Source organism: Nyctereutes procyonoides, unplaced genomic scaffold, assembly GCF_905146905.1.
Source record: "Nyctereutes procyonoides isolate TBG_1078 unplaced genomic scaffold, NYPRO_anot_genome, whole genome shotgun sequence".
Lineage (NCBI taxonomy): Eukaryota > Metazoa > Chordata > Mammalia > Carnivora > Canidae > Nyctereutes > Nyctereutes procyonoides.
Window position 1 is genome coordinate 14595701 of NW_026575147.1, and position 144179 is coordinate 14739879.

At 43.4% G+C, this 144179-nt stretch overlaps 2 protein-coding genes and 1 pseudogene across 6 annotated transcripts; all 3 read right to left on the minus strand.

Annotated features, from left to right (window-relative positions):
- Window positions 1-1528: 1528 nt before the first annotated feature.
- On the minus strand, window positions 1529-9816 carry TRIM45 (tripartite motif containing 45). 2 transcript variants are annotated; one of them, XM_055312718.1, is made up of 6 exons: window positions 9024-9816; window positions 6648-7381; window positions 5256-5385; window positions 4522-4636; window positions 2807-2970; window positions 1529-1799 (listed from the first exon to the last, which is right to left on the minus strand). In XM_055312718.1, exons 1-6 carry the CDS (start codon window positions 9509-9511, stop codon window positions 1568-1570), a joined length of 1863 nt encoding a protein of 620 aa, XP_055168693.1. In that variant the 5' UTR covers window positions 9512-9816; the 3' UTR covers window positions 1529-1567. The 2 variants fall into 2 exon arrangements, with proteins under 2 accessions (XP_055168693.1, XP_055168694.1); XM_055312719.1 differs by having other exon boundaries at window positions 2807-2933; window positions 9024-9814.
- Window positions 9817-19810: 9994 nt separating this feature from the next.
- LOC129501221 (60S ribosomal protein L17-like) lies at window positions 19811-21036 on the minus strand (annotated as a pseudogene).
- Window positions 21037-34870: 13834 nt separating this feature from the next.
- Window positions 34871-93922, minus strand: VTCN1 (V-set domain containing T cell activation inhibitor 1). 4 transcript variants are annotated; one of them, XM_055312606.1, is made up of 6 exons: window positions 93725-93786; window positions 60266-60330; window positions 48977-49324; window positions 44442-44720; window positions 39038-39207; window positions 34871-36403 (listed from the first exon to the last, which is right to left on the minus strand). In XM_055312606.1, exons 3-5 carry the CDS (start codon window positions 49191-49193, stop codon window positions 39083-39085), a joined length of 621 nt encoding a protein of 206 aa, XP_055168581.1. In that variant the 5' UTR covers window positions 49194-49324; window positions 60266-60330; window positions 93725-93786; the 3' UTR covers window positions 34871-36403; window positions 39038-39082. The 4 variants fall into 4 exon arrangements, with proteins under 4 accessions (XP_055168581.1, XP_055168578.1, XP_055168580.1 ...); XM_055312603.1 differs by lacking the exon at window positions 93725-93786 and adding an exon at window positions 93614-93718; XM_055312604.1 differs by lacking the exon at window positions 93725-93786 and adding an exon at window positions 93614-93718 and having other exon boundaries at window positions 36398-36464.
- Window positions 93923-144179: the final 50257 nt, after the last annotated feature.

Below are 144179 nucleotides of genomic sequence, written 5' to 3' on the forward strand. Positions count from 1 at the left end.
CTCAACAGCAGCACAGTTAACATTTTGGATTGGGTAATTCCTCGTTGTGGAAAGCTGTCCTGAGCTGAGCGGCGTTCCAGACTTCTACACGATAGATGCTAGTAGCACCGGTACCCAGTCATATGAAGAAAAAATGTCTCGAAGACTTGGTTAAATGTCCCTGTGGGGCGAGATCACTCCTGGCTGAGAAGCATCGATCCTAAAGTAGCAGTGATGAGCCCACAGGACACCTACCTGATCTCGGGGCCCAGTGGTTATAAGGAGTGAGGAAGAGCAAGTAGCTAACACTCTGTGACCCCAAGAGAGGGTCACAGGACCATCACTGTCTTCTGAGAAGAGCAGACTTGAGTTAGAGAGCACCCAAAGGGATTCTTCCCAGAAAAGGATGAGAGTACAGTGAATATTTTAGGATTTACAGCTATGCTGTAGCTCCCATCGATCAGCCCTAAGGAGGAAATAAATGTATTACACGATGACCTGTGTTTACTTCACTTCCTTGGGCTGACCCATCACTGCTCAGATGAGTCACCTGCTTTTTTTTTTTTTTTTTTAATTTTTTTTTTTTAGTTTATTTATGATAGTCACAGAGAGAGAGAGAGAGGCAGAGACACAGGCAGAGGGAGAAGCAGGCTCCATGTACCGGGAGCCTGATGTGGGATTCGATCCCGGGTCTCCAGGATCGCGCCCTGGGCCAAAGGCAGGCGCTAAACCACTGCACCACCCAGGGATCCCGAGTCACCTGCTTCTTATGCGGATCTTGCAATGCAGATCTAATACACGCCAAGTTTTGCCATAGGAGAAATCCAGAGTCCCAGAAGAACACACCATGTATATCCAGCGAAGCCCTTGGCAGAGATGAGGCACCAGCCCTACATGCTTCCTCTTCCAAGAATTCTCTTCAGGCTCTCACAGCCAAGCAGGCACGTTCTAGGACTTAGGGCTTCTAGCTACCTTCCCAGCTTTACAGACAGAAGTGGAGACTCCTCTCTAAATAACAAAGGGTTGAGAGGGAGGAGGATGAAAGGATCTAGGTGCCTGGCATGAGGAGAACTCATGCCATAAAGGGGGGGATGTATTGCTCCCCTTTATTTACTTACTACTTGTACACCCTTGGCCAAATATTAACCTAGGCTTGCGAGGACGAGATGGAGTGGTACAGGGGTGAAAGTGGGGGAACTGCCCCTAAACAGCAAGATCACATTACAATCCACTTGAAGTGTGCTAGGGAAAAAAGGAGACACGATGAAAGGAAGTTTTAATTCTTTAAGGGAAACAGCAAACGTGTGGCACCGAGAAATACAAGAATTACAGACCCAAAAGTCCAGAACTCCACTACCCCTGTGATCTCTTGAGTCCCAACAGCACAGATCGCTCCGTTCCAACATGAGAGAAGGGAGCCTCAGGTGTAGAACAGACACTGCCACCTGTCACGAAGAGAAATGCGATGTCTCTGGTGCCCAACCAACCATCCATCCATCCAATTAGCACATAACTCCCAGAAAAGGACTGAAACTCAGAGAGTAGAAGATAAGGTAATTTGTTTTTAATTCTATCCATTTCTTCAGCATTAGTCAAGGTCTGGGGTCCTCTGGTACCATGAAGTTGCTCTGGCTTCAGCTCTCGCAGGCTGGCCACCTGTCCAGGAAGGCGTCAGAGGGCCACAGTCCTGAGCAGACTCCTTGGTGCGCTCTGCCCACCTGTCCACATGCATTCCGACTTCTCCGTGACCTTCCCACAGCACGACCAGTGCGGGCGACCCGGGTGGCCTTTGTGTCCGTGGCCACAGCCTAGGTACCCACCTGTGTGGTACAAAGAGGAGACAAAAGACAACCATTATCAGGCTGGCCGTGGAAACTAAAGTTTCTGGCAACAGGTTGACTCGTGGATGTGAAAATATTCAATAAAAACCCGGCAAGAAAAAAGCTATTTGATGCCTTGGGATGAGGACGCTGGCCAAGGATTGAAGACCGCAAATCAACAAAGGTTTGCTGAAGTTCCGAGAAGAGTGTTGTTTTAACATTCTGCTAACTTGGGGCACCTGGGTGGCTCAGTGGTTGAGTGTCTGCCTTCGGCTCAGGGCGTGATCCCAGGGTCCAGGATCGAGTCCCGCATTGGGCTCCCTGCATGGAGCCTGCTTCCCCCTCTGTCTCTGCCTCTCTCTGTGTCTCCGGGATCAGGACCTGAGCCAAAGGCAGATGCTCAACCATTGAGCCACCCAGGCATCCCAAGCATCCAGCTCTTGATCTCAGCTCAGATCTTGATCTCAGGGTCGTGAGTTTAAGCTCTGTCCAGCATGGAGCCCATTTAAAAAACAAAAACAAAACAAAACAAAAACAACTTAGATCTCTTGCTTGAGTCAACTCCCCTCCCTGCAAGAAAAGAGCCAGACCTGGTCAACTGATTTAATCACCCACTTCCCCATCCCTGACATGCTTGGACTTTCTTTAAGGTTTTAAAAGGAACAGAGCGGGTTTGGATTTTTTACACGGCCAGGTTGCTGGAAAGGGTAAGGAAGCAAATCGAGCCACCCAGGGAGAAGCACAGGGCTCTCCTAAGATTCATGAACTGTATCCGAACTAAAAGAACTCAGAACTTTTAAGTTTACTATTTGACTTCTCAGAATAAAGAAGCTTTAAGTGAAATTTTTAGAACTGTAGTGTATTTATATGCACAGATTATATCGCTATAGAAAGAAAGCCTGAGTCTGAGTATCCTAAACCTATGGCATGTGGCCGTGGACCCCCACTGCTGGGAGACAGGCCCGGGGGGCTGGGGGGTAAGGACTTCCGAGAGCATTCCTTCTCACCTGGCATGGTGCCTCCACAGGCACAGCGAGCAGTTTTCTGGCCTCCGCTGGAGCAGAACGTGCAGCAGTGAAACACACCTGGGTGTGGGCGATGCCTTTTCCTCACGGTCACGGTGAACGGTGAGCCCTTCAGTGTTCAGAACAAGAGCAAAGAACAGGCGACCCTATGAGTCAACAGGGTCGGTGCTGAATATCACCCGTGCTTAAACACAGCCTAAGTCACAGAGTCTAGCCACGGGGAGACAAGGACAGCAGGAGGGAGACAGATGAGGGGACAGGGACTAGCTGGGTACTCAGCTGGGTGGCCCCAGCTACAAATACAGTGAGAGTCAAGGACCCTATGCTGCCCGTCTATCATGTGGCCCACCTGATACACGAATGACCCCAGGCTGTGTTTTGTGTCCCCAGTGTCACTATTTTCTCCGTTCTCGAGGAGTCTCGGGGGTCACTAGTAGAGCGCTGCAACCACAAGCCTAGGCCATCCTGTGATCCTTCCTCCTCCCCTCACATACTGAGCCTCGCTCCCTTCCTTCCACCCCTCCGTCCTGGACATATCTATTTTCCCACCCGATTATTCTCAGTCTGTGAGGATTGAGGCCAGGGAGAAAGGTAAAGAGTGTGTGGTTTAATAATTCTCAAATTTGAAACTCTCCTACCCTGCCCCTTCCTTTCCAGGACACCTTCTGTTCTCCACTTTGCATTCTTGTTAGACAATAAAAATTAGAGCATAGCTTATGTGTCTATCCCTGAGCGAGAAGTACGCAGTCTGCAAAAGCACCAAACAGAGAGAGTCTGGCACATGAGACGCCTTTCAGATGTTCAATCTCTCTTCCTTTCAAGAGTTTATGATCCGCCTTAAAAACAACTTGGGAGTTCAAAGAAAGGAGCTGAAATTCTGATTTTGCGTTATAGGTACTGTGTACTGTGGGCGATGCTTCCCATGCCTGAGTGGCTTGGAAGAAAGGCGTAAGAATGTACTCGAAGGGACCTAACCCACTCCGGCATATGTGATTAGACAAGCAGTAAGTGGCTATAGAACAGGAGTCTTCCTGGTGCCCACACCACAGGCTCAACCTATCACGACACCACAGTGTTTTTATCATCTCCGTCGGTGTTGCTCTCTGGTCGAGGAAAACCTGAGACGACTTGAGATTCCATTGGACATGCTGACTATTGCCCAGTTTTTAAAAATTTGTGATCTCTGAACCAGAGAGTGTAATCCTTGTCTGTAGAGGTGGTTCAGTAACCCTGGTAACAGCAACGCACATATGTAAACAGGCTAAAGGGTTACGAGGGCAGATGGTCAGGCGGGTAGATGATTGGTCAGTTGCAGGGAGAGGGTGTAACTCCCCCAAATTGTGTTCCAGGACGTCTGCTCACGCTCTGAACCAAGGCTGGAAAATTCTGAGCTAGATTATATTGCTTGAATGTGTGTGCCTGTCCCCTGGCAGACTGCCCCCTGTGATTAAGGTGCTTGCCCAAATGAAGCATGCTCCCAACTGGGACACTGCCAGGAGAAAGGAGAAACAGGGATAGAGTTCTTATGGTCACCGGCAAAATCTGGGTCATTTCTAACATGAAGAGAAGACAGAGAATCCTACTCAATCCGTCCGTACAGCTGATCCTGGGCGACATGTCTCTGCATCCCGAGATGGGAGAGGCCAGAGGAACTAGGAAGAGAGGTGGCCAGGGAGGCGCACACAGGTCCTACTCACCTGCACATGCTGCTCTTTGATGCAGACCAACACGGTATAGATACCAGGCTCCTTGGGGGTATAGGAGATGTAGTACGACCCATCCTTGTTATCTTGTACCAGCGTTCTGACTGGACTGAATACAGACGGGGTTCAAAAAACCACTCGCTCTCACAGGCCGGCTGCAGCTGCCCACCACTCTAGGATGCAAACTCTACACCATTCAACCCATTATCAATTTGAAGTGTCCCCCAAGCAGAGCGCTTCTTCCACTGGTTTCGGAAATTAATTTTACAATGTAGGGAAGTGACATAAACGCTGATTTTAATCTGTTGTACAGATGAATTCCTTTGAAAAATGCTGCTGTTCTCTTTGATGGGCTTCTGTTGTACCCTCCCTCTCTCCTCCCTCCTCTGATTCCAGACACATCTAAATATACTCCCGGCACAACGCAGTAGCAGTGGGGCTGAATTTTGCAAAGGGGACCATTCCATCTAATGTGGAGTGTTGTTTCAGACAATCTGATGGGGGGAGCAGACCTCTGGGAGTGAATGGGGTGGTGGCGTAAGACCCGCACAAGGAAAACACCTCTGCTCCGACTGGCCATATCACCTTTTTTAATAGCATCTGGAGGGCAGAAGAGGGGGTGGGTAGGACGTAACTACTGCAGGTGCACCTCCACTACCGCGAAGGGCCTCGAGTGTCCAGTTTCATCATCGCTTATCACCCTTGACACCTGACTGTGTAGTACACACCTGTCTTTCTTATCTTTAGGGACTACTGCGACTTGCACGCTGTCTCCTCCCCTGCCCATGCTCTCTCCTGCCGAGTCCTTACAAAGCAGGGTGAAAGAGGCTGTCTGTTTCTCCCGGGCTCGGTGGAGATCTGCGGAAGATAAACACCCACTCCTCACCTCAAAGGCCAGCCGCATCCCCAGAACAGACACCCACCATCTTGCTACTTCTCTTTAAAACAAAAGCCCATGCTTCCTGTTTACTATAATCGCCCTGCTCCCTTTCTCTTCTCTTCCCGCTCTGTCCCCCAGAGCATACCCCTTGGGAGTCCCTCCTGGCAAGCCTGGTGCCTCTCAGCCAGGTGCTGTTCTTGGATCGCACAGGATCATGAGCCTTAACTGCAGCCCTAAGGGAACTTTGAAAATACTCCGGATAGACCTACATGTTCAGAGTAGAAAACCTCCAGACCCCATGAGGGAAGCTCGTAACCCCCAAAGCTTCCCTCTCTGAGCTGCAGGTCATGCTGGAGTAGGGAAGGGGGTACAACTGATCAGCGTGGACTCCAGCACCTGTGCCAAGCTGCTGGGGGAGCATTCGATAGGTACAGCCTCTGGTCCAGCAGATGCAAAGGGCCTTCTTGACTTGGGGCTCATGGACTACCCTGTGGTCTCTGGAAGTCTTATGGGGAGTCTGAGAATCTCCTGAAGTGATGTGCCCAAATTAGTGGATGTTATTTGGAGAGAGATCATTCTCAAAGAGATCCACGACCTCCAAACAATGAGAAATTCCTATGCCAGAGTCAGGCTGCGTCTATGGTACAGTCTTTCCATCGGAACTCACCTCTCACATACATATGGTTGAATAACTGCCTCCCTTAGGAATAGAAGGGTCAAAGGAAACTGTTTCCCCCCAATGAACGAAATGCCTACCATCAACTTTTAAATGCCAGGATGTGGCTTCCGAAAACCAAGGACACAGAAGTATGCTCTAACCCTGTCTTCCTCACTCCTCTGAAACTCTTTGGAACTTGACCCAAGCATTCTGGGTCCTGCTCTCCAGGATTTCACCCCGGCCTCTCCTGTTATCATCTTTGGGTGCTGTCTCTGCTCTATCATCTGATCGAAAGAGCATGCTCCTTGAGGTCCTTGCTAGTTACGACTTTGATCAACTGGAAAAGGGTCAGGCCTCACCCCCGTATGGAATACTAACTGGACCCTGCCAAGAACAAAACAGAAAGCAAGGGCAAGGGAGGGGCACTGTCCCTTAGATCAGTATGGCTCTCTCCCTTGGTAAACTGGTAGGCAGGGAACTCTTTCTAGCTTAATGAAGGCCCCGGCTGAAAATGCCACACGTCTCTAAATGGCATGTCCCCGGCCACTGCCCTCTTCAGGCCGGTGGGAAATGCCTTCCTACCTTCTCCTTGAAGGACGCACTTGGCCGGATCAACCTCTTTGGTGTTGATGGCCCCATAAACTTCATAGCCATGGCAGCGGCCTGCTTTCTGCTGAGGAGAGAAGCATATCTTATCGTTTACTCCAGGATGGGTGCTATATTCGACTTTGTTCAGCTTTGTGAGCCGTTCTACTACCACCCCCTTGGTGATGAGGATTTCCAAGTCTGAGCCGCTGGTCAGCAGGTGCTCCGTGAACTCCACGCCAGTCCGCATGTCTGCCAGCAGCTGCTCTAGCTGCGCCTTCTGCAGCTGCAAGGAGTTCTCCTTCTGGACCCGGATGTCTTCCAGCTGCTTCAGCAGCTTGTCCCGATGCTCCTCGATGGCCTTGATGTAGCCCTCGGAGAACGTTCGCACGTCGGCCGCCACAGCCTCCACTCGCTTCTGGAGGGCAGTGTTCGTCCCTCTGATCTGCGCTAGGGCCTCCTCCAGCGCCTCCACGTGCGGCTGGGTGCCCCTGAGGAGCTCCCGCACCGAGTCCCCGTGCTTGTGGATGACATTGCTCGTGAAGTCATAGGGATGCCCCCGGTGCTCCCCCACCACGCAGTCCCGGCATACAGGCCGGTCACAGAGCTCACAGAACAGCCTCAGCTCCTCGGCCGGGTGTGCGGGACACAGAATGGGCTTCCCGAGCCTGCTGTAGCCTTTCAAGTCCTTTAGGTCCACCATCGTATGGTAAGTCGTTTTCTTCTGCCGCCTACAGGCAAACAGATCAGGAGCAGGAAATTAGGGGCACGATTCAGTGGGGGAACAGTCCAGCCGTCTTCAGAGCATGGGCTCTGAAGCCAAACCAATCTTGGATTTAATCCCTTGCTCTGACCCAGTTCCTCATCTGTAAGGGGGACAGGGGCAGAGTAACACCTACTCCCTACTCAGAAGGGCTACCACATCGAATAAAATGATAGTAGACTCGGGCTCCCTGGCCTGGGATGCGACTCTGCCAAAGGTGGCAACGCTAAGGCTACGCCCTGGAACTTTCTCTCAAGAGTTAGTTTGGCAAGTTGAGACAAGAGCCACGGCCTACTCCTTCAGCAAGCTAGAAGTGAGAGCACGGGGGGACCCCAGTCACCAAGAGACAGAAATTATGCCACATGGCACAGCAATAAACCCCCTGCAATTAAAAAGTGTCTAGGTGGCTCCCACAGAAAGGCTCCTTCAACTTTCACTTGAGATCTTGGTAAAGCATTTCCTTGGACCAGCGCCTGCATCACCCAAAGCAGCAAGCTAGAATTTGCCCCAGGAGTCATCAGCATTATTTGCAAGAGTGAAATCAGTGGCCGGTAGAGTCACGGCTCCCTTTTCTGTAGCCCTCTAGAGACTCAAGGAAATCCCCCAGGAGACACGGTGACTATGGAGAGATCCCCCATTAGCATGATATCAACTTGGAGCTTGCACGCCTATTCTGGCACCAGAAGAGTGGCTGTAGAGAAAACAGGGTCAGCTGTCTAGCGGGCAGCATGACAGTGGTAATTACAAGTTAAAAATAGGAAGACTGAAGACTACTAACGTGTTCTGCTGGTGAGACCAGAAAACAAATGGAAGGCAGAATTTAAGAACTATTTTAAGCTAATCCTAAAACCTTGGCTATTTTATATTCTGATGTCCTAGAATGGGGGAGGAGCTTGAGAAAGGACCAAGAGTGATTCATGTGACCGACTATTCACCGAATGCCATAAAAGACATAAATCTGCACCCCAACAAGCACCGATGGGCCAACTTCACCAAGCTCCAGAATCACCACTCTAGGGTGCAAGGCAAAGGCTGTGGTGCCCCCTGCCCCTAATACCACTTTCTACTGGGAGGCAGCATGGATTAGTAGAAAGCACAGAATAAGGTCAGAAGAACTGGATTTAAACTTGGGTTCTGTTGTATGCAACCTACCAGCTGTGGGACCTCGGCAAATCACGTATTGCTGAGCTTCGGTTTCCTCAAATAACAAATGGGAGCGAAAACAGGGCCTGCTTTTCTATAAGAGTTGCAAGGCAACAAATGAGATCAAGGCCAGGGGCTACGCTATTATTTTCATTCTTCTCTGTTTATCCAGCACCCACTACAATTATTCACTATACAAATGACTGATGATCCAAGGAAACTGTGAATGTGCTTTGCAAACTGAAAAGAACTATGCAAGCCTTTGCTTCTATTATTACTAGGGGTGTTAGGTAAGGCTGCAGGAGTTAACTGCCATTCTCATGCACTTCCAGAGCCTTCACTGCTCTTTGGCCTGACATGGCATTCGAGAGGGCTTTCCTTCCCATCTGCTCACCAAGGGATTTCTGGCTCAACACCTCTTTGTATTCTGCTTTGAAGCTACACCAGGTGGGGTGTCCCGTCTTTACCTATGAGCCTGGCAGCAGAAGTGGCAGAGATTGGCTTTGCAGGTCTGACACCTCTTCTCCACTTTCCTGTCGCTGCACAGGTCACACACCAGGCCCTGACCTTCCCCACGAAGGCTCTCCAGCATCACATCATTCATGGCCAGGTGATCTATGGTTAAAGCCTTCACTCCACCCATGGGCAGGTCCACCTGAGCGTCACATACCGGACAGAGGATGCCGATCTGGGGCTGCAGACTGGGTGGCTTGAGTCCCTGGAATATTGACCCCTCAGAGCTTGTGTCAGAGTCTCCCCCTCTGATGTCCACTACTGAGAAGGGTTCCAGCTGCTCCAGACACGTGGTGCACACTGTGTGCAAACAAGGCAAGAGCCTGGGGGCTTTGAAAAGCCCCCTGCACAAAGGGCAGTGAGTCTTGCCTGAGCTCCCCGGTGCGGTCCCACCGGGGGGTCTGCCCACGAAGCCCAGCAGCGGCTTCCTGCTTTCTGACATATTCCCCACGCTCGCGCCCAGGTTCAGGAAAGGCGCTGGGCAGCCCTATAATGAAGCAGCAGGTGCTCGAGCCGCCCAAAGACAAGGCTTCCAGAATGTGAGCAGAGACCATGGGGGCTCGCCCTGCGGCAATTCAAAGGGCAAAATGGTAGAAGATTCGCCGGAGGAGCCACCCGCAGACGTCCTTAGGAGGGCCCCCGCCTCTCCAGGGCATCCCATACCAGGCGCGCGCACGCCCTCCGGCACCCCCGCCCCGGCCTCCTCCCCGGAAGCGCTTCCAGGTCTAAGTCCCGAGGGGTCCCGCCGCCAACCCCGGGACCCCCGCGCCCCGCCCGCCCGCCCGACGCGCGACCAGCGCCCCCCCCCCCGCCCCGCCCCGCCCCCGCTCCTTCCCTCCACCCGGCCCTCCGCGGGCGGCCCCCGGCGGCAAGCGCAGCTCCTCGGCGCCGCCGCCGCCCCTGCCCCCGGGCCCAGGGCGCCCGGACGCCGCGGCCCCTCCCCGCGCCGACCCCAGCCCGGCCCCGCTCGGGCGAGTCCAATCACCGTCCGGCGGGGGCGGCCCTCGCCGCTGGGGGCCCCGCCTCCCGCCAGAGTGACAGCAGCGGCATCCAATAACGTCTGGAAATCCCACATCTTCGGTCCACTCCGACGGGGAGGGGAGGGACCAAACTAGGAGCCGGGGGCCGGGGGCCGGGGGGCCGGGGGCGGAAGAGAGAGGGGCCGGGGGCGAGCGGCATAGTACAGCCAGCGTCACCCTTTTACGGGGACTGTCTATCGCTGTGGCGACCGGAGAAGCCAGGGGACCCCTTAAAAAGCCGCGCTGATAGGCCATGGGGACGACCTCCTTAGCGCCCTCGGATTGGGCCCACGGACCCAGACTGGGCCCTCCCATTGGCGGGGGGCGCTGTCAGTCGGCCCCGAGCTCAGCGCACTGCTTGCTGGGAGTTGTAGGACGAGGCGCCTCGCGGGCGGCGGAGGCCTCGCTGGCGCCGACGGTCGTGCCTGCCTGCGGAGTGAGCCCGCTGGTCCCCCTCCGGCCTCCCCGGCCTATTTTAGTTGAGGAATCCCTCGGGCCTAGCGTGCCGGCCCCGGAAGCTTCGTTTCCCGGGGCTGGAGCCCCCGAAGCCCTGGTGAGCGTCGAGCCGAGGGCGGGCCTGCGCTGGGGGAGGCCGGGCCCGGGGCCCGGGGAGCCGTTGTTTCCCTCCGGGGCCGCGGCGGAGGCTTAGGGGCAGCTCCCCCAGCACCCGACGGCTCTGTGTGCCCGACGCGGGGCCCGTGGGGCCGGGCGGGGCTGGGGCCGGGGCCGGGGGCGGGCCGAGGCTGAGGCCGCAGCGGGAGCGCCGAGGATGTCCGCGACGGCGACCGCTTTGTGGGCTCACGGGCGCGTCAGGCGACGGCCGGTGGCCCTGGGCCCTGCCCCGAGTCTCCTCACCGGAGCCTCCTGATGGGGCCCTGGGGGCTCTGCCACGCCTGCGGTCGGGGGCCTGGAGCTCCAGGCGTCCAGGACCCGGAACACCCGAGCGCCCTCCCCTCCGTGCTCCTGTTCCTTCCTATCTCTGAGGCCTGATTATCTGTCTCCCTGCTGGTTTTGTTTATTGGCCTCCCCTGCTCCATCTGGACCCCTGGGCCGCTGCCTCGTTGACGTCTGCATTACTCATCTCATGCCCCAGGCACAGTGCCTGCAGCCTAAGCTTACAAAAGTAGGGAAATCTGAAACACACAACACGAAATAAAATAAAACTTGACTCCAAAATACGAAGACTGTAAACATTTTTAGAAAGGAACTGTTGCCCATTTCCAAAATATAACATGTCAACGAGTCAAATGCCACTTTAACTTTTTTTTTAAGGATTTATTTATTTATGAGAGAGGGAGAGAGAGAACATACATGGACGAGCAATCAGGGAGAGGAGGCAGGGAGAATCGTCAAGCAGACTCCTCACTGAGCACTGAGCCCAACAGGAGTCTCCATTCCGGGACCCTGAGATCGCTGACCCCAACCGAAGTCAAGAGTTGGCCACCCAACTGCATGATCCCAGGACCCCGAGATCGCTGACCCCAGCCGAAGTCAAGAGTTGGCCACCCAACTGCATGATCCCAAGACCCTGAGATCGCTGACCTCAGCCGAAGTCAAGAGTTGGCCACCCAACTGCATGATCCCAGGACCCCGAGATCACTGACCCCAGCCGAAGTCAAGAGTTGGCCACCCAACTGCATGATCCCAAGACCCTGAGATCGCTGACCCCAGCCGAAGTCAAGAGTTGGCCACCCAACTGCATGATCCCAGGACCCCGAGATCGCTGACCCCAGCCGAAGTCAAGAGTTGGCCACCCAACTGCATGATCCCAAGACCCCGAGATCGCTGACCCCAGCCGAAGTCAAGAGTTGGCCACCCAACTGCATGATCCCAAGACCCCGAGATCGCTGACCCCAGCCGAAGTCAAGAGTTGGCCACCCAACTGCATGATCCCAAGACCCCGAGATCGCTGACCCCAGCCGAAGTCAAGAGTTGGCCACCCAACTGCATGATCCCAAGACCCCGAGATCGCTGACCCCAGCCGAAGTCAAGAGTTGGCCACCCAACTGCATGATCCCAAGACCCCGAGATCGCTGACCCCAGCCGAAGTCAAGAGTTGGCCACCCAACTGCATGATCCCAAGACCCCGAGATCGCTGACCCCAGCCGAAGTCAAGAGTTGGCCACCCAACTGCATGATCCCAAGACCCTGAGATCGCTGACCTCAGCCGAAGTCAAGAGTTGGCCACCCAACTGCATGATCCCAAGACCCTGAGATCGCTGACCCCAGCCGAAGTCAAGAGTTTGCCACCCAACTGCATGATCCCAAGACCCTGAGATCGCTGACCCCAGCCAAAGTCAAGAGTTGGCCACCCAACTGAATGATCCCACAACCCCGAGATCATGGACCCCAGCCAAAACCAAGAGTTGGGCACCAAACTGATCCTAGGACTTCGAGAACACTGACCTTAGCTCAAGTCAGGAGTTGGCTGCCCCACTGACTGAGCCCCCCAGGGACCCCCCAAGTGCCACTTTCATATAAAAATTACATGTGATTTCCAAAAAATAAATATGCCTACAAGGTCCTAAAATAGTCCTTACCTAGATTTCTTCAGCTTCTCCTTGTCCTCACCTACTCTGACTCGGAAATCTCCTTTTGACTCTGGTGTGCTGGAGTAAGTCACAAAAGCCATGCAGACTTGTGTTTGCTATATATTTTTGGTCTGAACTTTACCTGATGCTTGGTGATGCTCTGCTTCATCTCTTATTCATGCTCTATCACATTTCCCATGGTAGGTGTTCCAAGCTTCTCTTGTTTAAGACGTGCTTTATAATTTACATGTGCATGTTTCATGTAATCATTTAACAACTCTGTGAGGAAACAGAGTCTCAGGTCTGGTGGCCACACCAGGGTAACACATCTGAGACTTGAACTCCTGTGCTAGATGCCATGTTTAAGATTCACCTCTAACTTCCCTTTCCTTTCGTAGCTTCTTAGGCATCTAATCCCTTATATACTGAGCAGGTAACTGCCTTTAATTGAGTGAGAAAAAGCAAAGAAAAGCAACACTATCCAGAGAACTCTTTTACTTTCTACTTAAAAATCTATGATTTGTTAGTGTGCCTGGGTGGCTCAGTCTGTTAGGTGCCTGTCCGACTCTTCATTTTGTTTTTTTTTAAGATTTTATTTATTTATTCATGAGAGACAGAGAAAGAGAGAGAGGCAGAGACCCAGGCAGAGGGAGAAGCAGGGTCCATGCAGGGAGCCCGATGCAGGACTCAATCCCGGATCTCCAGGATCAGGCCCTGGGCGGAAGGCAGCACTAAACCCCTGAGCCACCTGGGCTGCCCCTCGACTCTTGATTTTGACGCAGGTCGTGATTTCGGGGTTGTGAGATCAAACCCCATGTTGGGCTCTCCCTCTGCCCTCCTTCCCGCCAAAATTAAAAAATCTATGTTTTGTCACACTTCCTCTTATGCACATCCTGACTGCCTCTCTTCTGTTCCTCAAGACCTTTGCTCTTTATTCCAACCTCTCCTGGCTCTTCAAAACCTTGCTGCTCCTACATTTTCAATTGCTTTTTTACTAGCATGTTCTTTTTACCAGGAGTTATGATCAAGTCCTAAAAGGAGGAAGCAAATCCTTCCTTGACTGAGCTGGCTTTCCACCTACTGACTTTTGTGACTCTCGCTCCTCTATTTCTCAAAAGAGTAGTCCCACTTTGTGTTCATCACCATCACCACCCATTTCTTTTCCACAGTTTTTGAACAAACTGCCAACTCCTCTTTTCCATTGAAACTTTTCTCTTGTAGGTTATAAGTGGCCAAGTCACTGGTCTTTTCTGAATATGCAATTTCTTTAGTACTCACCATAGTTATGTACTTCATCATCCTTCAGATTTGCTTCCTTCTTGACTTCTGAAATGCTCTACTCTCCTGGCCTTGGTATCTCTTGGGCTGCTTCTCCCACTCTCCTTCCTCACTTCATCCTCTTTATACCCTACCTTCTCTCTACATGCCCTCTTACACAAATAATTCCCAGATCCACACTTTCTTCCCTGAACTTTGGTCTTAACTATCTATTCTAAATCTGCATCCAAATGTGTCCCCATCATTAAGTCCCACATACCATAAACTTCACTGAACCTTTTTTCTCACTAAGCTATACTCTTTGAATTTTTCTATTTTATTCTCTCAAGGAGATCATTAGTCTCCCCTCTATCCAGCTTGAAACCTTATAGTGCTCCTGGCTTCCTTTCTCTTTTTCCATATCCAGGCAGGTATCAATTTCTTTCCATCCTCACTGCCAACATCTTACTGAATAGGACTTTAGAATGATACAGGACTTTAACCTCAATGTTGTAATAGTCTCTGGATTATCCCTGCCCTCTCTTTTTATTTTTTTGGTCATTCCTACAATTTTTCCCCAATTAATTGGGAAAACATGGTACAAGGGAGTCTTTTAAAGTTTCTGTAGCTCCCCATCTCCATAGCATAAAATCTGGATTCCCTATTACACACATAAAACTGGCCTTTTAGGGATGCCTGGGTGGCTCAGCAGTGGCATGCCTGTCTTCAGCCCAGGGTGTGATCCTGGAGTCCTGGGATCGAGTCCCACATCAGGCTCCCTGCATGGAGCCTGCTGCTTTCTCTGCCTGTGTCTCTGCCTCTCTGTGTGTCTCATGAATGAATAAATAAAATCTTAAAAAACAAAATGAAACAAAAACAACTGGCCTTTTAGTTATCCCCTAAACATTGTCAGACACACTTCTTTTTTGCCAGTTTTGTCTGCAGAATCCCTTATTATTTAAACCTACCCTTCCTTTGATGTCAGTCCTGCTTTACACTACCTCCTTGAAACTCGCTGTTACTTTAGGGCTTCAGGTGTGAGTTGCAATGGTTTTTTTCCTATACTTTCCTCTTTTCAGTTTGTGTTACATTGTAGTAGTGTTTTTATTATATATATATATATATATATATATATATATATATATATACAGGTGCATGTATATATATAGATGCTACCCACACATGCACACACTCTGTCTCTGTATTAAGATGAGAAACCCTTAGCAACCAACCTAGTGCCTAATCAGTAGACCTGTAATAAAGGCTTGTTCCTGATGAGGCAGGAAATGATGATGGCAAATAGAGGAGAATAGACAGGACTACATGCAGCCAAGACTTTTGTGGTTAGTGCAGACCATAGGCCATATGGGGTGAGATCACAGGAGAGCATTAGTTAAGGATTCTCCTTTCCCAGAATCAGTTCACCGTTTTGCTCCATGCTCACATACATATTCATCTTTCTGGGGACCCTGGGGAAGCAAATAGAAGGAAGTACAGAAGTCACAGGATCACAGGAACAGTACTGATTAAAGTAATCAGGTCCATCAAGGCATCTAAAGAGCCTGAGCCCACTCTTGTAGCCCAAGACAGAGAAAGTACCGGGGGGGGGGGGCAGGAAGGATGGGAAGGCAGGACATTTTGATTGATTAGCACTATCAGACGCTGCACAAGTATATAGAAAGTGAACCAGAAAGCTATGTCAGACTTAACCTTTCGCCACCGCACCTCACTCATCATCCTTCTTGCTTGCTTCCTTCAAAGGAAAGAGAAGCCTTGTAGGATCTGTGCTCTGAAGCCTAACCTCTTCTGCCTCCACCCTCTCCTCCGTTTTCATCCTTTGCTTCTTGGTGGATTTTTCTTTCAACGCATACTCGTGCTTCAGTCCCCTACTTTATGCTCCTCTCTAGCTCCTGATTTCCTTTGGCCTCTTAAAAAGAATAGTCTACATTTGCTTCTCTTAAGTCTTCTCCAGTTTTACTCCTAAACACTTGGATCTGGCTTTAGCTGTCATCACTCCTTTGAAAATTGCTTTCTCCAAAGTCTCTGATAACTTTCTACTCGTTAAATCTACTGGATACTCGTCAGGTGTTACTGAGGAGAATTTGCCATAGTTTTATTTTAAGTAAGTTCTTTGCCCATCTTGGGGCTGAAATTCACCACTTGGAGATCAAGAGTCCTATGCTCTACCAACTGAACCAGCCAATCACCCCTTCTTGTGACATTGACAAGTTTCTTCTCAAAACTTTTTCCTCCCTTGGTGCTATAATGCTATTCTTGATTTTCTTTCCACTTCTGGCCTCTCTAACCACTCTTTTTTTTTCTCCCTGCAGAGCAAGACTTCTCCCACCCAGCTCTTAAACATCAGTATTTCCCAGAGTCCTCAGCCCTATTTAAAAAAAAAAAAAATCTTCATTCACCCTTGACTGTTGTCAGATTTGGAAGTGGTGTTTCCAGAGCATTAGCCAGAGTTTGATACGGGGGCTCTTTTTAATCATTATTACCCACATGGTATCTCTGAATTTACTCCCTCCCTTCCATCCCCACTATTCCTACTTTAGTTCAAGTCCTTATCATACTTAGTTTGGATTATTAACTGGTATCCTTGTTTCCAATCCATTCTCTATAGTCCTGTCAGGTATCTTTCTGAAACTCCAATTGGATCATGATCTTCAGTGGATCTTCAGGACCTTCATTTATTCATTAAATATTCTTTAAGCACCTGGAATGTGTTTTCCCTGAATGTCTTCGTGGCTTGCTACCCCCTGGAATAGTAATGAGGGTGGGGCCTTTTGACTGTGTGCCAGGCTACATCATTGTTCTAGGACAAGCAAAAATCCCTACTTTCATGGAAGTTATCTTCTATTAGGGACTAACCTTAACTCTACCTCTGCCTGCTCCTCAACCTCATTTCTTCTACTGCCCCACCCTACCTTTTACTAAGGAGCCTGATTCCTAAATGTTTTTTTTTTTTTTTAAGATTTATTTATTTACTTAGAGAGAGAGAGAGAGAGAGAAAGGCAGAGACACAGGCAGAGGGAGAAGCAGGCTCCATGCCGGGAGCCCGACGTGGGATTCGATCCTGGGACTCCAGGATCGCACCCTGGGCCAAAGGCAGGCACCAAACCACTGAGCCACCCAGGGATCCCCTTTTTTTTTAAATGTTTTTTTTTTTTTAAGATTTATTTATTTACTTAGAGAGAGAGAGAGAGAGAGAGAGAGAGAGAGAGAGAGGAGCCTGATTCCTAAGAGAGTCTTTATTGCCATCTAGTGGAAAGAGCTGCAATAAAATGCTGTACTACTTAAAAGTGTGGACAGTGCACACTTTTATTTTCCTTATTTTGAACTGAGATGGCCAAGAGACAACTTGGTTGCATTGCGTTATGGCTGCTTTGTATCTCATCTAGAAATTCACTGTATCTTGAGATGTTATTAATTGTGAGATCTAACAAGTATAAGTAGTTCCTCATAACTGATTTTATGTTAAGTGGTCAACTCTTCAACCTTGAGAAGGTGTAGGATGAAATGGCTAGAATGATCTGAGCTTTGGAGCTCTCCTTGGGTAACTTCTTTCAGGTCAGACTGGAACTGCATGAGACATAAGTTCCATTATTACTTAATTACCCACCCTTTCAGAAAAAATTCTCCGGTCTTCTTTAAGATCTTTTAGCTCTTCTCATTTGACTCCTAGATGTTCCGCCCTGACCCTGATCATTCCAGAGTTGATGTAGTCAGGAAGCTGCACCCAATCTTAATTGGTTTGGCATAGATATAAGCTATTCTTAGACTGTACTTTATTACACACTTTATTCATCTTTCTGTGAATTCCTTTTTTTATGTTTATCAAATAATAACGCTTATTAACCTTTCTTGAAATAAATGTTTCATAAAGCACCTGATATATTAACATATTTACTAAAAAATTAATGTGGATAAATGCTTTGTGATTACATTATCTTTATATAAATTTATCTTCCACATAAAGTATACATAAACTGGGTAATAATAAAAAGAAAATGGCACATTTAGTGATTGGATTTTGTATTGTATATGGTGATAATTCTTGTGATTAAAATTAGAGCAGCGGTTGTGGATTGCTTATACTGGTATATTAGAGAACAGATATTAAAAGGCATGTTTTAAATGAATAAACAAACAAAAGGCAGAATCACACCTGTTACATTACAGAGAACAAACTGATAACTGCCAGAAGGGTGGGGATGGGGGGATAGACAACATGGGGAGTGGAAGACCCAGGCACCAGTCATGGAATGAAAAAGTCACAGGAATAAAAGGGACAACACAGGGAACATAGCCAGTGATATTGTAATAGTGCTGTAGGGTGACATCCAGTTGCTATACTTAACAGTGAACATAGCAGAATGGTTAAACTTGTCAAATGACTATGTTGTACAACCGAAACTAATGTGATATATCAACTGCACAAAAAAATTAACAAAAAAAGAAGAAAAAATAAAAGGCATGTTTTGCACTCTTTATAGTCTTGCATCATAATTTAACCTGTGCTCTTTTTCCCCTTAGGATTCTTTTGTTATTTGTATTTAATGAACATGTCAACTTGTAAGATTAATTGTGGAAATTTTGATTAAGAAGAGACCCTTTGTCTGGAATACATTTGCCCGCGATGTCTTCATGGCGTGTTCCCTATCAGATTGGTAAGGCTTTGAAGGCAAGGACCATTGTCTGTGTATTCATGGTATCTAGATGCATGGCTGGCCCATAACTGGAGCCCAATAAAGATTTATTATATGGCTATATGAGAAAATTGAGGCACAGCTAGGTAAAGACATGCTCTGAGGTCACATAAAGTTGCTGGAAGAACGGGGGCTTGCATCCATGTCTTCTGACTCCACGCCTAACACCTGGTCTCCAATCAGTACAGCTCTTAGTCCAGACACCTGGTTCCCCTGGGCGCTTTGCTTTGGAAGGACCTACTCAGTCCTCTCTCCAGTCACATCCCAACCCAGGGGACAAGGAATACTAAGAATACATAATCCTACTCTATCTCCTCCAACTTTGCCTCAGGAGTAGTCAAAGGGCAGCTGTTGGGGATGGTGGAGCTTGATGGAATCTGTTGGGGTGTCCTCTATTGGGTGGAAAGAGAAAAACAATATAGCCAAATACCTGTTTTTCTCCTTTTGCTCATGACTCCTCAGGAGCCTTAGGGATAGGCCTATCTCCATAGTAAATCTACTTCTTCCTATATATTAAATGTTGTTTAAACTGACAATCGATACCTACATAGTGCCGGACACTGTGCTGGGTATTTTTAAATGTATTTTCTCATTTAAATGTTATTGTTACTTAATAAGGCTCGGAAGTGACTTGCTTAAGGACCCACAACTAATGAGGTGCAGAGCTAAATGCATTACCAGTTTCTTCAGGAAGTGTAGACTGCATTAATGTGTGTGTGTGTGTGTGTGTGTGTGTGTGTGTTAGACATGTGTGTATATAGATTTTTTTATTGAGAAAATAATGTTTGATAAAAACATGTGACTAAAAGAATGTAAGTAAATCACCATGCCTTGTGTCAGAAATAACCAGTTAAGTTTCTTTTGTTAAAGATACCCACATATTTTAAAACTTACCACCAACAATTTTGAACGTTTTTATTTGGAAAATTTTAGATATATGCTATACATAGTGGAGAAAATATAATGACCCTCCAAGTATCTCTCATTCTGTGTCATTTTTATTTCAGCTCTTCCTCCAACTTTCACCTTTATTATCATTTTTATTTGTTGGAGTATTTTCTTCCCCCCGCCATTGGAGTATTTTCAATCAAATTCCAGACATCATGTCATTTTATTAAACTATTTTGAGATTATATTAAGATACCTATTTGCAAATATTTAGTTATAATGATGGAAAATATTTTGACTTTTCATGTAGAAGTCTTTTGTGTTTGTTTGTTTTTATTTTTATTTGCATTTATTCTATGCAGAATTTACTCCCGGGCCATAAGTTTTTGTTTCTTCAGTTTCTTCTGGGATATATTTTTCTTCTGTGCAACCTCCTCTTCTGGTTTAGGAACAATCTGCTCTTTTTCAGTAAGAATCATCTCAATGTGGCAGGGAGAGCTCATGTATGGATTAATCCGGCCATGAGCCCTGTAGGTTCTATGTCGCATCTTGGGGGCTTTATTCACCTGGATGTGCTCAATGACTAGAGAATCTACATCTAAACCCGTTAAGTTCAGCATTACTCTCTGCATTTTTAAGCATGTGCAGTAAAAATTCAGCACTCTTCTTGGGCCACCGACCCTCTGTCCAGCCCCACTGTTTGGCCTGCGCACACCTACCAACTCCACCATTGTAGCGACAGAATGGCACACACTGCTTCTGCAAAGTGACGTCTTTCAGATACTTGGTGGCTTTTCGAATATGGATATCCTTGATGGCCAGGGCAGTTTCACGTGTGTTCTTAAAGTGAACACGAAAATTTGAACCTCTCGACTTGCATGATTTTGTAGGGTTTTCTGGGTCCAGTGAGTAGCGAACCCTCTCCGGAGGTCACCTCAGGCCGCTCAGGGGAAGAGCTCATGTAGAAGTCTTAATTTTAAAAATACAATATATAGTTAAATACAAATTTTATTTGTTTTTTAAAATTTTATTTATTTGTTCATGAGAGACACACAGAGAGAGGTAGAGACATAGGCAGAGGGAGAAGCATGCTCCCATCAAGGAGCCGGCTGGGGGACTCAATCCCAGGACCCTGGGATCATGCCCTGAGCCAAAGGCAGACACTGAACCGCTGAGCCACCCAGGTGTTCCCCAATTTTATTTGTTTTATTTTAAAATTCCCTCCTTCATTTCAAAGAAAACTCAGGTGGGAGCTGGGCATTTAATAATGATTTCTGTGACTATAAGTAAAATGTATATGTATGCAGCCTGTGTCATATCATGCTGTTTTCTTCTCAGGATTCTGTGGGACTGCATGGGCCACTTTCTGGGTTTTTTTCTTTTCCCTTCCTTTGCAAGAGCTCTTCAAAATGGCAAGCAAATAAATGCCTTTTTTTTTTTCACTTCTCTGAATGATATAACCTGAAAATGATGAATATAAAAGGGCAGACTGTGATTTAATGTAGTGCCTTTTCTAATTCAAATGACAGCTAACTTTTCTGAGCTGAAGTCCACCCGCATCTTGGTAATAGCCTTTACAGCATGAGTAGATTATAATATATCATGGCTTATAGAGAAGTCTATACATTAGTTCCAGAAATGTGGCTAGGGAATATAAATAATTAATGTTCCTAGTTGCATGGAAGTATATATAATTCCCAATAACTGAGGCAAAGCCGAGTTATTTATTTCTATATTGACAGCAACTCTTTTTTTCTTAAGTACCTATTTTCTAGGTAGCATTTAAATCTGCACTGCATCTTAATAAATTCTTCATATTTTTTTTGTAGACTGTGCAGGATGTGAAAGCTTTTTCTCCTTTTATTAATGAGGAGTACATGGTGTTTTCAGGAAACTCTGGTGAGATAAATCCCTTATATTATTCAGTGCCTCTCTTTTAGACAGAGCCCTATCAGGAAAATCTCTGGAGTGATAGTATCTGGAGGACTGAGCTGGAGAATGGGCTTGTAGGGAGGATGCTCCTAAGTTATCTTTATGAGAGGAGCTGAGAGGTAGCAATTGAAGTGGAAAGAGGATTCAGAGGCTTGATTGGAACCTGCATTTGCATAGCAAAAACATTTTCCTTGTATAAATATCCAGTGTGGCTGGACTGCTGTAGACTTGGGCTATCCAACATGTGGCTTTTGAGCACTTGAAATGTGGTTAATTCACATTAGAAATGGTCTAAGTGTAAAATACATGCAGGTTTTTAAAAGATTTGTAATGAAAAAAGGAATGTAGAATATCTCAATAATGTCTTACACAAATTGCATGTTGAAATGATAGAAATTATAAATATATATATACATATATATATTTTAAAATATAGACTTTATTTTGTAGAGTAGTTTTAGATTCACATCAAAATTGAGCAGAAAGTACAGAGAATTCTCATATATCCCCTCTCCTCCACACAACACACAGCCTCCTTGCCATCAATGTCCTGCATCAGGGTATTACATTTGGTATAACTGAACCAATATTGACACATTTTTTTATAAATTTATTTTTTATTGGTGTTCAATTTGTCAACATATAGAATAACACCCAGTGCTCATCCCGTCAAGTGCCCACCTCAGTGCCCATCACCCAGTCACCCCCACCCCCTGCCCACCTCCCCTTCCACCACCCCTAGTTCGTTTCCCAGAGTTAGGAATATTGACACATTTTTATCATCAAAGTCCATAGTTTTATCAAGGGTCACTCTTGGTGTTGTACATTCTATAGGTTTTGACAAATGTATAATGACATGTATCCGCCATTATAGTATCACACAGAGTAGTTTCACTACCCTAAAAATCCCTGGTGCTTCAATTATTCACCTCTTTTTCTCCTCAAAATCCTGGCAACCCCTGATTTTTTTACTGTCTATCATCTTGTCCTTTCCAGAGTGTCATATTGTTGGAGTCATACAGAAGCCTTTTCAGATTGGCTTCTTTCACTTAATAATAGACATTTAAGCTTCCTTCACATCTTTTCATGGCTTGATAGCTTATTTCTTTTTTGCACTGGATACTATTCCAATATGTGAATCTACTATTATTTATCTTTTTTTTAAGATTTTATTTATTTATTCATGATAGTCACACAGAGAGAGAGAGAGAGGCAGAGACACAGGCAGAGGGAGAAGCAGGCTCCATGCAGGGAGCCCGACGTGGGACTCGATCCTGGGTCTCCAGGATCGCGCCCCAGGCCAAAGGCAGGTGCCAAACCGCTGCGCCACCCAGGGATCCCTTATTTATCTTTTTAAAAGTGATAATATTTTAATAAAAATATATTAATAAAATCTATTATTAAAATTTTTACTTGTTCATTTTTAACCTTTGTAATATGGCTTCTAAAATGTAATTGTATACACTGCTTACATTAAGTTTCTACTGAACAGCGCTGCTTAGACTTTGGTAAAATGATGTTGTTGGTAGTTTATCTACAAAACCATCTTCTCATTCCAACACCTGCCTAAATTTTGCTGCCTACTACAAAGAGCATTCTCCTTCTCTAGGACTTGTCTGCTTTGGATTGGTTCCTTTCTGTTGCCCCCAAACTACTTGGGATTACCATTGTCCTGTCCCTACCTTTCCCAACAGAGACTTATGTTATTTAATTCATTGTGTCAGGAAGGTGACAATTGATGAATTAAGTCCTTGATCACTGTACTAGGTTCTCTGGAGCATATTAGTTATGGTGTCTTTGGCCAAGTGGCTTACAATAAAAAGTTTTTTGAGGAAGATCTGACACAAAGCCTTAGGAATTAACTTTTTTTGTTAGAAATCTTTGAATTTATTTTACTTTACACATATATGAGTGACTAATTTGTTAAAATTGCCTCTAAAAGCTAATTGGAATGAGAATCTGTTGTATTATAATCTGATTTATTACTCTTTATGTTAGATCTGTTTATCTCATACATTGTCAGTGGGAGTGATATTGCCTGCAAGTGGGCAAAAATTTGTTCTGGGGTATTGAAAAATCTTACTCTTTTTTGTTTTTTAAAAGGTTTATTTATTTATTTGAGAGAGAGAGAGAGAGAGAGAGAGAGAGAGGAGGAGAGTTAGAGGGAGAGAAAGAATCTCAAGAATCTCAAGCAGACCACCACTAAGCACAGAGCCTGATACAGGTCTAGATCCAGCAACCCTGAGATCATGACCTGAGCCAAAACCAAGAGTCATTTAACCAACTGAGCCATTCAGGTGCCCCCAAATTTTACTCTTTTAAAGTATAAAGCATATATATTACTTATACATAGCATATACAGTGCATATGTATATATAATACTCACACATTACAAAGCCAAATATATAGTATACCTGCATAGTAAAGTTCCCTGAAGAGACAATTAGAAAAAAAATCTGAAAATGTTCCTTAGGGGGTTGGTTATGAAACATCTTGAGAAATACTGGTTCATCTGGACTAGAAATCCCTGCAGCTTGCACATTACAGCAGAATGTTTTTATGATCAGTTAATCTTCAAAGTTTCCCAAGTAGGGAGAGGAGGAAAAAATAGAGGAAAGCGTAGAAAGATTTACATTTACAAATTGGGGGAGAGAGAGCATCTGAAGAGTGTTAGAAATCTCTGTCACCAACTGATCACCAATTATTAACATTTTGCCTTCATTCATTCATTCATTCATTCATTCATCTTTCTATCTCTCCCTCTCCCCACCAATCCTCCCCATCAATCCCTAGATTATTTAGGTGAAAGTATATAGATATTCATTGCACTATTTTTTCAAGTGTTTTCTATGTGCGAACATTTTCAAAATAAAAGTCTGAGTAAAATGCCATCTTTCCCTTTACCCACTCCTATACCCTGATTCTACATTGGGACCTGTTGAACTACAATGTCTTGGTGACATGTTTTCTGTCACCTTTGATTTTTTGCATATATTGCACCCTCTGCCTGGACATATACTCAGCCTTTGCCTGGATAACTCCCAGAAGTGGGGCACCCGAGTGGCTCGGTGGTAGAGTGTCTGCCTTTGGCTCAGGTCATGATCCTGGTCCTGGGATTGAGTCCCACATCGGGCTCCCCGCAGGGAATCTGCTTCTCCCTCTGCCTAGGTCTCTGTGTCTCTCATGAATAAATAAATAAAATCTTAAAAAAAAAAAACTCCCAGAAGTCTTTTAAGGCTTTACTTCCTCCAGGAAGCTTTTCATGACCACTCAGCCCTACTTAAATCTAGGTTAATAGTCTTGCATATATTCCCTTTATTGTGATTGTCCTTAGTATTGCCCTTGTCATGTAGTATTATACTTGGACATTGAACTTGTCTGTCTTCACTGGACTGTGAGTTCCATAAAGGCAAGGAATATGACTACTTTTATTCATCTTTTTTTTCCCTTGCAGTTACCACAGGGCCTCCACAATATTTATTAAATAAAGCAACAATTAATTTTTCAATGAGATGCGTGCTTGTTTTATAGAATTCTATTTACAAGGGAAAACAAGAAAAATTAAGGAAAACACTGATGTTTTATTTAGCCTGTAAAGCTTTACTGCTGATAACAGTATAATATCAGGTTAGACTTTTATAAATATTAAAAATAGCTCCCAGATCCCTATCATTACCCCTGTAAAACTCTTGGTGAGATGTCCCTGACAATTCCAGGAAAAATTGTTTCTCTCAGCTCCAAGAGAGCTCTGTTTCTGCTTCTATGTTATAGCATTCTGAAGGGTGGAGTGGGGAGATACAAAGATAGGTCCTAAGGAATTTGGAGTTTAGTGAGAGATACAGACTTAGGAGTGATACTAATAGTTTTTCCTTACATTTATGTCATTTTAAAATAGTTTACCATGTAATTTCACATAATTTATTCCTCACAAAAGTCCTGGAAAGTAGGTATTATTAGCCTCATGTTGAGGATGTTGTTAGTAAGACCTAGCATGTGCTATAATGGTAAGAGATTCTCTTGTTTATTTCTTAGAGTTTAGGTACTTCCCCCATATTTGGGGTCCAAAGATGTTAATGGCTAGCACCTCACCATTACCCTTCCTTTTGTATAAAATTGTGTAGATACAACCAGGCTCCAACGTCACCCTTCACCATTAGGAGCTACTCCCTAATGAATGATATATACCATATTGAAAAGTCCTCATGTGGAATGCATGAGATTAGGTAAGGTCAATTGTATTTATTTTTCTTGTTTTTTTATTTTTTTAAATCTTTACTTTTAGGTTTATTTATTTTAGTAATCTCTAAACCCAACATGGGGACGGAACTCACGACCCTGAGATCAAGTGCTCTTCCAACTGAGCCAGCCAGACACCCAGGTCAATTGTTTTTCTAACTTAGCACATCTTTAGATGTATCATTCTATAAATTTACCCAAGACAAAGGCTATGATTGCAACTATATGAAATATATATGTAGTGGGAAGAGACTGGAAGCGTATGTACAGGCATGGTAGTCATTATCAGGGTGGTAGATTTAGGAGTAATTTTTTTTCTCTATACATTAAAATTTGCCTATAATTTTTAGAGTATGTATATACTCAAGTTCTTTTGTATAATTAAGGAATGCTAAAGGTTACCTGTCTTTAATCCTAAAAGATTCTTGGCTATTTTTTTTAAAGATTTTATTTATTTATTCATGAGAGACACAGGCAGAGACACAGGCAGAGGGAGAGGCAGGCTCCATGCCTGGGACTCGATCCCAGGTCTCCAGGATTAGGTCCTGGGCTGAAGGCAGCACTAAACCGCTGAGCCCCCAGGGCTGCCTGATTCTTGGCTAATTTAACCCACCAGTTCAGTAGCCATTTTCCTTCTGTCTTCCCATCTCCCATCAAGAACATCTCCTTCCCATCTCTTTTCAAGAAAATGCATAAAACTCTGCCAAAATCATTGAATCAAACCACAGCATCATACCACATTGACCGGGAAAGACTTGCTCCTCTATTTCTCAGCTCTGTCATTCTTCTGTTGTGAATTGGACCTAAGGAATTATTGCTTTTTCCCTCCTGAACCAAATTGATTTGTTCAGGAGAGATCAAGCTTGTATACCTATCCACCATGTCTCAAAAGGGATGGTTCTCAGATCAAAAATCAAAATGAAACTGGAAGCAGAAAGATTAGTTTAGAGGCTAGGCAATTGTTCACTTCAGAGGAGATACTGAACTAAGGAACTATAAGGATAAAGAGCAGTGGAACAATAAGGATATAGATGCATTTTGGCAGTATAGTTGATAAAAAGCAATGACCAATTAATTAGGACTTAGGGTTGAAAGCTTTCAAAAACTGAAAGCTCTAACTTGGATGACTTAAGTAGATAGTATTACTTAACAAACAAAGTATGCTTGTTTTGGCCATGTTTAGAATGAGATAGCTTCAGATGGAGGTGCCTGGTCCATGTTGGGAACATGTCTGGATTGGGAGAGAGTGATAAAAGTTGGAGATAAAAATTTGAGAATTAGATGTTTTATTTGTTTGGTAACTACCAAAAATATAAGCAATCTTTGGGCTAAAGTGACCCTCTTCCCTTGGTGTAAATTAATTTTTATTTGCTCTACAATATATGTTTGAGACATTTTTATTGTTTTCATAGTGTTAATGTTAGCATTTTTAAAAAATATTTTATTTGTGAGAGAGAGAGCACAAGCAGAGAGAGGGGCAAAGGCAGAAACAGGCTCTCTACTGAGCAGGGAGCCCAGGGCAAGGCTTGATCCCAGGACTCTACGATCATGACCTGAGCCGAAGGCAGACACTTAAGGGACTGAGCTACCCAGGTGGCCCTAATGATCGCATTTGGACTGTCATTTGTCCAGGGAGCAACTGAGCACATGAAGCAGAGAGGAAGGTCAAAGGAAAAGATTCATCACTTAGTGAACTCAGAGAGCTCTGAGGATGAGAAACTGTTGGTGGTCTTCAGATGACAAAAAGGAATGTAGAGGTCCCACCTTCACAGCCCTTCTGGCACGGTCACTCCAGAGTTTTCTTGAGTTTTTTGTTTGTTGTTTGTTTTTAAAATCACAATTTAGGCCCTACTGCAAAAAACAAGAGTCGTGCAGAGTCCTGGCTCACCCTGCATGTGCGGCCACACCTATGTAAGAGTGCTTAAAGAAAATCAGTCATAGGGACATCTGGGTGGCTCAGTGGTTGAGCATCTGCCTTTGGCCCAGGGCATGATCCTGGGGTTCAGGATCAAGTTCTGCATCGGGATCCTTGAGGGGAGCCGGCTTCTCCCTCTGCCTATGTCTCCGCCTCTCTCTCTCTCTCTCTGTCTCTCATGAATAAATAAAATCTTTAAAAAAATCATATTTTGTGCTGCCATTTCAGCTGACCAGCAGTCCAATGACATTTATATGCAGTGAGGATTGCCCTGCCTACAGTGGCTGCTCCATATTCCTTTTCCCTGACTAAGCAGATGTGCATCTGGAGGGCCTGAAAGCCGTTGGGTAGAAAATGACCTAATACTAGCTTCTGAGAGGCACCTGGATGGCACAGCTGGTTAAGCGGCTGACTCTTGGTTTTGGCTCAGGTCGTGATCTCATGGTCATGAGATCGAGCCCCATGTTAGCTGTGCACTCTGCATGGAGTCTGCTTAACACTCTCTCTCCCTTTGCCCCCTGCCCATGCCTGCTATCTCTCTCTCTCTCTCAAGTAAATAAATAAATAAATTCATCTTAAAAAAAATACTAGCTCCTGAGCTTTGGGTGATCCCCTTTTAACCAGACCATTTCCTCAATTGGGGGCTTCTCTAGCATTATATGTTGTGCCCAAGATTGTGAATCCGAGAAACCACCGAGGAGCCGACACCGATGCAAGCGCTCGAGGGTTTATAGCAAGCTCAAGCTTGGGTCCAAGTATACCCGACACAGTGGAGCAGAGATTTGGACCCCGAAGTGGGTTACAGCTGGGTTTTTTATAGGCTGGTCTAGGGGATTTTCAGAAGGGGTGCAGGAATTTCTCAAGTTCTGTTTACATTCTGATATGGGGCTTTCAAGGGCATTGAGCTCTGTTCTCATTCTAATATGGGACTTTCTACCATGGGCATGGGCTCTGTTGTCTTTCTGATATGGGATTCCCTGCCGAGGACATTCTGCAGTTGGATCCCTGCCGAGGACATTCTGCAGTTTTTCCTGTAAAGTTCAGCTCTTATTCACAGGGGCCTAAGATGGCTGTACTTGTGCTATGCTAAACTTTAGGTGGAATGGCCTTAATTTTTCTCAGCCTCCACATTATAGTTACCTACTTTTCTTTTTCCACAAATACATAGAGCATGGTTGGGGTGGGGGAGGGTCACTTTCCACTGTAGTGGGATTGGGTGGCTACTCTCTACTTGAACACTTGGCCCTATTGGGCCTAGTACAGCTATGCCCTGCCTAACCAGGCCACTCTTACAAGAGTGCAGAGGCTTGCCCTGCTCCTTCAAATCCGCTTGGAATGTTTTACCCAAATAAGCCCTGTTTTACGTTAACATTATGCAGCACTAGGGGTAAGTGTGTTTGTGTCCCTTTTGCGTGATTTTGACCAATGCACAGACGTTTTTCATCTTCAAGGACTGCAAAAGGATTTTAGTGAAAAGGAAAGAAAAGAAGGAAAAAACTATTTTCTATCCCAAGAGTCCTAGGACAGAAAAGACTGTGATCTCCCTCTAGCCCCTGGACAGCTCAGTACCCAGCAATTTAGTTTAGTCTCATGCAGCCAAACTGCCACTATCACTCAATTCTCCCCCTTTGAAGATTGGACCCACACTGGTTTTATTTTTCATCTTTTCATGCTCTACGGTCTTTTGTAACATTTAAAATAGTAACCTATGGTTTGGGGAGGCCATTAGCCAATTCAGTTCTCTTAGCAGCATCTACCTGCTGAGCCATTGTGCTCTAGTCTTCAAGTATCCTCTGACCTGGTTGGGATCGGTAGCTATTTGGACAAGGCTTTCTGTTGTGTCCCAGCTGTTCAAGCATTAGACACATCTATTCTTGGTCAGAAAAGAGGAAAAAGCAAAGTTGTTCCTATGTTTCTTTGTTATGGTTGCATCAATCTTTGTTTGCATTGCCCAACACATGTACTTAGGAATAACACATTTTTATTAGTTCTTTTATATATGCCAATGTTATTGTGTGAATTGTATCCCCTCCAAACTCATAAATTGAAGTCCTTAAGCCCAGTATACCTCAGAATGTGACTCTTTGGAGATAGGGCCTTTGAAGAGGTAGTCAAGGTTCAACGAAGTCACATGGATGGGCCCTAACCCAATATGACCGGTCCTTATAAAAAGAGGGAGAGACACCAGGGATGCATGTGTACTGAGAAAGGGCTAGTAAGGACACAGTGAGAAGGTGCCTTCTGCAAGCCAAGAAGATAGGCCTCAGGAGAAATGAAACCTGCTGATGCTCTGATCTTAGTTCAGTTCTTGGAACTTTTGTTGTTTAAGCCACCCAATCTATGAACTTTTGTTATGGCAGTTTTCTAACAAACTAATACAGCCAGGCAATGTAGTGACTGCTTTTTATGAATTCTGTCTTTAATAGTTGTAGCTACCAAATGAGGTAGGTCCTGTTGAGACAGGACTCCCAATATAATTTTTGCCCAGAGCAGGAACTCTGTTCAGAGTATGCTCAGGTCAGGCCTGACCCTAAATGTAGGTAAGTAAATAGGGTACATTGGCTCATAAATGGGTAAGGTAGGGGGAGGGATTAAATGGAGCTGAGCATTTTTCCAATAGGTGTGTCTACCCTGATTATCCTTCCTCCTTGCTCACCACATTAAGGGAGAGTGGTAACATCTTTGTTTACACCAGGGCAAAGTCTTACAAGGGTTTATTTTTTGAACTGCTAAGTCCCTTCTTTTTTTTTTAAGATTTTATTTATTTATTCATGAGAGACACACACACACACAGAGAGGCAGAGACACAGACAGAGGGAGAAGCAGACTCCACGCAGGGAGCCCGATGTGGGACTCGATCCAGGGACTCCAGGATCACGCCCTAGGCCGAAGGCAGGCACCAAACTGTCGTGCCACCCAGGGATCCCTGATAAGTCCCTTCTGATCATTCATTATTCATTTCTAATTTTCCCCTCTGTTTTGGTCTCTTTCTTATCTATCTCCATGGAGTAGCTGGGAAAAATGGATTTGCATATAACTATTCTTTTTTCCTTTCCTATATAGACTTGTTAAAATGGTAGGTCTCAAGGTTATTGAAAGTTCAGGAACAGACACAGTATATATGGGAACATGCAATGTAATATTTTAAAAAGTTAGTGGAGGTAAGGATTAATTAATAACTAGTATTAGAGAATAATTTGAAAAAAAAAACAGTAGTTAACTCTCTTATCTCACAGATTATACCAAAAATTAAGATGGAGTAAAGGTTTAAATATTAAAAAAGGGGGCACTGGGTGGCTCAGTCGGTTACGTGTCTGCCTTCCATTCAGGTCATGATCTCAGGGTCCTGGGGTCCTGAGATTGAGCCCCACCCTAGGCTCCCTGCTTGACAGGGAGTCTGCTTCTCTTCCCTCTGCCTCTGTGTGCTCTCTCTTGCCCTCACTCTTACCCTCTCTCAAATAAATAAATAAAATCTTTTTAAAAATGTTAAAAAGAAACATGGAAGTGGGACACCTGGGTGGCTCAGCAGTTGAGTGTCTGCCTTCAGCTCAGGGTGTGATTCCAAGGCTTCGGGATAGAGTTTCACATCGGGGTCCCTGTGGGGAGCCTGCTTCTCCCTCTGCCTATGTCTCTGCTTCTCTCTCTTTCTGTGTCTCTTATGAATAAATAAATAGAATCTTAAAAAAAAAAGAAAGAAGAAACATGGAGTATTATAATGTAAAGATGAATATTTTAACATAACTAGGGGTGCAGAAGTTATATCTAAATATACATAAACAGAAGTACTAAAAAAACCCACAAAAGTAGAAAAACTGATAGATTTGATTACATAAGAGCAGTACAGTTGGTCATGGCAGAGGAGATAGGACCATGTGTGATCCAGTGGATTCAAGGAAGAATATACAATAATTAAATGTGTTCTTTCCAGGTGTACTTGAGGCTGAACAAGGATGAATGTATAAACTGGTCTCAGAAGACATTTCGGATCAACTGGAAAAGCCTTCACCTCAGCAGATTACAGCCTTCTTCTGATGTCTTAGAGGTAGTCCTGGAAGGACTGTTGGCAACATAACAAGTGGTGTTGCCAGAGCCAGTTAGAAGAGGCTCGCAATTCCACTACCAGCCCCTCTGTGACCCAGGGAAGTGCCATGATGGGAAATGGCCCCAAGTGTAACCAAGGCAGCATTGCAGTCTCCTTCCGGAGAGAAGAGCTGTCCTCACAGAGATTGAAAAAATCTGCATGAGCAATAAAGCTGAAAGCTCCCAATGACTCCTCATATTTTAATATGTACCATAACATGATGGCCAATATTTATATAATGTTTTAAATCTCCGATAGCACTTTTACACATGGCCAGACTCTTTCAGAAATAGTATGGGTGGTGATGGTAGAGTTGAGTTTGAATTCTGATTCAGCCTGTTGGCTGTGTGATCTTAAGCAAGTTACTTAACCTCTCAGGACCTGTTTTCTCCTCTGTAAAATGGTGATGGTGATGGTGATGAGTCAAGGGGATACCCTCCATATAGGATAAGGCTTGAATGAGAAAAATACCTACCAGGACATTTGATATTTGATTTCCTTTCCTTCTCTGAAGGTAGCTATTTGTATCGGTTGACTTCAAACTTCCACAAAATAGTCCTGTGTTTGTAAGGGTAACATATTCTCTTCAAGGGTATGTCTCATGTTGCACAGTGATTCTTAACTGTTGCAATGGAGGTGGAAGTAGTGATGTCTGTACTGTTAAAAAGCCTCCGTATCCCTACCCCCAGACTTCCTTGCTGAGAATCACTGGTCTACACTTTGACATTCCAAGTATTTCTCAGTAGTTTAATATTTTTGTTCAAAATGTTTACTCATGGCTTTATTTTTACAAAGTAAAGACTTGCCTTCATGAGTGGGCAATACAGTAAGCTAATGAAAAAGGTAGTCCATAAATTACCTTCTCATGTGTAGCTAGATGCCAGGGAGCATTTTTTTCTTGGGCAGTGGTAGGTGCAGCAGTTAATGGAAAGAAGGGTGGAAACACAGCAAGTACTCAGGGCCTAGAGGAGAGTTGAGGCCATGTGGGAGGAAAAAGAGAAGGGAGAGGAAACTGAAGACAATTATCATTTTTCTCACAGATCCTCATTTAGCAGGCTCTGACTCGGCTTTTTTTGGGGCACCACTGCCTCTCATTAGAAACTACTGTCTGTATGCTATAGCCCTGTCATGCTTCTGGTCTCACCTACCCTAGGTGTGAGGCCTGGACCCACCACTGGTGTCTTTTATGGCTACATGAACCAACTCATCAAAGTCATATTAGGTACCATAAGGACCTGGAATTATATCCATCAAAACCTAAATCATTCTCCCTAGAATGACACATGAATAGTTACAAATAACTGTTTGCTTAACTGCAAATACAGAGGGCAAAGAGAAGGGAAATGCTCTCATTCTGCTATGAACTGCTCACAGGCTAGATTAACTGAGCATCACTTTTGGCTTGTTCTAAAAAAGGGATATAGGACCAAGGCATTCATAATGTTCTTACTTGAAATGTTTAGAGTTTTGGGTAAGGGACCTTATAATTGAAAAGGATACGCCTTAGATCAGATGGTTAGATTGGAACTGAAGAGACAAGATAATGCTGAAGGTCAAGTTATGACTTTGAGAAGACACAGACATATCATTTTCTGGGGGAGCCGTACCTTTCAGTAGACACAGGGGCTCCTGTAGTGATAAGTGCAGAGCCCCCTTCTAGACTGCAATTACCTGCTCTGTCCCAGCAAACACCATCAGGGAACAAGGCTTCCTGGGTGTATCTGCTTGACCCTCTTCTAAGAGCAGACTTTCAAGGGCTGTCTGCCTGGACCCTCATCTTTATTTTGTCGTCATCTTAAAGAGAGTACAAGCATACAGCAGTGAAAACCAGTAGATAAAACAGAGTGTGATTTTGTGCTAAATTGCACGTATAGATCAAAGACAAGAGTAAAATCATGTTGTGTAGAACTGCTCAGAAACAGCTTCATGGGGAAAGCATTTTTGCTGAGGGTAGGTAGAATTTAAAGAGACAGGAGAGAGCAGGCATAGCTTATGCCCTGTTTTTGTGACAGTTAATTCTCACTCATGGCTTTCATACTGAGACTCCTGGAGATGACTGACATGAAAGAGGCCATAAGACCAAGTCAGAAGGAGCAGGAGCTCAGGCACATAGGAAGACATCTGAATTAGGGCAGCCAGTTGGATGCATGGAGGCTTCCCCAGCCAGAGGGAGATTGGGAATTATGCTTCCTCAATAGACCTGAAGCATACCACATATGCCATCAAGCGGAAGCTTTATTATGCAACAATGCACCCTGTAAACCCTTTCCCCCAATTAATAATGCACAGCATGAGGTCACTATGCACTATGCATTTAATTTTCAAATGATGGGTATAGTTGGGAGCTGATGCCTCACCTTGAAGTTTGATGTGTTCAGTCAAATATGTTAATACCTCTGAAATGTTTTAGCCTTTGGCATCCAAATTTGAGCTTCCCCATATGTTTGTGGTGTGCATCACATTCTGGTTCTTGTGTTCAGCTGATATGATTATGTCTGTTGTCTTAACACATCTGCCATGTGCTCATGGACAAAGCCAAAGAATTAACCTGGGTTGGGAGTGTTTCTTCTCTTACCGTTTGCTTTTTCAATTTGGTTCAGCATTGGTCTCTTCTTGCAAAAAGCCGATTGGAACCAGATTGGAAAACCAGATTGGAACCAAGCTGAAAATATAGCAGGGAAGAGTTGTTCTGGAAGTCCCTTGAGAATTTGCCCTTTGGCAATTAAATTTATATAGATGTTATCCCTCTTCCAACTATCAGTGCAGTTTTTGGCAAGTCACATACCCTGAGGGCAGACAATTATATACACTTCACCCTGGGCCTCTGGGTCTTCATCTGAAAAGTGAAAGGACTAGTAAAGATGATTTTGAGGTCCTCCACCTCTAAGATTTGAGAAGTTGATAGTTACTGAATAGTAAAAATCAGATTTTTTGACACTAGAACAATGGGTTTGTCCAGCTTTTTTGTATTCTCCCAAATTTAACTGCCTCAAGCCACTAAGACCTTTCCCAGATGAACATGTTGCAGGCTGGGAAAGTCTATGGAGTTTCCTTAAAAAACTAGGCTCAGCCACTTGGCCCATACTCATAGGCTCCTATTCATTTATCTCTTCATTCAACAAACATTTATTGAAGGCCTGTTATGTGCTAATTTTTAGAACTTGATCCATGGCTTTTTATCCATCTTCCCTTATGCTCACTTCCTTTGACAAACCAGGCAGACAACAGTATAGGAAATATGTATTTAATCCTCATGAAGGGTCAGAACTCAAAAATTAAGTTTTCTATAACAAAATGGAATACAGACATGGTGGGTCCAAAGGGAGGCAGACGTCAACACATGAAAAGTATGGAAAAGGGAGATGTGAACAGAACATTCTTAATCAAAGCTTTATTCCTCAGGGTCTCATTTTGAAGGTTCATTGCCCCTGCTTTCAGAAGTCTCCATGTATTTCAAGGAAGGGACAAGTTTTTGCTGCCTTAATTTGCATGGGACTAGACAGGATCCTGAGATCTGAATTCATAGTGAGAGAGCTTGAGATAAAATGCAGGAAGTTTTCACAGAACCTGATTTGTACTGTAGAACGAAGGGAAAGGAACCAGCTGGAGATAACCCCATCAGGAATTCCTGGTTGCCTGAAACTGAGCTCTGGCTCTCTGTGCTGACACAGCAGCCAAAGGAACAGAGGATAGTGTATATTTGTAGGAAGCAAACAGGTTTGGTTGCTTCCCTCTTTTCTAGATCTTTTCTACTCTACATCAGGGTTTCTTGTATCAGCACAACTGACATTTGGGGCTGGATAATTCTTTATTGTGGGTGGCTATCCTGCTTTGGATGTTGAGCAGCATCCCTAGGTTCTGTCTATAACATTAGCACCCTCCCCTCTCCCCCAAGTTGTGACGACTAAAATTGTCTCCAAACATTTCCAGACATATGTCCTGTATTGGGGGGAAGAGGTGGGAAAAATCACCCCAGCTAAGTCCCACTGCTCTAGATGCTGTTGAAGGCTGAAGTTATCGCTGTCCATGCCAGACAGAAAGCTGAAACCTCAAACCTTGTGATGACATAATGCCATATACAGTGATGATGAGAGGTCCTTTCCTGGGCCACTTAAGGATGCATGTCATCTGAGGAATAAAATGGCATTTGTTTATTTTAAAAAGAAGATGCTGACATAATTGAGAAAACCAATGTCTCCAAGCTACATGTTTTATGTTAAAATTAGGACCTTTTCCATATTTCTTTAGCATTTGTCAGATAGGAGGCGATTCCAAGGCATTTTTGGAAGCATCCTAATGAAAAGTGAATTCTTTGACCCAAACTAAAATTTAGCCACCTCTGAACTATGAAGTGGTAGCTAATTAGCAGCTTCTTACTATATCCACTATAGTTTATGGATTATAAGAAGTGGAGGTATTGCAGTCAAAACTTTCTTGGAACTCAGAGCAACATTATAACAATATAAAGATTTAGAGACAAGGGAGAGGCACTATCTCATCCTGTCGCTCCCTGGATGGTGGTGGGGGGTGGTGGCTAAGAGGAGGTCCCTGAGATATGGAGATCCACTTATCTCCATGTGCATTTTACTTAATCCTAACACTTATCCAGTTCAGATGAATTATGTTCCCAGCCTTTAATATATGTCTTTGAAGATAGATTTATCTTGTTTATATTGGAGTCTTCTGTGGGTTGCTTTTGGCTTCTTTTTGCTTCTTGATCTTATTTGTTCACTCCAAACTTCTAGACATGAATTCATTTCCCCCTAGAAATACAAAACTAGGTCATATCTTGTGGTAAAACAGTTCTGCAGATTTCCTGGGATTCTGAAAATAACAGAAATAGGATATCATTACAACCGTTCAGCATTTATTGAGAACCGGTTGTCTCTGCCACCGTATGAGGGTATCTCTTGTTTAGAAATGGACTTGTTTTCCAGTATTTTGAGGCTGTCCTATTGAGACCACATGATAATATGGGTTGCTGGGGGAAAGGAGATGGCTTGAGTCTCTTCTTAAGGAAGGGGATCATGCTGAGAGCAAACAGGAACTGAGAGATGAACTCTGAGCAGACTCCCAGGTGGAAGTAGAAAGATGACTTCCACCTGAGTTTCCAACCAAGGAATGTGTGCGACCCAAATATTGTGATTAGCTTTGGTTCGCAACTCTCCCAGGAGCTCCCCAGGTGTAGTCTGATAAGGGCAGGAAGACTCAGAAGAAAGAAGCAGGGTACTCCAGATTGGTGGGTTGGCAGTTTCAAGTAGCAAAGGGCATTTACATATGAGGCTTGTCTTGGGCAGCAAGAAGATGAGTGGATACTCACAGGTCTTAAAAATTTTTATAGGGGCCTTTACTAGGTTCAGTCACGTATACCGTGCAAGGTGTTCTCGACACCACATTATTATCTCAAGGCCATGTCCTTGCAGCAGCCTCTGGGAGTGAGACAGGCAAGTGGGACCCTTGTTCCAAGGACAGGGGTGGAGGTGAGGAGCCTCTGATCACCTGGGTGTAGCTCATGGGTCAACTGATAGTCCTTTTCAATGGCCTTCCCCAACAGTCACTCATGTGTTTCCCAAGTAATGATCTATTTATTTTAAAAAAATGATTTAAGGTTCCAGGGTTCTCTGTAGTTCTAGGGAGAAAGAGGTGGAGAGCTGTAGCTAATCAGGCAACAGTATATAACCTATGCATACTGCATGTGAACATCATCTCTTACTTGTATGTCATGGCTTTTAAACAAGGCTGCAAATTACCGCTCGAAGGGAATACGAGATGAAGATGAATAAGCTATACTCCCTATAGGTCAGATTATCTAGTTGCAGGATATTAAAAATTCACTTACAGTGTTGTGGGGAATCAAGGAAAGAAGAAAGAGTTCCTTTTCTACCAGTGAAATCCTTAAGAGAGAGCTTCCTCAGGGAAATTTTCTTCCAGTGACAACCATGGAGGTGGGAACGGGCGGGTTTCTTTACAAAAAGTCCATTTTGTGCACCGCACTGTTGTGTTTGGAGAACAGGAGAAAGAAGGAAAAGCAGATCAACAGATCTGCCTGCCCTGCTTAACAATCTAGGCAAGGAATATATGTGCATTATTCATGCATGCCAAGGGGATGTGGGCCAAAGGGACCATCAGGAAAGTGGGCTGTAGAAGCTGGGAAGCACTGGATTGAAATGGGTGAAGGTAGTGTGGATTTGAATTGCCTTAGAGTAGAGGAGACTTCCAGAAAGGAGCAGTATGAGAGGGAGCAAGGCCAGAGAGTGCAGCAGGCAGTTGAGAGAAGTAGGAAGCTCAGGAAAAGAAACTTATCAGAGAGCTGTGACGTCATGGCTGAGGACTTTAACGTGACATGATAGTACCCAGGGAGTCACCTTAGGTTCTGGAGCAAAGGAATGCTGAGATGAGAATAGCATTTGAATAATTTTATTTTGGCATCTTATTTCCTATCACTGGACACAGGGAGAGGAAGGGGCAAGTATAAGGTTTTAGAACTAGTCTGGCAGATGAAACAAGGCTGGATTAGGGTGAGTCTGAGAGACAGCAAAGGGAACTGCTATAGGGCTTGGTAACAAATGGACATGAAGGACAGAAGGGCACAAAAATAGTTCTAAGCTTGTAAGCCTGAGGGCGTGGTGGTGATGCCACCGAATGATGTGGCATTGCTGCCTGGAGCCTCATGAGCTCAGCTGTATACAAATTCCACACAAGGCCAATATTCAGAAAACAGCATCCTACCAATAATTGGATGCTCGAGTGACAGGGAGAAGTCTCAGCAGGAGGGGCTAGTTGGTGAGTCATTTGTCAAACTGCTGGTCAATGGGAGCTTTGTTGAGGTACCTGGAGGAGGTCACTCATGTGAGAGATTATGTGCACAGCATGATGCTTTGTAAAATAGCACTGAAATCCAGAGGAACTATGGGGACTAAACATCTCTTTCTCTTTCTCTTTTCACCTTGTGGATGGATGACTCAATAAATGAAAAGAGGTTTGAATTTACACAAATATTTGCATCACGTAGTTGTTTTTGCTGTAAGTGTATCCATGAGATCTACACTCTTTGTTCACGTTTCAGAAGACCAGGAGGAATAGTACCCACTGCCCTGGCATTGTCAAGTGTTTCTTTCTGAGGCTGATGCTGGAGGTTGCTTGACTCTTTTTTTTTTATGATAGAGAGAGAGAGAGAGAGAGAGAGAGAGAGAGGCAGAGACATAGGCAGAGGGAGAAGCAGGCTCCACGCACTGGGAGCCCGACGCGGGACTTGATCCCGGGTCTCCAGGATCGCGCCCTGGGCCAAAGGCAGGCGCCAAACCGCTGCACCACCCAGGGATCCCAGGTTGCTTGACTCTTGTTAGGAACACAACACACACAGATCCGATCCCCACACCATTCGTGATTCATCTCACCTGTCATACCAATGACTCTGCATGTTTCTGTGTGGCCAGGGCAGCTTATTTTAGCATCAGGTAAGAGGAGAGAGGCAGGAGTACCCAGCTGATGGCAAAGAAAGAAGAGACACCCAGGGAAGCCTTTGAGTTCAGCAGCTGTAGGTGACTCCGCCTTTTAATCTCAGAGTCTGCAAAGGGAGAGAAAAAGTTCAGGGTCACAGAGGAGAAGCTGGATATCTTCTTCACATGGCCGGTTTAGCAAAGAAAAGCACCTGAAAAAGAGAATTAAGTTGTTTCTAATACAACTTATACCCCAGTTTGGAGGCAGTTTTGTACCCTTTTCTCTACTTCTCTGTAACTGGCTTAATATTAGAGCTTTCTCTTTCTTCAAAGAAAGTTCCCTTCTGTTGTCCATTCCAGTGAACACTCAGTCACATGAAAAACTAGACCAATAAAAACATTGTTATTGCTTACCAAATAAAGAATAGGATAAGTGGTCATGGCCAGTGCTTGGTTTCAGACATATTTTTGCCTGTAGGCAGTGACCTTTACAGGTTCTATGTCATTTGCTTCATCACACCACTACAAAGTGATTCAAAAGTATTATTCTCATTTTGAAGAGAAAGGTAGAAGTGAAGAAATGAGATTACTCTTCTTTTATTTTGTTTTCTTCCTGGACAATCCAATCTCATTTGGTTCATTTCAGCTTTCACACTTACTAGCTGTGTGACTTTAGGCAAGTTATTCAACCTTTACGTGCCTCATTTTCTTTGCCTGGAAAATAAGGCTAAAATAATAATGGACTTCACAGAGTTCTTATGAGGATTAATCAGTTAATACATGTAAAGCACTTAGAACGGGACAACAGGACCTGGCATGTAATAAGCACTCAACAAATATCACCTGTAACAACAGTAAGAGGGACCCCACTCAAGCCCAATAAGCTGACCATTTCCAAACCCACCATCTTAGTCTGAATTCTGTCCTGAGTTCCACATCTGGATTTTTAGTTGCTACTATATATGTTTGTTAAAAATTTAATTACTCAGTTAATATTTTGGAGCACATGCTTTTGGGGCTCAAAGGAGTTTAGTAAGTAATATCCTCTTCCCCAGCTGAGTTCTGAATCAATTAATGAGCAAGATAGAGTGAGGCAACTGGAAGACCAAAATATCATCTCTATCATCGGTAAGTCTGATAATAGAAGATGAAGCTTTGTGTGTAGGCAGATGGGCTGCAGCCCAGACTTTCCCAGTGATAGGTAGCACCAAATTGGGGCAGGCTTCCTGCTGCAAGGGCAAGGTTCTGTTTCTGAGAAATTGAGGGTTAGCTAGAGAAAAGGAAAAGAAGGAGCTAAGCTAAACTATTTGTGTCCAGTTTCTCCTAGTAAAGTCACTAATCAAATTAATTCCTCTTCCTCTGGGGAGGAGGAGGAGAAGGATGAAGAAGGAGACTAGAAGGGTTATATTGGTGGGGTCTCTTCTCACAGGGGGAAATATATAGAGTAGGTTGGAAAGTTTTGGGGAGAATACTATCACATGCTGGGTAATGTGCTAAGCATTGGACATCTCTACCTATGTGGACAACAGGCACTTTCAATTCAACATCTCCAAAACCCTCATCTCCATATTGCTTCTCCTACATTTTAGTCTGTGGTTGATGGTATTCCTAACTTCCTAAGCAACCTGGTAGAAAGATCAGACCCATTTTGATTGCTCTTTTTCTTGTCCTTAGTATTTGTGTCACCAAGATGATTTTTTTTCATTAGCTTTTGATTCTTCTCCCTTCTTTTCCATTGCCTCTGCCCCAGTTAAAGCCCTCATAATTTCTCCTCTGAACCACTGACATAGGCTCCTGACTTCATACCTTCCTATTCTATTGAAACCATTCTGCTTCAGAGCCCAACTTGAACCCTGCCTCAACTACTGAGCCACAGTCATAATTAACAACTAGACACCGTATCTACACTGTGATTAGCGGCTCTTACAACATTTATGCTATCCACCTCAGTATTTCATGGGACTTAAAAAATTGCTTTGTACGTATTTGGTGCACAATAAATCCTTATTGATGAATGATGTAAATTAGCAGTATAGTCAGAGAATATGAGATGTAAACTCTGCTGTCTCATCCAATTGTTTAAAAACATGTATGGAGTACTTACTTTGTACATGGCAAGAAGTGATTGTGTTATTTTCTGAATTTTGAGCTATATCCTACTACCATATTGTATTTAGTCCTAGTACTCATACATGGGACACTTATCCTGATGTATTCAATAAGCATAGATGGAAAAAGAATCTGCTCACTGAATAAAACGTGTGCTCAATTTCTGTAGTTTCTTCAGTTATTGTCCTTTCTTTTAGAAGCCGTTATTTATACAGTTTGGAGATATTTATTGAGATCTAAATGAGATACTATCATTACTACCCATTGTTCTAAATGCCCAATGCTTCATTCCCCCTTTTTCTTCTGGGAAGGCCTTCCCAGGTACTGCCTTATTGGTCCATGTGTGGGCAACTGACCCAAGTTGAGCCTTTCTGGGAATGTGGAATAAGATTGTGGGATTAAGGCTCATTCTGGTTACTCTATTGAGTGAGAAAGACTTTTAAAGCTTGGAACTCTCGGGAATCACATTCTGCCCTATAGACTAAAACAAAAGAAAGTAAATTAGAGAGTAACAAGAAAATAGTTGAAAATCCCAATGGAGTTTTAAATTCCTGGTTCCAGTAGTTCCTGAAGCCAAATTGCACTTCCTGTTCTTGGTTCCATGAGCTAATCCTAATGTTCTTTTATTAAATTCTCCATTTACTTAGGCTTATTTGAGTTGGTTTTCTGTTAGAGTCAACTAAGAGCACTCTTTTCAGTAGTCACCAATTTGTTCCTTAGGATGGTGGAAGAGCTCTCTTTTTCCCCTATGTATGCTTTTTTGTTGTTGTTGCTTATTTATTGTGGTAAAAAACATAAAATTTACCATCTTTACCATTTTGTAAGCGTACCATTCAGCAGTTTTAAGTGTATTCACATTATTATGAAACAGATTTCCAAAACGTGTTCATCTTGAAAATCTGAAACTCTGTACTCATTAAACAACTCCTTTTGTTTCCCCACCCCTCACAAGCTTCTGGTAACCACCATTCTACTTTCTGTTTCTATGTATTTGACTACTACTTTAGATATCTCATGTAAGTAGAATCATAGACTAATTATTGAATGGGCTTATTTCACTTAGCATGATATCCTGAAAATTTATTCATGTTGTAGCATGTGAAAGAATCTTCTTCCTTTTTAAGGGTAAATAATATTCCATTGTATGTATATACCACTTTTTTTTTTTAAGAGAGAGAGAGAGAGTGCAGGTGAGTGAGGGAGTCAGGAGAGGCAGAGGAATAAAGGGAGAGAGAGGGAGAGAGGGAGAAAGAGAAAATCTTAAGCAGGTTCCACACCTAGCACTTAGCCTGACACAGGGCTAGATCTCAGGGCCCCGAGATCATGACCTGAGCTGAAATTGAAGGTTAGATACTTAATCGACTGAGACACCTCGGTGCCCTAATGTACCACATTTTGTTTGTTCATTCATCCGCTATGGACATTTTGGGTTGCTTCCATCTCTTGTCTATTGTGAATCATGCTGCTATGAACCTGGATGTACAAATATCTCTTTGAGAACCTGCTTTCAATTCTTTGGGATATATACACAGAAATGGTATTGTTAGATCATATGGTAATTCTATTTTTAATTTTTTGAGGAATCTCCATACTGCTTTCCATAGCAGTTGCACCATTTTACAATCTCATCAACATGTGTAGTGTTCCAATTACTTCATATCCTCACCAACACTTGTTATTTTCCAGGTTTTTTTAAAATTTTATTTATTTATTCATGAGAGATACACACACACACACACAGAGCGAGAGAGAGAGAGGCAGAGACATAGGCAGAGGGAGAAGCAGGCTCCATGCAGGGAGCCCCACGTGGGACTCGATCCCAGGTCTCCAGGATCAGGCCCTGGGCTGAAGGTGGCGCTGAGCCACCGGGGCTGCCCTCCAGGGTTTTTTTTTTTTTTTTTTTTAATGCTAGCTATCCTAATGGTTGTGAGGTGATCTGTGATTTTGATTTGCATTTCTCTGATGATTAGTGATATCGAGCGTCTTTTCATATGTTTGTTGGCCATTTGTTTATTTTCTGGGAGAACTGTCTATTCAAGGCCTTTGTCCATTTTTATTTATTTTTTATTTATTTTATTTTTTATTTATTTACGATAGTCATACAGAGAGAGAGAGAGGCAGAGACACAGGAAGAAGGAGAAGCAGGCTCCATGCACCGGGAGCCCGACGTGGGATTCGATCCCGGGTCTCCAGGATCGCGCCCTGGGCCAAAGGCAGGCGCCAAACCGCTGCGCCACCCAGGGATCCCCCTTTGTCCATTTTTAAATTGGGTTATTAGATTTTTTTGTTGTTGAGCTGTAGGAATTTTTTATGTATTCTGTATATCAGATATATGATTTGCAAATGCTTTCTCCCATTTCATAGATTGCCTTTTCATATATATAATTTTAAATTAAAAAGTAAGCTGACAAAATTATGATTTGTTCAGTTAAATTCAGCAAACATTTATAGGGTGCTTAAATGTGCAAGGTATTCCACCTGGTTCTGGTCTTGATATAAGACAGTGGTTCTTCTGACATACTCCCTCCATGATAGATTTAATTTAATTCAGGTGCAGTAAAGATGGTCTTAAAAGTCACAATCCAGTCTGTGTATATTCTTGATACTAGCTCAACCTTAGCTTTTTTATGCACTAAGGTAGGGAAGCTAGGGTGTTGGGCCTCTCTGAGTCCTACCTAGTGTTTTGAGCCTGTGAGGCCAGTTCAACCTAGAGCTCTTCAATTAATCCTGGGCCAGTATTGGTGGGATCGTGAGCCAGTCCTAGATGGACTGAATAAGACTAAGTCAGAGTTAGATCCTAAGACTTTTAATCTTCAGATCAAAAGTCATCTCAAAGGCAGGCTAGAACCAAATCAGTTTTGGTTGGTGTGGGATGTAGACTATGAGCTGAATATAACAAATATGTCAGATGATTGTTATTTTCCCCATTGCTTCCCCAAAGCAGTCCTATTGAGTTAGACAGGGCCATAGAATCCTAAATACTTGCTCTCCAGACAACTACCCCCAGTCAATGAGAAGGCATATAAGATGAAGCCTCATTGTGATTTTTGACCTATATTCCATAAATATTGTTTTGTGTTAGTCTTCTTATGTAATGCAATCCCAAATATAATTGTGGTCAAGATCTCCATGAAGAGGACTCTAGAGCTTTCTATGCCCCAATACATAATGTATCTGTTAAAACAAATTAGATTTTAATTTAGATTCGATTTTCGCCCCAATAAACCCATACCAAAAGCATGGAGAAACTCACCTGTCACTTTGATATCTCCTGTAGCTTTGGCAATGTCGTTCTCAATCATACAGGAGTATGTGTTGTTGATTGTGACATTGTAGAGTACAGACACAACCTTCATGGTCACATTCTCAGAGTTCAGCTCAAAGCTGGTATTGAAGACTTCTGAGAAGTTGGCTCCCTGGTCAGCCTGGGATGCCCAGACCACTGTAGGCTGTGGGAACCATCGAGGAGCCTCACACCGTAGGTTCTCAGAACTGGCATTATAATCTACATTCACCTCTGGGATGCTGAAGGCTGCAGGGTTGGAGGTCAAAAGGGCAGATGTCAAGATCATACAGATAAAACAATATTGCCTTTGAAGTGCTAGGTCTTAAAAACAGTCATTTCCACCATTGAAATGACTCAGTTGGGACGCCTGGGTGGCTCAGTGGTTTAGCGCCTGCCTTCGGTCCAGGGCGTGATCCTGGAGTCCCAGGATTGAGTTCCGCATTGGGGTCCCTGCATGGAGCCTGCTTCTCCCTCTGCCTGTGTCTCTGCCATTCTCTATGTCTCTCATGAATAAATAAATTCTTAAAAAAAAAAAGAAAGAAATGACTCAGTACTTCCCCAGTGGGCCCTCTGTGTATGGCCCATTTTATTATAGATACAAATAATGATTTGTGCAACCCTTTGGCCAAAATCACAAACTCCAAAGACCTAAGTTCTAGGTATAAGTGAAGTTCATTCAATAATAAATAGATAACCTGATTAGCTCTATATTGTATACTGTTATCAAATATATCAAATAAAGAAACTACTTTGTACTTAAAAACCTTCCCACAAAGAAAAGTCCAGGCCCATGTGGCTGGAATTGTTATAACAGATAGATTTCTCCAACTAAGAGGAGTGCCAGTTCATAAAATGTTGATCATAAAATGTTTATTCTTTAAGGAAATTGGGCATTTTCTCAGGCACCTGTGAAGTCTCTTGGATTTTATGTTATTTTTCTGCCTCGAGGATAAAGTTGGGGTGGGGAGGGAGAGGGAGAAAGAAAAAACAAACAGCATTCACCCGTCACCCACAGAAATTCCATACACAGGCCTTGTTATCACAGGGTTTGGATTTTGGTTGGGTGGAGACTCCAGCCCTGGTATCCAGGAGTAGAGACAGTCATTTGTTTTCTTCTAAGATAATCCTCCTTATTGGGGAGGTAAATGAACTTTAAGACTAAATGAATTTAAGACTAGCTTCCTCTAATATCCAGGCAATGAGATATTTGTGGGAAAATGTTAAGGCCTGGACTTTTGACTATAAAATGCTTACTATGACAAATGGCAAGATCCAATTAATTAATTAATTTAGCACTTTCCTTTGCCTGGGACTGTGCTGGAATGGAGTGAGTGGTGAAAGGAAAGCCTTTGCTTTGCCCTAGCAGAGGAGATGAGACTCATGCAGGCAGGGAATGAGCTCCTAGGAGATGATGTAAGGAATTACCTTTACGTGACAATGAACCACCATTTATTGAGGGTGGACTCCGTGCCAGGTACTAAATTCCAGACATTATTTCATTTGATCCTCATAGCAGTTCTAGGGAATCTATTATAATCACCATTTAAAAAATAAGCTTTTGGGCAGCCCGGGGGGCTCAGCGGTTTACTGCCTGCCTTCGGCCCAGGGCATGATCCTGGAGACCAGGGATAGAGTCCCATGTTGAACTCCTTGCAGGGAGCCTGCTTCTCCCTCTGCATGTGTCTACCTCTCTCTCTCTCTCTCTCTCTCTCTCTCTCTCTCTGTATGTGTCTCTCATGAATAAATAAATAAATAATAAATAAATAAAATAAATAAGCTTTTAATTTTGGAATAATTTTAGATTTATAGAAACGTTGCTAAGATAGAACGGAGAGTTCTTATAAACACCTCATAGCTTTCCCTAATATGAACATCTTAAACAACCATGGTACATTTGTCAAAACTGAGAAACCATCGTTGGTATATAATTATTAACTCATCTCCAAACTTTATCTGTATTTTAGCAGTTTTTCCACTAATGTCCTTTATCTGTCACAGGATCCTGTATTGCATTGAGTTGGCATGTCCTCTTGGGTCCCTCTGATCTGTGAGAGTTTCTCGATCTTTCCGTCCTTTCCATGATCTTGATAGTTTGAGTGGTACAGGTCAGGTATTTTGTAGGGTGCCCCTCTATTGGAATTTGTCTGAGGGTTTTCTCATGATTAGATTGATGCTATGGGTTTTGAAGAGGAAGGCATAGGAGAAAAAGTGCCCTTCTCATCATATCACATCAGAATGCATACTGTCAACATGACTTATCACTGATAATGTTAACTTTGACCACCTGGCTGAGGCAGTGCTTGCCAGGTTTCTCTGGAAGCTGGACTTCACTAAGAAAAACACACCCAGAGTGTGATCATGGGGGAGGGAGGAAGTACTAAGCTCCACCTCCTGGAGTAGGGAGATCCGAGTGCATTATTTGGAGTTCATCCGTGAAGACGCTTTGTATCAGCTTGCTTGTATTTATGGAAGTATGGATTCATGTGTATTTTATACCTGCAGTTTTCATTTAATACTATGCAGTTTATTTTGTTGTTTGAATTGTTCTAGCTTTGCCACTGGAAGCTCTTTCAGATGGCTCCAGCGTCCCTCTGACGTGACCCTGCTAGTCCCTGTTTTTTTTTTTTTTTTTATAAATTAATTTTTATTGGTGTTCAATTTACCAACATACAGAATAACACCCAGTGCTCATCCCATCAAGTGTCCCCCTCCGTGCCCGTCACCCATTCATCCCCACCCCCCGCCCTCCTCCCCTTCCACCACCCCTAGTTCATTTCCCAGAGTTAGGAGTCTTCATGTTCTGTCTCCCTTTCTGATATCTCCCACACATTTCTTCTCCCTTCCCTTATATTCCCCTTCACTATTATTCATATTCCCCAAATGAGTGAGAACATACACTGTTTGTTGGACTAAATAGATATCATGATGACACTAAACTCATATCTGTCAATAGTAACTCTGAACGTGAACGGGCTTAATGACCCCATCAAAAGGCGCAGGGTTTCAGACTGGATAAAAAAGCAGGACCCATCTATTTGCTGTCTACAAGAGACTCATTTTAGACAGAAGGACACCTACAACCTGAAAATAAAAGGTTGGAGAACCATTTACCATTCAAATGGTCCTCAAAAGAAAGCAGGGGTAGCCATCCTTATATCAGATAAACTAAAATTCACTCCGAAGACAGTAGTGAGAGACGAAGAGGGACACTATATCATACTTAAAGGATCTATCCAACAAGAGGACTTAACAATCCTCAATATATATGCCCGAATGTGGGAGCTGCCAAATACTTAAACGAATTATTAACCAAAGTAAAGAAACACTTAGATAATAATACACTTATACTTGGTGACTTCAATCTAGCTCTCTCTACCCTTGATAGGTCTTCTAAACACAACATCTCCAAAGAAACGAGAGCTTTAAATGATACACTGGACCAGATGGATTTCACAGATATCTACAGAACTTTACATCCAAACTCAACTGAATACACATTCTTCTCAAGTGCACATGGAACTTTTTCCAGAATAGTCCCTGTTTTAAGGTGAAGAAACTGAGTCTTGGTGAGGTTGCTTTGCCAAGGCCCTAGTACTTGCCTAGTTCTGGCTCTAGGTCTGTGCTTTCCATCATAGAAACACACGTTATGAAGTGTCCAAGAAAGGCCTCTGCAGACTAGGCCAGGAGGCCTCAGGATACTTTCTGCCTATCTTGCAAGGGCCTTTCTCAAATGCTGAATTCTTCGTGGGGACTCTCCTATCCCTTCCTTCCCGATGCATTTGGGTGAATCTCTCTGAATCCCCAAATCACTCTATATTTCTTTTAAAAGCATTTGATGGACTTGACCAATTATTATTACCTATTTTTCTTATCTCTGCCCCAGCCCGCAACTCTATCAGCTGTGTACTGTGAGCTCTGCAAGAAGTGGGACAGTCACCTAGTTTTCTTAATCATCTTTTTATTCCTCTCAATACCTATCTTGAGTTTCTTATACATAAATTCACCAAGCTGAGTTAATAAGGAAGGGTGGATTTCACTGGAAGAGGATTAGTAAGTTTATAGAACAATATTGTTTTTGGTTAGTTCCTTTTGAACTTCTCCTAAAATGGGTTCCACTCACATGAGTCCCTGGAGGTACTGATTTCAGACTTGGGCCAGGGTCCACTTAGCATAGAAAAGTCTCAGGCCAGATCAGTTTTCTCTTACTAGCAATAACCAAGGTTACCATAAAAGAGACCACGTTTATTTTGGCAAAATATTTCAGGGAATATACCTGAAAATTCAGAAAAGACTATACCTGAAAATCCAGAAGAGAAGACCTAATCTTATAGGGAGCTATTTTTGGAGTTGGTGCAGGTGTTGGATGGCAAGAATGGCTGCTGCCAGAATGGTCTTTGTCTTATGGATCAGTCATAACCATAACATATTTCAGCAGCAACCCATGGTCTTTAGCCCCAGTTACCTTCGGGTACTCTCTTTCCCTCTTTCCAAAAGTAACTCACCTCCAGTTTTATACTCAAGGTTAGCATTCCCTTTGCCTTTGGAGGTGATGATGTAACATTTATAGGTGCCAGCATCTGTGAGTTGCACGTTTTTCAGCCTCAGAGAGGCATTGCCACCTATCACTTGATCAGCAAACACTGCTGTCCGGCCTCTGAACATTTCGTCTTGGTCTGACAGGTCGTCTTTGCCTTCTTTGAACTCATGCACCAAGCCCATAACACCTTCCTTCAGCCACTGTATCACGATATCAGAAAGTTTGATGTCAGGCTCAAAAGTGCAGCTCAGGATTCCATCCTCCCCAATGTTTCCAGCTGAGGTGAGAGTGGTGACTGTAATGGAGTGTCTCCCTGTAATTCAGGAAGCAAGGGTCAATGCCAAGGGAAATTTTGGAATGTCGACAACCAAACCCTTCATTAGTAAATTCCGAACAGAGACTTCTGTATTATACTGTATTATATTAGAAATATAGAAGAACAGGAGAGGCATAAAAAAAAAAAGAAGAAATAAGAATAGAAAGAACAAGAAGACAGCAGCCTTGATATCTAGAGGAGATCTGCTCTTTGAGAACAAGCAACCCAGGCCTTGAGAGGAAACAAGGGGAGAACACCTTGAACTTTGAGTTTGAAGATGAGAATTCAAGTCCTGGCTTTGTCACTTGATAGCTGTGTGACCTTGAATAAGTCATGTAACCTCTCTGGGTCTCAAAAAATGGATGTAATGATATCTGTCTTACCTACCTTAAAGGAAGGGTTCTTGTGTGGATCAAATCAAATGGATGTAAACCTGATTTGCAAACTGTAATTACACACATAAGGTATTGTTATTCTTAGTTAACCAGAAGTGGCACAGAAGTGAAACCTCATGTTAACTAAATGTGGCCAGCAGTTCGGAAGAATGCTAAATTCTAAAGTGCGGTTACTTGTATTCCATTTGAATGAATGAAGAAACCAAAGCAAAGACGAGGTAAGTGACGTGGTTAAGGTTATAGTGCAAGCAATGGTATAATGAAGAATTAATTAAATTGATTTTTGGCTTAAGATAGAAGCCAGCCTCTCCTCTCCAAACATACCAGCAATTGAAATATAAATTATGCCAGCCATGTCCACGGCCTCTCCCTGACTTGCCCAACGGATGGCCTGAGCAGACTGTGAGGAATTAGCCTACTGTTCTTTCCTCATTGAAGGCTGCTGACTGGGAATGTCTAGAGGGGTGATTTAATTAACTGAATCTTCGTGAGAGGCTCCTCCTGTGATTGGATGTGAAGTGAAGGTATCTGAGTCCAAGAGGAGAGTGGAACAGATGCAAAGAAGTGTGCGGGAGAGGACATGAGAGAGAAAGATGAAGAGAGTCCTCCATCCCTAGAGCTGTCTTAGATCCTGAGAGTTTTCAAGTCTAGTTTCCACTGAGTAACCTTTAAACAACTCTTTATCTTAAAACAGTCTGCACAAATCTCTCCTTCTTACAACCCCAGAAGTCCAAACTGATGAGTCTTGGGTACTTCTCAACTGTACTTCTTAGCTTCCTTATTGGTATTCCTGCCTCTCATTCTTGCCTCCATCCACTCTATTTTGTAAAATTGCATTAATCCTACAGGTAGACCTTAAAACACAATTTGGACATGTCAGTTTTATAATCACTAATCCTCCATGGTTCCCAAGGGCTGTGGACTAAAGTTCAGACGAACCAGCATGGCCTTCAAAGCTAAATGCTACATGGTATAAATACTGCATGGCACACGGTGATTGCCCCATATTAGCTCTTCTTGCCACCTTTCCAGTCTCATTTCCTGCTACATCCTTTCATAGTCTCTACTGTTTATGTATATCAAGTGATTTATTCATTTTCTGCCTTCGCTGGAAAAACACATAAGCAAAGTATACATGATATTTTTCAGATTTCAGAAAGAAACATTATGAACATAAGGATATCCTTAGCATTTCACCTCTTCTTGCCCCTCAGGGATTGGAACTAATTGGCTCCTAGTCCTTTGGAAAGTAGGTGAAGGTAATGGATGAGGGACAGCCCTGGAGAAGCTGAGCCAGATGGATTTATATTAGAAAAAACAGAGAGTTACTGATGGCAGGAAAATTATAGGAGGATGTTATGAGGGCTTTAGAGTGTGGGAGAAGAGAGACTTTGGAGCAGCTGCCATGCATGGTGGCCATTCATGTGGGAGATTTGGGAGAGGAATTATGAAAGAGGAGGATAGTACGAAGTTTTGCTGTATAATATGAATGCAACACATCCCATCCCCTGTCTTGGCATTTTCTTGAACACTGCTTTAAAGATTTAATTTGCTTTTCAATTATTTTTACTTGACAGACTAACATCTAAAACATTCCAGGCTAGTATTGGTTATACAATTATACTATGCATCTTCACACCCCCGTTCATCTTGCACCTACAATTTATAGTTTCCTCCTCTCCTTCATCACCAGTTATCCAAATTCTACTTATATTCAAGGCTATTCAGATGGCAGCCCTTGCATGAAACCCTCTTTTGATCTGCCAAGACAAAATTAATATATTCTCTACTCTCCCATAACACTTTCCCTTGCCTTTATTATAGCAGCTGTCTCCTTCTACCTTGTGTGTCGTCTGTCCCCAGAACAAATTTGTAAGCTTTCCAAGGACAGAAACTGTCTTAATGATTTTTGAAAATCCTATAATGCTATGATGGTTGATTTTATGTGTCAACTTGACTGGGCCATGGGGTGCCCAGACATTTGGTCAAACATTCCGAGGTATCTGTGAGGATGTTTCTGGGTAAGATTAACATTTAATCAGTAGGCCGAGTAAAGTAGATCACCCTCCCTAATATGGGGGGGGGGTGCGCTCATCAAATCAGTGAAAGACCTGAATAGAATAAAAAGCCTAAGAGGGAACTCCTACCACATAACTGCTTTCAGCTGGGACATTAGTCTTATTCTGCCTTTGGACTAGAACTGAAACACACTGTCTTCTTGGATCTTGAGCCTGCCAGTTTTGGGACTGGAACTACACCATGGGCTTTCCTGATTCTCAAGCTTCTGGACTCAGATTGGAACTAAACCATCTGCATCTCAGCTTGCTGATAACAGATCTTGGGATTTCTCGGCCTCCATAATCATGTGAGCCAATTCCTTCTAAATCTCTCTCTCTCTTTCTCTCTCTCTCTCTCTCATCACACACACACACAATCCTATTGATTCTGTTTCTCTGGATAACCCTGACTAATACAAATTTTGGTACTGAGAAGTGATACCTAAGAAGAGGCTTTGGAACTGGGTAATGGGTAGGGATTGGAAACGTTTTAAGGTACATGCCAGAAATAGGGACGTTAAGGGAGATTCTGGTGAGGGCTTAGATGGAAACAAGGAACAGGTCATTGGAAACTAGAGGAAAGGCCATCCATTATAAAGTGGCAAAGAACTTGGCTGAACTATGTTCTAGTGTTTTGTGGAGGGTTGAATTTACAAGTGATAGAATTCGATATTTAGCTAAGATGCCTAGCAAAGGTTTGAAGGAGTATCTTGGTTACTCCTGACTGCTTATATAAAGTGTGGGAAAGAAGAGAGATGGATTGAAGAAGAGATTGTTAAGTAAAAAAGAACCAGGGAGGCCTGAGTGGCTCAGTTAGGCAGCTGACTCTTGGTTTCCACTCAGGTCATGATCTCAGGGTCCTGGGATTGAGCCCTGTGTCGGGCTCTCTGTTCAGCAGGGAGCAGGGAGTCTGCTTGAGGATTTCTCTCCCTCCCCCCTTTGCTTCCCACTCTTTATGGGTGCCCACATGTTCTCTCTCTCTCTCTCTCTCTAAATAAGTAACTAAATAAGTAAATCTAAAAAAAAAAAGAACCATAACTTGAAGATTTGGAAAATTCTCAACCTATCCAAATTGCAAAAAATGAGAACTCTGTTCGGAAGAGAACACTAAGAGTGTGGCTGCTCAGCCATTTGATAAAGAGGAACATAGGTGCTACTCCTAGGCTTAATCAGCCACCTCAGCAGAAGCCAGGAATAGAAGAATACCATCAGCAGCACTACCAAACGGGAACAGAGAAATTAAAGGGGATAGAAAAAATGAGGCAAAATGATGGAAGGCTGTCAGATTTCTTAGATCCTGCAGGACAGGACAGTAGAGCTATCTAGCCATAAATGTGCGCTATTCTTCCAGAAAAGGGAAGAATAACCCTAAAGGTGGTTGAGAGATCCTTAGGGCTCCTTGAAATGTCCTTGGTTTCAAAGGATGAGGCCATTGCCTCTGTTTCAACAGGCCAGACAGAAGGCCACAGATGGTGCCTTAGAGGTGAGGCCACCTGAAGCCTGGGGAGGACTTTCCAGCCTCCAAGACTGTGAGAAAATAAATTTCTGGTTTTTTTTTTTAAGCCACCCAGTCTATAACATTTTGTTATGGCAGCCTGAGTCAAGTAAGACTAGTGTTTAGTGCCACATTTCTACAAAGAAAAATAGCACTTGTTGAGTGAATGAATAAATGAATGAATGGAAATCATTAGAAACCAAGGCACTGTTTGAGATAATGGTTCTATCCAAAAGGATTGTGGGAGTAAGAAACATTCGGCAGGATTATCACATCTAAATTTTGGAGAAATGGGAGCCAGTGAAAAAGGCGGCAATGAAAATGCAGAGATTCTCAATAAAATCTTGGAGTAAATGTAACTATATTAGAACAAGAATAAATCTGATGGTAGTTTATAAAGTGCCATTAAAGTGGAATTGAAAAATTACTTTTCAGAAAACATACATGATTAACACAGTTTATGGCAGGAATGAAATGGTAATGACATATCTTAGTTTGGTAATTTTGCTACCGAATTAATTTTAATGTGTTGGCCCTGAGCCCAAAGGTAGAAAATTTGCTGGAATATCTCTTAGAGAATTTAATGATTGAAAGTAGGCAAGTGTGGAGTACCCCAGGGACCTGCTACAGGCTCTAGCCCATTTAAGGTTGCATTAAAGATGTGACAGATGGAAGGAGTGTAATGATTAAATCCTCCCCTCATCAAATCAAAAAGAGGAATAAAAAACTAGCTAGAACTTAAAAAACCAGGAAGACCTAGCCATTGCACCCAAAAAGCAATCAATAAACACTTTTTAGGTGAATAAACAATGATCAAAAGTGATTCAATGAAATTTAATTAGCAAGCAACACCATATATATATTTCTTCTCAAAAAAAAAAGAAAGAAAGAAAGAAAGAAAAAGAAAGAAAGAAAGAAATCTGTATTCAAACTCGCAAACAAGTACTAGCTCAAAAAGCTATGTTCTAGGAAACATAATCTGGCCTGGTAGGATTCTCCAATCTCTTAACCACCAGTGGCTCTTGTGTAATTTGGTGAGCCAAAGGATAAAAGGGCTCTAGGAGGTGGGTTTGAAGCAGTTATCTATTGATAGAGAATTCTGTTAATTGAAACAGTCACAGATTTGTACTTTGAAGTTGGAAGACCCAGCTACTTACTGAAAATGTACTCTCTAGCCCTTGAGGTTTAATCACTATGACAGCTCTGACTTGCATGGGAAAAGAGGCGCCATAAAAGAGGAGCAAGCCAAAATCTGAGTGTTTTTTTTTTCCCACAGAGGGGGAGTACTCTTCCATTGCCCAGTGCCATAGGAGCAGAAATTTCTTGGAATGTGAGATTACAGGTAATTCTGTCAAGGCAAGAATTCTTTACAGAAACTATAAATCTGGGATGTACCAGATTTATCCAGTACCACTGGATAAAACCTGGGAAATGAACTATCTTCTGAAATGGCTCAGTAAGGCAAGTGCTATACATTCCAGCAGCACAGAGAGCATCCTAGAGCCTTTCAAACAATGTTCGCTCAGCGTGGGCTGGAACCCAGCCGTCTAGAAGGACACCACAGCACAGGGCTTAAAGGTGATAACAGGTAGGTTTAAACTGACACCAACTTGAGCACCGCTCTTGCCCGAGAAGAGAAAAGGTTTGGAGATAACAGTTGTTTCCACAAGAAGAAATTAGGAAGGATGCTGGGCCAGGCTAGATGAAGGAACAATGTGGGAAGCAGCTGGTATTTGACAATGGGTATCAGGCTGTCTGGGTTCAAGTTATAGCTGTGCCACTTCCTGGATATGTGACGTTGGGCAAATCGTTTTTCATCTGTAAAATGAAGATGTTAATGATACTAGCAGCCCCCTCCGTTGATCCCTGAAAGGACGGATGATGCAAGGTAGGTAAAGAGCTTAACAGTACCTGCCCTGCCCTATGTTAGGTCTTAATGTTATCGATAGCTGTTATGAACTAGAATCCTTTGGAAAGACTGCAGATCAGAGCACCAGGAGGAAAGGAAACACTTTATACTAAGTGCTTCAGGTATAGTGACTTGTTATAAGCCTGCCAAGAACCATGAGAGGTAAGAATTACCATTATGCCCATTTTAGAAATGAGGAGGAAGAGGCTCCATGGGAGTAAATGGCTGCCTACAGCCCCGTATCTAGCAAAGAGTGAAGATAGTATCAAACGCAATCTCGTCTGGAACTAAGCCTGTCCACTTTCTACAATGTCTTGCCATCTCAGTGGCCAGACTGAGATAGGCAGAGATTGGTATCCCCACCTTATGTAAAAATAAAAGCAATTGAAAACCACAAAATAAAAATAAGAAAGGCCAACAGCCGTTTCTGAGATGACTACAATTAAAACAAAAATCTTGCTCTTTCTCTCAAATACTTTTCAAACAATTTGTTAAGTCTCCTGTTTGGGTGCCATAAGCACATGCCTGCTTGGTTTATCCAGTGTCCAAAGATGCAGCAGCATTTATTAGGAGGCAGCGTCCTGTGGCTTCCTGCCCCAGCCTCTCTAACTTCAGAGGAAGCCAGTCCTGGTGTGGCCAGGAAATTGTGCAAGCTTTAGGGAGTGCTATATACATGCATTAATCATAACAAATGATTATTAAGCACCGATGCCATCCATATAAAAAACAATACTAGCCATTTACTATCTCACGTGCCAGGAACTTCACAAACACTTTTCTCATTTAATTCCCTCAATGGCTCTGACTATTTTACCAGTGAGGAAACTATTTTTGGGAAGTTATGTCCCAAAGGACATACAGTTAGTGTCAGGCCTGAGATTAGAATGTCTCTGTCTGATTCCTAAACTCTTCCATTACATAGAGCTTTTTGAAGTCATCCAGGGAGGGAGTGATAGCACAGACTGGGCTAAATAGGGTCAGGGGCCTTTCTACCTATCTCCCTCCTCCTCAAAGGGTGTCACCCACAAAGGCTGTCCTATGCCCAGCGGTTAATGGGTGCCTCTCCACCTCTGTTCCAAACAGTCTACCTCAAACGCATTTTATGTTTTGTAGTGTCCATATTTGGTACGTATAAGGAGTAGGATGGCTATGAGGAGGTGGCATAAATGGCCCAAGGAGAGTTTCAAAGAAATATAATTTTTTTCTGTACTTAGAAATATCTCTGTCTTTAAAAGCTATAGTCTCAGGAATAATGCCTTCAAGGCAAATCAGAATCAGAAAACAACCTTCTCTGCCACTACTCTGTAGGAATGTTATTATTGGCACAGGTTGGCAGGGAGGAGTGTGGGTTCTGAAGCAAATTAGCAGGGCTTGAAACAACTGTCCCACCTGTTAGCTGTGTGCAACCTTGGGTGAGTACTTATCAGGATGTAGTAATAATACTTATCTCTTATTTGTTGTGAATAGTAAATCAGATAATTATGTAGACTTATTTAGTACAGTGAGGTGCACAAAGGAAGGATTCAAAAGATATCATCATCACCTTCGTAATGCCATTTCCTTAATTTCACTACCTTGTGTACTAAATTTTTTGAATTTATCTGAAGTGTGATAATATGATGCTCTCAGGTGAGGGTTATAGTCTTTTTAATAAAAGCAATTGAGAAAAATCCAACTAAAGAGTGTTGAATTAATAGCTCATTTTATCCAAACAGCCCAATTTATCCATAATCAGCTTTTACCCCGTGAAATAGGAAGGAGGCAGAAAACCTCTTCATTGGTAGTCGGGTTTTAATATTATTGGTGGAATATTGCTGAACTGAGTAGACTTGTTTTTATTTATGTATTTGCCTCTCCAAGCATCCATTCACTTGTCCATTGAAAAAGCACTTAGGGAGTACCCTTTGAACATCCTCTTCTGGGAGCTGAGTTACATACTCAAGGTCCCTATAGTTATGTAACAGGAAAAAGTGTGAGTGGCAAAATGTTGACTTTTTTTTTTTAAGATTTTATTTATTTGTCCATGAGAGACACAGGGAGAAGCAGGCTCCATGCAGGGAGCCCGATGTGGGACTCGATCCCGGGACCCCAGGATCACGCCCTGAGCTGAAGGCAGACGCTTAACCACAGAGCCGCCCAGGCATCCCAAAACATTGACTTTCATGGGGAAGCTGGGACAATGTGAAAAGTCTTGCTAGGGTAGTCAAAGCCACTGACAAGCAAAAGATACTTTCGGGCTCTGATGCCAAGCCATTTAGCCCTAAGCCCAAAAAAGGTCAGTTATTAAGATTCAGAGTGAAAGACAAACACTAGGCTTTTTTTTTTCTTAAGATTTTATGTATTTACTCGTGAGAGACAAAGAGAGAGAGAGGCAGAGATACAGGCAGAGGGAGAAGCAGGCTCCATGCAGGGAGCCCAATGCGAGACTCGATCCCAGGACCCCAGGATCATGCCCCGGGCCAAAGGCAGGCGCTAAACCACTGAGCCACCCAGGGATCCCAAACTCTAGGCTTTTAATTCAAAGTGATATATAAGATCCAGAATAGGGTACATTATAACTAAGGAAAAGTTAATTAAGCATTAACGAGGAAGGCACCAAAATGTATGCATTGATATCTTTAAAAGTTAGCCCTAAATATTTGCTTTATCAGTCAATATTTTATTTCCACAAACATATATACACATATTTTATAACATATATTTGTAATATATCTGTATATATATGAGTGTATTCAAGTATAGCATCCATACATAAAAATGCACACATGATAACTGTGCAGTTTGAAGAATTATCATAATTTCATTCCATGTAACTACAACCTACACCAAGAACTAGAACTTTACTATCCCTCAAAGTCCCCTCATGTTCCTCCTAATGGTTACCTCCTCCCTCTTCCCCTGCCTTTCTAATAGCACAGATTCATTTGCCTGTTTTTGAACTAGACATACATGGAATTCTCCAGAATGTACTGCTTAGTGTCTGGCTCTGTCAATCAACATTATGTTTCTCATATGAACATGTACTCAGTCTCCTCTGTCATTGGGAAATAGGAACAACAAGATTCAACCATACTGAGTGTTGGTGAGGACATGGAGCACTGGATCGTTCATACACTTCTGGTGAAGAGTAAATTGGTCAATCATTTTGGAAAACTGAATGACAGTATCTACTAAAAGCTATTTATTGGCTTTCTTGGACATACTCTTTTACAAAGTGCTTATTTTAAAATTTTAGAAGAAAGGGTTAGAAGACAGCAAAACAAAGCAGAAAGAGGGACATTGGTAAAGATAAAAGCCAAAATAAGTAGGAAAACAATCAGAGAAAGTAAAAATCAAACGTAAACCTGGTTCTTTCAAAGCTACCGTTGACCTCATAAACCTTTAAGACACACACACACACACACACACACACACACACACACACAATGCCCAAGATTAGGAATAAAGAGATAACGTAAAAAAGGAAATGAATTATAAAGGGGTATTAGAATGAAACAGGCTAGTACATTCAGAAACAGATCCATACACATTTAGATACCTGATTTATGACAAAAATGGCACTTGGTGAGAAGTGGGAGAGGGACAGTGTTTTTAACAAATGGTGCTAGGTCAACTAGAGAGCCACGTGGAACATGTGAATCTTGACCACTATCTTGCACTATACGCAAAATGAATTCTGGATGCTTAATATAAGATATAAATGTGAACGGTAAAACAGCGAAGATTCCATAAGATAACCTGGAAAAAACCTTCATAACCTTGTGATAGGCAAATGCTTCTTAGCCAAACAGATTATGAGAAGATCCAGTATAAAGGAAAAGATGGATAAAGTGGACGAGGTTAAAATTATAAGCTTCTGCTCATTGAAAGACATCACTGAGAGAGTGAAAAAGTGGGGTGCCTGGGTGGCTCAGTCAGTTAAGTGTATGCCCCTGGCTCAGGTCATAATCCTGGGCTCCTGGGATCGAGCCCTGCATTGTGCTCTCTGTTGATTAGGAGTCTGCTTCTCCCTCTCCCTCTGCTCCTCTCCTCCCCTCTGCTCATGCTCTCTCTCTATTTCAAATGAATAATTATTTTTTAAAAATTAAAAATAATAGAGTGAAAAAGCAAACCATAGAGTAGAAGACAAGACTTTACAATGCATATAAACCAAATTGCACTCAAAATATATAAAGAATTCCTAAAAATCAAAAAGAAAAAGGTAGTCCCATTGAAAAATGGATTAAAGACAAAAATACCCTTTTAAAAATATATATTTTATCTTATTTTTTAAGTAATCTCCACATCCAACATGGTGCTCAATCTTACCATACCAAGATCAAGAGTCACGTGCTATACTAAGGCAGCCAGCTGCTCCAAAATAGCTATTTTTGATAAAGTGAGGAAAAGTGATAATGCCTCTTCTAGCCAAACACATCTATCATAAGTTTTCTTCATTTAGGCCTGTGGCCACTATATGGTTTAGGGGAAATGGAGCAAACAGTTTGCCTCAGAGAAGACAACTGCTGGCCTAACTCACTTAATGTCTTAATTAAGTGATGTCCATGATGGATGATTCCAAGACATGGTCCATACAGAAGAGGAAAGACAAGAGTATTCCTGCCACTGACATCAGCTGCACTCAGAAACTCGCCATCCACACATGGTGGCATCTGTTCCCTACATGAACAGCGATCATAACCAGTGTTCTCTTTGCCTAAGACCCCTGTGTGCAAAGACCTGATAACTCCTCGATGTGTCAGAGGAAGCTTCATTGCACAGGAATCATCTGCCCAACCACTGATAGAATGGCTCAGCCACAGCCCTTTCCCACCATGCCAGAGCGGCCTCTTCTACACTGACTGGTAGAGAGAACACTCTGATAACTCTGATAATCATCCCATTTGGTTCTCTCAACTACCTGGTGACGTAGACATTTCCCCACCTATACCGGAGGAAGAGAGCAGAGTCAATAAGCAGAAGAACCAGTGTGCTCTGGGGTTTCCTGAGTCCAAGGACACTCTTTCCATTTGACCCCATGGAGTAGTCGAGAATGTAATGGTGAGGGGTGAGTGGGTCACGGTAGCACAAGAAATCACATACCTGAAATACCAAAACCGATGATAAGGGCAATGGCTCCAGCCAAAATAATGATGACGCTAATAATGCTATGGAGAGACAGAGAAACAGGAAATTACTCTTCATTTCACTTGACATGCAACTTTGTGACTAGGGTTTGTGTCTGTCATTTTTCAGAGGTCTACAGGGAGCATCTCAGCCTGTCTTCACCAGAAGCCCCTTCCTATAAAGAGGTGCCACAGAAAGGAATTGTCAACAGTCCCTTTCCCCCTGGGATGCTGGGAGAGATGAGAGGAGTGACCCTTTTACCTGAGTTCGTGTGTCATCTGACTGTCCTATTTCCAAGTTGGGAGAGACCATGTACCAAAATCGTTGGGGCACTACTGATGACATCTCTGTAGTGCCAGGTGCTACTGGAGGGGTTCCAGGTACTCAGCCCACGCAAAGCATTAATGCCCATCAATGATCTACCTGTCTTGTCTCCTTCCACCGACTTTACACTCCACTAAGGACGACAGTCATGTTTTTGCCTGTACCTTCTCATCCCTAGTTCCCTCTCAACCCTGTAGATTCTCAGTGGCAGTTTGTTTTCTCTTATTTAAAAAGTAATAGGGCACCTGGCTTATTTATAATCTGGCTGACTTGGGTAAGCATCTGCCTTCAGTCCAGGTCATGATCCTAGGGTCCTGGAATCGAGTCCTGCATCAGGCTCCCTGCTCAGCGGGGAGTCTGCTTTTCCCTCTCCCTCAGCCTGCCACGCTCCTTGCTTACGCGCTCTCTATCAAATAAATAAAATCTTAAAAAAATAAATAAAAATTAAACGAATGCATATCTATTACAGAAAATTTAGAAGATACAAAGAAGTTTAAAAAAAAAGACAATAAAATAACCTGCAATGCCATCATCCGGACACAACCATGGTTAGCTTCTGGAGATGTATCCTGTTCATTTTTCAATGAACAAAGTAACAAATAACATTGGGGGGGGGGAGAAAGTATTGTTTGTATTTGCTAAGTGCTAGAATTACTTGGCAGACATGTTGTTCTAGGCACCATTTATGGATTATATCATTTATCTATTCAATAACCTTGCGAGGCAAGCAAATTTATCATCTCCATTTTACTGATGAGGAAATGACACAGGGAGATTAAGCATCTTCCCTTAATTCGCAGCGCTGGTCGGGGAGGGAGTAGATGAGTGCAGACGCCGGAGACGGATTCTATGCCCAGCTCTGCCCGCTGCCTCCAGGTGGGCCTGGGCTCCTCGAGGGGCACCAGCTTTAGCTGCTGAGAGTGACTTGGGCAGGACAGAAGGTCAGAGCTGCTGTGCCCAGCAGAGGGGTTCCCGGGAGCTGGCCCATCGCTGCCCGCCCTTGTGCATAGTCACCAGGCAGGTGTCCTTGGCCACACTCACTCACTGCTGGCAACTCACACAGTCCCCACACCCACACCGATGTTACTCAAGAGCAAGACAAAAGAGACGCACAGGGAGGCAAAGAATGATGCCACAGAGAGCAAAGGGAAGCCAGGAAGTTTTTACTTTCTGCCCTGAATGGGCTCATTGTACCCACACACCACATACTGGCCCCCCGGCCCCCGCCCTGGGCTCAGGGAAGGGCCCACCGGACAGAGACAACAGACTTAGGAGAAACAATTTTGAGTCAACAGTTTCCCTGCAGGTCAAGCCATCACGAGGTGCAGCTGGAGAGATGGCAATGGAGTAAGCCCAACGAGGCTTTTAGCAATCGGGTATCTGCCATTGATTCCAACGGGAGACACATCTGACCACCTTCCCTATGTCGATGCAGCCTCGGTTCTCACTGCTCCAAGTGGGTGAGAACAGCGACCAAGTTCAGCAAGAAGCACCATCTGGCTCCCTCTGACTGCTGCGCCAGAGGGCGGACTTGCATTTGTGAACCAGTGTCTTGCTTACCTTGGACCAACTACTTCTCTCTGAGACTCAGGTTCTTCATCTTGAAAATGGCAATAGGAGTAATTTCTGCTTTACCCGCTCTTAGGTCGTTAGGGATTGAAGTGTGTCCCCCGTGGCCCAAAGTTTATATTTTGAAGCACCAACCCCAAGGACTTCAGAAGGTCACTTGACGGGATCCCTGGGTGGCGCAGTGGTTTAGCGCCGGTCTTTGGCCCAGGGCGCGATCCTGGAGACCCGGGATCGAATCCCACGTCAGGCTCCCGGTGCATGGAGCCTGCTTCTCCCTCTGCCTGTGTCTCTGCCTCTCTCTCTCTCTCTGTGACTGTCATAAAAAAAAAAAAAAAAAAAAAAAAAAAGAAGGTCACTTGACTGAGGAATAGGGTCTTTGAGGATGTAATTCGTTGGATGAGGTCATACCAAAGTAGGGTGGGCCCCTAGTCCCATATGATTGGAGACCTTATAAAAAGGGGAAATTTACCTACACACACACACATTCACACTCACAAACTCACATGCCCAGGGAAAACACTCATGAAGATGAAAGCAGAGATCTACAAACCAAGGAACAACCCAGATGGCCCACAAACCACCAGAGGCTGGTGGGGGACCTGGAGCAGACTCTCCCTGACGCTGCAAAGGAACCGACCCTGCTGACAAGTGGGCTGCTAGTCTCTAAAGCAGCAAGAGAACATATTTCTGCAGGTTAAGCCACCTGGTCAGTGGTTCTTTGTCACAACAGCCCTAGCAAACTTATGTAAAAGGGTTGTTTTAAGATCAAATTAGACAGTTGTTGTGGCATATCCATAAAGGGCTGTTCATATATTGCTTTTTACTATAAACAAGCCTACCTGCAGCTGTTGGCTTTAAGTTTGTTATTAAAAGCTATGACTTAGGGGCACCTGGGTAGCTCCGTGGTTGAGAGTCTACCATTGGCTCAGGGACTGAACCCAGGGTCCTGGGATCGAGTCCTACATTGGCTTCCCCACAGGGAGCCTGCTTCTCCCTCTGCCTATGTCTCTGCCTCTCTCTGTGTCTCTCACGAATAAATAAGTAAAATCTTAAAAAAAAAAAAAGCTATGCCTTAACCCTGGGGAGTAGTCCATCTGGTAATAATGGCAACATATTAGTATTTTGATACATCAAAAATACCCCGCACCAGGCTCAGTGCTGGTGTTCAATGAGCATTTTCTTCTCTGTATTATCAAGCACCATTGAGTAGCTCCATAATTTCTCTGACATCCCTTCCTTTCTGTCTTCACTGCCCCCCCCCACTCACCACCATGTCTCCCCAGCATTTTTACAGTGTTCTCCTAACGGTTTCCCTTGTTCCCAGGCTGGACCTCTCCTACCCACTCTTCACACTGCCAGCCTCACGGTGACTTCAGAGTTTCTATACAACAGCGGTGAGGGGAGACAACCTAGTGGGAAGTGGGAGCCGCAGGGATCAGAGGGAGGGTAGATATGCTGAGGCCCCAAGCATGGCTTCTGGGCCAGGCCTGCAGGTTCGAGCCACGGCACCACCGCTTCCAGTCGAGTGACTTCCCGTTCCTTCTTGTTCAGATTAAGAGTTAACACAATGCTAACACGAGTGAAGTGGTTTGTAAAAATCACTTGGAATAGTACCCGGAATGTGGGAAGCTTCCATAAATATCAGCTCTTCCCTTTCTTATTTCTCAGCTGTGGTTACATAACAAGCACATGCTTCTAAGTTAGAGTATGTGTCTCCTTGGTGGTGCTGTTTGGGGATTAACACTGTCCCCCTCCCCTCCCTGCTCCACTACTGAGCTCTTTGTAAGAATGATTTCAAAACTGAACTATAGTCATAATCGTCCTCTGCTTAAGACTTTGAGAGTCTTCTCCTCTCCCCTGTGATAACAATTCACTGATTCTTTCTTTCTTTTTTTTTTTTTAAAGATTGTATTTATTTATTCATGAGAGACACAGAAAGAAAGGCAGAGACACAGGCAGAGGGAGAAGCAGGCTCCCCGCAGGAGGTCCGATGCAGGACTCGATCCTGGGACCCCGGAGTCAGGCCCTGGGCCGAAGGCAGATGCTCAACTGCTGAACCATCCAGAAGTCCCAATGATTCACTCTTTGATGTGTCCCTCGATGGCCTCTCAAAGGGGGTACGTTGCTTTCTTTCCAGCCTCTGCCTCCCCTCACTTCCCCGGGGTTTCTGCACTCTAGCTGCCCCGAAGAATCGCGCATCCTCCTGCTGCTGGCCTTCACGTATGCTGTCCTCTCTCTCAGGAAGAGCAAAGGCTCCGAACAGATACCTGGGCACTCTGGGGACAAGAAGGCAGGCAACAGTGGAGGTAAGGGACCAGGCGGAGCGCAGACCCACATGTTTCTCTGATTGTCTCTCAGCAATTTCTCTAAGCAGGCATCACCTTGAGCTTGGCGCGGCACTGCCATTCCCGTGGGAAACGGCTCAACCTCTAGAGCCTTGGAAAAGGAAGCAGGAGCCCAGAGCAGCCAAATTAAATAATTCCCGTCTGCTGCTTATTAATTTTTTAAGATGTTGAATAAAATATTCGCATAAGGTATTCTGACATTGCTTTTTGGTTTTTACTTTTCCAGAATAATTTCCAATAACGATGCTGCGGGGACATTTTTAATGCAAAAACTGTCTTTTAACCGCTGCATTGGAATTCACAGTGCACACTTATTAGACACACCTTATGAAAGGGCCCAGGTGGAAAATCAATGCTTTTGGAGGCTCTGTTTAGGAAGCATTGATTAAGTATTTATTGTGTGAATGACATTCCTAGGCAATAGGGAGGACATATAGGGATGAAGGGTCTGCCCTCAAGGAGCTTACAGGATAGCTAAGATAAAACACACACGCACGCACATGCAACATACACAGACACATACAACATAAACAGACATGGACGCATTCATGGGCATATAACATTCACAGACACACACACACATGCACACAGCATACACAGACACGCATGCACACACAACATACACAGACACATGCACATGCAATGCAACACACAGAGGCACACATGCAAACATGCACATACAACATGCACAGACATGCATACACATGCACTGCAATAACACTAGACACATATGGGCAGGGCGTCGGTAAAGAGAGGAACATATTCTCACAGGAATCCCAGGGAGTAGGAAGTATTTTAAATCTGAGTAAAATAGGGGAATTCAAAGTGTATTTCCATTAACAAATTTCAGAGACGGTAAAGAGAAAGGCTTCATTGAGAAATATATTTAGCCAATTCATGCTGCTAACAGACTGTCTCTCTAAGGCCGAAACCCAAAGAAAAGTGGTATTTCTGCTGCCTGCACAGGGTCAGGACACAAGCATCCCACTCAGAGCTCTGGGCCGGGAGAAGGGGCTTTCAGGGGCTGCAGGACTCAGAGCCTTGCAGGGGGATGGGGTGGGTAATCGGATTCCACCAAACACGTCTATACCACCCGAAGATGGCCTTGTTCGGTTCCCTCCCACGTCTTTGCTTCTGCCGCTGTTGCCTTGAAAGAAATTAGGCATTTCTGTGACGACATGCTATGTGTGTTCCAGAAAGGCCTCATGCTGTAGTGAGGCACAAAGTCGCACAGTAGAGGAGCCAGGCTTGTGGGAGAAAAAGGGTTCAGGGCAGAGCACTCAAAACCTACGTGACTTTGTAATCAGTCTACTAACAGAAACAACACTTGGAACATCGGGAGATGACTCGGACAGCCAAAGCAGACAGCTCAGTAGGGTCAGAAGCTTCCAGGGATATTAAAAATGCCCAGAAATGGGCACCTGGGTGGCTCAGTAGTTGCACATCTGCCTTTCGCTCAGGTCATGATCCCAGGTTCCTCTGGGGAGCCTGCCTCTCCCTCTGCCTGTGTCTCTGCCTCTCTCTGTGTGTCTTTCATGAATAAATAAATAGAATCTTAAAAAAAAGTAAAAATGCACAGACACTATTGAGGAGACACTGACTGAAGGTACCATGAGCAAGTGAGTTTTCTGGAACAGAGGGTACATGGAGAGGTGAGCCTAAGATGTGTTTCTCTGGGGAGGGAGCCCCAAGTACAGGTGTCTATTTAAAATTTTTTGAGGAAATCACAAACAAACCTGAAAGCCACACCAAGCCACAAAGTTCCCATGTGGCAGGAGGCCACCAGTTCATCCCCACCCCTGTAATAGCTCCTCTAGCTCCGGTTCCCAAAACAAGGGCTTTCTGGATCTGCTACACAGTGTATAGGGCACACATTCTGACAAAGCGCTCTCTGTTTGATCCAAACATTAGTGGTTTCTATGTTTTCTGGTTTCTGCCTCCTTCCCAAATACGAATGGAACCGAGAGATACCACATTCCTTCAGATCGTCAGCTTTCCTCCACTTGAATAAATGATAAATGATTAAAACTCTGAAAAGTCAATTAAGTTAGCACACGTATGATTAATCTGAATAAATTATACTTTTAAATTAAATATATCAAGCAGAGTATTTGAGTAAATCAAGTAAATATTTGAATAAATCAAATACATTACTTTGTTCAGAAACTAACCAAGTGAGTTTATAAAGAATACTGAAATTGAAGACATTTTGGCCTATCCAAAACATTTCTCTTCTCTCCATCCCCCCCATAAAAGGAGAAAAGGAATTATTTTTAAATACCGCGTGGAAGAGAGTGTTGGGCTTCAAGGTAAAATGATCTATTTTCTAGATATTGATTACTACCGGTTTTAGGTTTCCGAGAGGCTTAGATTGTTGTCTCCTCAACACGTTTTCCCCATCTCTATAGTCCCCTGCTTTATCTCTTTGTATTGGTACAATCAGGGCCAGTATTGATCTGGGGAACTGAGAGCATGAACATTTGAAGTGGTAAATGGAGGGTCAGGAAGCAATTGGCAAAAAGGACACTGTTACGTGGAGCTTTAGCAGTGTGTGTGGGAGGGCGGGCCTCCTGGGAAGCCTTGCCCTGTCCACACTGCTTTCATGGCAGTGGATAGCATGGCTTTCTGTTTGGGGAAGACGTTTGAGAAAATTGCACAGAAGAGACTTGGGTGCTTTTGAGTATCAGGTTGAGGCATCCCGTCTTCCTTCAAGCTGCCACTAAGAATCATGACACAGTCTTATGGGGAGTCCTCCAAAGCACAGGCCTCAGGATTACATCCTGCCTGGGCCTCAATGCCACAAAACAGGGAGACATGACCAGGAAATAGATTGCATCTTGCACGCCAACTTCTTCTGAATGATTGATAGTAATGGCCTTGGATATTGTGTTGGAGAAGATTGCAAGACCGCCTCTGGCAGGAGAGAATGCCACCACCGATGAGTGATTTCTGAGTGGGCGTGTGGCCCCGAGTGCCATCTCTGGGCTAGCAGCAAAACATGAAAGGGGCTCGAACTGACCACTGGCCACAAACTACCAGGTCTTAGGCTAATTTAATAGCAAAGTAATGACAGTAAAATGGCTGCATTAGAGGACACTCATCTGTGCACATTTTTGGCCGATGCTTTAAGAAGAACATGGATTAACATATTTGTTTAGGACAGGGTTTCTCAGGCTCAGCACTATTGGCTATTTGGGCCAGATAATTCCTTGCTGCTGGGGGCTGTCCTGTGCCTTGTAGGATCTTTAGCAGCTGGCTTCTATCTGTAGATGCCAGCAGTAGCTCTGCCCCTCTGGTGAGAACTTAAAAGGTCTCTAGACTTGTTGCTCCAGTTGAGAACCATTGATCTAAGTGGGACCAGCGTGGCAATGTGATTAGAAGACATTTCTTTTGAAGAAGACTTGAAGGAACAGGGGTAGTTTAATTTAGAGGAGTCTAAATATAGTGACAATCATTTTAAAAACTGAAAGGTGCCGTATAGGCTTGTTCTCTATCACTCTGGAAGAAACGAAGCCAATAGGTGAGAATTGTAGGAGGTTAGATTTAGATTCTGTATATAGAGAAACTTTCCAAGGGTGCTCTCTGGCATTGGCTTGAGACTGCAGTTTCCTGTCACGGGAACTGTGCCTACAAGCAGGGACTGAGTAACTACTTTGGGGCACCAGAGAGGGGTTAGAAGAGTTTTGAAAGCCCCTTTCAGATAATTAAACGATACCATAATTTGATATTCCTTGGGATTTGCTCTCGCCTTGCCCTTGCCACAGTTACCTATTCTGTGTCTGCTTCCCAAAACCTATATTAATAACATAATGATGATAGCTGGTATTTCCTGAGTGCATGTTGTCATTTATCTCATTTAATTTCCACAACAACCCTATGAGATGGGTACTATTATCTTTCCTTTCAGATAGGGAAACTGAAGCCACCCTCATCCAAGCGCTCACCCTTAGATTATTAAATTAGAGCAGGATTAGACTTCGGTCTAATTTTCCATCACCCATGGCCTTAATATACTGTATGTTATACAAATCCAAAGTTTTCTAAATCCCAGGGTTCAAATCAGTTTCCAGGCTCATGTTTTGTATAGTTGTAACTGACAGAAGGACAACATGCCCGATCTTGCACAGATTTTTTTTTAAAAAGATTTTATTTATTCATGAGAGACACAGAGAGAGGCAGAGACATAGGCAGAGGGAGAAGCAGGCTCCGTGGAGGGAGCCCAATGTGGAACTTGATCCCAGAACCCCGGGATCACGCCCTGAGCCAAAGACATGTTCAACCACTGAGACACCCAGATGCTCCCCAATCTTGCACAGATTGAAGAAGTCCACCTCTCTCATGTGGTATCTCTGGTTTGAGCCTCTGGAAGGAAAATCGAAAGGAGGGAGTAGTAACAGATGGAAAAATACAAAACGTTAACAGATAGATACCTCTCCCTAAACAGTATTTGAGTTTGCAGCAAGCCGTTCTATTTTATTCTTTGGCCACTCTATTTATACCTGTCTGCTGATTGCCCGTGAAGCACACATTAGCACTTCATCAACCTTGTGCACACTGTTTTCCAGTGGCACAAACGGAATGAGACAAAAGTCAATCTAAGGTTGATTGCCAGTCTTTCCCTAATCATACCTGTGTTTCCCGTTCCTCCTTATTCTCACTGGAGAGCAAAAATGCATTTCCAGAAGACTTCTCCAGCAGTATAAACTGGTCCCGTTGTGTTTAATAACAAACATACTTCAGAACGTTTATGAACCTCCCATGAAGTGTCTGAACTGTCAGAAAAGCCAGGCAGCCCCGAAGCAGTCTGTGTGGTCTGAACCGAAACAGCCTAGTTGTTAAGTTTTCCAGACCAAAGCCTGGGAGAGATTTCCAGAGGCGTTCACAGTACCTGGAGTGAAATTTGGCCACTAATAAGCACATCCTTCTCATGACTAGCGGTGATTTGGGGGCTGCTCTTCTAGCATGCACGGCCTCCTTCCCACCTTGTCCCAGATCACCTTGCCCTCCTCACCCCTCCTGCTGAGCCCAGTCCAGATGAGGGCAGGGGCACTGCTCAGTGACAGCCTGGTCATCTCTGGAATGGATGGAACAAAGGGGGTGCTTCTATCCTTCTCTGCTTATCACCTGCACGGAGAACCTGGCATCCTTTTCCTAATGAAGTCTTGATGGGAGCAGGGGGCTTGTCTAACGGAGCCATGCTGCAATTCATTCTATATCTACCTCCAGACTAAGCACCACTATCGCCCCAGGATCGCTGTCAGGGTCAGAGAAACAACTGTGCTTTGTATCGGTATCAGTTATTGTTTCTAAATTATTAAGGCTAATTCTTATTTTTAGCCCTTCTCCCTCCAATGTAAGTGATTTCTCATGGCTTATAGATCAAGGTTCGCATTTTGCTTAGCATTGAAGACGATCGTAAAATGCTCCATATGATTGATGTGACCCTGTTCTCCTTCTGGCGCTGTGAAATCTTAGCAAACCAATCTGCGCATTGTCTCCTGTTGCTCCCTGACTAGAACTTTCTTCCACCACTTCTCTGGTTTTGAAAGGTGGGCCCCACTCAAAGCCCAGGGTGGCTCTGCCTCACCTCTGACACCTTCCAGAAGGCCTCACCCAGAGGATGCTCTCCTTTCCTTTTCATTAGTGGGTTTAAGGGGGTGAGGCAGGAAGGGGAACCTTACAGGGCAGGGCCTGAGGGAGACAAGGAGGGCCACTGAGAAGGTTGATGGGGGAGGACAGGGCAGTCTCAACCACTCTGGGTTGTGTACATTCCCCTCTACCCTTTCTCTCTGTCGGTCATGGCAACCTGGGCCTCAGGCCAAGGGGTGGCCCACGGAGCGGATGATCTATAGTCTAGATTACCCTGCAACACCCGAAAGCCCCAGGGACAGTGGTGACGTTTCGTTCCTTTCTTGCCTTCAGGAAACCCATGCTATCATGGGAGAGATTTAGAGAAGTACTTGGGCTGTCTTCTCTCAGAAGGCCTAGTCCTGGGATTGGTTCATTGTTTATTCATTAATAAAGCCAGAACCAAGTATATCTGTCCCCCTAAGAACTTGACTCAAGCACATATACCTGTCACAGGCAGTCTGATACCTCTATGTTCTGAAACGGGATGCAGTGTCATATTTGTACCCCCCCCTGAGGCTTCTGTCATTGACTCTATTTCAGTCATGCCATGAAATCTCCCCATTGATAAGCAGACCACTGGATCCCAGAAATCAATAGGGATATGTCGTTCAATCTTCCCAAAGTCCTACCCAGAGTCCCCCCACAAACCCTCATCTGCCAGGTCCCACATTCTCATTGTGTAGACATGGGTACAGCTCTGCAGGGGTGGGGATGTATGTGTGGCAATTAGACAGCCTGTCCCAATCCTTGAGGACCTGGCCTGCTGGAGCTGAGCTCCTCAGCCACAGACCCTGGGGCTGCTCTCTCTATATGACAGGCCTTGGCTGCTTATTCCAAGGATGCTTGAGGAGACATACCCTGTCTTAGGATCCACAGTCATCCTTGAGTTAAACTCCTCTGTGGACCTGTTCATCTGTAACAGACACAGAGAAAGTTTCCCTGGCCTTCCAACCTAGAATCTGCACCCTGCTTGTGCCCTGGAGCTGGCCTTGAATCCAAGTTCTCCTTATGATTTCAGACGCTGCCACTTGGTCTTTTCCCTCTGGTCCAGCCTGACTTCTGGGGCACAGTCTCAACTTTCTCATGTAGACTCCTGGTTGCTGCATTCCCACAGGCAGGGACTCCCAGCCTGATACTATATGCAAGAAGGTTCTGCTGTGTTCTCCTGTATTTGCTTCCAACCCACCATCTGAGACCCCATGGGCCACCCTAACCCATGGCAAGCCCAGAGTTTGGCACTAACCCAGGGATTAATGGGTTACTGGGCTACTATGAAACACAAAATTTCTGTTTTATCTTCTGATTTAGACCTCGACATATTTAAATACTGTATTTTAGTGAAAGTTTAAAATCTGAATCTAAAATATTGATTTGAGCATTAAAAAGTAAAGAATGTATATGAATTCTGAAAGTTTCAGCAGTTTGAACACAAATATAAGCTCAAGAAGATGTAAATAAATGTGTGGATCCTTCATTCCATTTCTTGTCCCATTTCTGGCCCCCTCCCTCTAACCTACTCTGGGCTTCTAAAGATGCCAGGCTGTCTCTTCCCTCTGTGTTTTATTCAAGCTGTTTTTCCTGTTCTTTGACCATGGTAGGAACTTAATAAATGTTTGTTGAATAAATGCTTCACCTTAGAGAAGGCTTCCCTCAGAATATCTAGCACATAGTATTTAAAAGTTGTTGAATTAATGAATAAATCAAATATCCATGCTGTGTTACTAAGGGAAACTAATGCAGTCTTAACTTTTGAGCAGCCTTTTATGGGAGAAATTATCATTTATATTCCTCTCTAAAGGAAGATAATCTTTTAAAAAATTAGGGTCTATGAAATCTTTCTGGTGCCTGAATTCTAACACACCGCCTCGGAGGGCTGGAAATAGAAGACCTAGTTGGCTGGTGGGGGCGGGGGCAGGAAGCAAACCTGGAAATGGAATTAACTGATAACAGCCATGCTTGATCACTTGTTAAATCTGGGTCTTTTCAGTCATCTCTCTCCGCAGATGATTTACAAAATAGAGGTGCCCCTCAAAAAAAAAAAAAAAGGAACTTGTTGCAGAATGAACATTTAAATTTCCAGCAATAGTGAATATAAATATTCTTTAAAAAATAACAGTCGTACTTAAAAACATTTTATACGCTGAATCAAACAAAAAACCCCCACACACGTTTTTGAACACTTGGTTTTGCTGGTAAGAGAGTAGGAGAGATTAGCAGAGGCTAAAGCAAAGGAGACTCATGAATCCAGACAGAGAAAAGAGTGCTACACCCAGTGGCTGTCTATGCATTCTAGTGGCCAAAAGCTTCAATCTTAAGAGCCATGCTGAAGAAGACAAAGCTACCATGCTGCACAAGCTGGGGACTTTTTTTTTTTTTAAAGATTTTATTATTCATGAGAGACAGAGAGAGAAAGGCAGAGACATAGGCAGAGGGAAGAAGCTCCTTCTCTGAGCAGGGAGCCCTATGCGGGACTTGATCCCAGAACCCCAGGATCATGACCTGAACCAAAGGCAGATGCTCAGCCACTGGCCACCCAGGTGTCCCCAAGCTAGAGACTCTTAATTGGAGACTCACATAATCCAGGATCCTCCACTCACCCAAAGAGTGACCACCTCATTTGGTCTTGGTTTCAGTGGAAGAGAAAGCAGGACTACCTGAGATGGTGTGTGCAGTTGTCCTGCAGGTTTGAGGCCCGATTTCACAAGTCCTCCAGTTCCAAAAAAACCTAAACTAAGAATCAAGTGTAAAGGCTTCCTAGTTGCTAATGTGCCTCATAGAGCAAAAGCAAACCTTCTTTGGGATGCCTGGGTGGGTCAGTGGTTGAGCGCTTGTCTTTGGCCCAGGGCATGATCCTGGAGTCTCAGGATTGAGTCCCACATCAGGCTCCCTACATGGGGCCTGCTTCTCCCTCTGCCTATGTCTCTGCCTCTGTGTGTGTGTGTGTGTGTCTCTCATGAATAAATAAATAAAATCTTAAAAAAAAAGGCAAACCTTCTTTGAAGACATGTGCTCTCAATCCAAGCCTCAAAGGATATCAGCAGATGAAATTCCCCAAAAATATATAAGCTCATAATTAAAAAATCACAAGGAAAAAACTACCATGAATAAGAACTGGTAGAAAAGAGAAGCAGATTTGGAAGGTAGACTTCAAATACTGAAACCACAGAGCCCAGAATATAAAATAAGGCTTTTCAATGTGTTCAAATGAAAGTAGGAGGGAATGAGAGGCCTGAGGAAGGAGCAAGAGACTAAGTCTGACAGGATAAAGGTTTGAAAAACAACAAAACATAATGTCTAGAAGCGAAAAATAAATCATTGAGCTTAAAGCTCTAGAACAAGTTAAGTTACAACTGCGCACAACTGGAAGGGACAATCCGTCAAGCAGAAGTAAGAGTTGACTGATTACACAAGATGCAGTGTAGAGAAACAGAGATGAAAAGTATGAAAAGACACACCAAGACCAAAATGAGAAATTTTAGTATATATCTCATCAGAAGTAAAGAATGAGAGAGAAAGAGAGGGAGACGCAATATCTGAAGAGAAAAAGACTGAGTGTTTTTTGGTATTTATGAAAGATCCCAATTTTCAGATTCAGGAAGCTCAGTGAATCTCAAGTAAGGGAAATGAAAGCTCCAAGACACTTTATAATGCAACCAATGAGCAAAGACCAAAAAGATCTTAAAAGAGAGAAGGCAGGTTACCTAGAAAGGAATGACAACTAAAAGGCGCAAGGGATGCCGGAGAAATGATGGGATTATATCTCCAAAGTGCTACAAGAACAGGAAATGAGAGATATGAAGTCTGGCTACAGGGCTCAGCAGGTATTACAGACACAGATATGATACGGAGAGAATATGGGACCCAACATGAAGCTTCATGCCCAATTGACAGGCTACTAGAAGATGCTACAAAGTGAAACGCAAGATTTGTACCTCCACCCCAGGGCAGAATCGCTCTTAATGGTCATCCAGATAATTTATTTCAGGCAATTTTGTGCAAGTTAGAGAAACAAGTGACAAAGCTTTGCTGTCCAGGGGTCTAAGCTTTCAGGACTTCAAGAGATGGGACAAAGCAGACTTTACTGGGCCGCACCGGGCTCTTCATGAGGCCAACCAAGTATGACCTTGTGGCATTAGCACAGCAGGCACGGCAACCTGTCCCTCCCACCCCTGACCAACACTCACAATAGGACCGGAGATCAAAGTTAAGTTTCAGTTTGTCTTACAATCGGGAAAACTGGAAGGAAGTGTTTTTTTAACTCATGTATACTTTTTTTGTGTGTTAAGGTCTTGTGTTTTTTGTACTTTGAATTACGGGCTAGTTGATGGGGCATTAGTGGGTACCATTACCATCTTTTTTTTTTTTATTGGACAGTATAGCAGTGTTTTTTTTTTTTTAAGATTTTTACTTATTTACTTATGAGAGACACATGGAGAGTGACAGAGACATAGGCAAAGGGAGAAGCAGGCTCCCTGTGAGGAGACTGATGTGGGACTGGATCCCAGAACCCCAGGATCATGACCTGTGCTGAAGGCAGATGCTCAACCACTGAGTACCCAGGCATCCCCATCTTTTTAATGCTCTGAACTCAAGAGAGAAATATTTGAAGGCCAGGAAGGAACTACCTTCTTCACCTGGTGCCTTTCTTCATCATATAAATAACACCTGGAGGATAGTGCCTGGCATGTAGCAAGGTCACTAAAAATGTTATATTCCTTTGCTCTCCCAAGAGGCCAAGGCCCATGTGAAGAAGCAGGATAGCTGTGGATACAAACTGTGTTGTTTTCCAGTCCAAGGGGTGGAGGGTGAAGTCAGGAGAGGAGGGGCTCCTTCAGAGACAATTAGAAGCACATGCTGTTGAGGACCAAGAACGCTGCCAGGCCTGGGAGAAATGCCTCCCCAATTTTCCCTTGGTCTAGAAACTGATTAGTTTTGTTTCTAAGTTAGCTAGAGATGAGAAAAGGGAGTGATGTCAGTGCCCTTAAAACCGCACCAGCCACATCTATCTTGACCCAGATTTCAGAAATTAGGATAAAAAACTAGCCTTCTGGGCAGCCCGGGTGGCTCAGCGGTTTAGCGCCGCCTTCAGCCCAGGGCGTGATTCTGGAGACCCAGGATCGAGTCCATCGGGCTCCCTGCATGGAGCCTGCTGCTCCCTCTGCCTGTGTCTCTGCCTCTCTCTGTGTGTGTGTCTCTCATGAATAAATAAAAATCTTAAAAAAAAAAAAACAACAACTAGTCTTCTCAGTTTCATATTTACAATAGGTTCCTAGTTTCTTTCCCCTTCCTACATGGATCTTATCCAGACCAAAGACAGAAATCTCTCACATTTCAGTCAAACATGACCATTCCAGTGGCCACCAGAGCTGAGAAACCCAGAATGACTGTGGGGATGTGGCAACACTGACAGGGGACCCAGAAGACAAGAGGCAGGAATGACAGGTGGGGATGTTGGAACTCCTCCATCCAGCCAGTTTTCCTGCTGCCCAGTGAGGGCCAGCCACACCCTCCCAGAGGAAGCTTCCAAAGGCTGCCAGAGGGGTCAGAATTTAACAGGGTTGTCGATACTTTGGGCATGAAATGCTGCTTCATTGCTCCAAAATGGTCTCTGGTTGTGGGAGCGATCCTTCCAGAAATGGGAACTGTGGTTTGACATGTGTGAGAGGTCTGAAAGGGGTAGTTACTTGAATTTCTGGGCCCCTTCGATGGCTCAGATGGACGATAGGTAAAATAACCAAAAGTATAACAGGCCCTGTGGATGTGTGGCCATGGTAGGGCTCTCTCTGTGTGCGAAGTGGATTGTACCTGTTTGGACAGCCGGATGGGACATCTCTGGGGTTCTGGGCTCAGCAGCATAAACTTCAGCTGAGGCCCTAACTGAACACACTCTTTCCCCCCGCCTCAGCAGCCTTAGAGGAGCAAGCTCATTCTTAGATGTTCAGTATTTTCCTTATAATTTTGTAACGCCATGTTTCGGGTTGGGGTGGGAGGCTGAGAAAATGCAAGAAGCTATTTATTGCAAAGGCAACAGAAGGAATTGGATGGGAGATAACATGCAGAGAATGAGAAGGTAGCTTTAGTGGACAGGGCTCCTTATTTTTCCTCTCCACTCTTCCTATCGAGGACTGTGTTTGTGCAGATGTCTTCTATATGGCCATGGATGCCATGATGCTGGCAGCACAGCCGTGACACACATCACAGTGGCCTTGCCTCCGGAACCTGCCCTGTTTCTACAATACCTCAAGGCAGATTCAGAGAAGCTTGCTATTCTTATATTTGGCTGCCAAGATTTCCAGGGCTCCTTTAAAATACTTAGAAAAGGATCCTTTTCCTATCCACTGTACCCAATTATACAGTTTTATCCTAAATTTGTAATCTTATCATTTCCCCAGGCATGAGGTTCCTGGGAAGACACCACATTCTTTGAACTCCTGGTAAGCCACCCGGCCTCCTCATCCTTTTGCCCATGGCCTTCTTCTAGATAATGTTTGAAGGAAAGTGGCAACAATATGTATTAGAAGCTGTCTCCGTGTCCTTCTTGTCCCTGGTACCTGTTTCTAGCACGATGCTTGTCACATCAAATCAAAATGAGTGGTTTACACATTCGTGTCTCCTTTGCTCTCTTCTAAACTACTCAATAACAGGCACTGTATCTTTTTATTTTTGTGTAATAGGATATTAAGTTTCAAGTTTCAGCTGAAGTTCCAAGATACAATAGATGCTGCATACCTAAGCAAGATCCCACACTGCTGTGCAGATTTTGAAAGGGGGATCTTTGACAGCCAGCTCCATAATCCCAAGACACTTCAGTAAGATGAGGATATAAAGGGGCCTCAGAGCAGGGAGAGAAGATTTGTGCAGTTGTTCCTGAGGACATAACTCCTCCCCTTTCTCGAAGCACAAAGCACCAAGTTGGCATGTGGTGGTGACACCATGAGCTAGACCCTAAATCATACCTGAGAAATTTAATGTAGTCTAGAACAGGTCAGTGAGAGAGAAAGACAGAGGCAGGGGTTCAGGTGGGGGCAGAAGGAACACAGAGCTGCATTTGGAGGTCATTTGCCCTTGTACAAAGCAAAGAAAATGTGAGTTTATCCAACAGGCCAGAGATCCTTGAGTCATGATGAGTGCTCACCCATTGAAATCCTGGGGAGGGGCAGCCTGGGTGGCTCAGCGGTTTAGCGCCACCTTCAGCCCAGGGCCTGATCCTGGAGACCCGGGATCGAGTCCCACATGGGGCTCGCTGCATGGAGCCTGCTTCTCCCTCTGTCTCTGCCTCTCTCTCTCTCTCTCTCTCTCTCTCTCTCTCTCTCTCTCTCCCTGTGTGTGTCTCTCATGAATAAATAAATAAAATCTTAAAAAAAAAAACACTGGGGAGAGGGGACTTGAGTATCGAGAGTCATGTGACAAGTGGAACTTATAGGAACCAGGGGCGGAGGGAACATCAGCTCACTGATGGAGAGGCCAAGTTTTCATCGGAGCCTTCAGAAGTTTTATCATGTAGTTCCCTACTGAATGCACTTTAAAAGGTCAGAAAGAGATAAAAATAAAATTTTGCTTTGATTATAACCTATTGGTCATGCTGAATCAATATATCAGTCACATTTATTCCCCTAAGTGTCAGACATAGTGCCTGACTCATCCTAGGCATTTGATAAATACCAAACTGAGCTGATGTGATTTTGGAACATATTCTTCTAGTGAACCAAAATATGTCCATGAGACAGCCCAACTGAATGGCAGTCCATATATTTATTTCAGGGTTATCTCCCCTTGAATAACCTTTTCAGAAAGATTTCATATGAATAATTAAAATTAGTAGCTAAATATAAATACACATTTAGAAATCAGCTCTTAATTATTATACGTAAGTACTGTCTAGCTCCAGAGATGATCTTGTTTTCTTTCAAGTAGGCTCCATATGAGCTTCACATAAGTCTTGATCTCATGACTCTGAGATCAAGACCTGAGCCAAGATCAAGAGTCAGACACTTAACTGACTGAGCCACCTAGGCGCCCCTAAAGACATGATCTTATTATAACCTATAGAAAACCAAAATATCCTGTGGTCCATTTTTCACAATGTCACAGTCAAAGAAATACCAACCCAATGGAAAACTTTCACTGAAACCATTGGACATCTAGGAAAACATCAAAAGCATTACATGGACAACGCACAGAAAAACTGCTTTATTTATTTTTTAAATATTATTTATTTATTCATAGAGACACAGAGAGAGAGAGAGAGAGAGGCAGAGACACAAGCAGAGGGAGAAGCAGGCTCCATGCAGGGAACCTGACGTGGGACTTGATCCCGGGTCTCCAGGATCACGCCCTGAGCTGAATGCGGCGCTAAACCACTGCGCCACCGGGGCTGCCCAGCAAAACTGCTTTTAAAAAAAAAAATCCTCTTTTGCAACTTCTATCCTTCCATTTAGCATACCTAAACTTCACTTCTTGAAATCTCTCCCAGACTCTCTCTGAAGTCCACTCCCTGGTCTCTTCTCCCTCATAGCTTTAAGTCTATTCTCACCAGCAAATCCTCTCTCCTCTCTATTAGACCTCTCTCAGTTTTCTCTGTAAGGGCTTACTCCATTGAATTAATAGTTATGAGCTGGAAGATGGGGAGACTTAGTAGAAAACACCAAGATTTTCCTGAGGGATTGAGCAGAGAAGGAAGAGGCTGTGAATATTTCATTGTTTCCTCTGTCACTCTGTAGGAGAGACTCGGCAAAAGGCAGCTCTAGGAGTAAGAGGACCAACTGGCCCTCTGTTTTACTACCTCCGGGGCTTTCTCTACTCCACAATCACTCCCATCTTCAGCTTCATAAAAATAAAACCCTATAAAAAATTTAGCCCTTTGGTTTTGTTACTGATCAAAATGTACAGTATAGTATTTTTTCTCATTAGTCATGGAGACCTGGGTATAAATGAGTGTATTAGTTACTTCACTGAGAGTAGGGTTGGAAAGTAAATTAAGGAGGCTAAGGCATGACAAAGAAAGCCTCAGAAATAGGAAAAAGTGGGAACATTAGATGTAAAATTTGCTATTTTCTTTTTCGAAATTTTGGCAAGGGGTTTTTGCTGGTCCTAGAATAGGCCTAAGCAGAAACTATTATTTTGGGGAAGTCTAGATGGCTGGTAGGGGTGTGAGTTGGTGCAAACTTTAGGGTTTGCACTGAGATTTGTCCAAGAGAATCAGAAGGCTTGTGATGTACCTACTGAGCCTCCGCCCAGTTATTCTACTTCTAAGAATTCATTCTAAGGAATGAACGAGATGCATTTCCAAGGATGGCAACTAAGAGGTTAGTTAAAATTAACCTAGTAGTTGTGAGCAAATCATTGAAAGCACATACATGTCCAAGATCAGAAAACTGAATGAGTGAATCAAGGTTCATTATCAGAGGCAGTACTATGTAGTTGTAAAGCCATCACCCAAGAATATTTATTTATATGAGACATGTCCCCCAAACCAGTAAGTAGAAAGTAGGTTTTTTGTGTGTATGATCTCCACATCCAAGGTAGGGCTCGAACTCATGACCCCGAGATCAAGAGTTGGACACTTCATGGACTGAGCCAGCCAGATGTCCTCAAAGTATTTAAAATAATATGCACTGTATGATATCACTTATTATATAAATACTGAGGGAAAAGACTGGAAAGACATAATGCGGTTATACCTCCATCAGGAATGATATAGATTTTAATATTTTTCTCTTTTATGCTTTTCTGTATTTTCCAAAGTTTCCACACTAACCTCACATTATATTTGCAAAACAAATTTTGGAAAATACATTTTGCAAAAGAAAACACTATTTTATTTAGGTTTGACCCTTTTTTTTTTTTTTAAGATTTTACCCATTCATTCATAAAAACCACAGAGAGAGAGGCAGAGACACAGGCAGAGGGAGAAGCAGGCTCCCTGTGGGGAGCCCGACGCAAGACTTGATCCCAGGACCCCAGGACCACGCCCTGAACCAAAGGCAGATGCTCAACAGCTGAGCCACCCAGGTGTCCCATAGATCTGACTTGTCTTTTGGATGGTGGGCGAATAGGCTTCTTTCAATGGGATGCAGTTAGAACAGAAACAGTTAAAACAGTTTCTTGGGTCTATGGTTTGGACTGTGAGAGTCAGAACCAGGATCCAGTGCATATGTGCTAGAAGTTACACATAACTGGTTTGCCTTCATTTAAGTGACCAGACGTGTTCTTCATAATGTAATAGGCTGGTCACACCTGCCCTACATGATGGTTCCAAAAATCCTCAGTTCTAGGAAGCCCAGGTGGGCAGCACCAGGAGTTCCCAGAATTTTCAATAAATGAAGAACACTTCACAGTTTGGCACTTTGGGAAATGCCAGTGAAAGCCCACCATCTTACAACTCACTTTTTTACAATTGTACTTACCTTAAGGGTAGGAAATAGGGAAACTGGCAGGATCCTCTACACACATATTTAACAGATTCTCTAGCAGGCCCCCTATTTTCTGCTTCGGATAATTAGTATTTACATTCAACTAACACCTTTATTAGAATAAATAGAATATGTTGGGGTCAGTATTAGGGAAACTATAATTACTTATTTGCTAAATCTATGAAAGTCGAGCATTTTATTGACCTAGGAACTTGTCTATGAGAAAATGTCAACCTGGAAAGGTGAGAAAACAGCCAGATTTATCTTTTTTTTTTTCTTCCAGTTTTGGTCATGGTCAAAAGCTTTCAAAGTTTGTTTTCAAGATTTTATTTTTAAGTAATCTCTATAACTCTACACTCAGTGTTCGACTTGAACCCACAACCCCAAGATCAAGAGTTGCGTGGTCCAACAATGGAGCCAGCCAGGTACCCCAAAAGCAAAAATTTTAGTTTTCTCCTACAGTTTAAGCACAGAAGTTTTTGGGGGAACTCTTTAAGGAAAAAAGTTCTTTTGGTGCCTCAAAAGGGCCAAGAACCTGATAGCTTTGCAATATCAAAATACCTCCTTCTTATACCAATATCCCTCTTTGCAGACACTTACAGTTTCACTTCTAAGGGCTTTTATTTTTTATTTTATTTTTTAAAGATTTTATTTATTTATTTATTCGAGAGAGAGAGAGAGAGAGAGAGAGAGAGAAAGAGAGAGGCAGAGACACAGGCAGAGGGAGAAGCAGGCCCCATGCAGAGAGCCCGATATGGGATTGAGTCAGGGTCTCCAGGATTGCGCCCTGGGCTGAAGGCGGGGCTAAACCGCTGAGCCACCCAGGCTGCCCCATACTTCTAAGAGCTTTTAAAGAAAAGCAGTGGAACAGGGCATTTGGGGTTTTGGTACTGGGGTTCGTAGGGAGCTGGGCTCTTGGCAAAGTATAGCCATCAAGCCCTTGGACCTAAAGGCACTGGCCTCATAAAGAGCCACCTTGACACCAGCCCAGGCACTCTGACTTCCCCAATGCTTCAACCACTTAATCTTAGTATTAAAAATAAAATAAATTTCTTTCTAAACTAGGAAAGGGTATAGACTTTGAAGGTAGATATATCTAAACTCTATTTTGATTCCCTTTGCATTTATTATATTCAACAGTTGTGGTAAGGGTTAAGTAGTGAAATTTATGATCCCTTGCAGAAAGTATCAAATAACAGGCCTCACAGCGTCCTGCCATTAACCAAAGGCTTCCTGACCTCATCTCTCCTCACTCATTTGAAAATCGTTCTCAAAAGTGATTTGTCTCCTCTGCTAGTTTTGCACATCTTCTAATCTTTCCCAGACATTTCCCTTCACTTTCTCACAGCACCGAAGTCTTAACTCAGCTGCAAAATGGGAAGATAAAACCCAACTTCTTCCATAGTTGAAAAGATTAAATCCAGCATGCTGATGACTCCAGATACCACTCTGGTTTCTGCTCTGCCTTCCCACTCGTCTTCCCATCCTGCCCCACCTCATAGACTTTGTACTTTGCTAGATGTTCTTCCCATTTCTTCTTGCTTTACTAATCTCCATTCAGAAGCCATCTCCTTTAAAAAGACTCTCTGATCATCTGCCACAACTACTACCAACACAACTACTACCATCACTACTATTAACACTGGATTAGAGATTGACGTCAAAGCATTCTGAAACTGGCCTGCAGTGGCATGTAGCCTACTGTATTATAATTGTGTTCTTATTTATCTATCTCTTCTTCTCATCTGTACTCAGAACAATGTTAAGCTCTATCCCTGGTACATGACTGCAACCCTAGGATCTCGGTTGCCAGGTACAAAACAAAACAGTAAATATGTGTTAAATAAATCAATACTGTATGCAGAACCTCTAGAACTGTTCTACAATACAGTCCCACAATATATAAGGCCATGTATGACTGTAAGTGATCCCACAAGAGAGCCAACACCAGAATTGACATAAGTTGTCTGAGAGATCCAAAATGTGGGGCTACATCTCTGATATGGGCAGACCCTTTGAAAGCTAGACTCAAAGGGAAATGGACAATAGGACATATATGGCCTAAAATATATGGCCATATATTTAATGCTTTTAATACTTCTATTTTAAAGTCCACGGTATATGGGTCTTGGTGCTTTTTAAAAGTTATTTTCTTCAAATGGGTGAGGCAGCTTCTCAATTAAAGATGTAGACATACCAAGTAATGTAAGAGAGCTATGTGTTGCCATTAATGTCACTGTCATGATTATCTATTGTGCCTTTCATACCTCAGGGAAGTTTTGGGTCCATTATTGTCCTTACTTAAACAGGAGAAATTAAGTGATTGGCATATTATGCAATGTAAATTTGGAAGGGGAAGTCAAGTCAGGCTCCTCTGGTGCCAAATTCTACCCTCTCCCCCATCTATCTTGCAGCTGAATAGATAGGGCAATATCCATGCCCTCTTCCCTTCCTGCTGCTCTCAGAGCTCTCCAAGTATTATGAAGATTATTTGACTTTAACACAGAGAAGACAAATGAGATGTGAGGATCTGAAAGATGATGTGGCGTGTTCAAGGCTTATCTGTGTTTGCTCTTTCAGCATCCCTAAGTCAAAGGCTTTATTTTCATATCCATCATAAGAAATCAGAAAGGTGCGAACAAGGGGTAGTGGAAGGGGAGGTGGGTGGGGGGATGGGGTGACTGGGTGACGGGCACTGAGCAGGGCACTTGATGGGATGAGCACTGGGTGTTATACTATATGTTGGCAAATCAAACTCCAGTAAAAAAATATGAAAAAAATAAAGTGGACTATAAATTCTCAAAAAAAAAAAAAGAAAGAAAGAAAGAAAGAAAGAAAGAAAGAAAGAAAGAAAGAAAGAAAGAAAGAAAGAAGAAAGGCTTGTTTTTACTCTTCCTGGCAACTGAATGTTTGTAGCAATGCCCCTGAAAGGCTAAGAATTTCTTTTGCAAGCATGCTCACTCTGGGCAGTGTCTTTCATTGCAGGACACAAAATGGTCAAGGCCCCATTTAATGTCACTTAAATCCCACCAGACTACTATTAACAACTTTAATTAACTCTGTGCTCTCAGGGGGAAGCAAACTGTACCTATCAATCCTCATCCTCCACTTCTCCAGAGTACTAGATAATACCTACCCGCACCTAACACCTGCTAGGTGACCAGAGGGGCTGAATGATGTCAAAATGTTTAGTCACTCCACAGAGGGTCTGTCACAGTGATGGCCATTAGCCAGCATGTGAATGACAGAGAAACCTGTTAAAGGCTCTCTTGTGGGAAGAACTCCAGACAGTGGGATGGTTGGGGGGTTGGGGGGGGGGTGGAAGCACTGAGGATTTAGTCCTGCCCAAGCCCCTCTCACTCTCCTCCACCTGATTCTACCCCATCCAATTTCATGCTCTGTCATGGACATTTGACTCTGGTGCCTGCAGAGCAACAAATTCAAATCTGGCCATGTGCCCACATCTTTATAGAGCATATGTGAGATGCTCCCTGAGGCACCGCATCCAGATTAGCTGAACTTATTTCCGAGTTGTAAGCAAATTAGATGAACACCTATGAACTGGGTTGATGATAATTACCAGAAAAGATGAACTAATTAATAATGATACTAATGAAAGGGCAGTCAAAATAATACTCCTGTTTATTTAGTATCTGTCATTTGAGGAATATGGGGTGAGTCACTGATGTCACCTCATGAATCCTCCCTATGCTTTTGAAGGGAGAAAAGGGCAGAAGTCAGTTACAAAAAAAAAAAAAAGTCTATTTGGAAGAAGGTTGATCAAGGAAGAATTACAGTACAAAGAGAAGGTCTGAAGAATATGACTTTGGGTATCAAAGATGGGTGCGCATTCTCAGGATGGAAAATACCAGCCTGTTCTTTCCCTCCCATGCATTTGCTCAGCCCTTGATCCTGTTCCCAGGCTCCCACGTTAATGTGCTTTATTCTATGCATGACTTCTGTTCTTTCCTAATTACTCTGGCCCATAGTCTTCTGAAGTGTGTCCCAATGTTTATTAATAAGCATTAAATTAATAATTTTTAAAAGGATTACATTTGCATAACATTGCATCCATCACAATCAAACGGATTTCTTTACCTTTAGGATTTTAATATGCTAATATGCCTAAGTGAATGTCCCAGAAGAGTACATTTTAGGTTGGGCCATTTGAAATGACCATTTCTGTAGGTCAGAAACAATTGAACATTGACAATTTCATATGGTCCAACCCAATAATATTCAACACTTCCAAACTTGCTTGACTACAGAACTCATCTGGGGAAAATTTTGTTGCAGTATCAGTGTCCTTTGGACTCACTTTGGGAACCACTGTCTTAGGTACTTAAATACAGAGATTAGAAGGTGTTGGAAATCATGCATGTCACTTGGACTCCATGATGCTTTGATGCAACAGGATAATGGGTTGAGTAGAACAAGAAGCAGGCAGATGGGAGAATCCTGCAAGGCACTGAGGCTCTTTCCACGAAGGGTGGCCCAATGTGGCCATCCTCCTACACAGCACTTGCTAGTTCGTGACTTACCCTAGCATCCTTATGGAACTATATCCCAACCCTGAAGCTTATGCCAGCCCCTTTAAAGGATAATTGTCCCTCTACTCTTATATTTTGTTTCTGGATCCTGAGGCTTTTTAGCAGAGTAGAGCAAACCATCAAATATAGGAGGAAATGAATCAAAGTCCTCATACCAGAGCAGGTTCCCGGAGGAAGATCCTGCTTCGCTTCCAATTATGTGGGGCAGCAGAGGCGGGGGGTGGGGAGTGGGGGGCGGGTAGCTATATCCAGACCAGGACCAGGCATAGAGAAGCAGAGGTGAACCCCAAGAGATCATACCAGTGTCACAGGGGCAGAGGGCAGAATCAGGAGAGTCTAGTATCATGGGAACCAAGAAAAGAAATCAAGAAGGAGATAGTGGGACAGCCGTGCTGAATGCTGTTGTGTAAACAGAAACAGAGAAGTCCACATTAGGTTTGGCATTGACAGGAGCAATACCTTGGCATAGTGGGGACAAAATCATGGTTTACAATAAGCGTCTGCTAAGTGTTTTACGTGTATGAATTCACATAATTCTCACAGCCTTATTATGCAGATTCTAATATCATTTTCACTTTGTGGATGAGGAATCCAGGCACAAAGAGAATAAATAATCTGCCCAAGTCCAAAAGGCTAGAAAGTGGCAGCCTGGCTCCAGTCTGTGCTAGGAACCACATCCTACTCCCTCCATGATGCTGCAAATCTCAGATCAGTAACTGCAGACAGCTCATTTGGCAAGTTTGTTGAGAAGGGAAAAGACACATGAGGTGGAAGCTGGAGAAGCATGAAGGCTGAGAGAGGGTTTTCCCTTGCAGATAGCAAATACTGACTGTGGGCTGCATGGTGACGGGGACGAAAGAAGAGCAGAGGGAGGATTGTGGATGCTGGCTGGCACAGGTGTTCTGGAACAGCAGGCAAGATTGGATGGATCCCATGGATCCAGGGCACAGAGGGGTTGCCTCCATACCAGGAAAGAAGGCAAAGAAAAAGGGCACAAGTGAGTGTAGCAGGTAGTTTTGGAAGTGGAAAGATGAAGGAGTACCTGTCTGCAGACTCATTTTCTCAGCGAAGGATACAGCAAGATAATCATCTGAGGCTGGGGTGGGAGGTGAGGATGGGCAGCCTTACAGGAGGACTGAAGAGGTAGGAAATGGCTGTTTCGTGGTGGGGGTGGGGGTGAGAGAGCACAATGAGGAGCGCATAGGAAGCTAAAAGAGACAATACCCCTAAATTTTATGGATGCTCTCTCCCTTTCTCAAATCTTTCATGGTTTTTATTTGATGAAATTTTTCATTCTAAACTTGCAGAAAAAGAGGGGAAACCGTCTGCCCTTTCTCCCATTACTGCTGTGCTGGGAGTAGTAGGAATACATTTGGAAGTGATGGGCTAGTAAATCTGAACCGTTCCAGGCAGATGGCTTGGGATTGCGGAAAACTAATATAAAGAGAAATATGACCTGGGCCTCTTACCTGCAGCAACTTCATGTTTTTCTCTTTGTTTTCATCAAGGCCCATCTGTCCCTCTTTAGAACATTTCTTAAGGAGAAATGTGGGATGATAAATGATCCCAAGTGAAATTTATCTCTGTCTGGGTGAAATCCTCATGCTTTCCACAAGGAACCAAGGAGCGCGGAGAGAATGCTAACACAGAGCTCCTGGAACCTGAGAGACATCAGCATCACCTGGATGGCGTGCCAAAATGCGTTGCTGGGCCCTGCCTCCTGTTGTGATTCAGTGGGTCTTGGGGGGAGGGGTACCTGTGATAATTTGCATTTCTAACAGCCCCAGGTGGTGCTACTGGTGCTGGTGTCTGGAGACTGAACTCTGAAGTGCTGTAGATGGTATTGCCACCTTAGGGGGCCAGGGATGTTCCCAGATCTCATGCAACACGGACTAGAAAAGAAGGTATCTCCAGTTGAATGAAGCCCCAGAACAATTCAACGCTGAGCTCCCTTCAGCCCCCACTGCCTCTGTGGGACTTGTCCTTCACCTCCCTCCCTCCAAATCACTTTGTTATTCTGTAAAAACAGCGGGTGGGAGTAACTGAATAAGAGTAACTCCTACATAAAGTGCTATGGGTGCCAGGTGCCTCTCTCAACATCTCCTGTGGGTTAACTCATTTAGTCTTGACAACAGCTCTATAAAGTAGGTACTGTTACTAATCCCAGTTTCCTGGGGAAGAAACGAAGACACAGAGGAGTCGAGTAAAATACCCAGCTAGGAAGTAAAGACCTAGAATATGAACACAGGTCAGATTAATTCCAGGACCAACATTATTTCTACTTCTTCATGTGTCAAAGGCAAATATAAAGGAAGCTTCAGTCCCTCCAATGTAAGGGCCCTTGCTGTTGGGTAAATCGTGGTTGGCTGTGATCCAGCACACTGTTTAGCTGGGGACACTGAGCAACATAGAATTATTGAAAGAGCTCTGTTGTACTCATTTTTTAAGCTGCATGACCCTTGGGCAAGGCACACAATTTATTTTCATTGTCTCAGCAATAAAAATGAGGGGGTGTCCTATCTGAATTTTCAAGTTCTGAAAGTATGTAATTCTGAGTTTCAGTCACTTTTTCCTCCTGACCTCACTTATCTAGAGCTCAAGTAGCTGTTTGCTACTTGAAATACTGCAAACCAGGGGCCAGTAATCCAAAGGCTCTAGCCTGTTCTGGGGACAGCTCCTTCCTTAGTGGTTAAGAACCCTGGCAGTCACTTGTCCCAGAGGAAGTGAATTTTGCCACCGATGAGATGGGTTTTGCTTCAAGTGACAGGAGAGGAAACAGAGCTGATTAGAAAGATTCTTTTCTAGTAATAGTCAGTATGAAGGTCTAGGTGGGAACTAGCGGGTTCCTACCATTGGCCGGCTGGGAGACATTGAGCAAGTCGTCTTGCCTCAATATTTGCATCTGGGAAATGGAGATAATTAGGAGTGTGGGGTGGTTTAGCTAATTAACCATTACTTAGTGCTTGGTCAGATCTCCATAGCTCCAACTCCCCCTGGAGGTTGTGGCTCTTGATGCCAAAAGTGCTTCATCAGAAAGATCGAGATGCTGAGCTTGTACACACAAGGATCTTCCTGACTCACCTCATCTGATTTCATGCTTGATACTGGCAGAGCCAGACATTTATTCTAAACTATAGTCATTCTCGGGTTGAGAGATGCATTAGTGTCAGACTCATAAACAATAGAGGTGATTTTTTTTTCCAAAACAAGAATCTAGAAAACTCTGACTATCCTCCAGAGTGTTCTTAGAGTTAACTATCTTTAGGTGACCCCATTGGCAATTATCCAAAGTATAGTCTCACGAGAACATCTATTCAAGGGATGGGAGGGCCAGTGGGGTCATAGAGTTGAGGTTAATAAGTTCTTGCAGAGAGCTAGTCATGTGTTGGGCATTGTAGAATTGCAAATAATGACTCTAGCAATAGCTAACATGTATAGAGGTCTTAGGATGTGCCAGGCACATAATCATCCTATGTCATTCACATAAACCTAGGAGTTAGGTACTATTGTCCCCATAGTACAGATAAGGAAATTGGGGCTCATGGAGGGTAAGTGTTCAAGATGGCAGAAGGATTTGAACCAGATAGTCTGATTCCAGAGCCCAGATTGTAGCCGTGGTGCTACACTGCCTCCATACAACAGTGAATGGGACAAAGGCCAGAACCCCAAAAGGCTAACCCTACTGAGGAAAATAGATGGGCACCAGGAACAGAAATCCACCAACGTGGCCAACCATGAACATCAAAGGAGCAATTAACTGCAATCAGAAAGATCCAGGAATACTTCAAAGTGGAAATGCCATTCAAGCTGAAGGTTGAGAGAGAGGGGTGGCATTGGAAGAGGTAGAAATGGGGAAACAGGGCCAGGCTCAGAAGATGATGTACCTCTGATAGGGGCAGGAACACAAGTACAACCTGTTTAAGTCTTTCCTCCAAGGTGCAGTTGTATCTCATTTTCTAAACTTCCTGTCCTGTTCATGAGGATGGGCCCCAGAGGCCCCGAAGTCTTAGATCTGATAGGCTGAGAGAGTTCAAAAGTTAGGCCCATCTCCTATCTCAGTGGGGTTTCAAGCATCATTGTAGCCTGTGCTGAGATCCACCCCAAGTCAGGCCTTTCATGGTTTTCAGGCAAACTTTCACTGTGTTGCCAAGCCCTGTTTGCTCTGGCCACTAATGTCTGGGGTGTTTGAGCCAGCCGCAGCTTGAAAACTCAGGGGTAACAGGACACCAGGACTGTGGAGCAAAGCTCCTTGAACTGCTCATGTTCTAGCCTCCCTCGTTTTGTGTTTCACGCACCTTCTTCTGGTAAAAAGATTCCTGCTCCCTCTCCACCCAGTAACTTCCTTCCTTTGACATGTCTTCATGCATCCCTCTTCATGCATCCCGTTGTTGCTGGTGACCTCCTCCCAGTCTTAAATGCTAATGCTCCAAAGAACTCACCTCAGATAGAAGAGTCAGAATAAGATAGATGAGGAACCCAGGGAAAAAGAAGGAAGGAAAGAAGGGAGGGAGGGAGAGAAGGATGGAGGGAAGGAAAGCAGAATAATAATTTGAAATCTGTGCCAGCTGGGCTTCGCTTCTGCTACAGTTGGGTCTTCGCTTTCAGGAAGAGGAGCTACCAGATGTTTTAGCTATCTGGTGTTCTCTGCCGACTGTGTGCACTCGAGGCACTCATGAGCTAGACTCAGAGACACCCCTGTCCCTTCTTGGCCTCATTTGGGTACAGGATCTACTTGGCCTTCATTTTCTGGGCAAAGCCATGTGAGTTTCTGGAAATGCTGCATAGGCCTTATTTTCATCTGGGTTGGATTTCTCTATCAGCATCAGACCTTACTGAGCCTGAATGACACCTCTTCCAGCCCTGTGACCTCTATGAAACTTTGCTCTGTTGACATCCCTGAGACTTGTCCATCCTGGTCTCTTCCTACCTCTCCCACCACATACTCCCAGCTCTTTCTTTGACTCATCTTCCTCTGCCCACCTTGAAAAGTTGATTTCCTTTAGCTTCCCATTCCTGGCTCCTTGCTCCTCTCTATGTGCTTTCCTCAGAAGACATCTGAGGTGACTGTTCCCTGCCTGTGAGTCATTGACACTCAATTGCTATCTCCAGCCCTGACTTCTTCCAGTTTCAGCCTCATGCTTTCCACTCCTTGTTGAGCATCTCCTACTGGAGGTCCCAGGGGAATCTCAAATTCATCATGTATGAGAGTTAGCTAGCTCTCATCTCTCCTCATTCTTCCCCAACTCATTCTGTCCAATCCAGAAACAAGGGGATCATTCCAGGCCCCGCCTTTTGCCTCATCTAGTCCTACTCTGCACCACCCTACCTGCCCCTCCATTCAGTTATCATATATTACTGCTTTTAAGTTCTAAACGTTTCTGGAATTTATTTTTCCCTTTAGATCCCTGCTATCATTCTCTACTTCAAGTCCTCATTATTCTCTACCCTTCTGATGGCAACTATTTCCCTACTATTTCTCCTGACCTCCAAGCTCAATGCCCTGGAGTTTCAGGGATAGAGTGGATTTATCCTCATGCTACCTTTGGAGTTACCCACCTAAGATGAAAACCACCAAGATCCCCCTGGTTGAGAGCCCTCTTTGGCTCCTCATCACAACAACAAATCCCTAACTTCGAGCCTGGCAGATGAGGCCCAGCATGACCTGACTCGGCCTATCCTGCTTCATCCTAGCACTCCCTGCCTCATGCTTCATAATTTAATGATGATAGGAGAGTAGCTTGTAGCTTTCCAACACCCGATGCTGGTTTATGAGTTCTATTCTATTCTATTCTATTCTATTCTATTCTATTCTATTCTATTCTATTCTTTTCTATTCTATTCTATTCTATTCTATTCTATTCTATTCTTTGCATAGAGTGTCTGTCCTTCATACCCTTCTTCACCTGGATCACACTAACTCATCCTTCCAGACTTAGCCTAGCCATCACCTGGCTCAGAAAACCTTCCTCAAAGCCTCAGGTTAGGGAAGGCTGCTGTTGCGTCCTGCCCTTACTATCTCTTGACTTAATGAACAGCAGGTTGGAATTATCTGTTTGGGAGGCCTTCTCCTCCACTAGGCTATAATTTCATCAATATCATAGCTGCCTTTGCCCCAGTGCCTGGTCTAATGCCCTTCATACAGTAGATACTCAGTTAGTGTTGAGCAGAATATAACCTCTTTGAGCAGGGATCATGACTTGCACTCCTAGCAGGTACTCAACAAATGTTCCATGGGCAAATGCTGTTCTCGTTGACAGCCATAATGGGTAGAGGGGAGGAGAATTCTGATCACATGGTACTTAAATATACCAAGAAGGTCAGGCACAGTAGAAACAGTATTCCACGTCTGAGTGGCATACATTTTTGAGCATGAGACTTGAAGGTATTAAGCTCTCTGGTAATTAAGAGAGTAAATGCACTAGCGGGGCTGTGAAGCATGGCAGGCCCTCTCATAAGCTCTCCTGCATCACCAACGGTAATGATCACCTCAATAAAAGGAATTATTATGAATTGAGAAAATTATGACAAATAAAGAGGGTTTGTTAGGGCCAAGAGTGGATACTGGGTTCCCCTAGGTGGGCTCTCGTGGCTCCCTGGGATGAATTCTCCAGACCTGCTTCCCACCAAGCCTGCCCATTGACCCTCTTCCTGGTGGCCTCTTTGCACAAAAGATCTGCCACCCTTGTGGCTTGTCATTGCTTTTGCAATTGCAGAGTATGAATAGCTAATGAGGCATGCTAGGGCCAACAAGAAGAGCCTCTGTTGATTCCATTTGGTCTCTAAAGGGTGGGGGAATATGCGTTTTGAACACCCACTTCCTGCTAATCCTCCCACCAAACCAGTCAGGCTGGTTATAATGTATTATTAGAAAGCCCACACATCCATCCTTGGAACAACAGAGCCACTTGTTGCTTGAGGAGTGTTTCCCATCTATGGAACCAGAATGGAGGAATGGGGGTTGGGGGAGGGGGAGTCTAGGTCAGGGAGGGGAGTGGGGGCGAGCATGCCCCAGAGGAGAGAGCTTGGGTTTCAGAGATAGAGTGGATTTAAATGCTGCCCTGCTTGCACAGTGTGTGGCCTTGAGCACATGACTTAACTTCTCTGAGGTGATAATGAACTCTCACAGGCCACTGTGAGGATTAAGGGAGACTTCTGTAAAGCACCTACCTAGCCCAGGGCATGGAGATAGAAGGTGCTGGCACACCAGTTCCTCTGACGTCGTTGGTGCTTCCTTGGGCGTTCTTGCAGGGCAGAAAAGCCCCAGTGGAAGCCCTACCTGCTGCTGCTCCTGGGAGCAGTGTCCTCACGAGCCACAGGAAGGGGAGTGCTGCCCAACACCCTTACGGGCCACCAGAACCACCCCTCACCCTGTCCCTGCCAACCCCTGCTGCAGGACTAGCTATTGCAGATGGACACAAGTGAGGGAGCGGCTATTTTGTTTTAAGGGAGAGAATATTCTAGGCTGCTGCTGGGAAGTCATATCCCCTCAGCCTCCTCACAAACTTCACTGTTAACCTGAGCTTTCCTCCATCACTCCCTTCTTTTCCTCTCCCTGGAAAAGATATCTAGAAATTAGAGGACTGATCTCTCAAACAACCCTGAGACCTGACAGGTACCCGTCTTCCTAAAAACCGTCATCAGTTGTGTCAGACATTGAATCACCAGCCCTCTCGGGGAAAACCCTTCCTTCACTCTCCATCTCTTTCTGTAAAGGGAAGTGATGTCCTGAGGGAAGAATAAGCAACTAGAGGTAGCTAAGTGGGAGGAGCAAAATGTAAGGGAAAGGCTTTCTTCTTTCCTCCGGCAGGGGGGTTAGGCTCACCCCTCCTCTCAGCTCTGGGCTCTCCATCCTCTCAGCTCTACTAGCTTCCTGCCACTTGCACCTTCCCTGTTCTTTCTTCCTGCGTCCTTTCCTGCTCTGGCCTAGACCCCAGGGTGGGCAGACTCAGGCCTCAGCAGCAGCAGCAGCAGCAGCAGCCAGCAGCAGGGCTCTCGTCTCCAGGGAGCCTCTGGAGCACTAGGGACCCCATCCTGGAGTTGGGGGTGGTGGGAGGGCGTTGGCTGGCCTAGGCAGCAGTACCGGGAAGTCACACCCGCACAGAAGGGTCAGAGCTGCTCACCGGCTTCATCCTGGGGACAACACAGCGCACTTGCCTGCATCCTACCCATCATGGGTCACCGGTTCCCTTCCACCCCAGCAGCAGCTCCAGGCCACCATGCTGGGTGCCCCACAAGAGCCTCCGCGACTCGGGATGCTCTCAGCCCACACACACACTCCCCGATCCGGAGCTGCCCGGCAGGTGCCAGCCCCCGGTGGTGGAAACCAGCCCAACCCTGCCTAGAGCCCTGAGCGGCCGGGGTGTGCTGCTCGGCGCAGTCTGGCGAGGCTCTGGTCTGGCCAGGCTTCTTGCCAGCGCGAGAAGGCAGCCCGGTAGTCCTCAGCGCCCCCAAGAGACCTCCCCCCGACTGTGAAGACGGACAAGCAGACGCTACCTCCAGAAGATGATCTGCCCCGGGGAAGCCATGGCCAGGGGAGCGCGCCTCGCGGCGTGGTGGGCGCTGGGGTGCGAGGAGCCGCCGCCGCCCTGCTGGGCCGTGACTCACCGCAGCTCCGGCTCCGGCTCCGGCTCCGGCTCCCGCTCCGGCTCCCGCTCCGGCTCCCGCTCCGGCTCGGCTCGGCTCGGCTCCGGGGTGACCGCCTTAAATAGCGCGCTCGCCGGGAGTGGGGCGGCGGGGCCGGCCCAGGTATGAGGAAGCAGCTGCCGGGCGCAAGTCCCCGCAGGCACAGGTGGCCTGTTCCCAGCCGCGGGGAGGCCGGCCGCGGGGCTGCCTCCGGAGCCTCCACCTGCTGGCGGGGGGCGGGGGGGGCACAGCCGCCCGGGCCCCTGCGTGCAGGGCACGTCTTCGCCTCCCGACTCTGGAGACAAGGGAGCTCGGGGATGGCGCTTGATCTCCACCTGAGAAAGGACTGGAACAGCTCAAAGTGTCAGGGCCCGCCAGGAAGCGGGAGGCCCAGTCCCCAGCCCCGGGGGCAGGGGATGCTCAGACACAGGCGGGCCCCACTGGTGTGGACTCTCAAGGAGGGGATTCAGGCCGAGGGTCTCACCTCTGCGGCCGGGAGGCCGGGAGGACGGGAGGGAGGACGGGGCGCTGCGTCTGTCACCGAGGGCTGAGCTGGCCCCGCGCCCCTGAGACAGCCCGGCGGGTGGGCAGACCGCTTGAGGCTTCTTCTCCGAGCCAGGGGGAGAGGCTGGGCCCTGCCCGCCTCACAGGCACCTTCACACCCCAGGGACTCTGGCTGTCGCTGCCCAGGAGCTCTGGCTGCCGGGTGAGTGGGCTAGAAGGACCGACCTCTGACATCTTACCCAGCACTCAGATTTCCAAGGAGGCAGAAGTTCTTCGGGCATAAAGCTCTCTGGCTCGCACCGTGTTGTTTCAGCCGCACGATTTCAGTGTTGGCTTGTGGGCTGCTGGGATAGGCATGGAGGATGCGGGACAGGAAGGCAGAACCAGGGAGACCACACGGGAGACGGGCGTTTAACAATGGTGAGATCTTTAGAGTCACCCAGAGCCAGGCCCACACCCTGGATTCTTTTTTTTTTTTTTTAGTTTATTTTTGCTAATCTCTACACCCAACGTGGGGCTTGAACTCATGGCCCTGAGATCAAGATCTCAGGGGTCTCATGAGCTCAAGATCAAGATCAAGGAACTCAGGCTGATCCAGCCAGGCTCCCCCACATCCCAAGTTCTTAATCAAGAACTGCAACTCTGGGCGAATTACCTTTCTTCAAGGCATCTTGATTGAAGTGAGGAGTCCATGAGAGGGGAGTCCACGCGCCTTCCTTTCCCCAGACTTGAATAAAGGGAACACCAGGAACCTATGGAGTGTTTCCCTAACTGGACTTCCCCAGGTCTGGGAGGCTGGGTAAGTGGGAGCGGGAGCAGGGATTTCCACAGTTCCTATACAGCTGACCCCACCCCAAAGGCACAAGGGTTCTGCCCAACTCCTCAAAAAGCCTTAAAAAGAGCGGCTTCACCTCAAATGCCTGGAAGCAGGGCCACTGAGTCTATGTCCGTCAGTCATTCATCATCACTACAGGATGGGCTCAGCAGGCCCTGGAGGAAAAACCAAGACGAACCCCTGACATGCCCCTGTGGGAGCAAGAAAGGGACCAATGTTTGCGGGCTGGCTGGAGGAGCCCACCCACCATGAGGGGGGCTGGGGACATAGAGCTAAAGCCTTCTACTGCCTCTGGAGAAGTAGACAGACATTGCTCTGGTTCTGACTATAACCTGAAGAGCGATGCACATAAAATGATGGAAAGATCATTGCAAAGCACCAGACCAATACAAGATGCAAGATGGTAAAACAACATAAATGTCTGTCTGTGTGTGCGCACGCGCGCGTGTGTGTGTGTGAGAGAGAGAGAGAGAGGGAGAGAGGGAGAGGAAAGTATGTGTGTGTGAAAAAGAGAGACAAAGAGACTTTGAGACATTGATCTCCCCAGGATTCAAGAGCCTCTCTTGACATTTTCTTCTCTGAGAAATGCCTAAACCTTTTGCTCTGTCCTGTGCCCAGGCCATGGTTCTTCGCTTCTCCTGTAAGTGGTGGGGTTCTCTGGGGTTCCTGGCCTCTGCTTTCTCTTTTCACAGTGCATATGTTCCCGCGGTGACCCTGACTGTCCTTTGCTTCAACTGCCCCTACGTCTGGAGATCTCATTATCCATATCCCCACACTCCTGTGTGAGCTCCAGCCTCACGAGTCCACTTACTTAGTGGGCATCTCCACTCATTGTTCGACAGGGACCCATGCACATATCCCAGCTGGAACTGAATGTGTCCAAGCTAGAAGGCACCATCTTCCATCTCCAACCCCACCACTCCTCCTGAGTTATACCTTTTGGAAAGAGGCGGCATCACATGTGGGGTGGAAAAATAAAAAACCTGAAAGCCACCTTCTGGTCTCTTCCCTCAGCCCCTACACTTGTGCAATTCCCAGACATCCATGCACCCCCAGGACATCCAGGTGCCCCCAGGTCTCTGAGTCTACCTGCTTGTATTTGTTTGCTCAGGTTGCCATAGGGAAGTACTATAGATGGGGTGACTTAAACAATAGAAATTTATTTTCTTATAATTCTGGAGCCTGGAAGTCCAAGACATTCTATCAGCTGGATTGGTTTCTTCTGAGGCCTCTCTCCTTGGTTTGTAGATAGCTGTCTTCTCCCTGTGTCTTCTTGTGGCTTTCCTTCTGTGTGTCTCTGTGTTTAATCTTTTTTTTTTTAAGGTTTTATTTATTTATTCATGAGAGACACAGAGAGAGAGAGAGAGAGAGAGAGAGAGAGAGGAGAGAGGCAGAGACACAGGCAGAGGGAGAAGCAGGCTCCATGCAGGGAGCCCGAGGTGGCACTTGATCCCCGGTCTCCAGGATCACGCCCCGGGCTAAGGTGGCGCTAAACTGCTGAGCCACCCGGCCTGCCCTCTGTGTGCTAATCTTAAAAGCACAACAACCATATAGGATTAGAGCTCACCCTAATGACCTTTAACTTTATCACATTTTTAAAGGTCTCTCCAAACAGTCACATTCTGAGGTACACATGCATTTTTTCAGGGGAGGACATAATTCAGCCCATAACACTGCTTTATGGCTTCTAAATCCACCCGTTCTCTCTGTCCTCAGTACTATTACTTAAATGCAATCCCTCATAATTTCCCATTTGAAGTGAATTTTAAACAGCCTCTTATGTCACTGTCTTGCCCCCAGACTGCTCCTGTATGTGCCCATCTACCCACCTCTGCTAGAGTGATCTTTCTAAAATGCAAATCCAATCTGGTCACTTGCCAGGTTAAAATGATCAATGGTTCCCCAGCCACTACCTGTGGCCTGGCCTCTGCCTACCTCTGCGGACTTTACTACTTTGTTGTTACCTTCCCCCTGCTCACGCTGTGTACCAGGCATGCTGAGTTGCTTTGGGTTTCTCCAAAATGCCACGTTCTCCCAAGCCACTCTGCCTTTGTGCATGCTGTCCTGCCTGGTTGGAGTTCACCCCCTGTTTTTTCCTGTTTGATATAAATTCTATGGAGAACTTTCCCCGGCTGCTTCAATCTGGCAGGTGCCATGCTCTGGGTTCCCACGTGGACCTCATGCTTGCTTTCATGTTCCCCAATTGTGACTGTTGACTTGTCTGGCTTCTGCCCTAGACACCCCTTAAAAATAGAAAAGGCATCTTAGGGGATCCCTGGGTGGCGCAGCGGTTTGGCGCCTGCCCTTGGCCCAGGGCGCGATCCTGGAGACCCGGGATCGAATCCCACGTCGGGCTCCCGGTGCATGGAGCCTGCTTCTCCCTCTGCCTGTGTCTCTGCCCCTCTCTCTCTGTGACTATCATAAATAAATAAATAAAATAAAAAATTAAAAAAAAAAAAGAAAAGGCATCTTATTCATTTTTGTATTTCACCCCAGTCTTAGGCATGCAACAGCATAGGGGATCATTATGTGTTTGTTTAAAAAAAAATGTACATTTTTCTTTCACAGCACACAGTGCTAGTGCTACTTCCTGTTTATGCATCTATCTGATCGCCAGTCTGTGAGAGGCCAGAGGATAAAAACTATGCCTCATTCGTCTTTGTGTCACCGGGTCCTAGCACCGTGCCAGACATGTTAAAGGGACGTGGTAATGTTTGATGGATGGGTGAGCAGGGATCAGCGTGGGGTGTGATCCATCAAACACTTTCTGGAGGCAATGTCTCATGAACTGGATCAACACTGTTCAGAGCAGGAGAGAACACGTTGCATTTGAGGTAGAGGAACGATTTCAGATTGGCACAAAAGGAAAGCAGATGTGTGAAACAAAGACAAACTCTGTTTTCTTCTTGCTGATCTTGGGGAGAGAGACAGAGAGACCAAGACTAACTTAATGTCTCTTGAACCAAAAGGTCTTTTCATGAATTTTTTAAAAAAATCATTAGAGCACATGGCCAACAGGCACATGAAAAAAAATGCTCCACATCACTTGTCATCAGGGAAATACAAATCAAAACCACAATGAGATACCACCTCACACCAGTGGGAATGGGGAAAATTAACAAGGCAGGAAACAACAAATGTTGATGAGGATGTGGAGAAAGGGGAACCTTCTTGCACTGTTGGTGGGGATGCAGCCACTCTAGAAAACAGTGTGGAGGTTCCTCAAGAAGTTAAAAATAGAACTAACCTATAACTCAGAAATTGCACTACTGGGTATTTACCCCAAAGGGACAGATGCAATGAAATGCCGGGACACCTGCACCCCGATGTTTCTAGCAGCAATGTCTACAATAGCCAAACTGTGGAAGGAGCCTCGGTGTCCATCGAAAGATGAATGGATAAAGAAGATGTGGTCTATGTATACAATGGAATATTACTCAGCCATTAGAAACGACAAATACCCACCATTTGCTTCAACGTGGATGGAACTGGAGGGTATTACGTTGACTGAAGTAAGTCAGTCAGAGAAGGACAATCAGCATATGGTTTCACTCATACAGGGAGTATACGAAATAGTGAAAGGGACCATAAGGGAAGGGGGGGAACTGAGTGGGGGAAAAGTAGAGAGGAAGACAAACCATAAGAGTCATAACTGTGGGAAACAAAAAGCGGGTTATGGAAGGGAAGGGGAGGAATAGGGTGACTGGGTGATGGGAACTAAGGAGGGCACTTGATGAGATGAGCACTGGGTGTTATACTGCATGTTGGCAAATTGAATTTAAATTTTAAAAAATTCATTAGGGGCGCCCGGGTGGCTCAGTTGGTTAAGTGTCTGCCTTCAGCTCAGGTCATGATCCCAGGGTCCTAGGATCGAGCCCTGTGTGGGGCTCCTTGTTCAGTAGAGAGCCTGCTTTTCCCCTCTCTTGCTGCTCCCCTGCTTCTGCTCTCTTTCTCTCACTCTCAAATAAATAAATAAAATCTTTTTTAAAAACCCGCAAAAGCCTCATTAAACAGTTTCATCTTGCAGAGCTCTCTCTTCTCATTGAGTATCTGTGCATTTCCCTGTACGCCAGATTAAAGTTTCCTTCCTAGCCTCTCCTGGCTGATAGCAGAACACCCACTGATGGCCTTGCACTTTCCACAAAAGGCTGTACACTCATGCGATCCTTCCCATAACCCGTATAGGGTGAGTTTTACAAATGCGAAACTGAGCCTTAGAGATGAAGGGATTTGACTGAGGCCCATCATTTGAGTTTCTCCAGGCCTACTTGCTTGTGCACATAGATGAGATCATAATAATGAAAGTAATAAAGCTATCACTACTTACTAAGGCAGAAGCTCTAGCTGTCTGCAAATTTTACCTTGGAGAATCTCTGCACCTTTTACAAAGGTTCCCAGAAAAGCAAACTGTGGGAGATTCTTACACTGAAAGGCCCCCAAGGAATCATGGCTTCTTGGATCTAAACCTTTGTGCAATCTCCTCCCACACTGGCTCTGGGCTTGGCCACTGGGATATTAGCAAGGGTGATGCAAGCAGAGGCCTGGGAAGTGCTAATGCATTTGGGCTTGCCCTCTCTGGCTGCTGAGGACTCTTCTGCCACCTTGTGATAAAGCCTGTGGAACAGAAGAAAGCCAGCCCAGCTGAGATCCCCTACAGCACCCAGTCCCCAGCTGGCTGGCCAGGTGGCTAGTGCCGCATGAATGACCTTGGATGACTAGAAGAATCACCCAGCTGAGCCCAGCCCAAATTACTGACCCACATAATCATGAACGGTAAAATGGTTGTTGTTTCAAGCCACAGTTTTGGGAGTGGTTTGTTATATAAGCAGTAGAATGCTCTTCTTAAGTCTTATTCTGCTTTGTGTTTTTTTTTTTAAGATTTTTAAATTTTTACTTCTTTATGAGAGACACAGAGGGAGAGAGAGAGAGAGAGAGAGAGGCAGAAACACAGGCAGAGAGAGAAGTAGGCTCCATGCATGGAGCCTCATGTGGGACTTGATCCCGGGACTCCAGGATCACACCCTGAGTCGAAGGCAGGTGCTCAACTGCTGAGCCACCCAGGGATCCAATTCTGCTCCATGTTTCTTTCTGGCATAACTGCCTCTAAAGTCCCTTCAGATGTCATCTCACCATGGTTACTACTGCTGTGGCCTGTGGAATCAGCCCTGATGTCAGTAGCAGAAGTGCTACCTTGCTTCCAAAATTGGAATGGTTGGTGACCCCTGGGTGGCTTGGCAGTTGAGTGCCTGCTTTTGGCCCCGGGGTGTGGTCCTGGAGTCCTGGGATCAAGTCCCATATCGGGCTCCCTGCGTGGAACCTGCTTCTCTCTTTGCCTGTGTCTCTGCCTCTCTCTGTGTGTCTCTCATGAATAAATAAATAAAATCTTAAAAAAAATTGGAATGGTGTCCCATGGGGCACCCAGTATGCTGAGCCATGTCACACACACACACATATGCATGCACGCACTCATGCCTCAGGTTTAGCATACAGAAGTTTGCTGTTGAATGTGCCATCAGGAAGGAAATACAGATGGGCAACTGGGTGGCTCAGTCAGTTAAGCATCTGCCTTTGCTTCAGGTCATGATCCTGGTATCCTGGGGTACTGAGATGGAGCCTGGTGTCAGTGTTAGGCTCATCAGGAAGCCTGCTTCTCCCTCTCCCTTGCCTCTGCCTCTCCCCTGGTCCTCTCCCCGGGCATGTACATTCTCTCTCTCTCTCTCTCTCTCTCTCTCTCTCTCTCTCTCCCTCTCTCTCTCTAATAAATAAAATAAAAAGGAAGAAAGGAAATAAAGGGGGGCCCTCAGATGCCAAAAGCAACTATTATACCCACACCTGTGTGCCTTTTCATGCACATTTCAGGCTTTCTCTTATACACTAGTGCATTCTAAGATCTGCTCTGAGAGACACCTTGCGGTTAGCAGGGCTCTGGAGTCTTATAATACTCTGCTGGAGGTGAAGAGATCTCATAATGCTCAGCAGAGCTGGGGAGAGCAGACATTGTCATCTTAATATAGAAAACTTCAAAAAGGATAATTGAAGGGAATGCTGACATCTGGTAAAATATTAAGGAGCTCTCATCTTGTTTGAGACTTTGACTTTCTCTTGCAAGTTGCTAGTGCTATCTTATTAGTAAAGGGCTGATTGCTTTATTGCGGAGCAAGGCTAGGGACCAATATCCCCGCGGATGCTATGCTGGCTCTCCATGCTCCCTCCCTCATCTTTCAGCAAAGCCCCTGTTTTCCTGGAAAAGTCACAACATCCTAGAGCCCGGGTGCATTTCCTGGCCAGTTGATTCCAAATCCAATACTGCTCCCAAGCTCACTTTCATAAATGGCATCGATCGTTGGTCATGGATGTCTTTCCTGCTCATCCAGTGTGGCACCAGAAACACTTTTAAAAGAGCATCCAGGGATCCCTGGGTGGCGCAGCGGTTTGGCGCCTGCCTTTGGCCCAGGGCGCAATCCTGGAGACTCAGGATCGAATCCCACGTCGGGCTCCCGGTGCATGGAGCCTGCTTCTCCCTCTGCCTATGTCTCTGCCTCTCTCTCTCTCTCTCTCTGTATGACTATCATAAATAAATAAAAAATTTTTTTTTTAAAAAAAAAGAGCATCCAGGAAGCCCCTACCAAGCAGCTGGAGATGTTCCCTGTATTCATTCGCTCAGGCTGCCGTAACCCAGACTTGGGTATTTTGCACGGCAGACACTTATCATCTCATGGTCTTGGAGGCTGGAAGGCTGACACTAAGGTGTTGTCAGGGCAGGTTCCTTTTGTGGGCTCTGAATGTAGAATCTTTTCCAAACCTCCTTCCTTGGCTTGTGGATGGCTATCTTTCCCCTGCATATTCACACTGTCTTCCCCCAGTACATGTGTGTGTCCTAATTTCCCCTTTTTGTAAAGATATCAGTCATATTGGATCAGTACTCATCTTAATGATCTCATCTTAACCTGAGTCTCTCTATAAAGACCCCATCTCCAAATAGGATAACATTCTGAGGCACCAGGAATGAGGGTAGGTACTCCAATATATCTTTTTAGGAAGGCATAATTCAGCTCACAGCAGTCCCCTGGGTGAGGCCCACTGTTCCTCCCTTTCTGTCCTTTGCTGCTCTGGGCTATACTTGTGCCCTCTGATCTGAGCAGAGTATAAGGCCTGGGGACATCAGGTATAACGACAGGCTAGCAGTGATGTTCCTGAGCCAGCTGGTGAGATGGGGTCCCCAGCCGGCTGCAGACTCCATGTGTGTTTCTTTCCAAATCTGCACATTAGCAGAAAGGACAATTATGAAAGATTGAATTGTTGTTCCCAAATATTTGCTGTCACTCCTCAAGGGACAATCTCATTGGTATCAAGATTGGTTGTGAGACTTGCTTTTGCAGATGACACTAGAGTAGAAAAGATGTTATTTCTGAGAAGATGCTGGAAGAGGCAGTCTGTGTTTGGTCATGATCTCTCTTCTGTGTGATACTGGGGATGTTCTAGATGGAGACTGGTTCATCAGTCTAGGTCCCTGAGTAAAGTTGATGTGGAGCAGAGCTTATGGCAAAACCTGATGGACAATGTAGCATTAAATAAATTTTTCTTCTTAAAGCCACTAAGATTAGGATTTGTTTGTAATTGGGTAGTAATTAGGCATAACTTTGCCTATCCTGACCAATACAACAACTTTCCCAAATAGAGGAAGATTATGTTATGTGTTAGTTAAGAATATAAATGTGGGGGCTCCTGGGTCGCTCAGTCAGTTAAGTGTTCAATTCTTGATTTTGGCTAAGGTCACAATCTCAGGGTTGTGAGATTGAGCCCCACGTCAGGCTCTGCACTGGGCGTGGAGCCTGCTTAAGACTGTCTCCCTCTCCCTCTGCCTCTTTTATTTTTTAATTTTTAAAAAAATTTTTAAATTTTTATTTTTTTAAAAGATTTTATTTATTTATTCATAGACAGAGAGAGAGAGAGAGAGAGAGAGAGAGAGAGAGGCAGAGACACAGGCAGAGGGAGAAGCAGGCATCATACAGAGAGCCTGACGTGGGACTCGATCCTGGGTCTCCAGGATCATGCCCTGGGCCGTAGGCGCGCTAAACCGCTGCACCACCAGGGCTGCCCTCTCCCTCTGCCTCTTGCCCCCACTTTCATTCTTTATTTCTCACTATATATTATACATAATATATATTTAAATATATATAAATGTAGAAATGTGGAGTGAACACAAGGATAAATTTCAAATGAATCAAAGTTTAAATGTAACCAGTGAAGCCATAAAAAAAAGAAAACAGGAATTACCTTTGTAACCTTAGAGTGGAGAAGGGCTTTTTATTTTTATTTTTATTTATTTATTTATTTATGATAGTCACAGAGAGAGAGAGAGAGGCAGAGACACAGGCAGAGAGAGAAGCAGGCTCCATGCACCGGGAGCCCGACGTGGGATTCGATCCCGGGTCTCCAGGATCGCGCCCTGGGCCAAGGGCAGGCGCCAAACTGCTGCGCCACCCAGGGATCCCGAGAAGGGCTTTCTACCTATTACTCAAAACTCAGAATCCATGAAATTGTATTATATAAAAATTAAAAACTGTATAGAAAAACTAACAAATAGTAACACCAAGATAAAGAATCAAAACCCCAAACAAATCCCATAAGTGTGAGATTACTTGCAAAAATGGCCACAAATTTTTTCCCTTTACCTTATTTATTTTTAAAGATTTTATTTATTTAGTTGAGAGAGAGTGAGCACGAGTGGGGACATGACAGAGAGAGAGGGAGAAGCAGACTCTACGCTGAATGTGGAGCCTGATGCAGGGCTTGATCCCATGACCCTGAGATCATGACCTGAGCGGAAACCAAAAGTTGAATGTTTAACTGCCTGCACCATGCAAGTGCCCCAAATTTCTTCCCTTTATTCACACCCTCAGGTATTCCTTTTCCACCCTAACTCAAGCCTTAGCCATGTTACTTGCTTTGGTCATTGGGACAATAACAAATATGACACAACAGAAGCTTAACAACATGGGCATTGGTGCTTGCTGTCTTGCTGTGTTTTGGAACCTGTGACCACCATGAGAAGAATACTAGGTTAGCCTGCTGAATGGCTAGTGATCTCCATTATCTCTACTGATGAATCAACCACCAGACCATTGAGGCCATCAACCATTCGGTAACTTTAAAGCATAGGTGAGGGATCCCTGGGTGGCGCAGCGGTTTCGCGCCTGCCTTTGGCCCGGGGCGCGATCCTGGAGACCCGGGATCGAATCCCACATCGGGCTCCCGGTGCATGGAGCCTGCTTCTCCCTCTGCCTGTGTCTCTGCCTCTCTGTAACTATCATAAATAAATAAATTAAAAAAAATTATTAAAAAAAAAATAAAGCATAGGTGAGTGTTGCTGACGCCTGGTGGCATAGAGATCAGTGGTCTCAGCTGAGGACAGACCATAGCATTATTAACAAATAAGTGCTTGTTGTGTTAAGCCAATATGTGTTGGGATGGTTTCTTATACACAAACACACACACACACACACACACACACACACAACTAATGCTAAAAGCAAGATCAAAAGGCAAATGTCAAATTAATTGCAACTCATACTACAAATGAAGGGCTTATATTTCTAACAAAATTTTCCTTATAGAAATTTCCTTATAAATACAGAAGTTCAACAACCCATTGGAAAATGGGCAAAGGATATGAGCATACGTTTTATGGTAAATAAAAACAAATGGTTTTTAAAATTATGAACACCTGCTTAAACTCATTTATATTAAGATAAATTCAAATTAAAACTACAGTGAGATGCAATTTTCATCCATCTGGCAACAATACAAGAGTTTGACAATAAGGGTTGTCAAGGGGGCAGCCTGGGTGGCTCAGCGTTTAGTGCTGCCTTTAGCCCAGGGCGTGATCTTGGAGACCCGGGATTGAGTCCTGCATCAGGCTCCCTGCATGGAGCCTGCTTTTCCCTCTGTGTCTCTCATGAATAAATAAATAAAATATTTAAGAAAAATAAAGGTTATCAAGGGTTTGGGTAAACAGGCACCCTCATGCATTGCAAACAGAAGTATAACCTGACAGAGGGCAGTTTGCCAGGTTGCTATTCAGGTTGATTAGTGTAGGCAAATGGAAATTGATTAATTTGAGGGATAGCACAAAGCCAAGCTGAAACCATAATTTCTTTTCTTTTTTTTTTTTAAGAGTTTATTTTTTCATTCATGAGAGACACAGAGAGGGAGAGAGAGGCAGAGACGTAGGCAGAGGGAGAAGCAGGCTCCCTGCCAGGAGCCTGATACAGGACTCAAACCCAGGACCCTGGGATCACAACCTGAGCCAAAGGCAGATGCTCAACCACTGAGCTACCTGAGTGCCCCTAAAACCATGATTTTAAGTGACTGTCACTCTCTGAAATCACAATCTTATTTTCTTTTTTCCATCACAGCCAAGACTAGTTACCTCTGCCAGAGCCTTATGAATTATTCTTATACCCCAATAATAATGCCCAGAGTTTATTTCTCAAATTGCCATTCATGAGCTACAGGAAAACAGACTCCAGGCTGACTCAAGTGACATCATTCCTTTTTGCAGTGGTAACAGTTAAGTGAGAGCTTCCACTTGACCCAGCAACAGGGTTGGCCAGTGACTCCCATCACTATTAACTAAAGAAGGGGGAAAGCAGGCATCACATAAGGAGCTCTGGCCAAATAGTTAGGCAGTTGTTTAAGGGGGATTGGGGGCTGTGTGTTTATCACTAGGTTTTACCTCTCACACTGCTCTGTAGTGTGACCCTGAGAAGTCCCTTCCCCTTTCTGTGCTCAGTTTCTTCATCTGTAAGGCTATACAAGGTAAGGAGGCATGATTCCCTGGGTCAAATGATTGCTTGATTAGTCAAGTAAGTCAAGTAAGATGAGGTCTAAGAATTGAATTTGGCAAAATTTCAAAATTTGGAAGTCATTAGTGATCTCAAAATTGCAGTAGAGTGGTAGAGATGAAAGAATGGAGTGAGATCAAGAGACAAAGAGGGTGGGAAGTGGAAACAGTAAGTACATAAACAATGCTTTTGTGGACTTAGCTATACAAGGGTAAAGAGGAATGGGATGGTAGTTGGAGGGATTATAGCACAAAGAGGGACCATTTAAAATGGGAGATAAATAAATAAATAAATAAATAAATAAATAAATAAATAAGATATCCATTCCTCAATGAATATTTATTGAACATCTGCTAATTATCAGGTACAAAATTATGCATTAGAAAAACTATAGTCAGCTCCTTCAGCAGATGCTTTGGGTGGCGGTGGGCCACCTAAAGGCAGTTTCATTGGATAGTGCTGTGCAGGTTGCCAGCACCTAAGCACATGCCAAAGCATCTCTTTGCTTTCCTGCCTCAGAGCTTTTTCCTAACACAATCTGAATCCTACTGGGAATTATCCAGTTGAGGGGGAAAAACTGGTGACGCAGAAGAGAGAAGAGTCAACTACAGGAGCAAAGTCTATGCCAGGGGCTGGGATACCATGTAAAGTCAGAAGAATCAGCCTCGGGTAAGAGCTAGGAGAAGTTGTCCTTTGTGATAATTGGAACAGAACAAATAATGGGTCGGCTTACAAGGGGGTGGCTGCCTCTGCTGTGGGAGTACGTATGTGGGTATTCTCCTTGGATTAATTCTATTTTCTTTTTTTTTTGAAGATTTTATTTAATTATTTGAGACATAGAGATAGATAGAGAGAGAGAGTGAGAGAGCATGAGCAGGGGCAGAGGGAGAAATAGACATCCCTGCTGAGCAGGGAGCCTGACACAGAGCTCAATCCCAGGACCCAGAGAGCATGACCTGAGCTGAAGGCAGATGCTTAACCAACTGAGCCACTCAGGTGCCCCAATTATCTTCTTGGTGAACTAAATAGCTGAGTGTGAATTGCAGTAAAAGGGTCTGAGGTCTTTGGAAATAGGAAAAAGTGTGAAATACTTGTCCATAACACTCACTATACATGCTATGTACCAGGTTCTGCTCTAGGCTCTTGAGATAGAGCAGTGAACAGAACAGAAATTCTTGCCCACATAGAGCTCATAGTCTAGTAAGTTTACTAGAGAAATGTATTTAGATTGTCAGGCAGCACTTTGGATCCACCTGAGATCCGGCATCAGTCTATAAATACAAGAGGTCACATGATTGATTATTGGTCAGTTGTTCAAGGGTATTGTTGAATGGTCAGTGTAGGGGACAAAAAACTTTCTCTACCCTCTTATGTTCTGTTCCCAGAGCCTGCAAATTAAACTGACAAAGATTAAGAGGAGAAAGGTTATAAGTCAATCGGAGAAGGACAAACATTATATGGCTTCACTCATATGGGGAATATAATAAATAGTGAAAGGGAATAAAGGGGAAAGGAGAAAAAAATGAGTGGAAAATATCAGAAAGGGAGACAGAACATGAGAGACTCCTAACTCTGGGAAATGACGAAGGGGTAGTGGATGGGGAGGTGGGGGGGGATGGGGTGACTGGGTGATGGGCACTGAGGGGGGGCATTGACGGGATGAGCACTGGGTGTTATATTATATGTTGGCAAATCAAACTCCAATAAAAAAATATACAAAAAAAAAAAAACAAAAAACAAAACAGGAGAAAGGTTTATTTAGTCTGCACAATGGGATTTTCCAGAAAAGTGAAAGCCCAAAGAAGGAGTTAGGCCCAGAGGTTTACATACCACTTTAACAAAAGGTGTTGCGTGGTGGAAAAGTGACTAGACAAAGGAAAGCAAGGGGCAGTTTGGGCTTCTAGGGGCAATAAATTGTGGGAAGGTAACTAGGAAAAATGCATGATAGATAAAAGCTGTTTATTCAATAAGGTTTGTTATGAAGACTGAAGTTAGTGCTGTCTCCAGTGATAAGAGTCATCTCCAGTGATTAAAAGTATTCTCTTTCTGGTGCTAGAGAGGGAGACACTTCTACAAATGGAAATTTGTGCTTCCTTTACAAAGAAAAATTTATTCACTCCTTTTAGGCAGTAAGGCAAGGGCAGAGAATTCCTCCTGTGTCTGCAATTTTTTAATTGCCTTCAGCTCAAAATAATCCTTAAGCCAAAGTGGCATGTTTTAGGGTGTCATATTCTGATTTCCTTCATCAGCTAAGGAGGTCCTGATTTCCAACAGGAAATTATGAAGTGGGAATAGATAAATTGAACATAAAATGAACACTTTTTAATGTCTGCCTAAATGAAAGAAAGCCCAATTTTATTTATGAATCTGCCTCTTACTCCCCTGCTCTAGTTCAAATGCTCAGTTCTTGGCCAGACTATTTCAAGAGTCTCTTGACTTCTTTCTCTTTTCCATTATTTTCTCCTTCTAAGCCAGTCTATAAAACCTCATTAGATTACTTTTCTGTAAATATAACTGTCAAGGTGTCACTCTCCTGCTCAGAAGCCCTAACTGCTTCTCAATCCCTACAGGATAAAATCTAAACTTACTTTTTTATTTTCAAGGCTCTTTTCAATCTGATTCCCAATTTACCCATGCCATTCCTGTATCCCCTTATTCCCTATCTGCATGTTCTGTTCCATTTAGATTAATGTACTCAGTGGTCCTTAACCATTGCATGCTCTTGACATGCATCATGCTCTTTACTTGGAACACACAACCTCTCTGTGTATATTAAGCACTTCTCTGCACTTCATGGACTGCTCGAGAAGCATCTCTCCTAACCTCCCGCCTCCTAATACTGCCAAGTGTTTATATTACTCCTTTAGCTCTTACATGTTACCTAAGTCACTAATTATCTTATATGTGTCTATTTTTCACCTCTCCAGCTAAATTATAAGTTCTTCGTAAGAAAAAGCCATGCCTTATACTTCCTTGTCTGACCCTTGGTGCTTTTGCACTTGGAAAGTCGACCCTTTTCCAGCATTTAATGTTGGAAGCTGATTCAGAGACAAAAAAGCCCTCTTTCATTAGGGATCCCTCATGCAACACCTCTGATTGGTGGTTCCAATTACAGGAAGCTCACATGAGAAGCCACCCTGCATTTGTTTTCACTCCATTAGGAAATTCTTTGTGTTAATTCAACATTTTGTCCTATGACCCATTAAGTAAAGCTACTTTGAAAGCAATTTAATTAAAACCCTTGTGATTTTGCAAGACTGCCAAAAATGCTAGTAGCTCTAAGCAGACCTATGACTTATAAAATGCAGCATTTTCAGATATCAGCATAGCAGTGGAGGAGCTCAGCAACTCAGACTTGTTCAAAGATGAAGTTCTGAGAAGTTCCTCCTACATTGGCTGAGGTCACTTGGCTGGTAGACAGATTTTGCCAATACAGCTTACTGTCAAAAAAGCTGCAACATCTAAAATACAGCCTCTTCTTCCCCACACATATACACACATATACCCTCTCTTTCTTTGCCTAAATAAATATAATAGCAACCTGGGTGTGCCAGTACAGCCCAAGCAATTACCGTTAAAAACAGAAATTACCACTTTAGAGCATCTAAAGTTCTTGGTTCTCCAAATGAAAAGTTACCCTGTTTGAAGCTATGTTTTTTCTGCACCCAGAAAAGTCATTTTCCCAGCAAAGATAAAGAGCTTACAATTCACCAAAGATAGATGGAGTTGCAGTAAACAATACAAAGAAATAGAAGACCTCAAGGAGTTTTATAATCTACTTACAGGGGGAAGAAAATATAAGATTTTTAAACTCAAGTTCAAGTGCCAGGAGAGATGTATACATTGGAAACAGTGGTAATTCATTGAAGAAAGGATAACTTGGGTGGAAGGGGAAAGACAGGTCCAGAAAGACTTCAGAGAAGATTTCTTAAAAGATACTCAAATTGATTGTTATACATAAAATTACCATCTGGTTCAGCAATTCCACTCGTGGGTATGTAACCCCCAATACAGGTAACAGGTGCAAAGAAAAACCTGTACACAAATATTCATATTAGTACTACTCACAAGAGCCAAAAGGTAGACACAACACAAATGTCCATCAACAGATGAATGGATAAACAAAATATTTATATCTATAGAGTGAATATTATTTACCCATAAGGTGAAATGATGTGCTGATATATTCTACAACATGGTCACCCATGTTCATACCTTGAAAATATTATGCCAAGTGAATGAAGCCAGACACAAAGGCAACAGATTGCATGATTCCATGTATGAGAAATATCTATAATAGGCAAATCTATAAAGACAGGAAATTTAGTGGTTTCCAGGGGATGGGATTGGTGATGGGGGTGGGGAGTACTACTTAATGGGCCCGGGGTTTCCTCTTGGGGTGATGAAAATGTTCTGGAACTAGGTAGTGACAATGCTTATCAATTAGTCAATAATAAACACATACCTATAGTTGACACAGGGATGGAGGCAGAACATCGCAGGAAGAGGGAATAACACACAAAACTGCCAGGTAAGGCACCCAAAAGTGCCTCTACACATTTCCAACTACCCCCCTCCCCAAGAACAAGGGGCTATGCCTATAGTCAAGAACTGCTGATTTAAGGTTGGTAAGAACTTTCTTTTTTTTATGATTTTATTTATTTATTCATGAGAAACACAGAGACAGAGGCAGAGACACAGGCAGAGGGAGAAGCAGGGTCCATGCAGGGATCCCAGTGGGGAACCTGATCCCAGGACCCCGGGATCATGACCTGAGCCGAAGGCAGATGCTCAACCACTGAGCCACCCAGGTGTCCCTGGTAAGAACTTTCTAAATTAAATGTAAATATGCTCTTCTTGATTAACAGGGTATTTAAATTAGAACTGCTTTCCAAAGGAGGAGCCTTTGGCTCAAGGTCATTAAAAATAGGCAGGGCATTACTCCAGCGCCTTATTAGCTGTGCTATTGTAAGTCTGCATAGAATAGGCCGATTGACCACTTAGGAGTTATTACTCTAGTAGGTATGGCATGTACTGAAATTCAGGAAATTGTATTAAAATATGGGTGGAAGGTAGTTTGTTATGTCAAGATAAAATGTCTTTATGATATTTTATTTAAAGATAATCTTATAGCAACACAAATTTGGAATGTGTCCCGGTTTTATGAGATGCTTAAAACTAATTTCATGGGCCACTCTGAAAAAAATTAAATGTTACACATATTGAAGCATTTCTTTGGGATTCTATCCATCAAGTTATAATAGATTCTGTTGGTTAGAATGGGGCAAGCCCTTCCCAACCACATTTTCTGACCAAAATATTTCACAGGGGGCCCAGATGGGAGGGAACACAAGGTTCACCTCCACCTAGAAAAGCACTTGTGAAAAGGGCAGTTGACCAATATATTCGTTAGAAAGAAGCCTCGGGCTCTTTGAAATACACTTTACATCACAAATTCAGCTTGAAAGATAATATCCACTCTTATTTGTTAAGGTATGACATTGGTCAGAAGTCCTTTATTCCCTTCTTGATTACCAGGATATTTGAACTAGAATCTTTTTTCTTTTTTAAGATTTTACTTATTTATTCATGAGAGATACAGAGAGAAAGAGAGGCAGAGACAGAGGCAGAGGGAGAAGCAGGATCCATGCAGGGAGTCCGATGCAGGACTCGATCCCGGGATCACGACTTGAGCCGAAGGCAGACACTCAACCGCTGAGCCACCCAGGCAACCCTAGAATCTTTTTTCAAGGGAATATCTCAGCTCATTGATTCAAGATCTTTAGAAACCTGCATCAAAGAATGGGAGAAAGGAAAGAAAGAGAAAGAAGAAGTAAGGGATGGGAAAAGAGGAGGAAGAGAATAAGGGAGAAAGTTGTTTAAGCAACTGTAATTTGCCAGCACAAATACATATCCCTGTAGATATGAACATGCTTTCCTCCTAACAGACACTACTCTTGTGGATCCAAACCCCCACAATTGTGTAAGCACTAACATTCATCTACACACACACACACATCCCTGTGAGAGACTGAAAAAAACAATCATTTAGCATGTAATTATGGCACTTTTTTCAGATGTCAGCCATTATTCAATTATCTTGGTACTACCCAAGGCACAAGGCACAAGCTCCTCCTTTCTGTTACCTCTACTAGATCAGCTCTACCAAGGTCCATTCTCCACCATTGACCTTCCTAATTGCCTCCACCCACTGTTATCTCCTGGCCCCCAAAATGCAACTTCCTCTATGTCCCTCACCTAGTTAATAACCCCACCTTCCCCGATTCCTCCCAGCAACCTCTTAATTATACCATCTAATGGCTTTTTCTAGTCCTCACCTTCTTAGCCATTCTGCAGCATTGAGTCTTTCAGTAATCAAGAAATATTATTTTAAAAGATTTTATTTATTTATTTGAGATGGGGGGAAGGGTAGAGGGAGAGGCTCCATGCTTAAGGCAGTCTGCTGGAGATTCTCTCTCTCCCTTTCCTTGTGTTTCTACTCTTTCTTCTAAAGGATCCTCAAGGCTTGTTGATTTGACTTCCTTAGTATCTCTGGAATCTGTGTGCTCTGTTCACACCAGTCTCATTTGGTTCAAGTATGTAAGGTTCATTTGAATCACTGCAATTGTTGTTGAGCTAGAGTCTATCTGCTTTCTAAACCAATCAGCTAACCCATGTTACTTCCCCTTTCTAAAACCATCAATGGTTTTCCATTTCCTCCTCCTTCGGGCCCCTCCCATCACTTTTTGGGTCTTGATTCTCCAATGGGAATCAGTTTATGCACCAATTTCTCCAAGAAACTTCTCTTGTCTCAGCTGAATATCCTCTCCCCCTCCTTTGTTGCCTGAAGAACTGTCATCTCTTACAATACTTACTCATTTTACCTTTAGTAGGGCTATTTATTTATTTGCTGTAATTCATAAGTTCCATAAGTGCAGGAAATGTGACTTATTCATCTTAGTATACTACAGAGGATTCAGCCCAATAGTTGGTACTCAATAAATGTTTGTTGAATGAATGATTGAGCTCATGTTTGGTTCAAAATATACTTTATCATCGTGTGTTTTTTTCTTTTCAAGTAGTTAAAAGAGAAACCCACAACATATTAATTCAAAAAATTTTGTATCATTCATTTCTGCTAGCAGAAAAACCTGACAGTCAAATACTGACATCTATTTGTGATAATCAATTTAGAAATTGTAATGAAATTCAAAAACAAATTTATTATAATCAAGGTATATAAAACCATTTACTAGTTATAACGAAGAGCAAAAAGACCTTTGAGTTCTCAATCATGGTCACAAAACAGGATTCTGAATTAAAGCAAGACAAGCAATCTGTTGTGACTATTTGATTTATAGAATAATTTAAAAAATAAGAATGGGGAGAGTTGACGTTCACAACTCCACCCTTCTAGATAATTTTTCCTTGTTCCCTAATTTGGGACAACTTTGCCTTCTCTTAGGCAGGTATAAAGCTTAAGTGAACTGTGGGGGATTGGCATCACCTGTCCACAATTGTCCCCATTGCAGCATGTCTGTTTCTACAGCTGCATCGAGGAAGCTATGTCTGTGGTGTCATGGCAGGAAACACAGGACGGTTTTTTTTTCCCCCTAAGAAAATGATGCTGTAAATTAGGCTAATTATATCAAAATAAAGCTGTTAATGGTCCTTTTATGTTACATTTTGGGTTAAATGACTTTTGGGATCTAGCCTGGTAAACTAGCCATATAATGGTTTGGGCAAATGGATTTTGAATTCCTATCAAAATATCAACTTTTGAAATACTCTCTTTCTTCACATTTTTAAGCAGCTAGAAAAGAATCCTCTCCTTTAATTTTGTCCTATTGGCCTTGCAAAATGGCTCTTGATCCTGTGGCTTCTGTCCTGGGGTGTGGAAGATATTATAAATAACACATACCATTTGCTGAATCACAGTTGAAACCTCATAAAAGTGGCGTTTCTTAGAAAGTAAGAAAAATAAGACAAAAGTGAAACTGTCTGTATAAGGCACTGAAGATAATTTTTGAAATGTTCTTTCTAAGATTTATTGCCATCGTATGCTATTTGTGCAAAGAACAATTTATTCCTTACACAGTTCACTTGAAACCTATGTTGCTGTTCTCATCTGCCCAGAAATAATAAACTAACAGGTTGGAGGAACCCTCAGAGATCATCTGGTCCAATGCCCTTACTTTGCCTACAAACAATGAAATTGCTTCAGTTTTATTTTTATCATAAATTCTATATGCCATGAATGTTCTGAATGCTTCCTATGGGTTCCAAATGTAGCCTATTGGGTTTTATATTGAACCAGCTTTGTTTATAAAACTGTAGGGGGAATTAAAACATGGTAACTCTGTGGATAATGCCAGACAGAAAATGGTATTAGAATCAACTCTATAAATTGGAATTCTGGATATAAAAGACGAGAGACTGAAAAGTTTAAATTAAGACTCTGCATGCTGGAAGAATAAATGGGAGAGGCACCCAACAGCAATGGCTTAATTCCCAGACTCCTTGGCACTTTGGAGATGCACTTACTCTTTCATGTAATGTTTTGCAAATTAGCTTAATAATTGGAGCAAATGGCCAGAGGCCTCTCTGTAAGAATTTTCTTTGTGGTTAAGAATCTCTTTGTCCAAAAACATTTCCCTTCCTCAGGCCCCCAGAATTGTGAATTTGTTATGGCACAGGAAAGCTGTGAGCAGGGATACCTTACACAGGGGAGTTGTCTTTTGGGGGTCTTTTTGTGATACAGGAGGGTCAGGGATACTTCTAGAGAGGGCAGTGGAGTCTTTGTCAGGTGGTGAAAAGGATGTAGAGATACAGAAAGATGGCAGAAAAGTCTCTTACGTGTTGATCCAGTTAGAAAGAAAACTTGAATGACAAAATAGCCTTGGTATCAAACTCATTAATTTACTCTTTGACCAGATCAGTTCTACCTTTATCCAAATTATAAATTGAGATTCCTTGTAATGTTTTGTTTCTAATAAGAATTATATTGAGGACTGTTCAAAAAGACTTGAAAACCATTGATCTATTTGATTCCTTCAATTTAAATCAACTAAAAGACATTAATTAAGCACCTGCTACAATTTTGTGAATTATGCTAGTTTCTGGGTTTATAAAGATGGATAAGACATCCTTCATGTTCTTTTGAAGTTTATCATCTTCTGGGAGAGACAGACTCATCAATCACCACAGCAGAGGTGATAAGAGCTATGGGAACACAGATGAAGGAGCAATTAATTCAGCCTGAGAGACCAAATAAAGCTATAAAAAGGTCATGTTTGAGTCAGACTTTAACTCTGTTAGAAGTTTGTCAGGTGGACAAATAGGAAAGGAGTACTCAAGGGCAAATATGCCTGGTGTCGTTGGAGTTAGCTGCCTGCCAGGAAGTGGGGGACACCAGAGGTGCTCTAGAGGGGGATCCTGGGGCCAGGCTGGGAGCTGCAGTGGGCAACGTGTTAAGTCATCATTGGTTGTTGATACTATTGTTTTAAGAAGGGTCGATGGAAGGATCAGATCTATGCTTTGAATATGCAACTTTAGAAACAATATGGAGGGTAGAGCCTAGTTGAGAAGCCTGAAGAATCTAATTGGAGGAAGATGAGAGCCTGGATTCTCAGCAGGTCTGGATGGGAGAGAACAAGCACAAGAAATGCTCGCAGGTAGAATTGGTTGGCTTGGTGATAAACTAGATGTGAAAGGTAAAGAGGAAAAGGAGCCAAAATGGAGTCTTTGAGTTCTTTCTTGGGAAGAAGGAGGGTATGGTTCTATTACTCTGTCTGTAAAGCATAGAAACTCAGCTTGGGCGAAGTGATAAAAATGTTAGCCCAAGAATACAAATTTGGGTCAAGATACCAAACTGAAAAGCAGCTGGGCATTTAGAACAGAAGAACTAGATACTATCTAAATCCATTCTTTCTCTTGATCTCCCTCCCTCCTACACATACACTCTGATTTTTTTCTGTGTCAATTTTTCCTCTCATGTCTGCTTTTTTAAAAACACCTTTGTTGGGCATCTGAGTGACTTAGTGGTTGAGCATCTGCCTTTGGCTCAGGTTGTGATCCCGGGGTCCTGGGATGGAGTCCCGCATCAGGCTCCCTGCAGGGGAGTTACAGTTAATACAGTAACATATCAATCACTCTCCAGTTTTCTGTATGCCTCTTTGTAACTTCTCTCTCCCACTCCATTCTGTATCTCCTCACCCTCCTCTTCCTGGCTATCGACTGATCTGACTTCTGTCGCTCTAGATTAGTTTACATTTTTAAGAGTTTTGTGTAAATGAATCATATAGTAGCTACTTATTTTTGCCTAGCTTCTTTCACTCAAATTGGTTCATGCTGTTGTATCTTTAGTTCATTCCTTTTTTATTGCCGAGTAGTACTCCATCACCCCTGCCTTTTTCTGTGTTAATTTCACTCTTTCACTACAACTCTGCTACCTCATGGGGAAGGAAGCCTGGCTCACACAAGTCCCAGGGTTCACCTTTAATGGCTGTCTCCACCAAGAACTGCCCGATTCTTGTTCTGGTCCCAAGTTCAGACATGCCTAAGAAGGTCTTTGATTGAGTTACATACTCACCTCTGGGCCAAAGAGCTGTGGTTAGAAGGGCAGGGACACATGACAAACATGGCAAAGCAACGAGAATCTTCTGGATGCTTTTGACTCCAGCTTTCAGCCCACATGGGAACATCCTTCTGACTTCCTTCCTTGTCCTTCAGGTTTTGAATGTGTGAAGTGCATTATACTAGGATCCTTTTCAAATGAATCAAATATTGAATGTAAAAACCAAATCCTAAAAGGAAAGCTCCTGTATAAATTTAGCGTAGAGAAGCCCTTTCTAACTATGATACAAAATCTGGAAAGCATTAAGTAAAATATTTAAGAATTAAATTCCATAAAAATTAAAATCCTTGCTTAGCAAAAAACTCCTTGAAGAGAGTAAAAATACAAATGACAAATTGGGAGCAAATTATTTGTAATTCATCTCACAAAGTTCAATGTCCTTCATATTTTAAGAGAAGCACAAGTATAAATTACAATGAAATATAATTTTTTCACTATCAACTTAGTAAAAATAAGTGTATTATAAGTAAGTGTATAAATGTATGGTATTAGCAAGGAATTTGTAATTCATCTCACAGACAAAGTTCAATGTCCTTCATATTTTAAGAAAAGCACAAGTACAAATTACAACAAAATATCATTTTTCAATATCAACTTAGTAAAAATAAGTGTATTATAAGTAAGTGTATTAATGTATGGTATTAGCAAGGAAAGAGGAAATGGACATTCTTTTACACTGTTCTTGCAAGTCAGTTGGTGACACTCATGGGTAATAACAATCAGAACTGGTTATTCATTGCAGTACTGTTTGCTATGGCAAGAAATTGGCAACAACCTAAATGTCCACCAATAGGGGATTGGTTATATACACTATGGTACATCTATATAGTAGAATACTTTGTAATTGTAAAAAGAATATGAGAGTACTTCTTATGATTTGAATTGGAAGATTTCGAAGATGGATTATGAAGTTAAAAAAAAGTTGGCTGCAAAATAATATGTAGAGCATGCTCTCATTTGTGTAGAAAGGAAGACATTGCATTGTAAATTTGTATTTGCTTGTGCATATATCTAAAATCTCTGGAAGAATCCACAGGAAATATTGATATGGTGGCCATTTTGGGGAGGTGAGATGGACCTGAATACATTGAGGACATGGATCGAAAACAGACATTGATATATACATATTTATTTAACTTTGAATCTTATAAATGTATTATCTACTTACAAGATTAAGTGATTTTTGAAAAATTCTATTGCTTGTCTTAAATTGAACCAAGCTATTTTCTTCTAAGCTTTTCTTCCAAGAAAAGTTTAACCTTCAGATTTATCTTAGTTCAGCAAACCAGAATGTTTCCCTTAGGTTTGGCTTCCTGATTTTGGTTTAAGTCCCTGATAGCTACTCCTCTAGACCATACTGATACACATATTAACAAGCACACTGGGGGTACACACTGTACATCAACATGTGTAGACACTCATTTAGGCCACATACACAGAACTCAAAAAAATAGAGTTGAGGGGCAGCCCTGGTGGCTCAGCGGTTTAGCTGAGCTGCCTTCAGCCCAGGGTGTGATCCTGGAGATCCGGGATTGAGTCCCACATCAGGCTCTCTGCGTGGAGCCTGCTTCTCCCTCTGCCTATATCTCTGCCTCTCTCTCTCTCTCTCTCTCTCTCTTTTTCTGTGTGTCTGAATAAATAAATAAAATCTTAAAAAATAATCAAAAAATAGAGTTGAGTGAGTGGGCATCTCTACAGAGGAAGAATTCAGAATCTGAGAATCTGTGGAGGTATGATTTGGAAGATAACTAGAGGGGGAAGAGAAAGCTGAGGGATGATGGGCTCAATAGAAATAGAACTCTATCCCTTCATATCTGATGCACAATTACTATAGGTGCCTGTGAGAAGACAATCTTCTCTGACCCAGCAGATCTCTGAACTGAGTCACCTGGTTCTGCAGCGTGGTGGGAGCTCATCCAAGAGTGCCCAGCTGGCCCCACCCTGATGAGTCTACATTATGCATGCTCTTTAATTTAAAGCACATCCACAGAGTTCAAGGCCAACCAAAAACCTTCTGGGCACACCAAGACCTATTATGACTTCTCCACCCTTTACTCCTGATAACCAGAGCTAAGACCAGAAGAGAATGTCCACTTTAATGGCCCCATTTAGGGGGGTGAAGAGATTATTGTGGCATTGCGCCAGTTTCAAATGGAGGACTCCTCCCTTCAGATTTCCTTTGTTGGCTTTAAGGCCTCTGGGGCTAGACTCCTCATTCCTGGCTCAGTTACAGGGTATGTCTCTTTGAAGCCTCCAACTCGTTTTCTGAAACGTCTCCCTCACGTCACCACTGGAACATGTTCTCAGTGGGGTGCTTTGCTTACAGTAGAGTGTGAACTCAGTCCTGTTCCAGAATGCATCCAGCTAATATGAGAAGCTCTGGCATATAGAGTTTTAGGTTCCTCATGATAGATCTGTGAGGAGGAAAAATAGGAGAATAAATAATTGCTAATATTTATTGAGCTCTTAGTATGTGCTAAACAACTTACATACATTAATTAATTTCACCTTCACTACTATCTTATACTTCTTATGTGCTGCTATTACCCCATTTTACAGATGAAGAAATTGAGGCTCAGAGGTTAACTGAGTTGCCTGTGTTTAGAAAGTTGATGAGAAGGAAACCAGCATTTGAACTCATATCTGTACGACCCCAGATGTTTGACTTTTAAGAATCATGCTTCACCCCAGATCATGCATATGAAAGTACTCTGCAAACTCAGGTTCTTGTTACTATGGAATGTGATAACAGCTAGCAATTATTGAGTCCTTATAATGTGCCACATAGTTCACATATATTACCTCATTTAATCTTGATCACAACCCTTCGAATTTCTCACTGTCCACACAGGGTGTCCTTGCCCAGGGTAACACAGACAATGCACTTGGACCACTGGCAGTCTGACACCAACGCCTGCTCTTCTCACCACTGCTCTATGCCGTCTTCCCCAAAACTCAAAGAAAAATATTCAATGAGGTGGTATTATTTCTGATTGGAAGCAAATGGAGAAGTGCAATATCCCTGGCTTGTTGCAGCTCAACTCTGGAACTTGTGCAGATCCACTTCGAGAAAGACAGAGGGGTATGTAGTCCAAATCTTGGCCAAGTATCTTTCTAATTCCATCAGTTATGTGTCTTAGTTACTCAGTGCTCTATATGCTTTCCATAAGACTGCTAAGGATCAAGTAGCTGGCATGGCTGTTAATTTAAGCAATGCTCTCCTTTCCTCTCCCTCTGGTAGGTCATTTGTCCCATCAAACAGGTTGACATGTCTTTTTTTTCCTGTGGGATTTCTTCTGCCTTCCCACGGAAGAGACTTAAAGTAAGTGAAAGAATTGATTGCCAGCAAATTAAAAGGCTTCAATCTGTCATTTCCCTGCTCCTCGGTCTTCTGCCTTCCACCCAGAACAATAACAAGGGCGTTGTTGAGTACCAGGGTGGCAGACTGGTGTTTCTTTCCCAAGCCACCTGGTTTTGCAGTTTGTCCTTATACCTGGGGACCTGGAAATGCGGGATAGAATTCTCTACTCCAGAAGCACTTCTATTTCTTAAGGGATTGTTGAGGCTCTCTCACTCAGGAGAAAGGGCTAAAGCATATACTGTGAGTTCCTGGAACGGAAAAAGTACATTTCACTCCATTTGCATCCTCAGCAGCTGGAAGAGTGCCTGGCTTCTGTGCAAACCTACCCTCAACTCAATTGTGCACTAATAAACCAGCCTCCACCCTCCCAGGAAACCACATTCAACTGTTCTAGGGAAATGGTTCTATTTGTTCTCCGTGTGCCACAAAAGTTCAGTTTAGGCACGTATATGAATTTCATAACCCACACAATTACTCCTGTATAATCTAAGATTAGGCAGAGGGACAGGAGGAGGGAGGGCGAGAGTGTGAGAAAAAAGAGAGATGCTGTTTTTCCTTCTTCAAATCTACAAAATTCTTCTCCTTATTCTAAAGTCACAGGGTCGGCATAGCGTATACATCTCTCACACTGGAGGCTTCTTGAAGACTGGGACTACTTTGTATTCAACTGTACCTCCCACAGTGCTTTGCACATAGCACTTGCTTAGTATTTATTTGCTGAATGAATGCAATTTGTAAATTTAGAAAACACTATTCCAGTTAAGGAGGGCTTATCATTTTCTTAGAACTTCCTCTCTGCCATCAAAATTTCTACAGATCTGGGACACCTAGGTGCCTCAGTGGTTGAGGTGGAGATCCCAGTGTCCTGGGATCGAGTCACCATGTCCGGCTCCCTGCAGAGAAGCCTGCTTCTCCCTCTGCCTATGTCTCTATCTGTGTGTGTGTGTGTCTAATGAATAAATAAATAAAATATTTAAAAATGTTTTCTACAGATCTAACAGTGCTAATATCTGGTCCTGTGCAAAACTCCTGCTATGTGCCAGGCACACTTCCAGCTGCCGAGGATACAATCGGGATTCAATCTACTTCCTCTGATCCAGGAACTTACTGTCTACACTTTAGCTTTTTTCTTCCTGAGGGAGGAGTCCCAGCTACCCCTCAAGGAATCGAGGTGCTTCTGGAGTACTGAATTCATTATCACATGTCCGGGTCCCCAGGTATACACACAAGCTGCAAAACCAGGTGATTTGGAAAAAGAAACACCAGTCCTCCATGCTTATGCTCAACAACGCCCTTGTTATTGTTCTGGGCGGAAGGCAGAAGACCAAGGATCAGAAAAAATGGTAGATGAAGCCTTTTAATTTGCTGGCAATTAATTCTTTCACTTACTTTAAATTGAAATGTTCAGTCTTTCCCAGCCACTCATCAACAACTGTTAACATCAGTGTCTTTCAGCATTGGAAGGCTTAGAGTATAAACAGCCCATTACCTTGCAATGAAAGATAAATTGTAGAACCTTGATAGCAGAATCTGGAAATGAGCCTTACTGGTTCACTGATTCTTCTACATATCAAAGACTTCGCCAGAAACTTACTTACTTTCTTTCTTTCTTTCTTTCTTTCTTTCTTTCTTTCTTTCTTTCTTTCTTTCTTTTTTTACTTTTAGCATTCATTCATTCATTTGTTTATTCCACCAATTAACTTAACAGTGGGGGTAAGAGCATTCTTTGGAGCCAAACTGCCTGCATGCAACCCCAGCTCCATCACTTGGTTACCTTGGGCAGCTTGCTACCCTCTCTGTGCTTCTGTCTCCCCATCTATAAAATGGTAATGGTACTTATTTCATAGCATATTTACAAAAACTCGATAGACTAACATACTGGTCCATACAAACCTATCTCCTTTGAAGTGGCTGCCTTTGCCTTCTATAATATGATAAACTATATATTTTTTATTTCATCCTCTTCCTATTGAGGCGTGTTAGGTTGTTTCCACTTTTATTACTGATGCAAACACCAAAATGAACATCCTTATTAGTTAGGTTACAGGTGTAACCGTACAGCAAAGAAATCCAAAAATACAGCGATTCAAATAAGACAGTAGTTGAATGTTCCTGTTTTAAGTGTCCACAGAGAGGCTGGCGATGTGGAACAGACATACAGCACTGTTCCCTGAGGTCATCAGAGATATAGGTACTGGGGCAGCTCTTCCATCCTCAGGGGTGGCTCCCACCTGTGGCTGCTGCAGTTGATGCCATTTCCCACACAGGAGGAGAGAGTGGGGTGCAGCTGTATCTCTATAAAGAATGTGGTACTGATGTTACTCATATCACTTTCACTCACTGTCCAGGAGCAGGATGCAATCACATGTGCCCCCCAGCTGCAAGGGGTACTGGGGGATGTGGTTGTTACCTGGGTGACCATTTGCCCAGATAAATCTTGGCATCTTATTACAGAAGGAAAAAGGTGGTGGTGGTGGTGGTGGAGGAGGAGGAGGAGGAGGAGGAGAGAAGGAGTGGAAGGAGAAAGAGAAAAAGGAGAAAAAGAAGGCGGAAAGGATAGATATTGGAGTTGTAGGATTTGGAGTTGGAGGGTAGACATGAAAGCATGGCACCAAGTGGGAGAATTAGCCAGCCAAACAGACCAATAACCAATATGATTATGTTCTAGGGCCAATCTACTAGTTCAAAGTGCTTTCACATGATAATTTTGTTTGATCTTGCCAGAAATTCTCTCAGACAGGCAGAGAAGGTATAGGCACAGAAAGAGAAGACAATTGCTCAAAAGCACTCAGCAAGGTTGGGCGGAGAAAAAGGTTAGGACGGGGGAAGCCAACGTTCTCTAAGGAAGGGACAACAGATGGAAAAAGCTACCGGAATGTCAATTTTCATTTGCTTCAAAGGAAAGTTCTTGCTCAGGAGGCAGGGAGTCCTCGTTCCACATGTGTCCACATGTGCCAGCTGTTGTTGCAATGCAGGGCAAGAAAGCTCTAGAGGAGACCGAAGAGCAGGAATGGGGGGTCCTTACACATGATGAACTTAGGTTTCTCCCACCCCTAGTGTCTCTGGTTTTAGGAAGAAATTTCACCAGTTGGTCATTAGCTTATCCTCCAAGTCTCAAGGCAAGGAATGGCACTGTGAACTGCCTGCTGTCCACGTGGGTGCTGCCTGCTGGGCCTCCCCTGATGCCCCACCCTCACCCTCACCCTCACCCTCAGACTCATTCCCTCCCTGCGATCCTGGTGCTCGGTATAGCCTGGTCTCGCCTGAACACCACCGTGTGCTGCTGGAAAAGCACCCAGCACACTCTCTGGAGAACTCGTGCTACTAGGAGTACCCTGGCCAGTTTGCCCAGGGCTCATGGCTGCCTCTACACCCCAGATCTACTGACTCAAAATCTGCATTTAACACCGATGTGTATGCATATTCAAGTATTGGGATCCCTACTCTCGGACACCCTTTGCTCCTGCACGAGCCATACAGGCAGGTGACCCTAGATCGGAGGCAAGGCTGTAAGATGAAGCCCGGTCAACTTGGCTTCCTTAAAGGGGCCACAAACAGACTCTGTTGGTAGCAGGCTCCCTCCTATAGGCCCCCACACCCACCCTCAAGCCTGCCTGGGCTTGGGGAGGGGAATACTAGGAAGTCACACTCAAGATCAGATTTTCACATAAGCAGCTGAACTTCAGATTGTACACACTGCCCTTGACAAAGAGAAAATAAGGCTTCCTGTAAGGCACCAGCAAGTCTTACACTCACAGGGGGGTGACAGGCCCCAGGGAATGACGAAACCCACAGAACTAAGACGACATAGCATGTAGGTCAAACGTATAATGCAGGTTTTTCTTGGACCCGTGTCTGATCTCTTGATGTATACCTTGGTTTCCTTTAGTGCAGTCTTGGGGATATTTATGTTCATGGCTCCTCTAATTTGAGAACCAGGTTCATGCTGTCGTGGTGAGGTTTGTGCTTTAAAGAGACAGAGAGAGAGAGAGAGAGAGAGAGAGAGATTGAGAGAGTAGAAAACAACACAGTTCCTACAGGTTCCTCTGCATGCACCGCAAGATTGTGAAATTGTCCCTCCCAGAGTTCCCAGTGATATTGTTTGGGGTTGAGAAGTTTGTCCTGGCAAGGACTGGGTTCAGTGGTTGCTCTTATGGTTTGCTAAATAAAGAACCGAGCCTCAACGTGAACCCCCTGGACTAACGTCAAGGAATTTGGCAGCCAAAGCAGGTGCGGTGACCCCAGCCATGGTCCTTCTCACGGCTGCTCTGAACCCTGGCCAGCCAGAGTTGTCTGCTACTTACCTGTCCCTTTGTAGCTACTGAGGGCAAGAGACAAAGACTTGTCCACTTCTCAAAGTCAGTCTCTCTCAGGTGAAGAGATGACTTATGAGCAGGAGGACAGAAGAGTTTGATTTTAGTTTTTTAAAGAGTCTACTTTAATCATGAGAGACACACAGAGAGAGGCAGAGACACAGGCAGAGGGAGAAGCAGGCTCCATGCAGGGAGCCTGATGCAGGATTTGATCCTAGGACCCTGGGATCCTGATCTGAGCCAAAGGCAGATGCTCAACCACTGAGCCACCCAGGTGTCCCAACAGAAGAGTGTTAGAACTGACATCTGCCTTCTAACTGACCAGCCTCACTCTCTCCCTCTCCTAGGGGCAGAGAAGTGACTCAGCCTGGCTCACACAAGCTGCTTGGTGGAACTCAGAGTGAATTGCAGGTCTGCAGTCACTTCCCAGCATCTTCCAAGCCGCTCCTTCATCTTACCGCCCACCCCCCACTCCCACTCACCCCCAACCCCCGGCCCCACCTTCCGGAGATGAAGTGACTTTGGAATGAACCATAAACCAGTTCCCTGCCTTGTTGCTACCAACTGTCACTGGCTTACACTGTGTTCTGTGTTCCTAACCAGTCAGAGACACAAGTGTTAGCTCCAAATTCTGTTTCCAGGGCAGTATGGGTCAGGGACACACGCTCCAGCCCCAAATCACAGACCAGAGGCCTGGAGAGCAGGACAGGGTAACCCAGAGGCACATGGAAGTCACCAGAATTGGCCTGCCATGCTGAGTTCTATGGAAACTGAGGAGCACAGGTGTCACCTAATGAGCCACGTCATGCTCACTTCCAGGAAGTTGGGAGTCTTTGGGCCTAAGGGCCCAATATCACCAGACACATCTATTCTTACAGAGATAATAGCATTTTGTACGTGTTTATAAGGGAAAACTCTTGCATGTTAAATACTGGCTTACATTTTTAAATGACTTTGAAAACACTGGCTGACTAACCACAGTCCAGCCCATGGGCTGCCCGGATGGCATCTGCAGCCCAGCACTGGGGGGGAAGGCAGACAGACCAGTGGGAATCCTGCTCAGCCCCTGTCTGTGACCTTGGGCAAGGCACCCCTCTCACCATCAGTTTCCTCATCCATAAAGCAAGGATCACTTTGGGTTTATCTCATAGAATTCTTGGGAAGATTAAGTGACATAGTGTAGCCAAAGCACTTAGAATGCTGCCAGGCACATAATCAATACTCAATAAAAGTTAGTACTGCCATTATTAACACACTAAATCATGAAGACCTGAAGGTCCTTGGTCAGAGCTCCTCCCAGAAAGCTCTAAAGCAGAGCCAGCACTCATCATCCCTCACAGCCAGTTTCTGCAACAGCATCCTCTACAGCTGAAATTTTTTTTTAAATTCTTGATAGACATAGACACACACACACACACACACACACAGACAGAGACAGAGAGAGAAGCAGGCTCCACGCAGGGAGCCCAATGCGGGACTCGATCCTGGGACTCCAGGATTGTGCCCTGGGCCAAAGGCAGGTGCTAAACCGCTGAGCCACCCAGGGATCCCCCATCCTCTACAGCTGAATGACCTCTGCTGAGCATTCTGTGTTAGGGTACCACAGCACACTATCCTATCCTTGGGGGACTGGATGAACGGAAAGAATGGATGCAGGGGGCTGCTCAAGCCCACTCTGGAGAGCCTTGGAAGGTACCAGGTCCTGGCCAGGGGCTATGAGCATTCACAGAGGAAAGCATGGACTCAGCTTTCAGAGGCCCAGGGTGTTTGGTCTCGGGGACAAATGTTCTTGCAGGAACAGCTTGGATTATCTGGTACAAGAATGTGGCCCGTGACCTGAGAGAATTTTGTTCTGTTCTTTCTCAGCCAGTCAGGCCTACGTGAATGATGTGGTTGAGACTGAGATCAGGCCTGCAGTACCTGATGGGGGAAAAGGAGGGTTGACAGCTCTTTGGAATGCTGCCAACTCGGGCTTTGGGTGTTACACTCCCAGTAAGGTCTGGGAGGAATTGAGAACAAGGCATGCTAACCTGACCCTGGGGCTTGGTTTAAGGGGGTGTCGGTGTGTTCTCGTGGAAATTTGCTTCTGCTTCCTGAAGGGTGGGACAGAGATTGGTTCTTCAGTGGACACAACAGCTAGGGAAGCAAGTGGGGTTTCCAAGGGCATTGCACACAATGGAGGTGTATGTGCAGGGCCCAGGCAGGAGGGATTGAAACACTGAAATGGCCTTGATGGAATGACCTCTCTTTTGAAGAGGTTAAAAAATGCACCCAAAGTTATTTTTGCTTAACAATGTCTGCATAAACCAAAGAGGCCGTTGAAATTATGGATAGGCCCCTACCTCTTGGACAACAGATAGGTCTATTTTCAAGATGCATTGTTCTGTGGACACTACTGTCCTGAAGACTTTATAAATTCCCAATGTATTTAAATCATAAAAAGTGCTTTTTATTCTATTTCCAGTCCTTTTCATAGGCTAGGGTAGGGGAGGAGATAGGCCAAGAGGAAAGGTTTGATATTTATACTGTGCCTGGTATCCCTTTTTGCTAGAAAACATAGTATATCTCCTCCCCCACCCCAGCTCTTTTTGCAAACCCAGTTCTCTTCTCAGTGCCAGAAAAGAATTTATTACTTATAGGAATTATAGGGAAACATGCTATAGCATAGTTTCAAGAGATGGTATTGTGAGCTTGTTAATTAGCCAGTTTTTTGGCATCAGACAGAATGGAGTTTCAAACCCACCACTTCCTAGAGGTGAACTTGGGCAAATTACTTAATCTTCCGAAGCCTAGTTCCCCACAACTATAAAATCAAACTGATATTAGTATCTATCTCAGAAGATTGTTCTGAGAATCAAATGAGCTAATGGATAGAGAGCACTTAGCAGGATCTGACACATATTAAATGCTAAATTAATGGTAGCTATTGTTAAAATTTTCCTTCCATCTGACTCTGAAAAAAATCCACTCTTTCAAAGATGGGTTTTTCTTAAAGGTAGATGCACCTGTACTCAAGGTATGTTAAAATTTCTGGAGAAAAAGCAATGAGAAAAAAATTTCCTCCGACTCTCCATGGCTCAATGTTGGAGTTGGGCTCCAACTGAAAGTGATCTGGCTGTGCTGTCTCAGTGAAGGCCTCAGATGAATCCTCTAGAAATTCTGGAACTGAACTTTGGGTTTTTTTGGGTTGGAACAAAATGATATGAACTTTATATCCACCACTGATCAGTCTTGGGATGTGGGCCACCCTGAGACAGGGGCTCTCCTGGGTGGGGAAGCTCTCTACAGTGAGGCAGCTGAGGATCATCTGCCAACAGCATTCCTAGCAGCTGGGACAGCCAGCCCTTCAGTGAAAGGGAGGGGGCATCTGGTGGCAGATCACAGTTTGCACTACAGCTCAGTTGTACTATTTGGTCTTTTTTTTTTTTTAACTGTATTTTGCTTCCAAACAGCTCCTAACACTTCACAAACTAGCACATTTTTCTCATCTATTTGCAGAAGGCTTTTGAGGAATGAGGTACTACCCTGCTCTGCTCATGACCATTTTTCACATCATGAAAAGAGGCATATAGCAAGACAGTGACAGGGACTCACACACAGTTCTGCCCTTCAGCCAGGGTTCCGCTACCGCATCATCGCTTCTTATTTGGCCACGGTGTCTAGGTGACACGAAGCCAAAGCTGAGCATTATTTTTTATTTCGTTTTTTGGAGAAAGATGACTTGGCAGGGCTCTGCCTCATTGCCAGAGCATCATGAACTTTCTCAAGCATCTTGCACTCCCACATCTCGGTACGAGAACTAGGTTTAGGTGGGAATGGATGAGGATGTCTCAACCATTGCTAACCAAACCAAGCAAGGAGGTCTCAGGGAAGTAGAGACCAGGAGCCTTCCACACCTTACCCCTTCCATATCCTGCTTTCTGAGCTATATGGCTACCACAAATCACAGTCAGCTCTAGGGACATGGTCACAAAAGTGTCAATTACATAGTCCAGGGTGAATCCTAAGTGCAATCACTTTGGAGACAGTCTTTTTTTTTTTTGATAGTAAATAATAAGTTAATTTCATAAATCTTTCCATACTAAAATCATTGTTTTCAAAGAAGTGAATGTCATGATTAACATTTGGGCACAAATAGTTTCATCTTCTGACCAGGACAGACATGAATTTTGCGTTGTTTTCTAGATGAAAGATTTCAAACATGCACCAGTTTTCACATCATAAAGTTGTAAGTTGGGTAATCCAGCTGTGCCATCTTTAGAAGTAGTGTGAGGCTGCCACGTTGTTGGAACAGCATGCTTTGGTGAGAACTCCAGGCAAACTGCCTTTGAGAGGTGGAAGGGGTGCCAGTAGTTTCCCATTAATGCACAAGGTGCCATCCTTACTAAAGGTACAGACTTTGCCATTTTTCCCAGGTTCCCTTGGAAACAATGTGCTTTCCCTAAAATGTGGTGGTCCATTCACCATGTACTGGCCTTCTGATCCTCTGAGTGACACTTCATGTCCTCAGGAGTGACATGAAGGGTGCCATCTTGTCCCGCAAAGCCAGGTAATCTTGGGTCTCGAGACATCAAAGGTGGGACATTGCTAAACTAGTCAACAGGTATGCAATTTCTGGCTCTGGTAAAATTGTAATTTCAGCACTTCTGGAGAATTCACCAATATATGCTCTCTTTTTCCTACAAGAGAAATATTTCAAACATACAGTTCATTAAATTCCCCCTTTAAATTCAGCTGGCCCTTGGGGTATTATTTTAACCTTTTGTTGCACCTTAGGAATGGGGCTCTGGGAACCATCAGAGTTTGAGGCCAGAGTTTCCCAGATTCTCTCCTGAGACAAACACAAACACAAAAAGAGCAAGGAGTGGCCTATTTCAGACTAATAGACGTCATGTCAAAAAGTATTAAATGGGTCAAAGAAAAATATCTTCTACCTTTAAACACAGATACAATCTACCATAAAGATCTAATAGCTAGAAACTTACTGTGACAATTACAGAGTATGTTAGAAATGTCAGAAAAAAATGCTTGAAATATGATATTTGTAAGATTTTTAAACACATGTATCTCAAATATTGGCAGCTGAAATAAACAAAAACTGTCAAACACATAAAGAGTCTGGATCATAAAATTTTTCTCTTACAAACAGAAAACATGCCATCTTTTTAAGCTTTTGAGGAACATTTACAAAAAGTGACCATAACTAAGACACAAAGATGAACTCCATATGTTTCAAAGCATAAAATTTATCTGAGCCATTTTATCATATAAGAAAGTAATAAAATTGGAAATTAAATAAGCAAATAAACCATCTACTTGAGGTGGAGGGCAAACTTCCAAGTAGTTATGATGACAAAATGAAATAAACATTCCTTAAAAATGTAATAACAAAATTTTTTTTAATTTAATTGCAGTATAATTGAGATATAACATTATAGTGGGCTATTTTTGAAATAATGAAATGAGAACACTTTTAGTGCAATTCATGCAATAAATATTTATTGACCATCTACTAGATGCTAGACATTGTTCTAACAGCAGGATATATATAGCACTGAAAAGACAAATTCTGTTCTCATGGTCTTACATTCTACCACTAGAGTAGGAGTAAATAGCTAATAATATATGACTAAAACAAGAAAGTATCAGGGGCAACACTTGCTTTAATAAAGATAAAGCTGAGTAATGTGACTGGCATGGGGGTGGGTACTTTTGGTAAGAATAGCCTCCTTGAGATGGCATTTAAGTTGAGATCTGAACATCAGGAAGAACTCACCACATAAAGATGTGGGAAAAGAACATTCCAGCAGAGAGACAACCTACACTATGTGTTAGAGAATAGCAAGCAGCAAATACAAAAACTGATGACTCTAAGTTTTCTAATAATTGAAGAAAGAATGGAAATTATTGAATTGTTAATTCAATTCAAGAAGTTAGAATAAGGGCAAAAAAATTCTTTAAAAAAGAGAGAAAAAAAATAAAAATAACTAAAAAAAGAGCAAGATTTATTTTTAAAAATTCAAGATTTATTATTTTGGAGGAAAAGTGCAAAAGATAAGCATCTAATCAAAAATTGTTTAAAAACAAAAAAAATTGTTTAAAAACACAGATATAAAAATAAATATAGAAAGTCACTTGGAGCTCCTGGGTGGCTCAATCGGTTAAGCATTTAACTCCCGATTTCAGCCCAGGTCATGATCTCAGGGTTGTGAGATTAAGCCCTGCCATAGGATCCCTGTGCTTAGCATGGAGTCTACTTAAGATTTTTTCTCTCCTTCTCTCTCTACCTCTTTCCTCATTCCCCCATGTGCCCACACATGCTCTCTCTCTCCCTCAAAAAAAAAAAAAGTAAGAAAGTTACCCAATTTTTTTTAACAGAACTAAGACAGCTGTAATACAAAATCTGAACACTTCTTCACAAAAAAGAAAGAAAAAGTAGAATATATCAAACTTTACAGCAATTTTATTTATGCATTCTACTATTTATTCATTTATTATTTATTCATGAACCTACTAAGTTGAATTCACACTATGTTAAATGCCTCATGCATCACAGTCCAAAAACCTTTATTGCAGAAATGCAAGAATAGCTTAGAATTAGAAAAAAAGTTAATATAATATGACGTATTTTTTTTCAGTGAGTAAGACCTATTTTATTATTACAGAGGATGAAGAAAGGCTTTTGATAAAATTCAACACTTTTTCTGATTAAGAGTTTCATTAGCAACTTGGAAGAATAAGCAATTCTTGGACCTCTTGCTTCACTCAACATGGAGAAATGGTAGATAATATACGATATATACAATAAAAATAATAGTAGGCCTCCAAAGAAAGAAAAAACTAGGTACATAAATAATGAATACACATAAAGCCAGAATTATAAGCTAATGTAGTGATGATCTAGGAGATGGGGGGTGAGAGGTATTAAATCCCACTATTGCTCCAAGGGTCAAAAATCAGCATTTTGTTGTTGTTGTTCACTAAAGGATAAGGCAATGATTTGGGTCCTGCCTAAGGTGGGAGGCTATGACTCAGGTCACTGCATAAAATTGGAACTTTGAAAGGTGTGATATCACAAAGTTGTGACCATCTCCCTCACCAAGTGAACTAGGAATAAAAACATACTTCATTCTCTGGACCAGAAAAGTGATAAGGAAATTTGAATCTGCCCAGAACTCTGATTAGAGGAAAGATTCTTCCTGTAGAAACCAAATACAGAGCCTTTGCATGAGTGCACTTTGCATGAGTGTGGAGTCCAAATGCATATTCCCTAGGGTTGTAGGCGCCCCTGTCAAAAAAAGTAATGTTAAGCTGGTTTAGGGCTAGCAAATCCCTAAAATCCTCAGCAGATGGAAGCACACTCTTCTGACACCAATTGTGAGAGTTGGCATACTAAGGCTAAAGGGCCAAATACTGCTCATATCCTGTTTTTGTATGACTTGCTTGTTTAGAATGAGTTTTTGCATTATCAAAGGGAAGAAGCAAAAGAAGGAGGAGGAAGGGGAGGAGGGGGGAGGAGGAGAGATAGAACTTTTATGAATGTATGTGACCTACAAAAACTAAAATACAATTCTCTCCTTTAACCACGGTTTCATTTCCCTTGGCTTCAGATACCCACAGTTAATCATGGTCTAGAAGCAAATGAGCCTTCTGAGTCTGGAAGGTCAATAGCAGCCTAATGCCTATACCATTCACCTCACTTCATCTCATTAGTAGGCATTTTATCATCTTATATCATCACAAGAAGAGTGAGTACAGCACAATAAGATATTTGAATAAGAGAGAAAGAGACCACATTCATATAACTCTTATTATAGTATTTTCCACAATTGATCTCTTTCATTATTAGTTATTATTGTTAATCTTTTACTGTACCTAATTTATAAATTAAACTTTATCATCGATATGCATGTATGTGTAGGAAAAAACAGTATATGTAGGGTTCAGTACTATCCATGGCTTCAGGCTTCAGGCATCCCCTGGGAGTATTCGAACATATACTCTGTGGATAAAGAGGGGCTACTGGGTATATTGTCTGTCTCTTTATAGGAAAAGCATGCCAACCCCTGATCCAGAGCACAAAGCGGGGGAAGGGTAATATCCCCCATTAAAGATCAGCTTACAACACAAAGTTACTGTGTGACAAAAAAATTTCTATGTGACAAGGTCATCCACTACTTAGGAAAGGCTATAAAGTAAATAACTAGGAGGATAGCAGCCTTGCAAATTTCAGGCAAAAGTATGACATGAAGTTGTATAAAATAAGTATTTCTAGGGATCCCTGGGTGGCTCAGCGGTTTAGCGCCTGCCTTCAGCCCAGGGCCTGACTCCAGGGAGTCCTGGGATTGAGTCCTGCATCGGGCTTCTGGGAGGAGCCTGCTTCTCCCTCTGCCTATGTCTCTGCCCCTCTCTGTGTCTCTCATGAATAAATAAATAAAATCTTTAAAAAAGATAAGTGTTTTTAAATTATTAAGAGATAAAAGGAAGTAAATTTTTACAGGAACTTCTATAAAAGAGAAATCTAGTAATTGGAATTAAAGCCAGAGGAAAAATTAAATAACAGATTTAAACACAACTAAAGAAATAAGGTAAATCTGGGAAAATGAACCTGAATGTAATACCAAGTGATAAAGGGATAGAATATATAAAAAAGAAGTTAAGAGTCAGGAAAGATATACTGAGAAGGAGCAATTTAGTTCCAAAGGGAAAGATTAAATAAAATGACAAAGACATTTTTGAAGAGAAAATGATTGTGAAATTTTCAGAATTGATAAAAACATAAATCTTAGATTCGAGAAGCATGCTAGGTCTTCAATGTGATGAAAAATATATGTCTACAACTAAACACATTTTCATAAATTATGAAACACAAAAGAAAAAGAGAAAAAATTAAAAGTAGAGAGAAAACACAAATTATTGATGTGACAGAGTTTGCTGTACGTCCACCTAAACATATTCCAGATCTTCTGAAAAAACAGATTTGTAATTGGGCGTATGGATGTTAATGATAGAATTCTATAAATGAAACATGCTTTGCAGATTTGACTTTAGAATCATGTAATATTTTACATAATTATGAAACAAATTAAAAAATAAAAAGCAATCCCTAAAAATAAAAAGGAAAAGGAAACAGGGACACCCACGTGGCTCTGCGGTTGAGCGTCCGCCTTTGGCTCAGGGCGTGATCCTGGAGTCCCCGGAATGAGTCCTTCATCGGGCTGCTCGCATAGAGCCTTCTTCTCCCTCTGCCTGTGTCTCTGCCTCCCTCTCTGTGTCTCTCATGAATAAATAAATAAAATATTAAAAAAAGGGAAAAAGAAACAATTCTAATTTGTATTTAAAAGGTGGCACATCCACATGGAAAGAACTAGTCAAAGTGACTTGACTAGTCACTAAGGGCAAAAAAAAAATTACATAAAGAATTTAAACTATTTACAATAATCATTTTAGTAGTGGTAGCCATGGTATTATTGTGTATGCATTGTGAGATAAAGCCGATGAGTAATTATGGTACTGTACTGTTTTCTACAGCTATCATAACAAAATACCACAGCCTGGGTGGCTTAACAATAGAAATTTATTTTTCTAAGAAGTCCAAAATCAAGGTGTCATGAAGGTTGGTCTCTTTTGAGGTCTCTTTTTGGTTTAGAGACAGCTGTCATCTTTCTGTGTCTTCACATGGCCTTTCCTCTGCCTACAAAGAGAGAGAGATAGAGAGAGAGAGAGAGAGAGAGAGAGAGAGAATCTTCTGTCTCTTATTCTTCTTATAAGGACACCAGTTCTATCAGATTAAGGTGCCACTCCTGTGACCTCATTTAATCTTAGTTACATCCTTAAAGATCCTATATCCAAATACATCACATTGGGGTTGGAGCTTCAATATATAAATTTGGGAGGGACACAATTCAGTCCATAATAGGTACACTGAGAACTGAAATGTATGATATGGGAGAAAGGAAACTTGGATGCAAGATGAATAAGGCTAAATAAAAACTCTGTGGTCCTGAATTTGAATGAAACTATCAGTATGAGCTCATGTCATGTTTTATATTTATAATTTATATTATTTTAATATATATTATGTACAATATAATATCTGTGTTGCACAAAGAGGTATTCCATATGTATCTCCTGAAAAGGCAAGAAACAAAGACCAATCCCCTAGCAGTGAGACCACTAGTGCCCAGATTATAGTCTCTAAATACCATTTCCTATTAAAATGAACCAGAACTCCTTAGTGAATGTCCAATTTTAGGCCTGACAAGGGAAGTGTATAAATTGGGCATAAAATATCCTGTCATCCAGGTAGCAAAGAAGTTATTGAAGTTATCATTTCAAAGGACTCAGGAACTAACTTAAATAGTCTTCCCCTAGCCAAAGACGAGATAATTTGAGTTTTGGAACTGATTTTGACTACTGAGTATTTGAGCCTGCTTGCCCATTCCAATTAGCAATTCTATGAATTATCCAATATCCTTTAAATACGTTCCCCTTCTGCTATAATAGGTAAACATTGTTTTTTTGTTATTTACAAATTAAAAAAGCCAACAGATACTCTGAGGAAATTTGCCTTGCACAATGTAAGGCATGATAGATGTTCAATAGATGTTGATCTCCTTCTTAGGATTCAAAAATCTATTATGAGTTCTTTTCAGATATCCAAACTGTACAGGAAATTTTCTTTCATATATGAAGGAGATTATGCCTCTTTTCACACCCCTGTAGGTAGCCCCAATCTCTCCAACTTGAGGGAAGAATATCTGTATACTGATGGGTCACAGTCCAAGGTTTTGACTGGACCCTGATTATTAGCAGGGGCCATTGTGTTGAAATGTCAGCACCCATGCTCTGTTTTTACACTCTCTGCTTCCTATCTTCCTGTGATAAGCAGACATAAGATCTCTTATCTCTTCCTAAACACCGTGCTAGGAGGGTAAGTGAATTTAGTTCTTCTTGTAGGGCCTGGATCTATCTACCATATCATGCCTAAATCTATCTACCATATCATGCCTAAGATTTCAAACTGAAGAGAAATAAAAGATCCCATACAGACAGCAAAACTTAAATCATGGAATCAAGCTTATCTTTCACCAGAAAACCCTATACTGACTATTATGAGGAGCTGGTCTAGCTACTGATTTGTATCTGCCACTGTTCCTTGCCTGGCATGAAAGTCCCTTGGGAGAATAAAGGCATGAAGGAACACTGAAAGGGCGAGGCTTGTGTATTCCTGGGTTCTCTAGGTTAGGAGAAGAAAAGAGGTCAGTCACATCACCAAGTCACACCAAACATCAAGTAATTCCCAATCTTACAGAACCACCAAGAGATGAGAAGCAGAAAGTACAAGAGAATACAGCATGGGTGCTGATATTTCAACACAATGATCCTCGAGTTTATACTTAGGGACTCTAATGAGTGGAAATAGGACAGAAAGAAGGAGAGGAGGCAGGTGGGAGGAGAAAGGAGAAGAAATGGCTTCCTTTATGTTGCCTACTCCATTTTCCTTACCTCACTCCCCTCCAATAATTCCCACCCACACAGCCAAGGCAGAGAGTGATAAAAAGGGGTAATGAGGATGAGTCAAGTTCATAGATATTTGATTGGCCACATCATTCTCTTGAATGTACATCTTGGGAATTTCTCTTTTGTACCTCTGGTGTGCTAAGAAGGGTTGTAGTTAGTAACTCACGCCATCTGTATTCCAAATCTCTAGAAGAAACTCATTTCTTTCTCTTTTCCTTGCAGTTATCTTTTCTTGCCATCAGAAAATTAAAATACAGAAGTCAAAGAAAGGTACAAACGAAGAGGTATAAATTTAGAGAAAAAGATGCTGAGGACATTCATCATTTGGTCTACTTGTAATACAGAGTTTTGCCTTTAGGTTAGGCAAAAAGAATCCTTCAGTGGTTGCTCTCAGCTTCTCAATGGACTAGCATGGTGCTTGAGGCCAAAATACCATAATAAAATGTACGTGTTTTCCTGGCCCTGTCCTCTAAACATGTCTTTCTTGTGGACCCCACGGGCAAGGGCACATAGCTCTGGGAATAATGGATCCAGGGTTTGGAACTTTGGGCCCAACCCCAGTATTGCCCCCCAAGGAATACCATGCCCCTGAAACATAGGTAATAACATAGGTAATAATCGATTCGCCATTTTGTGGCCATTTGTGGCTAATGCTCTGGCAGGTGAGGTGACTGCTGAGCTCTGAGCCCAGCTGAGCAGTGGCTGCTCTTAGGGATCAGAGGGAGCAAACACAACTGTGAGGAGGCCTTGTTCCTTGTTACTGTGATCCCAGGTCTGCCTCTTTGCTGGCCATGCCTCACTACTTTCTGCTATTTCCGTCAGTCTTGTACTGATGGGTCTCCAGGAGCTCCCCAAACTGTTCCTATGGAAGCTCTGGGAAATTCATGCTGTTTTGATAGGATGGCCTCCAACAACGAGACCTCACGTTCTGCAGACCTCAGGTTATGGTCCAAATGGGACCTGGTCACTCTGCTTGGGAAATGATGTCCTTGAGGCAAGTTCCTAGACTTAGCTGCCTTATCTTAGGTTTGTTCCCAAGTCACCACAGGGGCCTGAGATGCCATCGCAGGTCCTCTGCTTCCCTCTTCTGGTCAATTGAAGGGAATCTTTACAGCCATTCAGTGTTCAGGGAAAGGAGTAATATAATGGGAACTCATAATTAGATTAGATTATAATTTCCAGAAAGATCACTTTTCAATTCACAAAAAGCTACCCAGGAAGTGAGATTGTTAAGGACAACATTATTACATTTCAAATATGCTCACACCAAGACAGTCCTGACATCTACTCTACTGTGTAGACCTACAGGGAAGATGTTAGCTAAATCAGCAGTTCCTAAAGGTGATGTCAATGTGCATCTTAAATCTTAGATAGGGTGGAGTAAGTTACACAGGCTTCTTTACTACAAAATTTCCCAGGACCTTTAAGTTTCTGATGTTCATTGGGAATCCCTGAGGAGAAGGAACATACAGCTTTTGATCACTGAGTTCTTTATTAAGGAACGTGCCAAGGCCTAGCGTTCCATCCTGCAGAACACCCTCAGGGAAATGCGACACCAGACATCAAAGAAGTGAACTAAGAAAGAGTGGTCCTCACAGTATGAAATGACAGGTGTTATCTCATCCATGCCAACACCAGAACCAATGAAACCAATGACCCATCTCTCTTGAGCTATTATAAGACTCAGTTTCAATCACCAAGCTCAGAGTTGGAAAAGGATTCAAAGGTCCCCTGCAGTCCAATCCCTTCATTTTTTAGATATGATGACTAAGACTCACAGTGCTAGAAAGAAGGTATAGTCTCAAAACCCATGAAGAAATACAACTGCAATATCTGTTTGTGGAGGTCTAAGACTTATGACCACTTTGCCCAGAGAAGCTAACCATGGTAAAGACTCTGCATTTTTACATATTAGATTAGCAGGTAGGAAAAAAATACTGTTTAGAAGAGCATAAAACAGGCCCACTCCCTTCACTGGAAAGATTTTGCAGCATTGGACAAAACAAGATCAGATTTCTCATTCATTTATAAACTCAGAGGGGGCACTTCATAAAAGTCATCATCCTCATTCAGACATGGAATGGAAAGCCAGAAAATGGAGTTTGTGTTAAACTCCAAAGTGCTTTGATGCTTTTTCATAAATGTTAGGACATTTGGGAGCGGACCATTGCCTTCTATATTAGCTAAGACTATTCTGGTTGCTAGTGACAAGAACCCAGATGGAACTGGCTTAGGCAGAACAAAAAGGAGTGAAAGGAGTAATTTATTGGAAAGCTCTCATAACAAAAGGAAGAGCTGGAAAGTAAGTGAATGAGCCAGCAGGATTCTCACTCTTTCTCTGGTGGGTTCTTTTCTGTTTCACTGCAGATGGGATCCACCACCCCATGGAGCTTATGGTCATCATTGGCTCTTAGCCTCACATCTTCTCCCTCCAGAAAAGAATAGTCTCTGCTTGGGAGATGTTCAAAAGTCCTGGAGAAGGGCTCTGGCTGGCATTGTATGTTGAGATGTTCCTTTCTGAGACAAGGGCCATAGGATCTTTGAGGCAGATAGCACGGTAGATAAGACGTCCAAATACTGACTCCCTTGCCTTCTAGCTGTATGATCTTGGGCAAATTATTTCAGCTCTATTACCTCAGTTTCATTATCTGTACAATGAGGATAATAATGGCATCTATTTTATAGGCTTTATGTGATAATTAAATGAGATAAAACATGTAAAGAATTTTATGTAGTACCTGCCACAAGGTGAGCAATCAACAATCATTCCTGGTTCAACTGGGAGTGTTAGGAGGTCATGCTTAAGTCAACCTCTATGGCAATTTAATGGAAAGACTGAAAGCATCAACTCCATGGTCTGATTATTTGGTTTCAAATTCCAACTCCTGCACTTACAGTTCTACCTTATGCAACTCATTTAACTGCTCCGTGTCTTTGGTTTCTTCACCTATAAGTTGGGGGCAATAACAATTCGTGCCTTGTCAGGTGATTTTAAGGAATAAATGAGACGATGAAAGTTAATCATTTAGCATCTTGCCTGGCACATAGTAAGCGTGCAGCAAAAGTTGTCATGAATGCTATGTAGTGGGAAGCCTGGGTGGCTCAGTGGTTTAGCACTGCCTTCAGCCCAGGGCCTGATCCTGGACTTCCGGGATCGAGTCCCACGTCAGGCTCCCTGCATGGACGTGTTTCTCCCTCTGCCTGTGTCTCTGCTCTCTCTCTCTCTCTCTTTCTCTCTCTCTCTCTCTCTCATGAAATAAATAAAACCTTTAAAATAAAAAAAGTTAAGGCTATGTAGTGATCTGTGAAAAGATGATAGCTCTCATTTGGATCCATGATATTAGAAGGAATATTTCATTCATTCAATAGATATTATTGAGTGTTTCTGCTGTGCTAGGCACTGTGCAAATGTGGAGAATATAGAGTGATGAGCAAGACCAACAAGACCCTGATCTCAGGAAGCATACATTTTATAATGCTTTTAGAAGAGGACTATTGTTCTGGACAGAAAAACAGTAGACCTGCACTACACTTGACTTATGTCAATAACTATTAGACCAAATGTTCAACACTGATCTCCATTTTAAAAAAGATTTATTTATCTATTTGAAAGAGAGAAAGGGAGTGTATGCTGCATGCGTACATGATTGGGGGTGGGCAGAGGGAGACGGAGAAAGAATCTCAAGCAGACGCCCCACTGAGCATGAAGCCTGATGTGGGGCTTCATCTCATGACCCATGAGATCATGATCTGAGCCAAAATCACAAGTAGGATGCTTAGCCAACTGGGCTATCCCGGGAACCCCAAGACACTGACTTCTGTCAATAGCCAGTTCTTTATATTTCTTGTTTTTTGCATTCTCTCAAAACATAGTCACCTTCACCATCATATCTCTGTCTCCTTGCAAAGGGATATCTTTTTCTCTTCTTGGTAGATGATCATTATTGTTATTTGTTTGTACACATTTGTGTATCGCATGTACAAATTGCATTATATGTATACATTCTTTGTAGCATCTTAAAGACCTGGTAGGTCACTTTACTGTCTAGGTATTTGGTAGACCTGACATCTTAATTAGCCTCAAATTTGGAGTATGTAGAACCAAGGCTGCAGAAGCTCAGTTTCACCAAAAGACAGAAGAATTCTTTTAAAAGTGTTCAATAAATTATACACAGAAATCATTTCCAGCAGGATCATAGATCAAATAAGAAAAATAAGAACAATAAAGCTAACAGATAATATCAGAGAATATCTTTATGATTTCTGGATCAGGAAAGATTTCTTACACATGGTACCAAAGAATTTGCAATTAAAAAAAAAGAGGTTTGAAAAACTTGACTATGCTAAGAACTTGGATTCATTAAAGAATACTACCAAAAGAGGTAGAGGCAAGCCTCAAAGTGGGGGCATTTTGCACTGAGTCTAATCAACAAGGGATTCATATCCAGAATATATAAAGAATACCTACAAATGTATAAACAAAACAAAACAAAACCAGACAATACACAAAGGAAATGGCCAGAAGATGTGAACAGGCACAGCACAAAAGAGAAATCCAAAGAGATCAACATAAAAGGGCACTCAACCTCATTAGTTAGCAAGGAAGTGTGCACAAAGGCACACTGAAACACCACTACACGCTCACTAGAGAGCCAACACCAAGTGTTGCAAGGATACCAAATATCAAGAACTCTGATACCCTAGTGGTAGAAGTGTAAATTGGCACAATTACTATGGAAAGCTGATTGATATAATCTAGCAAAATAGAAGATATGCATCATTTACGACCCAGCAATTTCCCTCCAAGTTATATGTACCCATAAAACATGCTTATGTGTGCCAGTATACATATTTATAAATGTTCCTAGTGGTATTGAATAATGACTCCAAACTGGAAACAACCTAAATGTCTATTAGGAGTGGAGTAAACAAGAAATTGTGTTATATTCATACTATGAAATACTATACCATGAGAGATAGGGAGAGAAAGTCCAGCTACATGACACATACAAGATGAATCTGAAAGACAATATTGAGTGAAAAGAGCCAAACAGTACAAGACACATACTGTATGACGGGATCTATATAAACATTTTTAAAGGAAAAGTTAAACAATTTTAAGTAGAAAACTATAAGAAGAAGTAAAGACTACAAAAATTAAGGGAGTATTTAGCCCTGAGGGGATGGAGGAGTTACAATCAGGAAAGGTTTTTAGGGTGTCAGTAATGTATATTTTTTTAATGTCATATGTCTTTGAACAAGTAGGTTACACATGGATTTGTTTTACACATTGTTAAATCATATCTTTATTTTTAAAGCTTTCCATGTTTGTTATATTATATGCACATACGTGAGTAAGTATACTGCAGATATGCCAGACAGAGATAGAGATTAATATAGGAGGATCAAGGGTAGCATTGTTCAAGCCCAAAGTCATGGAGATCTTTAAGAGAGGTCATCAGTTTAAAGATGATCACCATCCTAGAGCAAGCGCTGATGAGATATGCTTCTAAATGGGGCTAGTGGTGTCTTGGCCAATCTTATTACACATTCTATTAGTCTAACTTATAGAAAAGGGTTTAGCTGTAGAGAAAACATGTAGCAAACATTAAATCCATAGGTTATAAATTATCAAGACTAACAGTCTCCCAAGAACCTGCATCAGGGAGTGGATGTCCTTGCTCCACAAATTTATAGTTGGTGGAGGGGAAACTCAGGCGATGCATGGGCAGTGCCAGCCATCAGAGCCTCTGCTGACGGGCCACACTTGGTTCTTTACATGCCTCTCATTCGCTGTCCCTCAGCAACTGGCCTGCTCCCCAGCTGCCATAGCAGGTCTAGCTGGAGCCACAATCATTTCCACCTTGAACTAGCACTTTCCACACACTTGTGATGCTTCCCTTTTTCATCCTCTGTATCTTCCCCATAGCATTCATGCTACAAAGGGGTTTGGTTGGTTGGTTGGTTTGGCTTTCACTAGGAAAAGAAAAGCTCCTACATGGGTGTGCTCCTCACATCTTCCCTATGATGCTTAGTCCATGGACTCCTCCTACATCATACTCATACTGCCCTTCACAGCCTCCCGTGTGCCAGCAGCAGGGGATTCTCCGATGTTTATTGGGGTCTCACCATATTTAACCTTTGTAATGACCCACAAGATTGGCTCATTTTTATCCCCAAGTGGTTTAGAGAAGTGCTGTACCTCATTTTCACATCTCTGTTTCCCTGTCCCTATGCATACATATCAGTAATTTTTAAAATACCTATTTTTAATTTTCACTGAAATAATATCATAAAAATATTAAAGGTAATTTTGAAAGTAAATTTAATCTCTAACCTTACCATTATGGCATTTCAACGTTTTTTCCCAAGGGTTTACCACGTATATGTATAATTATTTTGAATGATCATAATTTATATGCACATTTTTGTTTTTATGTATCAGAAATAATTTTCTGGTGCTTAAAAATCTTCAAAGTTTTCATTTAAGGATAATATTTAGTATTCCACTGAGAAGATAAATAATAACTTACTTAACCACTTCCGTATTATTGAGTATTTAGATCTTTTTCAAATTTAACCGATTATGTATGTAATGATACATTCATTAAGGCTAAATGTAAAACTTTACATTTATCCCGGTTATATTTAACTTCATTAGTTTGGGTCAGTTATTGCAACACATTAACTGCTTTTTGAATTTTGACTTTGCTAATGTACTAATGTGATTTGTGGATTTGATGTTATTAATTAAAGCACTGAAATGACAGACTCTAGGACAGAAGCTTTAAGAGATATATGTGCCAACAGGTATGCACTAGAATGTTCAAAGTAGCATTACCCATGGTATTCTCAGTCTGGTAACAGCCCAAATGTCCATCAGTTGTAGAATGCACAAATTAATTATGGTATAGTTACAGAATGGAGGACTATAGAGGAATGAAAATAAGTGAACTACACTAGAGCAATTATTTCGATGAATCTCACAAACTGAGTTAAGCAAAAGAAGGCAGACACAAAAGAATATATACTGTATTTTTATTGAAAGTTAAAGAACAGATGAGACTAATTTATGATATTAAATATCAATATACTGGTTATCTTTAGGCAGGGGATAGTGATTGGGAAAGGGTGCAAGATGGTGCTGATGAAGCGTTTCACTTTTAGACCTGGATGATTATATGGATGTGTTCACTTGATGATAATTCATCAAGCTTCAAGTCAGGGTTTGTGAATTTTTCTGTATGTCAGTAAAAAGTTGTTGTTGTTGTTTTAAGATTTATTTATTTATTTGAGAGACAGAGAAAGAGAGAGGGCCAGTGTGGGCTGGGGAAGGGGAGGGGAAAAGAGAGGAGAGAGAGAATCTTCCAGAGGACTCCCTCCACCCACAACTCGTAAGTGCAGAGCCCCAGATGAGGCTTGATCTCACAACCCTGAGATCATGACCCGAGTTGAAATCAAGAGTCTGCTGCTTAACCGACTGAGCCACCCAGGCACCCCAAAAGTTTATTTTTAAAAATAGCGATAAGAATCATGAATTCAAGAATTCATAGTGATGCTAATGAGTGTACCTAAATCAATTTAAAAAATAATAATACAGGGTTGGAGCTATGTTGAGGTGGTGGGCAGTGAGTTCAGTTTGAATAAATGTAAATTGAAGTGTTGGAAAGATACGCAGGTACAAATAAGCGTTCAGTAAATAGTTGTATATGTGGGTCCTGGGCTCAAGGGAGGAAGCTGGGCTGGAGAGAGATGTTTGGGACTCATAAGTGTTTTGATAGTAATTGAAATCATGGAAGTGGATGAAATCATCCACAGACAGGTACAAAGCAGTGTGATGAGAGGATTGGAGGATTACCAAGACTTATAGAAAGAAAGCTCAGGATGGAGGTGAAGTCATCCAAAAAACAGTGATAAGGAAGCCATGAGAAGAGACTTTCAGAGGAGGGAATGGTCCACAGGGTCAGATGCCAGAGATAGAAAAAGCTACTTGAGGACTGAGATGTCTCTGTTGGGTGTGACAGCTGGGTCACAAGAGACTTTAGTGGGAGCAGAATCAGTGGCCCTCTCAGGTCTGAGATGCATTGTCCACAAGGGTATCATCTAGGAAGATATTTGGAGGCAGAGTTTGGAAAAGAGAGAAAGAACTAAAATTAAGCCAGATGTTAAGTTTTCATTGAATTTGAGGTACTCATCAAGATTTTGGTGGGGGTAGTGATAAGGAATAGTAGCGAACAATGTAGCCCAATGACATGGATATGGAGTAGTTCTGGTCTGGAGGCAGCATGGAGCACCGGGAGAGGCCTGACCACCCATCTTGCAGCTCTGTGGTCCGTGGGACTCAGAAAAATTCTCAACCTCTCTTCAGGAGGTCAGAGAAGTCCAAGTACGTGTCAGAAGAGAGTGCGCATTCGCACC

Bases quoted from the DNA above. Each gene is read 5' to 3' on its own strand.
- VTCN1 (XM_055312603.1), bottom strand. From the start codon at position 93,645: ATGGCTTCCCCGGGGCAGATCATCTTCTGGAG. The intron at 60,331-93,613 runs GTAGCGTCTGCT...GTCTCTCCATAG, and splicing joins GGGCAGATCATCTTCTGGAG to CATTATTAGCGTCATCATTA. The intron at 49,325-60,265 runs GTATGTGATTTC...CCTGAATTACAG, and splicing joins CATCGGTTTTGGTATTTCAG to GGAGACACTCCATTACAGTC.
- TRIM45 (XM_055312718.1), bottom strand. From the start codon at position 9,511: ATGTCAGAAAGCAGGAAGCCGCTGCTGGGCTTCGTGGGCAGACCCCCC. The intron at 4,637-5,255 runs GTGTGTACTACA...GTCTGTATTCAG, and splicing joins CCTAAAGATAAGAAAGACAG to TCCAGTCAGAACGCTGGTAC. The intron at 2,971-4,521 runs GTGAGTAGGACC...GTTGACTCATAG, and splicing joins TCAAAGAGCAGCATGTGCAG to GGTCGCCTGTTCTTTGCTCT.